The sequence below is a fragment of the Mustela putorius genome, unplaced genomic scaffold, assembly GCF_011764305.1.
Source record: "Mustela putorius furo isolate JIRA1106 unplaced genomic scaffold, ASM1176430v1.1 tig00000580_pilon_pilon_pilon, whole genome shotgun sequence".
NCBI lineage: Eukaryota > Metazoa > Chordata > Mammalia > Carnivora > Mustelidae > Mustela > Mustela putorius.
In genome coordinates this window covers 2066988-2189937 of record NW_025421423.1, presented here as the reverse complement: position 1 = coordinate 2189937, position 122950 = coordinate 2066988, and the positions used below count along the sequence as shown (strand labels likewise).

At 45.6% G+C, this 122950-nt stretch overlaps 3 protein-coding genes across 6 annotated transcripts; 2 read left to right on the top strand and 1 right to left on the bottom strand.

Annotated features, from left to right (window-relative positions):
* Positions 1 to 11142: 11142 nt before the first annotated feature.
* TOMM5 (translocase of outer mitochondrial membrane 5) lies at positions 11143 to 16077 on the top strand. Its single transcript, XM_045081592.1, has 2 exons — positions 11143 to 11263; positions 15448 to 16077. Exons 1-2 carry the CDS (start codon positions 11143 to 11145, stop codon positions 15480 to 15482), a joined length of 156 nt encoding a protein of 51 aa, XP_044937527.1. The 3' UTR covers positions 15483 to 16077.
* Positions 15626 to 84450, top strand: FBXO10 (F-box protein 10). Of its 4 annotated transcripts, none has more exons than XM_045081591.1 (12): positions 15642 to 15743; positions 31842 to 31960; positions 58262 to 58852; positions 61775 to 62608; positions 66921 to 67070; positions 69324 to 69460; positions 73537 to 73607; positions 75360 to 75512; positions 76690 to 76959; positions 78659 to 78972; positions 80064 to 80245; positions 82635 to 84450. In XM_045081591.1, exons 2-12 carry the CDS (start codon positions 31886 to 31888, stop codon positions 82807 to 82809), a joined length of 2952 nt encoding a protein of 983 aa, XP_044937526.1. In that variant the 5' UTR covers positions 15642 to 15743; positions 31842 to 31885; the 3' UTR covers positions 82810 to 84450. The 4 variants fall into 4 exon arrangements, with proteins under 4 accessions (XP_004747680.1, XP_044937526.1, XP_004747681.1 ...); XM_004747622.3 differs by lacking the exon at positions 15642 to 15743 and adding an exon at positions 28897 to 29025; XM_004747623.3 differs by lacking the exon at positions 31842 to 31960 and having other exon boundaries at positions 15626 to 15743.
* A 16672-nt stretch (positions 84451 to 101122) lies between these two features.
* POLR1E (RNA polymerase I subunit E) lies at positions 101123 to 118660 on the bottom strand. Its single transcript, XM_004747620.3, has 12 exons — positions 118387 to 118660; positions 117714 to 117817; positions 116041 to 116117; positions 113957 to 114042; positions 111491 to 111549; positions 110583 to 110727; positions 107490 to 107597; positions 106794 to 106890; positions 104706 to 104839; positions 103710 to 103791; positions 102800 to 102931; positions 101123 to 101599 (listed from the first exon to the last, which is right to left on the bottom strand). The coding sequence occupies exons 1-12, from the start codon at positions 118460 to 118462 to the stop codon at positions 101440 to 101442; spliced, it is 1260 nt and encodes a 419-aa protein (XP_004747677.1). The 5' UTR covers positions 118463 to 118660; the 3' UTR covers positions 101123 to 101439.
* Between the last annotated feature and the right edge of the window lie 4290 nt (positions 118661 to 122950).

Genomic DNA, 122950 nt, shown 5'->3' with positions numbered 1-122950 from the left:
TTCGCATCCTTCTTCAGTGGAGGAGATAGGCACACACACAGTGGCCAGATGCTGTGCTAAGTGCTTTGACTCTAGGACAGCATGTGCAAGTCTTAGAGAACACAGAAGCAGAAGCTAAGCAAGCAGAGGGGAGTTACTGAAGACTTTTTAAAATGGTATTTTTGTTTTAGAATAGTTTTAAGATTCATAGAGAAGTTGCAAAGATAATACAGAGGGTTCCTTTCTATCCTTCACCTGGTTTCTCATCCTGTGAACAAATCTTACTGTGAAACGTTTCTTAAAACTGAGGAAACAACAACATGGCACATGACTTCTAACTAAACTAGTAGAGACTTTTTTTATGGTTTAAGTCTTTTTATGTATGTATGTATGTATTTATTTATTAACATACAATGTATTAGTTGCTTCAGGGGTACAGGTCTGTGAATCATCAGTCTTACACAATTCACAGCACTCACCATAGCATATACCCTCCCCAGTGTCCATCACCCAGCCACCCCATCCCTCCCCCACAACCCCCAGCAACCCTCAATTTGTTTCCTGAAGTTAAGTCTCTTATTGTTTGTCTCCCTCTCTGGTTTCATCTTGTTTTATTTTTTCCCCTCCCTTCTCCTATGATCCTCTGTCTTGTTCCTCAAATTCCTCATATCTGTGAGATCATACAATAATTGTCTTTCTCTGACTGACATATTTCGCTTAGCATAATACCCTCTAGTTCCATCCACGTCATTGCAAATGGCAAGGCTTCTCTTTTTATGGCTGCATAGTGTTCCATTTAAACTAGTAGAGACTTTTCTTTTAATGTGGCTCCTGGATAGTACAGACTTTCTGAAGGAGATGACATCTGAGGTGATTTCTGAATGATGCCGAGAGTCACCCTGATGAAAAGATAGGAATGATCATTTTTTTCAGAAAGAAAAACATATGCAAAGACCTAGAAGTAGGAGTTTGATGAATTCTGAGAACAGTCATTTGCAGTACGTGGAGGTGGAGGTGGGAAATTGGAGGTGGTGGGGAGAAGACTAGAGGAAGAGTAAAGAAGAGGTACCATGTTCGGGAAGAGGAGTGGAAAGCACTGAGGTTAGTGAAGAAGATGGGAACGAGTTCAGTCAAAGGCCTTCTCAACAGGGCCAAAGCATTTGTACTTTTTCCTGCGTGCCATGAGGAATAATTAAGGTATTTTGTCCAGGAGGTTGAATAGTATAAAAATTATATTTGAGAAGTTTAGTTAGACTGCAGGGCAGAAAACACAGTTGCAGAGAGAAAGAAGGGCAGTTGGTGGGTGACCCAAGCAAATGGAGTGTTTGGAAGGGCTAAAAAGAATATAGTGAATTTTAGAGATGGTAAGGAGACAGAATTGATAGAACTTGTTGGTTAATTGGATATAGAGCCAAGGGGAGAAGGCAGGCTCAAGAGTGACTTGGAGATTTCTGGCTTTGGCAGCAAGAGGGATTGGATGGTGATATCGTTCATTAGGCAACAGAGCACAGGAGTTAAGGTTGATTAAGAGGACAAGATGACTGGTTGCCCTCTGAACAGTGATGTATGAAGTACCCACAGGACATGCAAGGAAACAGTGAAGTTAGTAGGTTGGTTGAGTATACGGGTCTGTTTCTGGAGAGAATTACAAGGTAGAGACATATGTGGTGAATCATTAGCTGAAGGATGGCAGCTGAAGCCAGATTAGACTGTCCATGAGAATAGAAGAGAGGAGGGTCCAGGAAAGAACCTTTAAGAAAGTGGTTGGGGCACCTGGATGGCTCAGTCAATAAGCGTCTGCCTTCTGCTCAGGTCATGATCTCTGGGTCCTAGGATCAAGCCAGCCCTGGGCTCTTTGCTCAGCAGGGAGCCTGCTTCACCCTCTCCATCCTGCTCCTCTTACTATCTCTGTCGCTATCTCTGTCTCTCCCAAATAAGTAGATAAAATCTTTTTTAAAAAATCAAATTAGTAGATAAAAATCTTTTTAAAGATTTTTATTTTTATTTTATTTTTTATTTTTTTATTTATCAGAGAGAGAGAGGAGGAGAGAGCGAGCACAGGCAGACAGAATGGCAGGCAGAGGCAGAGGGAGAAGCAGGCTCCCTGCTGAGCAAGGAGCCCGATGTGGGACTCGATCCCAGGACGCTGGGATCGTGACCTGAGCCGAAGGCAGCTGCTTAACCAACTGAGCCACCCAGGCGTCCCATAAAAATCTTTTTAAAAAAAGAAAGAAAGTGGACATTTAGGAGTTGGCCTTAGGAAGGGCTGTGTAAGGAGGATGAGGAGCATCTAGAGAAAACCAGAAGAACGTGTTGGTATCCATGAAGCTAGGTGGGAAGAGCTTTCCTGAACGAGTCATGTGGCCAACAGTGTCAAATTCTGCGGACAGGTAGAGGCCCATAAGGGCCCTCTGGATTTGGCAATAAGGACTTCCCTTAAAGGAAGCAGTTTCAGAGAATCGGTGGGGTCAGAAGTCCAATCTGTCCTCGGGCTACAAAATGAATAGGAGGTAAGGACGAAAGAACCAGGTGTGTGGGTCATAATTTGACAAAGATTCACTGTGAACCAGAGGCCAGAGAGAACTGAAATGAAGCTGATGAATCAGAGTAGGTACTGTGGCAGTAAAAAAAAAGAACTACTTGTTCCATTTGGAAATCGCCAAAGCCATGATTTTTCTAGAGAAAAATTACATCTTACGACTAGTAATAGCTACCATTTAAAGAATGCCCACCATAAGCGAGGGACTTTAATGATATCATTTTAGATTTTGAAACAATACTTTGCAGTAGATATTAGATCTCTCTTGTCACCGATGAAGAGACAAAACCCCAGAAAGGTTTCAGGCACAAGGTCTCAAAACAACTTCCTGGAGGAGCTGGAAGTTAAACCTAACCTTAACTCCAGAGTCTGGATTTTTCCTACTGCAACCACACTAGCTCTCCTGAACACTACTCCCTACAGCCGGCCTTCATTTTACAGTGCAAATGCCAGGAGCTAAAATGGATGGCCCAGGAATTCCATCCTGCGCTGTGAGGACCCTGAGGGAAGAGACAGATAACCCAGGCACACACTGCTTGTCCAAGGATAATCTCTGAGTGAGGAATAGAGTCTCTGGTTTTGAATCATGTAGGTCCTTGCCAGGGACTCAGTATGTCCCCTTTGTTGGGGAGAGGAACAGGGAAGTGGTTTGTGGGGAGGATGTGAGGCCAGACAGCTCAGAGTAAATCAGTCCATCATGGCTAACTCGAAAAGTTAAGGTTGTCGATAAGGGAAAAACTGGAAAATTCTAAGAGGATTCTGCAAAATTTATTTTTAGCCTGGAGAAAGCAAGCATAAAGGAGGAGCCAAGCTTCCTTGACACAACCATAAGGAAGAATGATCAGACTTGCTTCAGACACTCAGGAAGACATGACTAAAACCAGGGGGGATATGGTAGAGAGAGGCAGCTTTTGGCTCCTAGGAAAAGAACTGCCTGTCCACAGATGGATGGAACCACCCAGTAAAGTGTGAGCTCCCTGCCACTGCAGATGTTCAAGTAGGAGCAGGGTTGTGGGAGGTTGGGGCCAACCATCAGAGAAGGACTTTGAGAAATGCTCTGGAGAAGATAGTTAGGATAAGATCTCACAGAATATGGCTAATAAGTCATGGCTCTTATTCTCCCCAACTGAAGTCTAAATGTTACATGATGGGAAGATGGGCATTCTTTCATTCACAATTGGTGCAACACATAGCAATTCGATTATAATAGCAAGAACAAAATGTATTCCTACTTTAAGGAAGCTCTTTCTTTCTAAAATGAGAAAATACATTTCTAGGTATCTACTCACTGGCTTTCATCAGGCAGGTCTGTCATCCCGAAAATGTCAGGGACAGGGTGTGGAGAATGGATACTGATAGATTTACCTTTATTTCCTGGGGAGGCTGGACTCAAAGAGCTTTCTTGCTTTCTCTTCTTGCTTTCTCAAAGGGATCTGAACATGGAGTGAGAACTTGTCAATCAGTGTAGGACTGGACCTGTAATCATTGAATCAATAAAAAAATTGTTTTTTCCCTTTCACTTTATAAAAATTAATAAGGCACCTACTATTAAGAAACAGGCACTTTTGGGGTGCCTGGGTGGTTCAGTGGGTTAAAGCCTCCGCCTTCGGCTCAGGTCATGATCCCAGGATCCTGGGATCGAGCCCCATATCGGTCTCTCTGCTCTGCGGGGAGCCTGCTTCCCTCTCTCTCTGCCTGCCTCTCTGCCTACTTGTGGTCTCTGTCTGTCAAATAAATAAAACCTTAAAAAAAAAAGAAAGAAAGAAACAGGCGCTTTTTTTTTTTTAAGATTTTATTTATTTGACAGACAGAGATCACAAGTAGGCAGAGGCAGCAGAGAGAGGGGGAAGCAGGCTCCCTGCCAAGCAGAGAGCCCCATGTGAGGCTCGATCCTAGGACCCTGGGATCATGACCTGAGCTGAAGACAGAGGCTTTAACCCACTGAGCCACCCAGGCACCCCAGGTGCTTTTTATTGAAAGAAGAAAGAAACTATATTGAAGGAACAAGAAACTACCCAGCTATATAAACACACTTCCATAGCATATATATGTGTTTTGTGTACTGGGGTTGGGGTGGGAGTAGGGACAAAACCAACTCTCTCATCTCCACAGGGAGATGTCCGATAATTATTATGTGTTCTAAATAATGTCAATGCAAACTAAGACTTTCAGTATGTTTTACTTTTCCTTTTGCAGAATAATTAGAACTTATAACAGGAGGAAGCAAACCTCCTCTAAAAACAAACAAAAATTTCCACCCCCAGCTTGTAGTTCTCAAAGGTCTAGAGGTCTGACACCTACACTCTTGGCCATAGAGAGATTTTTCCTCAGGAAAAAAAAGAGGGTCACTAGGAAGAAATGAGAACTCTGAACTTAAGGTAATGATTGTAATGATTAGAGAATTTTTTAATATGTGCACAAAGATAGTGTTACAATCAGTTTTCCCTGGAATTTATTTATGGACAAAATATGAAAGCACATTAGATGCCTAAAGGGAGAGGATTAGTTAAATAAATTTTGGTACATCTATATAGTGGAATACCATATAGCCACAATTAATGACGCTTAGAAGACTGTTTAAAGATTTAGGGAGACGGACAATATAACTTTAATGAAACATGCAAACTAAAATAGCATATACTATAGGGCCCATTTTTGTAAAAAACAAAAAAGCGCATATATCTGTGGTCTGTAGATACACACACACACACACACACACACACAGAGGGAGAGAGAGAGGGGGCTACATGAGTATACACTAGAAGAAGAAAGGCAGATAGAATGATCACCAATATATCAGTAGTGGTTGTGGGATCATGAGGAATTATTGTTTTCTTCTTTGGCCCTTAATTATGTATTTTCTAGTGGCACTAGGTAGTGCAGTTGGGTGGGCGTCCAACTCTTAGTTTTGGCTAAGGTCATGATCTCAGGATTGTGAAATCAAGCCCCCCCTTAGGCTCCACACTGAGCAGGGAGTCTGCTTGAGAGTTTGTCTCCTTCTCCCTCTGGCCCTCCTGCTCATGCTCTCTCTCTCTCAAATAAGTAATAAAAATAAATCTCTTTAAAAAAGTATTTATTTTCTAAATTGTATAAAAATAAACATGTACTTTTGTGACAAAAGAAGTTATTAAAAGTATAATGTGGTTATATTATAATATATTAAATTATATCATATATGGTTTCATATAATTACATTGCAATAAATAAATTAAAGCAAGTCAAATTTAAAGTTTTCTTTAATCTTGCCTCTGATGTGAAAAAATTATTTAATGTATTTAAAATTCATTATTTAATGATTTTTATTTAGGTAAACAAAAACAAGGTATACAAAAACAGGGGGAAATAAATTGCTAAAAATATTATGTAGGACTTGGGGTAAATTTCTTTGGGGGATAATTTCCTTTCAGTGTGATATACAAAGCTACCAATTCTTTGATTCTAAAGGTTAGCAGATATGAAGTTCATCCATTCATCCACTCAGGGGGTACTTTCTGAGTTTTTACTGTGTATAAATATCTGTTCCATTGTTTGGATGATTAAAGCTTGTGTTCCTTGCATTTGAGGTGCTTCTAGTCTACTTGGAAAGATAAAACACTCACGAATCATCCAAATAACAAAGCCCTAAAAATTAGAACAGAGAATAGCATATTGCAGAAAGCAAATGCCAGTGAGGTTAAGGTTATCAAAATTCTACTCCTCTTTTAAAGTGCGAAAGGAAGATATGAACAGACACTTCTCCAACGAAGACATACAAATGGCTATCAGACACATGAAAAAATGTTCATCATCACTTGCTGTCAGGGAGATTCAAATTAAAACCACATTGAGATACCATCTCACACCAGTTAGAATGGCCAAAATTAGCAAGACAGGAAACAACATGTGTTGGAGAGGATGTGGAGAAAGGGGAACCCTCTTACACTGTTGGTGGGAATGCAAGTTGGTGCAGCCACTTTGGAGAACAGTGCGGAGATTCCTCAAGAAATTAAAAATAGAGCTTCTCTGTGACTCTGCAATTGCACTCCTGGGTATTTACCCCAAAGATACAGATGTCGTGAAAAGAAGTGCCATCTGTACCCCAATGTTCATAGCAGCAATGGCCACGGTCGCTAAACTATGGAAAGAACCAAGATGCTCTTCAATGGACAAATGGATAAGGAAGATGTGGTCCATTTACACTATGGAGTATTATGCCTCTATCAGAAAGGACGAATACCCAACTTTTGTAGCAACGTGGACTGGAAGAGATTATGCTGAGTGAAATAAGTCAAGCAGAGAGAGTCCATTATCATATGGTTTCACTTATTTGTGGAGCATAACAAATAACATGGAGGACATAGGGAGATGGAGAGGAGAAGGGAGTTGAGGGAAATTGGAAGGGGAGGTGAACCATGAGAAACTATGGACTCTGAAAAACAATCTGAGGGTCTTGAATGGGCGGGGAGTGGGAGGTGGGGGAACAAGGTGGTGGGTAATAGGGAGGGCACGTATTGCATGGAGCACTGGGTGTGGTGCAAAAACAATGAATACTGTTACGCTGAAAATAAATTTTTTAAAAAGTACGAAAGGACTTCCTCTTGCTGGGCAGTAATTTTTAGAAGTAAGCTATCCCCTCTGCTGGGTGAGGACTCTGGTTAAGGATCACAGAGCAGTCCTTCCCTGATCCTAACCTTTATTTCATTCATGGTGGGTCCTGAGGGGACTTCAAAACAAAGCCGATTTGGGGAACACCAGACCATGTTCATTTCCTGACGGAGTAAGGAAGAAGACACGTGGAGTTGTTAACGACACTGTCCAGATTAGCTACTGCTGATGGTAGTGGAAACATGGAAAGAAGGACTGATGTCAGCCTCTTAATGAATAGCAGCCATCCTTTATCCTGTCCCTCCCAAGCCGAGGTCAAACAACACCCCATTTTTCCAATCCTTACCTCTGAGTTGAAGATCATCAACGAGAATAATCACAAAGTATTGAAATCTACAAGGTCATGGGGGAAAGTGCTGGACTGGGAGCCCAGAGACCTACCTTAGTCCCAACTAGCTAAACCTCTAGATTCCCTCTGGGCCTCAGTTTCCTCATCTGTCAAGTGAAGGGTTTGAACTGTTCAATAGCCAAAGCCTATAACTCCCAATGCATTAGAAACCACAAGGTTCCTGTGATCGTGTAAGAATTATTTCCCAGTCATGAATCATTGGTCAATCTCTGACCCTCTAAATACAAATTCCTTTCCAATGATGGGATTAAAACACTTAATTTTCTTATGGGTAAATTGTGCTCACTGAACATTTGTGTGCAATACTGTCTGGGAAGTCGAGGCAAAGGAAATAGCTCCTAAATCCCTCCTGGGATCAAAATGGAAAACAAGACAGGCTATGACATCAGCTACCATTTCCTCTATGATCAGACTGCAAATATCAATGTTAAATTATGTGTGCCTACTTTTCATTTTTGCCTTTCATGGCACAACCATAGGGAATCCGTTGCTTCTAACCTTTTAGCAAGGTGATGAAGGAAGAACAGGAAAGATGAACACATATTTTCAGCATTTTTGAGTTTCAAGTGATTTTAAAGATTAGACCCAATCCCCTCGTTATTCCAATGAGGAAAAAAACCCGAAGAGTCCAGGCTGTGGCACAGCTCACCCCAGTGCTAACTTCCTGAAGTGTGGGATTCCCAGTTGCCACACCTAAATGGAGGGCCAGTGGACAATACCACCACCTAACAGGCCGTAAAAGGAGGAGCACCCAACAAAGAAAGAAAGGAGCCTAAGCTCTTTTAATGAGTTTCCTCCATTACCGGAGGAGGAGCCACGCAAGGGGAGGATGGTTGATCGGGATGAACATTTCTGGAGCAGAAAGAGTTCACCCTCCCAGATTGTATCCAGAACCAGTTCCTCACCTCAAGACCGACTGCTCCTTATTTCTATCCGCTACCTTCCTGTCTCTCTACAGGTAGGCTGGCAAGCACTACACCTTTCAAAGAAAATTGTTAGGAGAAAAATGTTGCCCTTTAACAGGTCAGTTATTTGCCACCCATCACCTGTCCAGTCAATAAGTGCTGCTTTATACAGCATTGGGTGAATGAAGTCCAAGTGCTAAAAATTGGATCTTTTTACCAAGATAAATGATTTTTTTGTGAATTTCTCCCCTCATTGGTTCCCTGTGAATCCAAGCAAGTTACTCAAAAGCATCTCAGTAAAGAAAAAAACAGCAGTTCTATATGAGAACTGTTTATTCTAAACTTTGTCAGCATCGGGATCTTAGTTACTGGAATCACTTAAGAACTCATTCCTTTCCAGCTCATTTTGCCTCACATGTTCAGGTGGATGAGATATGCCTTATAGTTACATTCTTCCTACTGCTGGCTACATGCTGGCTGTTTCGATGTCTGATCACACTTGATCATATTTTGACATCCACACACTCCAGACCAGAATGCCCTAGATGACACAATTAGAATTCAAAATGTTTAGACTGTTAGAACTGAACCGGACTTTCAAGAGCATTTAATCAGGGGCACCTGGGTGGCTCAGTCATTACAGCTGCCTTCAGCTCAGGTCATGATCTCAGGGTCCTGGGATGGAGCCCCACATTGGGCTCCCTGCTCTGCGGGAAGCCCACTTCTCCCTCTCCCACTCCCTCTGCTTCTGTTCCCTCTCTCACTGTGTCTCTCTGTGTCAAATAAATAAATAAAATCATTTTTTTAAAGTGCATTTAATCATGTCTTCTCCCTTTACGACTAAAGAAATGGAGTTGTACTGAACAGAGATGCATCCCTGGTCACATGGCTTGAGAATGGCAGTGCCAAATCTGAAAGCTATGTCTCCAGTCTTCCTGTCCAGGTTCTTTCCACGGCCCCTGCTGCCTTCCAGTGTCAGTGCAGTACTCTCAAAGTGTTGAATGGAGGATGCTCCTTGGGAACAGCCCATTCCATTCCAGAGCTGCTTCTAGTATTCCACTGCATGAATTATAGATAGAAGAGATTACCAAAGCCTGAATAAGCAGATGAGTTCTCTTTCTTGCCCCAACGTCTTGCATTCTGTCAATCAGGAAGGTGGGCAGCAATACTTTAGTTATCAGTTATTGCAGTAAATGACTGTTCTAAGATATCCAAACCCACTGTTGCTATGCATTATGTAGTCAGGAAGGCACATTCTGGGTTTTGCTTCTTGTTTTTTAGAGAGTGGGAGAAGGGAGGAGGGTAGAAGAGAAGGGAGAAAGAGAATCTTAAGCAGGTTCCAGGCCCAGCATGGAACTGAAGGCAGGGCTTAATCCAGCAACATCGAAATCATGATCTGAGCCAAAATCAACAGTTGGACACACTTAACTGGCTGAGCCACCCAGACGCCCCAGGTACATTCTGGTCTTGAATTATGTGAGCAATTCAGTCATGTGGTTTGAGTCTAAAAATTCTATATGGCTAGTTGGCATGCAAAATTTGGAGCTGCACTGTTTTGATGATTCTGTGACCGGAAATCTGATTGTACTAAACCTCTACCTCTTGACTCCAGTGATGCCCATCCAGGCAGGCACTAATGGTTAAAAGACTAACAGAGGAGCAGTGGCATGCAGGGGAAAGAGAGTGCATCTTGGCATTATAATGATCTGCATTAGAACCCTGCCTCTGCCCATCACTAGCAGAATGACTATAAGCAGTACACTTGGCTTCTCAGTCCCCTCTCATCTGTAAAATGCTGAAAGGAGCTCAACTTGTTTTTTATATACTGTATTACTGGGCCTATCTATAAGGATCCGTTAATGCCAGAAATGAGAATACAATAATAATATGGAGTTTAAAACTTTCTTATGTCTGGGTCCCACAAATCTAAATACAAAACCCTACCGTAGGGGTGCCTGGCTGGGTCAGTCAGTATATGAGACTCTTGATCTCAGGGTCCTGAGTTCAAGCCCCAGGTAGGGCATAGAGTATATATGTGTGTATATATATTTATAGAAATTAGAATGGGGATGACAATAACATTAAAAAAAAAATACTGCATATACTACTTGTGTAATCACAAGCAAGTTTCATCATCTTCATCTTTTTGTGTTAACTTTTGGAAAATTTTCAAACATGTTCAAAATAAAAAGACTAGGATCATTAAAATGATATATTAGTCAACAGTTTAAGCAATTTTCAACACTTTGGTAATACTGTTTCATTTCCCTTCCTCAACACTTTTTTCCCCTAAAGTATTTTAAAGTATATTTGGGCAAGTTGCTTTAAAGCTCTCTGTGTTTCAGCTTTGTCATCTAGGAAATGAAGGTTTGAATATCTAACCCGTGCACAGAACTGTAGCTATTGTTATTTATGGTGGTGTCTTCGAGCATCACCCCGTCCAAGGCGTAAAAGCATTTTGCAGCGCACCGCGCCCTGCTCAAGACAAAGCTTACTCAACAGCCTGGAAGAACCGGAGTCCTGCGTGGCTGAGACTACGACGCCCCCTTCAGGCAGCCCGCTGCAGAACCTCTGGGACGAATGAGGATTGTCCCTCGCAGCTCCCCGTCGCCGCGCGCGAAAACGACGGGCGGGAACAGGAAATGGGATGGGGCCGGTTCCGGGTGCCTGGCAGCCTCTGAGGAGAGCGGAGCGTGGCACCTGGAAGCCGGGGAGGCAAAGCCGAGATGTTCCGGATCGAGGGCCTTGCGCCGAAGTTGGACCCCGAGGAGATGAAACGGAAGATGCGCGAGGATGTGCTCTCGTCCATACGGAACTTCCTCATCTATGTGGCCCTGCTGCGAGTCAGTGAGTGTCCTTCTAGGCTGCGGTCAGGAGACCCGCGGGGAGCTTGCGGACGCCCCCCACCCAACTCTGGTTCTCGGGGGGCCCGCGAGCTGAGCTAGTTGAGTCGTCGCGGGGAGAGTGGGAGATGGGGATCGAGATCAGCGGGCGCAGGCGCGACTTAGGGTCTGCGGGTCAGGGTCAGAAGTACACGCGGTGGCCGGGACTGCGAGGGTGATCATCCCGCCTCGCCCTGCGGCAAGAGCTTTTGAATTGAAAGTGCCCCACTCAGGGTTTATTATCCCCTCCCCTGCACTCCCCTCGGCTCCCCTCCCGAGCAGCTCCCTCGTTTTGCCGACCGAAGCTGAGAGCTAGAGTAGAGAAATGGCTGGCTCAAGGTCATTCAGCGATTCAGTGAATGTTCTTGGTCTAGACTCCAGAGCTCTTAATACCAGGTTTCCTTCCTTCAGTGCTGATCTCTCTGAAATACAAGGTTTTGCTTCTTTTGCTTACTTGAACAGAGGGTGAAGTAAATAGTTGTTTTTTACTTTTTAAAAATTTTTTTTGAAGGAATGAGAAGAAAGAAGTAGGCTGTAGGATTAATAATAATAGCTGAAGTTTTATTTGAATTTACGTTCGGCAGAAGCTTATTTGAGTTAGCTGGTCTTGACGGTAACGCTTTGAGGGAGGCCGGGCTTAGCATTCTGTATATCATTTTTTGCGAATGAGAACTCACCTTTCAAAGGGGGTCTTAACACAAAATATCAGAGTTTAAAGGGACACTGAATATTAGAGAGGGGTGCAGCTTTGTAGGTCACTTATGTAGTTTTACTGATACGAATCTCAGAAGTGACCTGTACCCCAGTCCCCGATTCTCCGTTCAGTACTCTTTTCTTTTTTTTTTTTTTTTTTTTTTTTTAAAGATTTTATTTATTTATTTGACAGACAGAGATCACAAGTAGGCAGAGAAGCAGGCAGAGAGAGATGAGGAAGCAGGCTCCCCGCTGAGCAGAGAGCCCGATGCGGGGCTCGATCCCATGACCCTGGGATCACGACCTGAGCCGAAGGCAGAGGCTTTAACCCACTGAGCCACCCAGGCGCCCCCGTTCAGTACTCTTTTCATTGCACCTTGCAGTGTATTGCTGACAAGTCTGGGTGGAGAGGCTGGGATGGTTGAAATAAAGGAAGGCCATACCAAGGTCATCCCGTAGAAGGCTCAAATTGGGTCTAGGCCAGAGCTCACTGAAGCCTGGTACCCTGTCCCTGGCTATGGTATTACCCTGCGTCCCCAGGAGAGGGAGCCCTGCTGAACAGAAACACCAATCCTCCTCCTTCAACGGCTTTTTGCAACTCCCAGCTTTCTCCTCTTCCTTTTTTGTTGACTTAGCTGCCAGTAAAATATTTACTTCTTTTCAATCTTTGTATCTCATATGAATTGATTTTCCTTAAAAAAAAACAAACATACAGAATACTGTCCCACATTACCACTTTTTAAATGACTGTATAATTCACATAGTATACAGTTCACCAATTTAAAGTGTACAGTTCATCCTAAGTGTCTCTTGATAGGTGGGCAAAGAAGATGGGGTATGTATATACAATGGAATATTACTTAGGCATAAAAATCTTGCCATTTGCAACAACATGGATGAACCTGTAGGCTATGAAGCTGAGTGAAATAAGTCAGAGAGAAATGAATACCATATGATTCCACTTATATGTGGAATCTTCAAAAACAAAATAGAAACAGAGTGATAAATACAGACGACAGACTGGTGATTGCCAGTGGGGAGTAGTGTGGGGGATATTGAAATAGGGGAAAAGGTTTAAAAGGTACACACTTCCAGTTGTGAGAGAAATAAGTCACGAGTGCAATGTGCAGCATAGAGAATATAGACAATACTGTATTAACTTTGTGTGGTAGCTAGACTTACTGTGGGGATCGTTTTAAAAATATTGAATCCCTAGGACATATACCTGAAACTAGTAGGATACTGTATGTCAATTATACTTCTAAATAAAGTATATAAATATAAATAAAGTATTAAAAGTTCTTTTAAATAAAGAAGAAAAATTTAAAAAATGAAGAGCATGTAATTTAGTGATTCTTAGTATAGTCAGAGTTAATGCATTTCAGAACATTTTCTTTACCTACAAAGTGGACACCATGCCCATTAGCTATCATTCCCCATTTTCCCCTTCACTTTCCCTTGGCAACCACTAATCTACTTTTTCTTTATGGATTTGCCTATTCTGGACTTTTCATGTAAAAGGAATTGTAGAATATATGACCTTCTATGTCTAGCTTGTTTCACTTTGCATTATGTTTTCAAGGTGTCAGTATTTCCTTTTTATTGCCAAGTAATTCCATTGTGTGGGTATGTCACATTTTGTTTATCCATTCATTTTATGGGTGTTACCGTTTTTCATCTGATAAGAATTAGAAATATCTGGACATACTTCTACTTTGTCAGCTTTCAGCAGATCTCAGTATCTTCAGTTTAATGTCAACAGTATGTTTCATTACTTTAGTATGTGTATTGAGAAAGGGGATCCTTCTGGCAGCTTTTTTGGTCTCGGCCCCTTTTATTATCTAATTTTTAAAATTGTGGTAAACTACATGGAACAAAATTTATCTTAACTATTTTAAGTGTACAGTTCGGTGGTATTAAAAACATTTGTAATGTTGTACAACCATCACCACCATCCATCTCCAGAGCTCTTTATCTTGTAACTCTGAAACTTTATGATTTTGACATCTCTTAAGGCTCTCATAGAAGTGAAATCAAATAGTATTTGTCTTTTTGTAACTGGCTTGTTTCACTTTGCATAGGGTCCTGAGGTTCATCCATGTCGTAGCATATGTCAGAATCTCCTTCGTTTTTAAGGCTGAATAATATTCCATCATATACCACATTTTGCTTATCCATTCATCCATCTTTGGATCCAAATTGTTTCTACATTTTAGCTACTGTGAATAATGCTGCTATAACATGAATATGCAGATACCTCTATTTTTTATTTTTTGAGGACCCACCATGCTGTGATCCGTAGCAGGTGTACCATTTTACATTCCCACTAGCAGTGCTCCAGGGTTCCAGTTTTTCCATATTCTTTCCAACAGTTTGTTAGTTGCCATCCTAATGGTATCTCATTGTAGTTTTAATTTGCATTATCTTAGTGATTAGTGATAGCACTTTCAAACAGACAATAATAACACTTCATTAGATCCCTATGACTATATTTTTATTTTCTAGCCATTTCGGTTTGTATCCTAGTAGACCCTTATAAGAACTAAAGTAGGCCTGTATCATAATGTGATTTGGATTGCATAAGTGATGCATAGCTAATTAGTGGGAGAACCAAAATCTGTGTCTAGCTCTTCTGGTTCCCCAGTGCAGTGCTGTTTTCTCCCACCCTCTGCTTTTCTCAAATATGCGGGTTTTTCTTTCTTTTTTAAAAATTTTTTAATAAACATATAATGTATTATTAGCCCCAGGGGTACAGGTCTGTGAATTGCCAGGCTTACACACTTCACAGCACTCACCATAGCACATACCCTCCCCAATATCCATGACCCCACCACCCTCTCCCGACCCCCTTCCCCCCGGCAACCCTCAGTTTGTTTTGTGAGATTATGGGTTTTTCTTTTTAATTATTTATTTGAGGAGCAGGATGCAGAAGGAGAGGGAGAGAGAATCCCAAGCAGACTCTGCTGAGCAGGGAGTGTGATGCAGGGCTCAATCTCATGACCCTGAGCTCATGACCTGAGCTGAAATCAGGAGTTGGACATTCTACTGACCTGAACCCAGGCACCCCTTAAATATATTTAAAAAGGTGAAAAAATGCCAGTTTGTTTCTCCTAGCATTTTGTTTCTTTGACAGTTAAATCACCCAAAGTAAAAAGTACGGTCTCTTGAAGGAGGATTGAATTTACTTTTAGTGGTCCTAAGAGAGAGAACTACCTAAAGGAAAGATTGTATATGGTGTAAGAATGAACCTTAAAATAGTCAGAGTTTCATGACACTGGAAAGACAGTGAGTCTCTTTTGCTAAGTTATGCAGGGAGAGGCTTGGCCATAATTTGGAGTCATTTTAAAAATGTAGTGAACTAAACCTGTAAGACACCCCTCCTCCCCCGTCTTATAAATTCCATAATGTAACTTGTGGGCTAATAGATCTGAAATTCTGGGTTTATTTTTCTTTCAGCACCTTTTATCCTAAAGAAATTGGACAGCATATGAAGATGGGCACCCCATGTGAATGCATGATATGAGGAACCCAGCTACAATTTCTACTCCTATCTTCAAATGAATAGGCCCAGAAATATGTAAGAGACTCTTGGATTGAATGGACATAAAAATTCTACTTGTTAAGAACAAGTTCGGCTCTGGTGACTGACCTTCATAGCTAAAATTTAAAACTACTTGGGAAGTAAAGACATCTTGGGTCATAATACACCCATATGCCTGTGATGTTCAGCCTCTGTGAATGTTGATATAATTGTAAGTAATGTCAAAGTCCATTTTCTAGCAAGTATTAATTATAAGGGAATTATGTGTACAATAGCACTGTCTTGTTAGTCATTTCTGTTTACCTTTTTACTTCTGCCTGGAGTATGTATGTTGAAGAATTCCTTATGATTAGTTTTGTTTTACAGAAGCCAGCACACAGCCCCAACAACACTTGAGCACAGGACCATCAGTCTATATTTTTAATTAAAATAGCGACTAAGGAAAAAACTGGGATTTTATTTCTCTTAACCTGCTTTTTGCTGCAGACCTCTTTAATATTGTAATTATTACAAACTACATTAAATTGAGTTCCTCTTGTTTTGGACTGAAGGGTTGACTGACATTATTTTATTGTTAAGCAGTCTTTGTGAAAGGCAGCATTGCTCCGTGATGCTGGGAATCCATCTGTACCACCACCAAAGGAAAAATGTTGTTTTATGTCCATTCTCTAAAGTTATTGGGGGAAGAGGACAGTCCTTAACATTCTTCCCGGATACAACTGCAGTCACCTCTTTTTAGCTAATTGTATCGGTATTTACCTTCATGTCTCTGAATAGCATGATTGTATTGTTATTTTATGATTTTTCTTTTTAGACATTGTCTACTGATTTCTCCATGTGTGGAGGGATTAGGACTCTTTCCTTACCTACGTCATTCTTACCGTTTCTCATTTCTTCTTCCTTCCGATGTACTTAGTGTGCTTTTGTGTGAATCAATTTCATGATGACTCTAAATGCTGTTTGTTTTCTTTTTTCCTGTACGTAGTTTTATTTTTCCTCGGCTTTGTTTTCTATAAGCTTAAACTAAATCAACTAGACCCTTTGCCATATATCTAAATTGATCTCAGTGTTCAGTTTCACTAGGCATCCTGTTTCATCTTGGCACATAAGTCTTTCCTGGAGCTTTCTGACCTGTCCCAGTCTGGACTGTGGTCTCCTGTGCCTTAGGTGTAGTGCTGTGTTCTGTGATCTCCACTCACTGGCAATTCCAGGAATTCCTTTTGCTCTTCTCCCATGTTGGATCTCTTTTTCTGTATCTTGTTTACTTTATCTCACATCCGGAATGCATTTGAGTCTCTGTATTGAGTACAGTACCTCTGCTCATAACTGCCTAGCATCCCCAATCCAGAGAACCCTCTATTTTACCCTTTTCAGAAAACAAATGTCTAATTTGGGGAGGGAGGTGGGCAAAAGAGGCTGCTTAGTTAGCTACATAGAGTTGCAGAGAGCATTATGAGTACTTAAATCTTCCACCAGTCCTTATTGTAGTGTCTACCCCTTTGCTCCTACTTCCAAAGGTAGTGGAAGACACCAGTTCCTGAACCTTATAGGGATTCTCTGATGTAAGTTGGGTTGTTTGTTTTGCTTTTCTACTGCTGACTCCAGATGTTTTCTTGGAGCTACCATGTTATTTAGTTGTCCATCTGCTTTCCAGCTTCTAGCTTTTTGCTGCTATTATCTCCTTTCTTTTTCCGTTCTTTTAGATTTATGCCTTAAGACGAAAATCTTTGGGGTGCCTGGGTGGCTCAGTGGGTTAAAGCTTCTGCCTTCAGCTCAGGTCATGATCCCAGGGACCTGGGATCGAGCCCCAGATCGGGCTCTCTGCTCAGCAGGGAGCCTGCTTCCTCCTCTTTCTGCCTGCCTCTCTGCCTACTTATGATCTCTGTCTGTCAAATAAATAAATAAAATATTTTTTAAAAAAAAGATGAAAATCTTTGCTGTCATTTAATGGAATTTCAGGAGGCAGTGGAAGCAGGTGATCTACCATCTTTACCCAAATAGCATGTATTTTTACCCTGTGATGCTGTATTTCATTTTGGTAATTTATATTCATTCCTGTCCTAAGGAGGTGTGTTATATAGCACCATGGTCACAGTTACTGGCTCTAAAGACAAGCAGATGTGATTTTGTGTCTTGATTCCAACACGTAGGAGATGGAGGACTTTTAGCAACCGAACCTCTGTATCTCATTTTCTTCACCTGTAAAATTAGCGTGGGGGGAACATTTGTCTACTTCAGAATGTGTAAGGATAAAGTAAAAGAATACAAGTGGAGCCATGAGTGCAGTGCCTGACATTTGGTAAATGCTATTTATTGTGGGTTTTTTTTTAAGGTTTTATTTATTTATTCGACAGAGATCATAAGTAGGCAGAGAGGCAGGCAGAAACAGAGAGGGGGAAACCTGATCCCCGCTGAGCAGAGAGCCCAATGTGGGGCTCGAACCCAGGACCCTGGGATCATGACCTGAGCCAAAGGCAGAAGCTTTAACACACTGAGCCACCGAGGCGCCCCAAATGCTATTTATTGTTAATGGTTAGTGTTTGGTAGAAGGTGATTAGAAGTGATTTGTGCTAGCAATTCACTGCATTAGTAGGTTTCATTTATATTTTCAGATGTTGTGAGATAGCATGTTTATATTCTAATTGTATACAGACTTCAACATTAGCAAACACTTAAACTCACTAATAATTGTTAATTTTACAGATGAGGAGTTTGAGACTCTGGAAGATTTGGTAGCTAATAAATAGTAGCTGTCCAAGATTTAGGGGCTTTTAATTTTTTATTTATTGTATCCTATCTTTAAGTGCTTTTCTTGGGTTGTATGATTGTTATCCTGGATTCTAGCATATGTTCAGGCTAGAATAAGGGAAAATGTGATGGTGCAGTTTTTATTGCTGACTTTTTAAAATTCGGTAGGGGGGGTATCTAATACTTGTAATAAACAATTTGGACACAGTACATCAGAAAACATTTGGCCTTGTGTATATATTTGGTTTGAATGTGTGATGTGAAATAGTAAAGAACCATAGCAGATTTGAGGTTTGTAAACTTAAAATAGAGCATAGAAAGAAATGCAGATAATTGAGAAAATGCTAACCCACAAACAGGTTTTGTAGAGGGGTCTGATCTTAGAATCTTGCTCCTCAATTAGGTTAGTGTTCTTCCTGCTACCACTGAGTTTCTTTCTTCTTTTTTTTTTTTTTTTTAAGATTTTATTTATTTATTTGAGTGAGAGAGAGAGATCACAAGTAGTCAGAGAGGCAGGTATGGGTGGGGGGCAGCAGGCCCAATTGGGCAGAGCCCAATTCAGGGCTCGATCCCAGGTCCCTCAGATAGTGACCTGAGCCGAAGGCAGAGGCTTAATGCACTGAGCCACCCAAGCACCCTGAGTTTCATTTTTTAAACTGCTTAATCATTGTTCTTTGAAGTTCTTTGGAGAAGTAAGCTTGCATTTCAGTTACAGTATATTCAGTAGTTTACAGCTGGGCAAACTTGGGCTAGATTTGGAAGGAAGAACAAGTGTAGGAGCGTAAACGTTTAGGGATGCCTGGGTGTCTCAGTTGGGCATCTGTCTTCAGCGCAGGTCATGATCCCAGGGTCCTGGGATTGAGTTCTGCTTCAGGCTCCTTGCTTGGCGGAGAGCCTGCTTCTCCCTCTGCCTGCTCTTCTGTTGCTCCCTCTCCTTGTGCGCGCTCGCTCGCTCTTTTTCTCTGTCTGAAAAATAAATAAAATCCTTTTAAAAACAACTTTAAAAAAAGCGGGGGGAATGTGAATTTCCCCCCTCCTTTGCTCGACTAAGCATATCTCTTTACCTATAAGATCAGGCACCAGAGTGTTGTAGATAGGACAGCTAGACATTTTGACCTTCTGTGAAAGGTCAGATGGTAAACACTTCAGACTTTGTGAGCTCTGCGCTCTGTCAACTCTTCCTGCAGTGTGAAGGCAGCCATAGACAATATGTAAACCAGTGCAGCTTTGCACTGTCAGCAGCCAAATCTCTTAGTTGCTGGGGGAATGAGTACCTTGGTCCTAACTAAAGCTGAGATCTGGGTCATTTACCACAACATCCACTGTAGTCTTCTTGAATCCTCACCCGTCCCCACCTACCATGCCATTTCTCTGCTGTCTTTCATATTTAAATGCCTCAGTAAAGTGGTTTATTTTCATATACTTTCTCTGGTGATCTCTTGAACCCAATCCCAGTAGGTTTACATCTCCAGTGATCCTCTGAAACTGCTCTTGTCAAGGTTAACACTGACCTGTCTCACTCTGTCTGTAGCACACAACACACTGTTTTGTTATTGTAACCGCCTTGCAGACCTTCCAGAACACTAGTTTCCTCATTTTTCCTCTCTCCCCCCTTTCTATCCCACTTAACCTCTCTTCTTCAGATTCTTTTGTAGGACCTCTCTATGTCTAACGTAAAGGACCCTAGGCTTCATTCCTCAGAATTCTTTCTCTCTCTCTTTTTTTTTTTAAACTGTATTTCCTGCTTAAAATTCTCTAATGGCTTTCTATCTCACTCAGAGGAAAAGCCACAGTGGTTCTGGGTGTCCACAGGTTCTGTACAATCTGGTCCTCATTGTATCTCTGAAATCATCTTTAATGACTCTTCCCTCTTTCACTGCATTCCAGCTATACTGGCCTTGCTTCCTCAAACAAACTAGACATGCTGCCTCTGGGCCTTTGCACTATTTTCTCTGTCTGGAATGCTCTTCCCTTAGATTTTCAGGTGTCTCACTCCCTCTCTTTCAGGTCTCTGCTTAATGGCATTTTTTTTTTCAGTGAGACCTTTCCCAACTCCTTTATAAATTACAGGATGTTTCATCTTGTGAAAATCCAGCAAGTTGTATATTTAAGATATGTGATTTTTCCATAGTTACTATTTCAAAAACTTTTTATTTATTTATTTATTTTTAAGATTTTATTTATTTGTTAGAGAGAGCGCGCAGGCGCAAGCACAGGCAGACAAAGCGGCAGGCAGAGGCAGAGGGAGAAACAGGCTCCCTGCCAAGCAAGGAGCCCGATGTGGGACTCGACCCCAGGACACTGGGTTCATGACCTGAGCCAAAGGCAGCTGCTTAACCCACTGAGCCACCCAGGCATCCCAAAAAACTTTTTTTAATTATAACCTCTCCAGGACTCCGTAGCCCCTCCTTTATTTTTCTTAATGGCACTTAACGTATTTTTCCTTATTTATTTTGTTAGTTATCTGTCTCCCTTCATTTAATATATGTTTGGTAAGGATAGGGATTTCATCGGTTATGTTCACTGTAGTATCTTAGTACATAGAAGACCGCCTAGCACCTCATAGGCACTCCGTGTTCATTAAATAATAGAATTAGAGTGGAGAAGTTTTTAAGTAGCTATGGGAAGTGCAAGAGCAAGCTAACAAGAAAGAGCTAAACTTGTCAGATGAGATTAGTACCCCAATTAAGATAGGAGATTATGCCTTTGCAGTGCCTGAATGTGGGCTTTTTGTCTAGCACTGCTCTGCTCTCCAGAGGCAGGCTTGGAGAAGGTGGAGAGGTGGGTTCGTCCAGGTTTGGGGCTCGCCACATGGCTGAGGTGAAATGACAGGGTCAGGGAGGGATTGAAATAATGCACAAGAACATCTAAAGGGATCAGGAGGAAACAGCGGGAAGGAGCTAATGGACAGAAGAAAAATAGTGCTGCTGAGTTCAACTGCAAAAGTGGGAGTGGCAGAGCAGTAGCTCTAAAGCCCTCTGTATGCCCCAGATGTTTTTCCTCTACTTTCCATGGAGGTAAAGGGTCCTGTTCTGCAAAATAAGATCCATTCATTTTGTTTTTGTTTGTTTTCTGAAGGGAGAAATCTCACCAGTCTGTGGCTTTTCAGGCTGCTGGCGCAAGAGATGGTACATTAGAGTTTGTTGGTTTCACTACTAAGTATGTATGGCATGGTCTGACTAGGACCACATCTGACATACTACCACAACTTACTCTCCCCCAATTTATATGTTCATTTAGGAGGAAAGAAAATCTCCAATTGCAGATATGTTCATGATACCAGGAGACTGAAGACTAATTTTTATGGGACAGTGCGGAAACATGGAGACTCCTACTTCGTGTGTTACAGCAGTGGGGAGTTTATAAGATGCTTTTCTTCGCAGAAATCAAATTGCGTTGCCTGTAATCATTTGAGCCGATGGGAGAGAAGCAATACATAGATAATTTAAAATAATAAAAATATTGCAAAAATGTTTTAAGAAATGTGGTAGATAAGAATTAGAGCAGGGGGGATGCCTGGGTGGCTCAGTTGGTTAAGCAGCTGCCTTCAGCTCAGGTCATGATCCCAGCGTCCTGGAATCGAGTCCCACATTGGGCTCCTTGCTCGGCAGGGAGCCTGCTTCTCCCTCTCCCTCTGCCTCTGCCTGCCATTCTGTCTGCCTGTGCTCGCTCGCTCTCCCTCTCTCTCTCTGACAAATAAAATCTTTAAAAAAAAGAATTAGAGCAGGGGAATGTAGGAAATGATCAAATGAATTGCTCATCTTCATATTTGTAAACTTCAGCTTTTATATAACTTTAGTATACTTCTAAGTACAACTTAATAGGCTTACTATTGCATCTTTACATCAGTTAAAATTTATACTCAATTTTCATAATAACCATTGTTTTCATTGGTTTCAAGCAAATAAGAATCTTCACTGAACATGAAAGTGCAAGTAAGATTTTAAGCCTACTGAATCTAAAAAGTTACTAATAAAATATTGTTACTAGCTTAGTGAAATAATGATTGCTATTAAAATGTTGAGGGAAAAGGCATTGAGTTCAACATATTTTTCTTCTTTATGTTAGCCTACACTTCTCTTAGCAAGCACTCTTTTTTTTTCTTTTTCTTTTTTTAAAGATTTTATTTATTTATTTATTTATTTATTTGTCAGGAAGAGAAAGAGAGAAAGCACACAAGCAGGCAGAGAGGCAGGCAGAGGCGGAGAGGGAGAGGCAGGCTACCTGTGGAGCAAGGAACCCAATGCGGGACTAGATCCCAGGATCCCGGGATCGTGACCTGAGCCGAAGGCAGCGGCTTAACCCACTGAGCCACCCAGGTGTCCCAGCAAGCACTCTTAACTAAACTTTGTGTTAGCTAATACAGATCAAATATTATTTATTTCCTTCTTCCTGATTCGTGTCTAAAAAAGATGGTAAAGTAACACATTTTTAATACTTGTGTGTTGGGACTCTAAGGTAAATGTGTCTTCCTGTTCATGAGGAACTGATCTGTTCACGTGCAGTTTTAAGAGTAAATGTGTGCGGGGTGTCAGATACCTGGGAATCTGGGGATATAGCTCAGTGGTAGAGCATTTGACTGCAGATACCTGGGAATCAAAGGATGCATACTAAGAATGTTTGGAAGGATTTTCATACACAGGTACCTCTTGGTGGTGGGCTTCCTGCCACAGGAGAGGCTCAAGTATAACAGGAAAGAACACTGGTAGTGAGTATGTTCTGTAAGGCAATACCAAGCATTGTGTACAGAGGTGCTTTCCAAAACAAGCTCCATACCAAATCACATGGGAAGCTTAAAAAAAAAAAAAATCTACTGAATTAGAATTGGCTGTGGATGGAGCCCAAGAATCTATTTTTTTTAAAGCATTCAGGTGATTTCATTGGTCCAGGATCTGCTTTGGGTAACACATAGTGAGTTGACCTTAAGGCCTCTTCCAATTCTGAAATTCTGGACTGATTTAGGAATAAGAGTCAAAACTGAAAACAAAATCAATTTTAGGTTGCATTTGTAAATGACAACATTAAGGTCTCCAGATCTGACAGAAGCTTCAAGAGTTGCCAGCTTGCCAGAGTCGAGTTTGGTAGAGTACTAGAGATGACTAGAAAGCCTGCCATGAGAGAAGCGGTTGAAAGAACTATAGGTATTTAGCCTTGAGAAGACCTAACGGGGAGTCTGATTGCTGTTCTTTTTTTTTTTTTTTTTTTTTTTTTTAAAGATTTTATTTATCAGAGAGAGAGAGGGGGAGAGAGCGAGCACAGGCAGACAGAATGGCAGGCAGAGGCAGAGGGAGAAGCAGGCTCCCCGCCGAGCAAGGAACCCGATGTGGGACTCGATCCCAGGACGCTGGGATCATGACCCGAGCCGAAGGCAGCTGCTTAACCAACTGAGCCACCCAGGCGTCCCTGATTGCTGTTCTTTTAAACGAAAAGTGTATTGTTAAAAGACTTGTTTGGGCAGGCAGATTAGGATAAAGGTTTGGAAACTAAGAAGGATTCTTTCTCGAAGTCCCTAACAGCTACTGTGACCAAGGTGGGCTGAGTCACAGATGGGACTCTTCACTGGAAGCGAGTAAGAATTTGAACGTGGATACTCTATAGCAGGAATTGCTATTATGGGGAAATAAGGTTTCTGTTGTCTTTTTCTCTCTTCCTGAAAGACTACTTGAATACAAGAGCTATCTCACGTTTTTCTGTCCCACATAGAATCTTTACAAAGAAGGGACTGAATAAATGACTGCTGGATTGGAGGTGGAAAAATTAGGAGCTTTCTGGGCAATACCTCTTGTATAGGCCTCAGAAAAATAATTCCCATTCTGTTTGGTGGAGGTGTTCACATGCACAGATTTTATTCAGTGACTACAGAGGAGCAGGCAGGCACTGGTTGCTGAGTGATGAAGAAGGGAATTCAGTCATGGTACATGTCCTTAAGAAGCTTACAGTCTAGGGGCACCTGGGTGGCTCAGTGGGTTAAGCCGCTGCCTTCAGCTCAGGTCATGATCTCAGGGTCCTGGAATTAAGTCCCGCATGGGGCTCTCTGCTCAGCAGGGAGCCTGCTTCCCTCTATCTCTCTGCCTGCCTCTCCATCTACTTGTGATCTCTCTTTGTCAAATAAATAAATAAAATCTTTTTAAAAAAAAAAAAAGAAGCTTACAGTCTAGCAGGGGAAGCAGACATAACCTAATTTCATCAATAATTGCACATTTTATAAACTGCTGCAGGCTGATGCGGCTGTAATTGTGAGAACTTGAAATAGGGGAGCCCTGACCTGTTGGGCTGGGGAGGAGGCCGGGAGTGCTCCCTGAGGAAGTGATTAATCAAGTAAGATTGGATGACTAGCAATTGGCCAGATAAAAGAATGGGGAGACTTCGAAAAAGTATTAAAGCCTGTTTAAGGAAGAAAGAAGGCCAGTGTGACCCAAGTGTGTTGAGCATAGAGGAGCCAGAAAACCTGCAGTCCTTTCAGAAACTCCTGTTTATTTTATTCTCACACTTTAGTCTTAAGAGAGAGATCACACCCTGACATCTGCTGGCTAATGTATATACTGCAGTTGCAAATTACACCAGAACAACCATCATTAACCTATTTTCTTGAAGTCTACAGTAAGAAATGAAAATAAAGCACCACGTCTTTTCCCTGTTCTGCATTATGGACATCATATAGGAGACAACACAGTTGTGACTTACAGTCTACTTGCATGAACTCAGTATTATGGATACACAAAGGTGGTGCCACTTGCCTTGTACAAGTTCACGAACACATAGAAATCATGTATATAGAGACGAAAAAACATTACAAAATCACCTTGTCTTATAAACCCACTATCTGATGAAATGGTTTATGAAACATTCTCAAACTGTTATCTTCACAAATAAAACACAGCTGGCTTTAATGCAGTAAGCATTCTAAGGCTAAAGATGTGCTTTAAGCGTGTCTGATAATTTTCATTTTTTTCCCAGCCACATTAGTAATAGTGTGTTCATTTTCCACTTATGTCTATAAAGGACAAAAACACACACACACAAAAATAAAAACAATATTACATAAGCAGCTGTACTGACAATGATACTGCTGCATTTCAAACTTGTGCTGGCAGCTGGCTTACCACGCAGTCGTTTGAAATGTCCATTAATCAACTGGCATTAAAAAGGATAAACTTGGTGGGTGCCTGGGTGGCTCAGTGGGTTAAGCCGCTGCCTTCGGCTCAGGTCATGATCTCTGGGTCCTGGGATCGAGTCCCACATTAAGGCTCTCTGCCTCTCTGCCTACTTGTGATCTCTCTCTGTCAAATAAATAAATAAAATCTTTAAAAAAAAAAAAAAAAGGATAAACTTGGTGAACCAAAGGGTGATTGAACGATATCAATATGTAACGTAAAAAACGGGTTGTTGGAGGGTAAGGATTTATGTGTTAGGAAGAAGCACTAGCATCAGGAGTTAAAAGTCCTAGGTAATAGCTTCAGTTCTGCTCTTAATTATATGACTATATGAGACAGATTTTTTTTTTTTAACTTGAAACATCCAAATCCAGTTTAGGTAGATTTGGAGAGAAAAAGAACTCAATGAAAGGATTATAGATATTTAGCATCATCAGGAGGCCTGGAGAATCGGGCTCAGAGACTAGGCACCTGGAACATCACCCATGGTTACTTGGTCACTCAACACAGTCTGGTGCAGTGAAGATGCCACCATCTCTGCTGAGGATTAGCTGCCACCACCTAACCAAAGCCACAGGCCCAGAACCCTGCAGTTTTATGACAACCAGTACTGCTGTAAGAACTTCATCTTGCTGTGTTTGCCATGCTTACCAAAGAGAATTATGCCAGGTCTCCACTTTGCTGTCTCTGGCACCCCATTCATAGTCCAGGGAATATTTGTAGTGTCAGGGTCACGTGGAGAAGCAGAGAAAATACCTGGATCTCAGCCTTTATAGTGAAAGGCATGCTCTGATTCCTACCCAGCAAGCTTGAGGATGGGGAATTCCCAAGTGTAGGGAGTTCAGATAACCGGGCGTCCGAAAAGGAGGATACATCTACTACATTGACCCTGGACAAATCACACAGCCTTACTTTTCTGTAAAGTAAGGTCAGTGAAGTTCACATGGCTGAGGAAATGCTATATGTTTACCTATTCATTTTACAATAATTACCAACTATGCTGGGCTGCAAAGGTGAACACATCCTCTCTAGTCTAACGGAGGAGAGAAGTCAGGAGACCAGCAAGTGGGAGGACAGAGGCATACACAAAAGAGGTGCAGGCAGAAAGAAGGGAGAGCCCAACTGCAGTTTACAAATGATGTTCTTTTATTTAAGTACTTCAATTTAAAATCATTTTCCACATTACAGGTGAGTCTTGTGCCATTAATGGTGGATAGCACACTCTTGGAGAGAGCTGCTCTTGCACTCTTGAAGGGCTTAGCTGTTCTATAGAAACACCAAAACAATGTTGGCTGGCACAAATGCAGAAAGTCAGGCTTTTTGATTGCTTATTGACATATATCTAGACTGCCAGTTTCATACAATGGGACAATTTTCAAAGGATTAAATGTGTCATAGCTTCGCCAGTCATCAATAAGATAAATCATCCAGCTCACTGTAGCGGGAACCACCCCTGTTCTGATCTGACCCAAGTCAGAGTGCTCTTTCTACTCTATCTGGCTACTATGTGTACAGCTTTGTGTCTCTGCTCAAAAGAAATTGTTGGCTTTAGGTTTAGGGTGGTTTTTGTTTTGTTTCAATTTATAAAGAAAAGCGGCTGCATGGTCACTTGGACCTCATCCAGAATCTGTAATACCAAATTCATCATGTGGTAATAACAGATGGAACACATTTTTATGAAATACATTTTATAGAACCAGGAGAGAAATCAATGGGACCAAAGAGTCAGCTCAGTCCAGTGCAAAAATTTTGTTTTCACAGGATTCTCATGTTAGATTTCTATAGCTAACATTCTCCTACAAAATCCAGGGGTCTATGGGGAGCCTGGGTGGCTCAGTCCATTAAGTATTTGACTCTTGATATTAGCTTGGGTCGTGATTTCAGGGCCATCAGTTCAAGCCCTGCGTTAAAAAATTAATTAAAATCCAAGGGTCTATATCCAACTGCTTGTTTGATCACTTCATTTTGGTGATCCAGGTATCTTATATTTAACAAATGCAAAATTGATTTCTGGATCTCCCACCTCCAAATACGTTCTCCTTACAGTAGTTAACCATTTCAATAAATAGCAGCTCCATGGGCCCACATCAAACCGGTTTGATTCTACCTCAAAAAAAGTATCTCAGATTCATTTCTCTATCTTCACTACCAATACCCCGGTCCAGGTCTTAACCCTGCTTCCGCTCTTTTGTCTATTATCCACACAGTAGCTGGCCGTTTTTTAAAAAAAGTTATCAAACCCCTCTCCACCACTTCAATGGCTTCCTTTTACATAAAATTTTAAAATCCTTATCATGGCCTACTAAGTGCTGCATGATCTGGCACCTACCTACCTCTTTAACTTCACTTACAGTATTCTCTTAATACAATAAGCTTCAGACAAACTGGACATCTTCAATTTACCCAAAAAGCAATCTTCTTTCCTCTGCCCTGCCTTGCCTTGCCTCACTCACCCCCCCACCCCCACCTCCCCGGTAAAAACCTTCACTCAGGCTTTCTGTGCCTCTTTTACATCTGGCTCACTCCTTAACCTTCCTCTGAGAAATCTTTCCTGACCAACCTCATCTTGCCCCATAATTTAAAATTAGGGTTCCTTTGGTGAACTTACCATGATTTTAAATACACTTTTTTAAAATGATAGTGATTAATGACTACCTTATCCACTCAAGAACTCAAGAATTAACTTTAGGAGGACAGGAACCATAGAAGTTTCATTCATTTCTGTGCCCATAATAATCAACACTGGCACCAACAACTAACACCTGTGCAACATTTACTGTGTGCCAGGCATTGCGTTAAACACTATACAAATAATAATTTATTTTTTAAAGATTTTTTTATTTATTCATGAGAGAGGCAGAAGCAGCCCCCCCCCCACCCCGCCCCGCAGAGCAGGGAGCCCAAGGGGACTGGATCCCAGGACCCTGGCATCAAGACCTGAGCAGAAGGGAGACGCTTAACCGACAGAACAACCAGGCGCCCCACATATAATAAGTTAATATAAACTCCCAATAGATTGCCTGGCCTACAGCCAGCGGTCAGTTTGTTGAATGTGCTCCTGCGTGCACACCCACGAGTTGCTCACCACCTCCTGGGGCAGCCCATTACCTCACAGATAACTGGTGACTGGAAGAGTCTTCTTGGTATTGACCCCCGCATACCTCCCTGCAAATTCCGCCCACTGATTCTATTTCTGCCCTTCTGGGGCCACGCACGCACTGGAAGCCGTAACCGTCCTTTCCACAAGCTCGACTTGGCAGCATCCGAAGCGTCTCCCTGGCGTCTCCCTCTCGCTCCCCTCCCTGCTCCCTCCCTGCAGAGACTCCGGGTTCCTCTTCCCTCTGCGGTGGTCTGGGAGCGTCGCCCCGGCCGCGGGCCCCGGCTCCCGGCATCCCACGCCTCGCGCGTCACGTGACGGCGCCCGCCCGCAAGAGCCCCGCAGCTGTCCGCCCCCGGGCGGGGCTCGCGGCGCGTCCGCCCGCCCCCTGGCTGCGCGCCGCAGTCCTCGCGTCTCCGCTCGGCTGCGCTTCGGCTCCCTCTCTCGCGGCCCCGGACCGTTGTGGGCGAGCGCCCCGGAGAGCCCCCGGAGAGGTAAGCCGCGGTCGGCTACCGGAGGCTGACGGCGAAGTTATTCCGCTCGCGTCCGCGGGATGCCCGGGGCCCCGAGCAGGGGGCGGCCTGGGCGCCTGGAGGCTGCCTGTGGGGGGGACGTGGGGCGCTTTCCGAGGCCACTCGCCGAAGAGGCGCCTCTCGGTCCTGGCGGAGGCTGAGCACCTGGCTCTGGCGGGACCGGGAGAGGGTGCCCTCAGGTCGCCCGCGGCCCGGCGCTCCCGCACTCTCCTGGCACCTGGAGCCTCTGCCGCGCCGGTGGAGAGCTGTGTCTCGTTTTCCCAGCCCGTAGAACGAGCCTGCCAGGAAAGTGGAGCTCCGCGTTTGCCTTCAGCCTTGAGGTTTTACGAGTGTGCAAGTGAAGTCACAGAGGAGGAAGCAGATTTCTCGGGGTGGGAAGAGCCTTCGCCCAGAAAGGCAGGGGCATCTGGGGCCGGGCACCTACTAGTAAGCGCCCTGTGTATTCTGTGCAAATCCCAAGTCTCTGAGTCTGTTTCTCCAGGTGGTAACACCTGGAGAGTGTTAACACCTGCCTTGCCTCCCTCATCAGACTGCACTGGAGTTCAAGGGGGAAAGCCATTTGAAGAGCCGAACTCTGGAGTCAGTTAGACCTGGGTTCAAGTCCTAGTTCTGCCACTTGCCAGCTGTGTGACCTTGAGCCACACAAAACCCTCATCTGTTAAAAGTAGATAATAATAGTACTTAGCTCATGAGGTTGCTGTGAGGTTCACTGCAAAGGGCTTAGCACAGTCTCTGGCACCAAAGTGCTCAATTATTCATATACCGTTCAATTTATTTGGTAAGCTAGAGAGAGCTTCGCATGAGGGGTGTTTAGAATAATCACACTGCAGTTTGTATATATTTAGTCCTAAAAAGAGTACTGTTTGGGTTCCCCGCGAAAGAGGCCAAGTGGGATCGTTTTCCCTCTTCTCTTTTTGGGCCCCCTTTGCCTTCTCATTTACAACTGGCATGTGAACCTGTTGTTCCTACCAAATGAGTCAGGCAGGATGGGAACATTCATGTACTGGAGCAGATGGGTATCAGATTCCCTCTGAGGGGAAAGAAAAGTGCCAGGCATGTGCTGCCACCAAGAAAAGCACAGTACAGTGATTGACTGTTCGAGTAGGAAGACGCCTGGGAAACTGTCTAATCCAGCTGTCTCATTTTGCACATGGAGAAACTGGACCCAGAATGAGGACAGGACTTGAATTCTCAGTGCTGGACAGAATGTTGGCACTGGGTGGTAGAAAGAACACATACTGTTAACCAGACTCTGTGCTTTCCCTGATTTCTTTGTTAATTCATTTATTCAGCAAGTATTTATGGAGACCTACTGTGTGCTTGTACACCTACTAGGAGCAAGAGGAGAAATCTATTTATCTCCCTCTGCTGGTTCTCAGTACATTTTATAATAATAATAAGTTATGTCTCCCAGTGAGCTTTCCTCTTAGCAGCTGGCCCCAAGGGACAGAACCACACAGAGAGGTCTGAATTATTTCACGATCAGTCACAGAGGTCCCTGAGCCCTTGTTGAAGCCTCTAGAAACTGAAGAAAATGCTGCTTTGTCAGGGCTTTTAGGAAAGGATTTCCTTCTGGCCTGGAGTACTTGGATTTCTTTGTCTTTCTGGTTTCAGGCCTCTTATTGTTTTTAGATTTCCGAAAAAAGAGCCACCCTCGCCACACTGCCTTCGTTTTGGTTTCCATGGTTATCAGATGAATTGTTTTTATGATAGCACAAGTAGCTGTTAAGTAATACATGGTCAAGCAGTCCGCAGTTCACTGTGGATTTCTGTTTCTGGTGGTGGTCCTCTGTTCTTTGGGGTTGTTGTTTTTTTTTTCTTCAGTGCAGTGCATTCGTACTATTCCTTCCTCCTTTTCCCCTCCTTCATTCTTTCCTTTAACAAAGGTATATTCATGCCATAGCCAAGAGGAGTGGGGCCAAGTAGAAACAGATAAAGACAAAGACCCTGGTTTAGGGAACTCGAAATCTTTGGAGGGATAGTCAGGGCATTACATCTGCAAGAGCAGATCTGAGCTTCTGATAAAGGTGCAGACAAGGATCCAGGGAGAGCACTCAGAGGTGGGAGGGAGGGTCCTGGGCAACCAAGAAAACATCACATAGTAGGCGCCCCTGTGTGGCTTAATCAGTTAAGTATCTGACTCTTCATTTCTGCTCAGGTCTTGATCTCAGGGTCGTAAGTTCAAGCCCCACATTGGGCTCCATGCTGGGCATGGAGACTACTTTTAGAAAAAGAGAGAAGATATTACATGTTAAGATGCTCTTCAAGAAAGATGTAAAAGAAACAAGCTCCCTTTACATGTCTCAGTCACATAGTAGTAATAGATGGTACAAGAAGCATATGTTCTTTCAGTTTGCCTTAATGAATGAACCTCCTCTTAAGTCACCTATCATGGGCTTTTAAATGACTGCTAATTTCTCTCAGTACCCTCCTTCTGTTAGCTTAGGGTGTTGTATTACTTTCCTACTCATAAACGTGGTGTTGTGTGTATAAAGGTAGATAGTAGAGACATTTGATTAAGATTTTGTCTATTTCAGATGTTTAACCTGTATGTCTCATTTCACCAGTTGGGTCTAATGTAGTCAGAGACTTCTTTACTTTTCCAAGTAATCTCCCAAGTCCTTTAATGCCCTCTTTGGTGAGAATTCCAGTGTCTCCCGCTTCCAAGCTCCCCTGGGGCTTAAACAATCCAAAGAAGTCAATCTGACTTCCACTCTCCAAAGGAGAGAGAACTCCAGGGTCTGGGCAGTCCACCCACATTGTTATTTCTGACACAGCTACATGGTATCACTATTGAAGAGCTATCCTGCACGCTCCAAGGATGTGCGGTCTCTGCTGCTCAGCGCCCTTATTGGACCAGGTTCCTGCCAGCTTGATCCCATGCTTGGATTCCAAGGTTAGAGCTTTTTTAGTTTGTGCTCCCATGCTTAGCCATTTTCCCCTAAAGCACCGCACTCTGGGCAGTGTGTTGAGCTTGTCCTCCAGTAAGTACTCTTTGGGGGTATTTGGGGGTCTTTTGTGCTAGTAGCCTTGGTCAGGGTCACTGCAGACCCCTCAGGAGATTACCCTATTGTCATACCTTTCATCAGGGTTTGGAGGCTCAATCCATTCCTGACCCTAACCCAAGGTATTTTGGCAAATTTGTTCTACTTCCTCTCCAAGATTCTGCCTACCAAGAATTCTCAAATGGCAGATAGCTACCCTAGAACTTTGGATGCCTATTGAGCTTTTCATATAGAAGAAGGATCCTCTGGTGTCTCTTGGCAAAGCACTGTTCCCAGGAGACTTTCTCCACCCGTAATCCCAGGAAAAGTAGGCACTATTGCAAATTTAAATGGCATGTACTCTGTTAGGGATATAGGGCTAGGTTTTAATTTTAAAATGAAGTTCCCTCAACTTTTTTAAGAATCAAACAATAGTTGGTATGTGTATTTCATTGTCTTTATTTATTTAAGACTTTGTTTATTTGATATAGTGCTGGAGAGTTGGAGCACGAGCACGAGCTGGAGCATGAGCCGCCGCCACCCCCCACCCTACCCTACCCCCCCTCCCCCCTCCCCACAGCACAAGTCGGGGGAGGGGCAGATGGAGAAGTAGACTTCCCCCTGAGCAGGGAAGCCTGACACAAGGCTATCCCAGGAACCCAGAATCATGACCCGAGCCACCGAGCCGCCCCCTCATTGTCTTTAATTTAAACTTTCAAAATATGAGGTATAACAGTGCATGCAACGAAACCTCACAAATGGTTGCATAGTTTAACAATTCTAAGAGAAATATACGTGGAACCACCACCATGTCAAGAAGTGGAGCATTGCCAGTACTCAGTAGCAACCCTCCTTCCCAGAAGCCACTACCTTGACTTACATGATAATCATTTGTTTCTCTTTGTAGTTTTGTCACCTATATTTGCATCCCTAAAGAGTATAATTTTACTAGTTTTTTTTTAACTTCATACATAGAATCATACTGTGTGCATTTTGTGTTGGCTTTCTTTTGCTTTGTGTGCTGCATCCATGAGGTTACCATGCTTATTTTCATTGCTGTTTCATGATATATGTCACAATATACTTATTTGTCCCATAGTTTACAGATACTTGTGTTGCTTATAGCTTCTGACTACCAAGAACAGAACAGCAGAGAACATCCTTAGACATTTTCTGTTGTTTTTGTGAAACTTCTGTAGGTAATAAGTGCCGGAGTGGAATTGCTTTGCTAGATAATGCCAGTTTTCTGAGTGATTGTAACCATTTACTCTCCTACCAGCAGTATGTCAGAGTTCCAGTTGCTTTACATCCTTGCAAATACTCAATATTATCCATTTAAACTCTTCTCATGGGTCTGTAGTAGCTTTTGTGATTTTACTTTTCTTTTCCTTGGTTACTACTAATGTTGGGCACTAATTGATTAATTGGATATCCTCTTTTCCCAAATTGCCTATTCAGTCTTTTGCCTGTTTATCAGTTTTTCTTATTGATTTGTTGGAGTTCTTTATGTATTTTGATTAGTAGTCCCTTGTCAATTACATGTTTTAAGAATATCTTCTACTCTGCGATTCTCTTTTACCGTCCTAAATAGTGATGTCTTAGATCCTGTTCTGTAGAGGCAGGGCCTGAAATAGGGATTCTTGTTCATGTGGTATATTGTGGATGTGCTCAGGAAAAGGAGAATGAGGGAAGCAGGGTGGGGGGAGGAGGGGAAGACTGGTATAACCAGGTGAGGTGGCAGTTTTCCAGAGAAGGGACATTTGTGGGTTATCAACTGACATTCCTATGAGAAGGTTGGGTGTACTGGCTAGTGGAGACTCTGGTTGGGTTACTAATAGTATTCTCTACATTCCATTGAGATACATTCTTTTTTGTTGTTGTTTAAGAGTTTATTTATTTATTTGACAGAAAAAAACACAGCGAGAGAGGGAACACAAGCAGGGGGAGTGGGAGAGGGAGAAGCAGGCTTCCCACTGAGCAGACAGCCCTGATGCAGGTGCAATCCCAGGACCATGAGATGATGACCTGAGCCAAAGGCAGGAAGGCAGTTGCTTAACGACTAAGCCACCCAGGTGCCCTGAGATACATTCTTTTCTTTTCACTCCACCCAGATACAGCTCCAGGATTCTGGTTGGTCACAATTTTTAGGAAAATTTACAAGAGGAAGGGTAGTGGAACAACTCTACAATCCTGCTGCCACAGCCAGTGCAAAAAAATGTAACTACTGCTCATTACCTTCTTCATCTGCCGTCTATTCTAGTTTCCTTTCTTTGTCCCTTTAATGTTCAGAGAGTGCAGTGATAGAGCCACCTGGTTCTGGAAGTTCGTTGTGTTTTGTTGTGTTATTTTTGATGACAGATTCAATATTTTTAATGGTTCTGAAGGTTTTTAATTTCTTCTTTAGTTTTACTAAGTGATATTTTTCCAGGAGTTGGCCCCTTTAAAGGTTTCACATTTATTTATATAAAATTGGTTGTAATATTCCTTGTTATTATAATGTCTGCGACATCTGTAGTGATGTGCCCCTTTTCGTTAGTTTCATTTTTACGTTTTCTCCCTTTTACTCTTCCTTAGTTTCAGTAGCATTTCCTTTCACCGAAACAACTTTTGTCTTCATTGATATTCTCCATAGTAAGCTGGTTTTCTATTTCATTAAGGTCTGCTCTTTTATTTTTTCATTCTACTTTTCTTAAAATTTTTTTTTCTTAAAGATATTTTTATTTTTATTTATTTATTTATTTATTTATTTTTAAGATTTTATTTATTTAGGAGCACCTGAGTGGCTCAGCGTGCTGGGCCTCTGCCTTCGGCTCAGGTTTATAATTCCAGGCACCAGGGATCGAGCCTCACATTGGGCTCCCTGCTCAGTGGGGGCTCTGCTTCTCCCTATCCCTCTGCCCCTCCTCCCTGTGTTCCCTCTCTGTCTCACTCTCTCAAATAAATAAATAAAGTATTTATTATATAAATTATAATTTATTTACTTATTTGAGAGAGTGAGCAAGAGAGAAAGCAGGAGCAGGGGAGCTGTAGGTCGAAAGAGAAGCAGGTCCCCTTCTCAGCAGGGAGCCTGTTGTGTGGCTCCATCCCAGGACCATGGGGTCATGACCTGAGCTAAGGACTTATTAATTAACCCACTAGGCCACCCAGGTGCCCCTCATTTGTATCCTTTTGATTCTTTCCATTTAAGGCTACACATTTTTGGGGCGCCTAGGTGGCTCAGTGGGTTAAAGCCTCTGCCTTCAGCTCAGGTCATGATCCCAGAGTCCTGGGATGGAGCCCCGAATCTGGAATCTGGCTCTCTGCTCAGTGGGGAGCCTGCTTCGCTTCCTCTCTCTGCCTGCTTCTTTGCCTACTTCTGATCTTTATCTATCAAATAAATAAATAATCTTTAAAAAAAAAAAAAGCTACACATTTTCCTGCAAACACTGCTTAGTAGGTGCTTATAAGTTTTGATCTGTGATATTTTAGTCATTTATTTCTAAATATTTTCTAATTTCCATTGTGATTTCCTCTTTGACTCATAGCTATCTTAGAAGTGTGTTTAATTTTCAAATATATGAGTATTTCCTGGTTATCTTTTATTATGGTCCATGAGCTTGTTCTCTATAATTTTAATCTTTTGAAATTTGTTGAAATTTTTATTAAGACTTTGTTTATGGTCCATTTTAATAAATGTTGCATGTGTGCTTGAAAATAATGTGACTTCTGCAGTTACTGGATTCAGTGTTCTGTATTCCATTAGGTCAGATTTATTAATTCACATCTTCTGGGTTTATTTTTGCCTATTCTAGCTATTACAAAGAGAAATGTGTTAAAATATCCTAAGTTTATGAATTTGCTTATTTCACCTTCTGTTTTTTTGCTATCTTTGAGCCATATTAAGTGTATACAAATATAAACTTGTTATATTTTCCTGGTGAATTAATCTTTTATCATTATAAGGTTGCCCTTTTCATCTCTAAAGAATGGTGGATTTTTTTTTTGTTTGGTTGGTTGATTTAGGGAGTTGGGGGAGGCCTTAAACTCTATTTTATCTGATACCAATGTGACTACACCATTCATTTTTGGTTAATCTGTGCTAGGTATATTTTCTCCCATCCTTTCAGTTTTATTCTTTTTGTGCTGTGTGTTTTAAATATGTCTTTTATAAATAGCATGTGCATTTTCCCTTTTTTTTTTTTTTAAAGATTTTATTTATTTGACAGAGATCACAAGTAGGCAGAGAGGCAGACAGAGAGAGAGAGGGGGAAGCAGGTTCCTTGCTGAGCAGAGAGCCCCATACGGAGCTCGATTCCAGGACCCCGGGATCATAACCTGAGCTGAAGGCAGAGACTTTAACCCACTGAGCCACCCAGGCACCCCACATTTTGCTTTTTTATCACCTGTTTCTAATCTCTTCATTGGAAAATTTGGTCCTTATTAATGTCACCACATTAATGTACTTAGGGTTACGCTTGCCTTAATATTTTATCCTTTCAATATATTTGTCTTGCTAGTACTCCATTTTGCTTTAGCTCTTCCCTCCTTTTGGAATATTTTTAGTCATTTGCTCTTTTCCTTCTAGTTTGGATATTATGCACTTGCTCTTCTTGAATAGTTACCTTTGAAATTTTAATTTAACCAAAGTTGATAAGTTATGGATAAATATGTTATGGATAAATAATAAATAAATAAATAAATAAATAAATAAATTTATGGATAAATATCCCACTCTTCTTTTGGACAGTACGGGACCTTAGACCACTTGATCTCTTATTTTTTCCATCTTGCTTAGTGGTAGACTAGTTGTAACACAGTGTGTTAGCTTTGATTAGAGTCAGTTAAGGACCAACAGATAGAATAAATGTAATGAGGGAGGAAAAAGGTGAGAGAACGAAGAATTTGAGAAAACAATATGATTTTGTCAGGACTCTTTTGGTTGCAAGTAATCACATTATTAGACTCTCTGGACTTTAAAAAGAAAATCTGTTTGCTTATAAAACTACACAGTGGGGCGCCTGGGTGGCTCAGTAGGTTGGGCCTCTGCCTTCAGCTCGGGTCATGGTCTCGGGGTCCTGGGATTGAGACCCGAGTTGGGCTCTCTGCTCAGCAGGGAGCCTGCTTCCCCCTCTCTCTCTGCCTGCCTCTCTGCCTCCTTGTGATCTCTCTGTCAAATAAATAAATAAAATATTTAAAAAATAAAAAATAAAACTGCATAGTAGATCCAAGGGTTCAAAAAATCTTTTTAGGATTTTTTAAGAGTATCTCCTGCTCCGTCTCTCTCAGTCATTCAGCCTTGCGTGTCTTAATTCCTTCATTCCTCAAATGAATGCTTCCAGGTTGTCCCCACCACTGGCAGGACTGATGGGATCTTCTGATTCTGCTTTGGGTCAAGTATGAGATAGAGGGTTGAGGCACTATATATGATAGTCCCACCTCTAAATGGACTAACTGGAGTGGGAGCAGAGTTCCTATGAGGAACCAGAAGAGGAAAGGTGTGCTGGACAGACAAAAATAATAGCTACCTCAGTCCACTGTGCCGAGTAGTGACTTGGAAGAGTAACACACAGAAGGAAAAGGGTGTGATTGGAATTAACTCAGTTAATCTGTACAAGAAAAAGGGAGAAGACATCACCTCTTCATGAGCCCATGGATAGGGAAGGAGGAATCTGGCCAGGCAGTTCCTTCACCCACCAACCAATGCCAATGGCAGTGCTTTGTCATTGTTTTTGGTCCACAGTAGCAGAGAAAAGGGAGAGCTAGTATGGGCTGTCTAGTATGTGGGCGTGTATTCAGCATGTCAGCTGTGGTGCTGGCTATTCCCACAGGCCTTTCTCAGAGCAGCTTCTACTTCCACAACTCCTGTTCATGTCAGTCCCACATAACCATGTTTTCTCCCATAAGATCTTGCTCTATTCCTACTCCCTAGTCAGAATTTCGTGGGCCAGAGCCAAATGTCAGACCCAAGAACAGCCAATTCATAGGCTTACCAACGACCTGTGATATGAACTACTGGAAAACAAAGATGCATGTTTGTAGAAATTTGAACTGGGGATTGTGGAAGAGCGCTTAACTACAGAAATTGAGGCTGAAATGATATGTAAAGTCAGGCTTTTGAAGAGTTCTGGCTAGCTGGTGTTATGGGGAAACAGAAGCAATGAGAAAGAGAAAGTGTTTATAGACTCCAGGTAAAAGGAGAATGGAGCTGACCCGTGAGGGATGGCTGAGTCACGTGATGAGCCCCCACAGGCAACCCCATGGGGCTGCTGTGGATCCAAACCTTTCATCCTACACTCTGGAAGATCCAACCCTACTGTGATCCTATTCCATAATATCCTCACTAACCCACATAGGTTTATATGCTAAGCCCTTCCTTTGCACTTGCTGAGATCAGAAGACTCACTAGAACAGATATTCAGAAGTTGGGGTCAGTGCCCACGTGGGTGAATTTCTGTTACTGCTAATGATTGCTGTGAAAAGAAATCTCACTCTTCTTGTCATCGGATGGTCAGCAGCTACAAAACTTGTCGGCTTGAGGACAATAAATAATACACCCACTGCTTGGCCGGCTGTCAGTATCTGCATTGTTGGCCATGGAGCAGGGCAGTGGGCTTGGCAGTGAGCTCCTTTCCCTCTGTGGTCTCCTTGTTCTTACCTCACAACAGAAAACCCTAAATTATTGCCTATAATTAATTTTTTTTCTGAGATATTGGAGGTTTGGTTCAAATGCATTACAATGAAAGAAAGGAACTTAGGGACAGGGAAAGGTCCTAGGAGAGAAGAAATTCATCACCATTTATTGTGTGTTTACTATGTGTCAGGCGCAATGTTAAGTGATTTCCATCCATTCTCTCATTTCAGCCTCACAACAACTCCCTAAGGTATTATTATCCCCACTTTTATAGATAAGCTCAGACACAGGATGGTCTGACTCCATTGAATGTGTAATTTTGGGTGTAAAATAACAATCACTTGGTGTGGAATTGCCTCAAGCTGAGAGCAATTAAGGAGAAATATGAGAGCCGTGTGTGGTGGCGTGGGAGTCAGGAGGTAGTGGGAAAGGTTCTGATCAGGTGTTCTCTCCACAGACCATGCCTGGGAGGAGCCCCAGCAATCTCATGCACTAATGCATAATTGCAGGATTAAATTCATCCTTATTTCATGATCTGTGAGTTTATGTGTCTGTGTGGTGAGGTTAGAAGGTCCTCCTCCATCTTTTCACAAGTTTAGGAACCTCAGAAGCTCTGGAAGGGAGCTGGGAGGGAGGCTGCTGCAGCAGAAAGAACAGAGGCTCCACACTCAGTCCAGGTGAGGAACCACAGCTTACTAACTCAATAAAAGGAGTAACTTTATTCCTGGAATTGGGGATAAGAAGACTCCTGCCTCTTACATTGCTGTAATTGCTCACTGAGATGACATATAAGAGGTACTTGACATTTAGTAAGCCCTCAACACACCATTCCCTGCCCTCTCCAGGTCACCCAGTTGATGAGAATCTGGACTAAAACCCAGGTTTTGGAATTCCCGACCCAGTGCACTCTATAGGTAAACTACCATGAATGGTCAGGGTGTTGAAGGAGGGAGAGAGAGCCCTCACTGCTCCCGACCACACTCGGCACTAAACATGCATCAGAACACAGCCTTCTGGTCTATGCCATCAAATTTCAAAGCTAAAATAAGAAACAGCTAGTTATTTTTCAGGCTGAGGAGGGCTGAGCCTTAAAGAAATTATGAAAAGCCCAGCTGAGATTTTTGTCATTTTCAAAGTTTTAAATTTTGTCTCATTTCCAATAGTATGTGTGTAGGTATGTATACAGGGTTCTTTCTTTCTTCCTTTCTTTCTTTTTAAGGTTTATTTATTTGACAGATCACAAGTAGGCAGAGGCAGCAGAGAGAGGGGGAAACAGGCTCCCTGCTGAGCAGAGAGCCTGACTCGGGGGTTCGATCCCAGGACCCCGGGATCATGACCCAAGCTGAAGGCAGAGGCTTTAACCCACTGAGCCACCCAGGTGCCCCCAGGGCTCTTTCTTGATTTACAGTAATTTATTCTGTGTACTTTCAAAATAAAATCCACAAAACTTGAGAGACATTTACTTTGATTTGAAGAAAGATCTAAAATTAACCTGTTACAGTTGCTTCATTAATTCAGTTTGTAGTAATTTACACTGGTGTTTAGTGTGCTTCATAACATGGGAGGATGTATTTTTTTTTCCCTTCATCAATTCTAAATAGAGGTGTTTTTTTTTTTTTTTTAAGATTTTATTTGTTTATATGACAGAGGGAAACACAGCCAGAAAGGGAACACAAGCAGGGGAAGAGGGAGAGGGAGAAGCAGGCTACGGGCTGAGCAGGGAGCCAGATGTGGGGCTTGATCCCAGGATGCTGAGATTATGACTTGAGCCAAAGGCAGATGCTTAATGGCCGAGCCACCCAAGGGCCCCTCTAGATAGGGTTCTGAGCTGTCCTAGAATCTCCCCTACCCCCCCCTTTTTTTTAAATTAAAATTCCTGCCACTTTGATACTGATGTGGCCTCCCATAAGTAGGATGTACGTGTATTTTCTTTTTTTTTTTTTTTTCGTGTATTTTCTTTAGTAAACAATGAAGAACATGGCAGCTCATTGTATAATGTACACAGCAGTTATGAAGTGCCCTGCCCTCAAGATTACCCAGTGAGGGAGAGGCAGAACCCAGACTAAAAGCCTGCTGAATCCCTTTCATCTGAGTCCTCTCAGATAAGGGATAGGGCCTTTTTATACTGGGATTCAAGGCAGTTCCCCCTGCCTGCAAAATTAATGAGAGCTCTGTGAATCAATCCAGCTGGCCTTTCTTCCTGACCCTTTCAAACTCCTGGAGCTGCTGCCAGACTGAGCTTCTTACTGTGTCCTCAGCCTGGCTAGAGGTTTCTTTACCCTGCGACTTTGCTGACACTCCTCTGTCTGCAGTCCCCTTTCCTGGATTCTCTGCATGCCCCAGCCCCACCCATATCTCAGAGTGCCGCTCTTGAGAGGCCCGCTTGTCCATGAAGCTTGGGTTAATGGTTAAAAAACCTAGTCTTCGGTGGGGGCGCCTGGGTGGCTCAGTGGGTTGAATCCTCTGCCTTCAGCTCGGGTTGTGATCCTAGGGTTCTGGGATGGAGCCCCACATTGGGCTCTCTGCTCAGCAGGGAGCCTGCTTCCCTTCCTTCCCTCTCTTTGCCTGCCTCTCTGCCTACTTGTAATCTCTGTCAAATAAATAAATAAAATCTTTAAAAAAAACCAAACAAACAAAAACCTAGTCTTTGGGGTCAGACCTGGTTCACAGGGGGGTTCTTTTGTTTTCTAGCAGAGTGACTTGGGGTAAGTCATTTGCCACATTAGTTTCTCCCAGACTTAGTTTCTTCATTTGTAAAATGAAGACAGGGATACTTTAGATCGGTGCTTTTCAAACATACAAACACACAAGATCCCTGGTGATCTTGTTAAAATGCCAATTCTGATCCACTGGGTATGGGGTGGTGCCCAAGAACTGATGTTTCTAACCAACTCCTTGGTCCTAGGAACAGCACTCTGAGTTGCAAAGCTTTGTGGAGGGATTTTGAGAGAATAGAATGAAATTATGCATGAAAAGTGCTCAATATGGTGTCTTTCAGATATTTGTGCTGAGTAAGTGGTAGCTGCTGCTGGTTTTGTTGTCTTCTATTACTACGGGCTGATTTCCCTACCTGGAGGTGCCATTTATAGTCTTTAAACAAAGGCTTTCCCTCTTATGGCACTCCTAAGCACTTTTTCACTTAAAGATATATTATGATTTGGGGACTTTGGGGAAGTAGAGATAGATTTGTCTCCTACCAGACTTGAGGATAGGGTCTTCGTCTTATTCCTGATTCCCTTATAGTGTGGACTACATACTCAGGTTTCTTTTTTTATTCCACCGGGATCTTTGTCACAGTACAAATTCCGTGGCTAATGGATTAATCAGTCTCAGCTATTCTAATATACCAAATAGTGATGATGATGATGATGATGATTCATTCCTTTGATAAATGTTTATGGAACACCTACCATGGACAAGGCAGAGTTCTACACATAATACAAAGCAATGATAGGAAGTTTCTGCTTTTCAGGACTTGCTCGTGGAGCCAGGCAATAAATAAAGAAAAAAACATTATTTATAGAAAGATAAACTTCTTGAGGGCAGGGAATGTGTATAATTCATCACCATGAATTTCCTCATAGTAGGTATCACTGTACATCTGCACACACTGTCTCACGAGTCACATGAGCAGTCCTTGTAACTGGGCACTTCTGCATGTCCCTCCCACACGCCCTACAAACCCACCCACACAAACCCAAGTGAACTATGGAGATGTCACTAGACATCTAGTAAGATGTAAGAGGTTTTAGTCCTGACCCTACCTTGCCTGTGCATCATGATGCTCAGCAGACTGGCCGACAGACCCATTCTCTCGAAAGCAGTGGGAGCCTAGACAGCAGAACAAAGCAAAGCTTCTCTTCCAGTGCCTGCTGTTGACCAGAGTCCTGCACGCTTCTGTAAGCATATTCACTCCCGATTTCTCCTTTGCAGAGAGTCCTTTTCCATTACATGCCCTTTAGATGTTAGCCTGGCAAGGACTCGGTCATCAGACTTCTCTCTCTTTCTCTCTAGTGAGCTCATCCCATCCCATGACTTCAAATGTCATTCAGGTCTCTCTTCAAAAGTCACTTCCTCAGGGACCTGTTCCTTGACAACTGTATCTAAAATGGCACACACACGCATGCCCCTAAGTCTGCTTTATTTTCTCCTCATAGCATTTGTTACTGTTTTTTAAATTTATTGTCTATGTCTAAAGGTAGGGCTTCAACTTGTTTACTGCTTGTCAGTGCTTAGAGCAATGCCTAATGAGACAGTGAGCAATATATGAATCTTCATTGAATAAATGATTTTCTTTGGAAATTCTCAAAATGCTCATGAAGTGTAGTAGGACAGCCGTCATGAGCCTGTTTACAGATGAGGACAGAGGTTCGGAGAGATTAAAGGATTTGCTCAAGTCACAACACTGGGAAGCAGTAGAGCTTGCTTGTTGAGAGCCAAGTCTTATGGGGCTCACATCCCAAGAGGGTACACTCTGCCCCACCCGCTGAGGCTGGGGGCACCCGGTGACTCAGAGAGTTAGGAGGATGTCACATAGAAGCCCTGAGTTCTCACACTCTTGGGAACACGCAAAGGGAACAACTTGAGGCTTACCTCAGGCCTTGTTCCCTCCCATCCCAAACAAGTTCCCACTGTTGTTTCTCCAGCTCTTTCCAGGCTCACACTCCAGGTGCACAAGCCCTAGGGGACATTCGTTACTTTTAATTCCATAGCTCAGAGGCCCCACTGGCAAAAAGGAAGGGCAAAACTTGAATACATTTTTTTTAACTGTTACCTGGTTATAGAAATCCCTGTTGCTGCATGGATCCCCACGGACTAGTGTAAAGGTACAGTAAATAAAGCCAATGGAACAATAGGGAGTGTGACAGCTGAATAAAGGGAAATCCTCTTTGAGTTCAGAGGTATTCAGGGTAGAATTATCAGCCTCATTTTAGATTCAGCCTGTGGGGTGTTGCTAGAGTTGGGGACATGGCCAAGTTTAGAGGAAGGCATGTGCTGAAGGGTGGGAAATCCTCTGCTGGCATATCTTCCTTCCCTTGACAGGCCTGCTGCAAGACCCATAGCTTTCACTGTGGGGTGGGCTTCTTGGAATCCTAAGAAAACTGAAGCTCCAGTAGTTTCCATGCCAGGCAGCTTTGCCCCAAATCCTCTGGAGGCCCTCATATAATCCTGAAAGAAAGAAACCATCATTTAGTATTTGCTAAGTTGTAAATTTCTGCTATCACTGTTCTATCCGACCTACCTCTCATGGATGGATCTCCTTGAACTAGAGCTCTGATCAGGCCACTCTTCTCCTGAGGAACCTATAGTAGACAGAGTACAAGCTTCCAGGTTTGGCATCCAAGGCCTATACCAACATGCAACATGTATAAGAGAGCAGAACTCCAGTGGCTCCAGGGGAACAGAACTGAGACCACCTGAAGGAGTAACTAAGAGCTAGGTTTTGGCTCAGTCTTGGGAAGTTCACTAAAAGTAGCTTCAGACAAACCATGGAATGGGCATCTCAGGGTATCTGGGAGCTTCCTACTAGTGCTGTTCGGAGTTTCACATGCTCTGTCAGGAAGGCCTTTGTTATATTGTGGTAACAGTCCCTAAATTCTCAGTGTCTTAACCCAAAACAGAGGATTATGTTTTATGCATGATGTGTGTCTGTTTCAGGTTAGCATGGTGGTGCTGGTTGTCCTCCCAGAGTAGCCATGGTCTCAAATGTTGCCAATTGTGCTGCCCGAGAAAAACAGAACTCTGGATGATCTTGATCGAGTTATGTTGAGCACTTTTTCTTGTGTCTGTTGACCATCTGGATGTCTTCTTTGCAGAAATGTCTGTTCATGTCTTCTGCCCATTTCTTGATTAGATTATTTGGTCTCGGGGTGTTGAGTTTGATAAGTTCATTATAGATTTTGGATACTAGCCCTTTGGATACTAGCCAAATGATATGTCATTTGCAAATATCTTTTCCCATTCTGTTAGTTCTCTTTTGGTTTTGTTGACTGTTTCCTTTGCTCTGCAAAAGCTTTTGATCTTGATGAAGTCCCAATAGTTGATTTTTGCCCTTGCTTCCCTTGCCTGCGGCTATATTTCTGTTGCTGCAGCTGAAGTCGAAGAGGTTGCTCCTCAAGGATTTTGATGGATTCCTGTTTCACATTGAGGTCTTTCATCCATTTTGAGTTTATTTTTGTGTGTGGTATAAGGAAATGGTCCAGTTTCACTCTTCTCATGTGGGCTGTCCAATTTTCCCAACACCATTTGTTTTTTTTTCCATTGGACATTCTTTCCTGCTTTGTCAAAGATTAGTTGACCATGGAGTTGAGGGTCCATTTCTGGCCTCTCTATTCTGTTTCATTGATCTATGTGTCTGTTTTTGTGCCAGTACTATACTGTCTTGATGATAACAGCTTTGTAATAGAGCTTGAAGTCTGGAATTGTGATGCCACCAACTTTGGCTTTCTTTTTCTACATCCTTCTGGCTAGTCAGGGTCTTTTCTGGTTCCATATAAATTTTAGGATTATTTGTTCCATTTCTTTGAAAAAAGTTGATGGTATTTTGATAGGAATTGCATTAAACATGTAGATTGCTCTAGGTAGCACAGACATTTTCATGATATTCTTCCAATCCATGAGCATGGAACATTTTCCCATTTCTTTGTGTCTTCCTCAATTCCTTTCATGAGTACTTTATAGTTTAATGAGTACAGATTCTTTGCCTCTTTGGTTAGATTTATTCCTAGGTATTTTATGGTTGTGGGTGTAATTGTAAATGGGATCAACTCCTTAATTTCTCTTTCTTCTGTCTTGCTGTTGGTGTATGGAAATGCAACTGATTCCTGCGCATTGATTTTATATCTTGACACTTTCCTGAATTCCTGTATGAGTTCTAGCAGTTTTGGAGTGGAGCCTTTTGGGTTTTCCATTTAAAGTATCATATCATCTGCAAAGAGTGAGAGTTCGACTTCTTCTTTGCCTTTTCGGATCCCTTTTATTTCTTTTTGTTGTCTGATTGCTGAGGCTGGGACTTCTAGTACTATGTTGAACAGCAGTGGTGATAGTGGACATACTGCCTTGTTCCTACTTTAGGGGAAGAGCTCTCAGTTTTTCCCTGTTGAGAATGATACTCACTGTGGGTTTTTCATAGATGGCTTTGATGATAATGAGGTATGTACTCTCTTTCCCTACACTGTGAAGAGTTTTGATCAAGAAAGGATGCTGTATTTTGTCAAATGCTTTTTCAGCAACTGAGAGTATCATATGGTTCTTGTTCTTTCTTTTATTAATGTGTTTGATCACATTGATTGATTGGCGGATGTTGAGCCAGCCTTGCAGCCCAGGAATAAATCCCACTTGGTCGTGGTGAATAATCATTTTAATGTACTGTGGGATCCTGTTGGCTAGTATTTTGGTGAGAATTTTTGCATCCATGTTCATCAAGGATATTACAATGTAATTCTCCTTTTTGATGGGGTCTTTATCTGGTTTTGGGATCAAGATAATGCTGGCCTCATAAAATGAGTTTAGAAGTTTTCCTTCTATTTCTAGTTTTTGGAACAGTTTAAGGAGAAGAGGTATCAATTCTTCTTTAAATGTTTGGTAAAATTCCCCTGGGAAGCTCTCTGGCCCTGGGCTCTTGTTTTTTTGATTCTAGATTTTTAATGACTGCTTTAATCTCCTTAATGGTTATGGGTCTGTTCAGGTATTGTATTTCTTCCTGGTTGAGTTTTGGTAGTTTGTATGACTCTAGGATTGCTTCCATTTCTTCCAGATTGTCAAATTTGCCTGTGTATAGTTCTTCCTAATATGTTCTTATAGTTGTTTGTTGTTGGTTGTGATCTCTCCTCTTTCATTCATGATTTTATTAATTTGGGTCCTTTCTCTTTTCTTTTTGATAAATCTGGCCAGGAGCTTATCAATCTTATTAATTATTTCAAAGAACCAGTTCCTAGTTTTGTTGTTCTGTTCTATTCTTTTGGCTTCTATTTCATTGATTTCTGCTCTCATCTTTATTATTTCTCTTCTTCTGAGTTTAGACTTTATTTGCTGTTCTTTCTCCAGCTCCTTTAGGTATAGAGTTAGGTTGTGTACTTGAGGCCTTTCTTGTTTCTTGAGGAAGGCTTGTATTGCTATATATTTTCCTCTCAGGACTGCCTTTGCTGTATCCCAAAGATTTTGAACAGTTGTGTTTTCATTTTCATTTGTTTCTATGAATTTTTTAAAATTCTTCTTTCATTTCCTGTTTGACCCATTCATTCTTAGTAGGATGCTCTTTAGTCTTCATGTATTTGAGTTCTTTCCAACTTTCCTCTTGTGATTGAGTTGTAGTTTCAGAGCATTGTGGTCTGAAAATATGCAGGGAATGATCCCAGTCTTTTGGTACTGGTTGAGACCTGGTTTGTGACCCAGGATGTGATATGTTCTGGAGAATGTTCCATTTGCACTGGAGAAGAATGTGTATTCTTTTGCTTTGGGATGAAATGTTCTGAATATATCTGTGATGTTAATCTGGTCCTGTGTGTTATTTAAAGCCTTTTATTTCATAGATGATCTATTTTCATTGAGGGGGGTGTTAAAGTCCCCTACTATTATTATATTATTGTCGATGTGTTTCTTTGATTTTTTTTTATTAATTGGTTTATATAATTGGCTGTCCTCATGTTAGGGGCAAAAATATTTAATGTTGTTAGATCTTCTTGTAGGACAGACCCTTTAAGTATGATATAGTGTCCTTCCTTATCTCTTATTACGGTCTTTGGCTTAAAAATCTAATTTATCTGATATAAGGATTGCCACCCCAGCTTGCTTTTGATGTCCACTAGCATGATAAATTGTTTTCCACCCCCTTGCTTTAAATCTGGAGGTGTCTTTGGGTCTAAAAATGAGTTTCTTGTAGACAACATATCACTGGGTCTTTTTTTTTTTTAATCCCTTCTGATACCCTGTATCTTTTGATTGGGGCATTTAGCTCATTTACATTCAGGGTAACTATTGAAAGATATTAATTTAGTACCATTGCATTGCCTGTAAGGTGACTATTATTGTATATTGTCTCTGTTCCTTTCTGGTGTGTTACTTTTAGGCTCTTTCTTTCCTTAGAGGACTCCTTTCACTATATCCTGTAGGGGTGGTTTGTGTTTGCAAATTCATTTAGTTTCTGCTTGTCCTGGAAGCTTTATCTCTCCTTCTATTTTCAAAGACAGTCTAGCTGGATATAGTATTCTTGGCTGCATGTTTTTCTCATTTAGTGCTCTGAATGTATCATGCCATTCTGGCCTCCTGGGTCTCTGTGGATAGGTTTGCTGCCAATCTAATATTTCTACCATTGTATGTTACAGACTCTTGTCCTGAGCTGCTTTCAAGATTTTCCTTTTGTCACTGAGACTTGTAAGTTTTACTATTAGATGATGGGTTGTGGACCTATTTTTATTGATTTTGAGGGGGCATTCTCTGTGCCTCCTGGATTTTGATGCTTGTTCCCTTCACCAAATTAGGATAATCCTCTGCTATAATTTGCTCCAATATACCTTCTGCCCCCTCTCTCTTTCTTTTTCTTCTGAGATCCCAATTATTCTAATATTGTTTCATTTTACGGTATCACTTATCTCTCAAATTATCCCCTTGTGGTCCATTAGTTGTTTGTCTCTCTCTTGCTCAGCTTCTTTATTCTCCATCATTTAGTCTTCTATATCACTAATTCTCTCTTCTGCCTCATTTATCATAGCATTAAGAGCCTCCATTTTCCATCACACCTCATTAATAGCTTTTTAAATATCAACTTGGTTAGATTTTTGTTCTTTTATTTCTCCAGAAAGGGATCTTTTTTCTACTGGAGGGGATTCTCTAGTATTTTCCATGCTTTTCTTGAGCCCAGATAGCACCTTGGTAATCATCATTCTGAACTCTGGTTCTGACATATCACTAATGTCCATATTGATTAAGTCCCTAGCCATTGGTACTACCTCTTGGTGTTTTCTTGTTTGTTTGTTTGTTTGTTTGTTTTGGGGGTTTTCTGTGGTGAGTTTTTCTGCCTTGTCATTTTATCCAGATAAGAATAGATGAATGAGAGAACAGAATACTAAAAAGGTAACAATGAGCCCAGAAAAATATAACTAACCAAATCCGAAGAGACCCAATACCAGGGAGAGAAGAAAGGGGGAAGAAAAAGAAAAAAAAAAGAAAAACAATATATATTTTAGACTGGTGAATAGAACAGAGCCACATACTTGATTGGTTTTTCAAAAGATTTTATTTATTTATTTGACAGAGAAAGAGAGTACAAGCAAGCAGAGAAGCAGGCAGAGAGAGAGGAGGGGAAGCAGGCTTCCCGCTGAGCAGAGAGCCCGATGTGGGGCTCGATCCCAGGATCATGTCCTGAGCCAAAGGCAGAAGCTTTAACCCACTGAGCCACCCAGGCGACCCCACACACTTGATTTTGAGTGTATTTTGGTCTGTTAGAAGAAACTACCTCCCAAAATTTATTTATTTATTTATTTATTTATTTGACAGAGGTCACAAGTAGGCAGAGAGGCAGGCAGAGAGAGTGAGAGGGAAGCAGGCTCCCTGCTGAGCAGAGAGCCCGATGCAGGACTCGATCCCAGGACCCTGAGATCATACCTCCCAAAATTTTAAAGAAAGAAAAATTATGTATATACAAAAATAAGGATAAACATGATGAAGGGATGGAATATGACTGTAAAGATGAAAATTTTAAAAAGATGCTTAAAAAGGAATTGATAAGAAGTTGGTTGAAAAAAGTGGAAAAAATGTGATCAGGCTGGAGACTAAAACAAAGCCATGTGCTATATTTCAGGTATATTTTGATCTACTAGAAGAAACTGTATCTCAAATTTTTAAAGAAAAAAAAACCTATATCTATACAAAAATAAGGTTAAGTACAATGAAGGGATAAAATATGACTATAACAATGAAAAATTTTTTAAAAGATATTGATAAGATAAAATAGTTTAAAAACATTAAAATAGGAAAGAGGAAGATTTTTAAAAAATAGAACAAGAAAAAGAAAACAAAATTTTTAAAATTTAACTTTGAAAAACTAAAGAATCAGGGCACCTGGGTGGCTCAGTGGGTTAAAGCCTCTGCCTTTGGCTCAGGTCATGATCCCGAGGTCCTGGGATCGAGCCCCGCATCGGGCTTTCTGCTCAGTGGGGAGCCTACTTCCTCCTCTCTCTCTCTCTCTCTCTCTCTCTCTCTCTCTTTCTCTCTGCCTACTTGTGATCCCTCTCTGTCAAATAAATAAATAAAATCTTTAAAAAAAAAAAAAAAGAAAAGAAAGACTAAAGAATCATGGGGGGAAAGCCATGAATTCTATGTGTTGCTTTCCCCTAACTCTGGAGTTCCGTAGTTCTCATTGATTGGTGAACTTGGTCTTGTGTGGATATTCTTGCTAATCTTCTGGGGGTGGGTCCTCTTGCCCCATGATTCTCAAATGTCTTTGCAGGAGGCAGAATTGCACCACCCTTCCCAGGGGCCAGTCTAAGTAATCTGCTTGGGTTCATTCTCGAGAGCTTTTTTCCTGAATGCTTTCTGTAGAGCTTTGGAGGACAGGAACCCCACACAGGAACCGAGAGCTCAGGGCCCCACCCCTCAGTGCGCCCTGAGAAAAGCAGTCAGTCACTCCCGTTTCCCTGATCTCTGGCTGCACTCCATGCTCACCTGGCCTGTGACCAAGCGTTTCTATCTCTGGTGCACAGCCCTGTTTGGAGTCTCCAAACCTAGCAGATTCCCCACGCACTCCCGCGTCGCTCCTCCTGGAGGAGAAGGAGGGGGTCTCTCTGGATCTGCCAATTGTGGGGTCCCTGCTCGAAGAGTAGTGGCCCGACTGTGCCTCAGATCATGGTTTAAGGTAACCCCGAGCCGAGAGACCCTCCTTGGCTCAGTCTCTGTAGCCGGCCTCCCTGCTCCAACGCCTGGGAGCTCTGCCACACTCAGACACCCCTGGTCTTTTTGTGACCCCATAGGTCCTGAGACCACATTGTCCCCATGAGGGCTCCGCCCCCTAGTTAGCCTCTAGAACAACATCCCTCACTTCGAAAAGCTCCGATTTTGTGTTTTGCAGCTCTCTCACTTGCCAAGAGCCTACCCCTTCCCCCAACATTCTATCTTCTCATGTATTGCCTCGGAATCACTTCTCCATCCGTCCTACCTTCCAGAAAGTGGTCGATTTTCTGTTCCTAGAATTGCTGCTCTTCTTTTCTATCTCCTATTGAGTTTGTAGGTGTATCTAGCTGAACTCCTGAGACCTAATAATATTTAGGTCTCCTACTCTTCCACCATCTTGCCAAGTACTATCACTCAACTGATTTTTGACAAAAGTGCAAAAGCAATTCAATGGAGAAAGGATAGGCTTTTCTACAAATGGTGCTGGGACTTTTGGACAACCATAAGCCCCCAAAAATGAACTTCAAACTAAGCCTTGCACCTTAATCAAAAATTAACTGTGTGGCCGCAGTTAACATGACCACATTAACATGTGGTCACAGACCTGCATGTAAAATTATAAAACTTTAAGAAAAAAACATAGGAGAAAGTCTTCAGGATCCAGAATGAGGTAGAGTTCTTAGACTTGACACCAGAAGTACAATTCATGAAAGGAAAAGTGTCAGAAATGTAGTGCTAATTTGGTGCTAGCATAAGGATTAACAAATCGATCCATGAAATTGAATAAATCATCCAGAAATAGACCCACACTACTGTCATTCGATTTTGAACAAAGGCACCAAAGCAACCCAACTGGGGAGAGGAGATTCTTTTCCACAAGTGGTGCTGGAATAACTTAATTTCAACCACTACTTCATACCATAACAAAAATTAAATCATGATGGATCATAGATCAAAATATAAAAGTTAAATCACAACACGTTTAGAAGAAAATATAGGAGAATATCTTCACAACAAGGGAATTTAGCAAAACCTTCTCGGTTAAAAGGGCTCAGTCATTTGAAAAAGGTGAGTTAGACTTCAGCCATATTTAAAACTTCTCATCAAAAGACACCATCAAGAAAATGAAAAGATAAGCTACAGACTGGGAGAAAATATTCACAGAACATATATTTGGCAAAGGATGTATTAGAAAGTCCTATATTGAATAGTAAAAAGATTACCCAATTAAAAAAAAAATAGAAGATGTGAACACACTCAAAGGGAAATTGAAATATATGTGCACAAAGCATTTGTGTAAGAATACTCCTAGCAGCAGTATTCATAATAGCCCCAAATTGGAAACAGTTCAGTCTTCTGTCTGTAGGAGAATTGATTTTTAAGCCTGCAATATATCAATATAGTATACAATGAAATAATTGCTCAGCAATAAAAAGGGATGAACTACTGATACATGTAACAAAATAGATGACTCTCAGAAAGGTAATACTAAGTGAAGGAAGCCTTAGCACAAAAGAATATGTACTGCATGTTTCCATTTATATGAAATTCTGGAACAAACAAAACTAACGTATGCTGGAAAATTCACAACAGTGTTTGCCCTTTGGGATTTGGGGTAGGAATTGACAGAAAAGTCATGAGGGAATCTTCTGGGGTGATGGTAATATCCTATTTTTGATATGGGTTGGAGTTACACGTGTGAATGCCTTTGTCGAGATTCTGCAGATGCACACTGTGGCACGTCTGTACCATGGAATGCTCCTCAGCTTTATAAAGAAAAGGACTAGTGATGCGCACAACTTGAATGAATCTCTAAGGAACTATGCTGAGCGAAAAAAAAAAAAGCCAGTCCCAAGAGATTATGTACTGTATGATTCCATTTATGTGACATCTTGGAAGTGACAGTGTTTTAGAAATGGAAGACAGGGGATGCCTGGGTGGCTCAGTTGATTTAGCGGCTGCCTTTGGCTTAGGTCATGGTCCGAGGGTCCTTGGGAATCGAGTCCTGCATCAGGCTCTGTCTTCCATTTCTTTTCTTTTTTAAAAAAGATCTTAGGGGCGCCTGGGTGGCTCAGTGGGTTAAACCACTGCCTTTGGCTCAGGTCATGATCCCAGGGTCCTGGGATCGAGCCCCGCATCGGGCCCTCTGCTCAGCCGGGAGCCTGCTTCCTTTTCTCTCTCTCTCTGCCTGCCTCTCTGCCTGCTTGTGATCTCTCTCTGTCAAATAAATAAATAAAATCTTTTAAAAAAAAAAAATCCATGAATTCATCATAATCATTTAAACACACAGAGATTGGGTTACCTTCAAAGAATAATGGATGCATGGAACCAATTCATTGTCTTGACACCTGGAAAATGAAAGAGGCCTTTCCTAAGGGTACAGTACAGTGGGGTAACCAAATGGTATTTGAGGAGAAGCATCTCCTAATATAATTGCTTCACCAAAGAAATCAACCAAATGATACAGTTAGAATTCTCACCATTTTGTTACCTCCAGGGAATTCATGGATCTAGGTATTGAGCATCAGTGGACACCTAACATCAAAAAAAAGAGCAACTAGACTTGTGGACATTTGATGATAAGAACATGCAATACCACTTGTACCCTTGCTAAAGGGATTGCACCTGAGTCTGATCAAGCCTCTGGATCCATCTGCCAATGTGCAGAGAATACAGAAGCCAGGGCAACAAGGTGAACTCCCCCATGAGAAAGCATGCAGTCAGCAAAATTAAGACAGAGAGTGGTCAGATGGTTGAGCTTCAACAGGCAACTTGAAAAGAAAGGGATGGAAGGGGACCCTGTGGGTGGAATGAGAACCAAACACATACTGAACTAAAAACCTGAGGACAAAAGTAAAACCCTAGAGACTAAAGATGTATACTTAGGTGGTGAAACCACAAAGACCTAAGGAAGTGATACTATGGAATCAGGAGCATGTTTACCTTTGTGGGGAGAACTGGAATGGGGCACACGGGGAAGCTGCTAGAGTAGCTGACAAAATTCTGTTTTCTGATTTCGGTAGTGGTTAGCAGGATGTTTCCCTCATAAAACCAATCTCTATACAAATCACCATGTACTCTTTTTGATTCACACTTTAAGAAGGCTGTGGTAGGGGCGCCTGGGTGGCTCAGTGGTTTGGGCTGCTGCCTTCGGCTCGGGTCATGAACTCAGGGTCCTGGGATCGAGCCCCGCATCGGGCTCCCTGCTCCGCAGGAAGCCTGCTTCCCTCTCTCTCTCTCTCTGCCTGCCTCTCTGCCTACTTGTGATCTCTGTCTGTCAAAGAAAGAAAGAAAGCAAGCAAGCTGTGGTAGAACTATTCTCAGGTAGCTCTGGGAGGCCAAAAGTGGCACTTGATGTCCAAGGAGAGAGGATGAAGAAAGGCCCTGTGAGCAAGGTGCTGTTGGGAGAGTGATGGTAGGTGGGATGAAGATTAGTGATGAAACTAGAGAAATAGACCGGCTCATAGCTGTCGTCTGTGCTAGCTTTTATCCTGGAAGCCATGGGGAGCTATTGAGGAATTCTAGGCTGACAAGTGGCGTACCCATATTTACATTTGAGAAAGCTTCCCTTGGTGGCTGGATGTGAAGTGGATTGGATGGATTGCAGGGAGACTGGCTGAGAATCCAAACCAAAGACGGTGAGGCCAGCAACAACTCTGTGACAGAGAAAGGAGAGAGGAAAGGACTGATTTGAGAGTGCTTAAGGAGGAGGAAACACATAATGTGAGAGAATATCTGGGAGAGAGCAGGAGAGAAGTAGACAGAGAAGAAATCAGGGAGGTTTCCCTAGTTACTGACTGGGGTGGCAAGGTGGAAGGTGATGGTCCCATTAACTGGGACATGTAGAGCAGGCCTGGAGAGATGATAATCTATACTATTTTGTAAACTGAGATATAGTTTACATACAATAAGATGCACAGAACAGAAGCCTGCAGTCCAGTGAGTTTTTTCAGATATTTGCATGTGTGTGACTAACACAGCAGTGAAGATGTGAACATTTCCTTTACTCCCGAAGTTTCCATGTGACCCCTTGAAGTGCTGTTCTCATTTTTCTCAGTGTAGATGATTTTGTCTCTTTTTGAACTTCACCTGTATGGAATCATACAATATGTTGTCTTCTGCAACTGGTTTCTTTTGCTTAACATTATTGTTGTGGCTTAGCCAGTAGTTCATCCCCTTTTACTGCCGAATAATGTAGCATTGCATGTGTACACCATGCTTTATTTATCCGCTCTTCTGGTGATGGACATTTGGGTGGTTTCACATTTTTTGTTTGTTTTACTATTAAGAATAAAGCCTCTGTAAACATTCTCATATAAACCATTGTGTAGATGTCTATTTTCATTTATCTTGGGTAAATACCTAGGAGTGGAATCACCTAGGAGTGGGTCATAGCATAGGTGTGTGTTTAATTGCAGAAGAAGCTACTGAACAGTTTTCTAAAGTGATTGTGGTGTTTTATGCTCCTACCAGCAATGTATGAGAATTCTGGGTGTTTCATGAACATCTCGATGCTTTGATGCCTTCAGTGTTCTTTGTTTCAGCCATTGTAGTGAGTGTGACACACATCCCTCTTGTTATGGTTTTGATACAAATCAGGTAATGAATACTAATGATCTTGAACATCTCTTGAACTTGTTGCCTGCTTGTTTGTGTGTGTGTGTGTGGTTTCTGTTCAAACCTTTGCCTATTTTTTGTTGGATTTTTTAAATTACTAAGTTGTAGGATTTCTTGATACATTCTGAATATGAGCCCTCTGTCTTGTATGTACATTGCAAAGATTTACTCCCATTCTTTCAAATGCCTTTTCATTTTTTTTTTTTAAGATTTTATTTATTTATTTGACAGAGAGAGATCACAGTAGGAGAGAGGAAGGGAAGAGATCACAGAGAGAGAGGAAGGGAAGCAGGCCCCCTGCTGAGCAGAGAGCCTGATGTGGGACTCGATCCCAGGACCCTGAGATCATGACCTGAGCCGAAGGCAGTGGCTTAACCCACTGAGCCACCCAGGCGCCCCGCCTTTTCATTTTCTTAATGGCATCTTTTGATGAGCAGAAAATTTTAATTTTGAGAGACCAATTCATTATTTTTTGTCTTTTATGATTAGTACCTTTTGTGTTCTCAGAAATCTTTGCCTATCCTGAGGTTGCATATTTTCTTAGGTTTTCTTTTTTTTTTTCTTTTTTTAAGATTCATTTATTTATTTTAGAGAGAGTTTGTGTCTCCCCGGGGAAGGGGAGGGGCAAAGGGAAAGGGAGAATCTCAAGCAGACTCCCTGCTGGGCATAGAGTCTGATCTGGGGCTCGATCCCACAAGTTTTCTCTGAAAAAGCCTGAAAAGGTATGGCTAAAGAAGGAGATGAAGAACAGGAGACACGGGTATCACGGAGACTGCTGTGAATAAAGCAGTGTTCCTGTGAGGAAGTCACAGCTACCAGAAGCCCAGCCTTTGTTCTGTGATGTTTACCAGTCCAGAACGAGGCTTTTCTTCAGCACTGTCAAGGACTTTGGAAAGTCTTACTAGGTGATCATTATAGAGAAACCTACATACCCAGGCCCTAATACTAATCTGTAGAGTTAAAGCCAGACCTGTTACAATGAAGCTCAGAATTCTTGTAGACATAGTCACACATTTGTGCTTCCAGCCTTCCTGAGCCTAGATAGCTGACAGGTATGATCATCATGTTCATAAAATGGAGAGGAAAACCAAGGCCTTTAAGAGGTTAACAACTTGATTACAGTCTGTTGTGAAGTCTGCTTATTTCCAAGTTTAGTTCCTACTTGTCTAGAGACTTTATAGGGTTTCATACTTGGAAGTTGCTCTAGGTCATCTCACACAGTCCCCTTGTGTTTAGGTGGGGAAATGGACACTCATAAATTAGAGGGGCTTTGGCTAGGTTTAAATAACAGGAATTCAAAGAAGCCAACTTGAGCAAAAAGAATTTATCACAAGAATACGGAGCTAGGGACACCTGGGTGGCTCAGTTGGTTAGGCAGCTGCCTTCAGCTCGGGTCATGATCACAGGGTCCTGGGATTGAGTCCCACATCGGGCTCCTTGCTCGGCGGGGAGCCTGCTTCTCCCTCTGCCTGCCTCTTTATCTGCCTGTACTCGCTCGCTCTCTCCCCCTCTGTCTCTGACAAATAAATAAATAAAATCTTAAAAAAAAAAAAAAAGAATACGGAGCTAGCTGATGGAATTCAAAAGGCAAAGCTAAAGCTGAGTTTTGGGCAGAGGCTGGAGCCATGACCTGGAGTGCTGAAGAGAAACTGGGATGCCCCTGGTTTCTGCCCTTTTCTCTGTTACTGTCTCTGATTCATTCTTCTCTCAATGTAGACTAACTTCTTCTGCCCCACCCCCACTCTCACCCTGGCAGAGAGAATGGTCACTAGCAACTTTTCCTGAGTTTATAGCTTAGAAAAGAAGTCATTCATTCTCTTCTATTCAGGAAAGAAGACAACCTGATTCTTTTTTCTTTTTTTTTAAGATTTTATTTATTTATTTGACAGAGAGAGGAACAGCGGGAGCAGGAACACAATCAGGGATATTGGGAGAGAGAGAAGCAGGCCTCTGCTTCAAGGAACTTGATGCAGGGCTCAATCTCAGGACTCTGGGATCATGCCCTGAGCTGAAGGCACTTAACTATTGAGCCATCCAGGTGCCCCAGAAGTTGACTTGATTCTAAAATTGCAACTCCTATTCCCCTGGAGACCTCAGTGGCCCATTTGGAGTCAACCAGAGTCCAGCTATTTGCTGCCAAGGGTCTGGGGCATAGTATTCTACAGACATAGCCCAGGGAGCCCTGCATCTCCAAATATGTGGGGTGAATTGTTGGTTGGAAGGGGGAGAGAGCAAGGGGGCAGATGGCTGGGCAGCCAGTAGGGTGGGTGTTTAGATGCTGACAGTAGGGTTGCATCAGTATCTAATAGCAGAGCCAAGACCAAAACCCACAGCCTGTGATCCAGCATCAGTCTTTCCTAAGGCTGCCTTACATGGGAGGCAGTGGAATTTTTTTTTTTTTTTTTTTTTTTATTGACAGTGGAAATTATTTGATCTGGTAACAGGAGAGGCAGACAGATGGACATTCACTGCTCAGTTCTTATTCCTATTGGTGTGAAGAAATAGAGATCCCTTCCTTGAGAGTCTAGGAAATCCAGAGCTCTAAGACTGTAACAGCCAAAGGTGGGTTCCCTCTGTATTAGTCCAAAATCTTAGTGACGAGTTATAGAAACCCAAATCAAACCAGCTTAAGCAAAAAAGGGTATTTATTAGAAGGTCATTAGATACCTCAGAATTGAAGAAAGAACTGAAGATTCCAGGGCAGCTTCAGGAATCTGGAATCTGTACCACCAGATCTTGTGATTTGTGTTCACTTGTGATCACATTTTTCTTTCTCTTTTTCACGTTTCATCTTTCATGTCCTCATTTCTACTTGGCTCTAGTACTACAAAGTTTTCTCCACAAGTGGGGAACATGGCTGACAGCAGGTCAGGGTCATACCAACAGAGTGTCTGGCCAAGAGAAAAGAGAGTCTTCCCTGTTCACTCCAGCTAGAAAAATCCCAGGGGAGAATTCTGTTTGAGGGGTTGGAGTCCTATGACTGGCTAAGCCTTTTTCCCTTGCATACCCTTGGGGTCAGGAGAAGGCAGGGAATATTATAAGAAAGAGAGCTGTAAGCAGGGTCAGCAAAAACCTCCGTTGTTTTGTATCTGTCTCCCAGGTGACCATGGAGGCCGGTGGCCTCCCCCTGGAGCTGTGGCGCATGATCCTAGCCTACCTGCACCTGCCCGACCTGGGCCGCTGCAGCCTGGTGTGCAGGGCCTGGTATGAGCTGATCCTCAGTCTCGACAGCACCCGCTGGCGGCAGCTGTGTCTGGGATGCACCGAATGCCGCCACCCCAACTGGCCCAATCAGCCTGACGTGGAGCCTGAGTCTTGGAGGGAGGCCTTCAAGCAGCATTACCTTGCCTCCAAGACCTGGACCAAGAACGCCTTGGACTTGGAGTCCTCCGTCTGCTTTTCTCTATTTCGCCGGAGGAGGGAACGCCGTACCCTGAGCGTTGGGCCAGGCCATGAGTTTGACAGCCTGGGCAGTGCCTTGGCCATGGCCAGCCTGTATGACCGAATCGTGCTGTTTCCAGGTGTGTACGAAGAGCAGGGTGAAATCATCCTGAAGGTGCCTGTGGAGATCATAGGGCACGGCAAGCTGGGAGAGGTGGCCCTGCTCGCCAGCATCGATCAGCACTGCTCCACCACACGCCTGTGCAACCTTGTCTTCATGCCGGCCTGGTTCTCCCCCTTCATGTTTAAGGTGGGTGCCCGCATCCAGATGGGTGGCCTCTCTGGGCCTGACTTGGGCCTCTTCACATGGGTTTATGACCCCATTTTTTTGGAATTGAGGGTTTTGTTATTGTTCCTATAACCCACTCCTCTGAGTTCTGCACCAGATGAGAAATGGGTAAGGGATCAGTAATGATCAACATTCTGCTTTATTTTTGGAAAAACTGTATTAAAAAATAAGCCAAGGACTCAAGACCCAAACTGCTTTGTACTTCTTTCCTTCCACACTGGACAAACTGGCTCCGTGGGTGGAGTAGCTAGGTGGGAAATCCAGGTCCTCGAGTGTGCCACATGGTGACAGGAAGCAGAGAACACTTCGTGCCCAGAGACGGCCAAAGCCAGGGGAGGCTCTGCAGGACCAGTGACCTTTAGCCCGTTGGCCCCACCCTGTGAAGGAAGGTTAGGGAAGGTCAGATTTTACCAGGGGTGACTGGGGAGAGGGTCAGGAAATACCAGCCTACACTTATCTTCTAGGAACACAGAGCATAGCTGTATTCAAAGCCAAGTATTTATTGACATGTGTAGATCCCAGCAGAATAGTCTACAGCTTTACATTGACTGGAAACATTATAGCATCTGGACTTCTAACCTGTTGTAATAAGTATATTGCCACTATGACTACCAGTCACAACACATGGTCTCTCGGGTTAGTAATCATCATATGACCACGGTGCACTTACCATGTGCCTGATGTCTGCTTTCCAGGCATGAGAGAGAGGGGTCGTGCCATCTGGTTTTCTAGATGAGCAAACTGAGGCTCAGCACAACTAAGTGACATACCCGGGTCTCAGACTTAGTAAGGGACAGAACTAGGACCCAAGCCTATACTCATAATCTAGGTGACTTTCCATCTGTGACCTCTATTGTTCCCCACAACAAACAGTGGTGGTAGACAGTACACTTGGTATCCCCATTTTGCTGATCAGGGCACTAAAGATCAGAGACGCTAAGTAACTTTCTCAGGTGGATAATTAGTGAGGTTAGAACTCAAATTCTAAGTACTTTTGAAATTAACATAATGCTGGGTTCCTTGGAAACTTAAAAGCCTGTTTTTTAGGCCTAGAATGTTCAGAAGGACTGATGAACAACTCCTGCGCTGGTCTGCAGACCCTGAAGAAGAGTTTGATTCAAGACCCTTTGATTTTCCTACGACATTCACTCTTAGAGGAATATGTTTGGTTCAGCCTCTCCTTCTCCCTCAGAATCACAGTTGCAGATGCTCGGGGGTGGGGCCTGGCATACAGTAGTGCTCCGTCCATGATCATCTTTTAACTGAAAACAGGACAAGGGGCTAGGATGACCTTGCCTGTAGAACTCAAAGGCCAGGGTGATTTCACAGCGGTTTTCAGGGACTTCTGAGGAAAACCCCAGCAATGGCTCTGCATCTCCAGAGAGCTGGTGTTCATCTACAAAGAGGACCCAGTAAGAGGAAAATGGATTTAAATTGCAGCAGGAAAAAATTAAGTCAGCCATAAGGAAGCTTATAGGGGTTGAGATGAGTAAGTTCTGGGCCAAGCTCTCCAGGGTGCTCACTGCTAGAGAATGTAAAAACGGTTCAGGGGCGGATGTGTCTGGATTACTCAGTGGGATCAGAAAACACTCCCTCATTTTATGGTTCATATCCTTCTGATGGAATTTAGGGTGAAATCTGGAAACAGTTCTTTTTTAGGAATATAGAGTAACTGGGCTTCTCAGCCAGGCTTGGGAGCTAAGGGGCCCGGCTGAGTGGTGCGTGGGATTCAGCACCTCCCCACTTCAGCTGAGCCTCTGCTCTTTGTGTCTCTGACCCCAGGTCCCGGTAGCTAATGTTCGGTCACCTGGCTCTCTCCCTCGCTCTGTGTTAGCCGCCAAGCCCCGTATTACATACAAACAGCCTCAGAGAGATGAAGTCCTGTCAGAAGTAACACACTTGAAAGAAGCCAAGCTAGGAGTTCTCCTGTGCAGCCAGACTCCAGAGCCCGTCTTACCTACTGCTCAGTACTGCCCGGCTGTGGCAGCACACCTTGTCCCCATCTTTAGGGACACAGCCTGCTTCCTTTGTTCTGCCCCTCCCCCATACACATATGGGCCAATTGCCACACAGGCAGGACTTTTTCCCAGAACCTGTGGGTGGGCTTCCACACCTGCCTGCCCCAGCCCAGGTAGGGCTCAGCTCCTTGTGGTCTGTCTCCTATCAGCTCTCAGGCTTCTTCCTGGCCCTGTCCTGAGTTTTCAGATGCCCAGCCGGTGTTCTGTGGGGTGCTGCAGGGCTGAGAGAGGGTGGTGAAGGGAAGCTGTGCTGAAGAGGTGAGACCTGGTGAGGGCCCTCATGATCTCACACTTTCTTCATGTAACCAAGACACCAAACCGGGACTCCCTCGCCCTTCATGGGACACAGGAAAGTTGTGCTCAATTCCAGCCAGTTCCTGTCCTTCCTGATCTCCCTTGAGTGATGCTTGCTCTGCTGGTTCACCTCCTGTGTTACCGTGTTAACTCCATCTCACCCAGCATCCCTCTGAGCATTCAGCTTCTTCCCTCCTCCCCATCTTCACCCCTCAAAGCTTATATTCTCACTAGACACTCACTGAATATTAGGGGAATTTACCCGAGACTTGAGGTCTTTAGGAAGGGCCCTGTTGCAGAGCGTGAACTTTCCTGCCTTTATCTATTTCCAGTCCCTTTGCGATTGGAAGGAGGGAAAAACAGGCAACTCCTAATTCTCCTCCCTCTGATTCTGAGCCGCTTCCTGTCCCTGACCCCTAAGCCTGGGCTGACACATGCCCTTAGGGAGGAGGAGAACAGGATCAGCCAGATGAATGGCCTCTCCAGGCTCCACCCTCCTTAAAGCACAGAGTACTGACTAGCAAAACAGTTCTTACCCTGTTTCATCTGCTTTCTCTTTTCTATTCCTCAGACAACCTCGGGTCATGTCCAGTTTGACAACTGCAACTTCGAGAATGGGCACATCCAGGTCCATGGCCCAGGTACCTGCCAAGTGAAGTTTTGCACCTTCAAAAACACCCATGTTTTCCTGCACAATGTGCCTCTGTGTGTCCTGGAAAACTGTGAATTTGTGGGCAGTGAAAACAACTCTGTGACTGTTGAGGGCCACCCATCTGCAGACAAGAACTGGGCCTACAAGTATCTAGTAGGGCTTATCAAGTCCTCCCCCAGCATACTCCCCACAGAGGACTCGGACTCTTTAATGTCCCTAGACCTGGAGAGCAGGGACCAGGCTTGGAGTCCAAGGACCTGTGACATTGTCATTGAGGGCAGCCAAAGCCCGACCAGCCCAGCTTCTACCTCCCCAAAGCCAGGCTCCAAGGCTGGCTCACAGGAGGCAGAGGTGGGCAGTGATGGGGAGAGGGTGGCCCAGACTCCAGACAGCAGCGATGGAGGCCTGAGTCCTAGTGGTGAGGATGAGGACGAGGACCAGCTCACATACAGACTGTCCTACCAAGTACAGGGCCCACGCCCTGTACTGGGGGGCTCCTTTCTCGGCCCACCACTTCCAGGGGCATCCATTCAGCTGCCCAGCTGCCTCGTGCTGAACTCACTGCAGCAGGAGCTGCAGAAGGACAAGGAGGCCATGGCACTGGCCAGCTCTGTGCAGGGCTGCCTCATCCGCAAGTGCCTCTTCCGGGACGGAAAGGGAGGCGTCTTCGTTTGCTCCTATGGCCGAGCCAAGATGGAAGGGAACGTCTTCCGGAACCTGACTTATGCAGTGCGGTGTATACATAACAGCAAGGTGCCATCCTAAGGTTTACTCTACAGACCGTGAGGCCTTCCTGGGTCACTAGGAATATGATTTTGATTAATGAGAGAAGGTTCCTGTGGCTATACAGAGGAAGGCTTTGGTGGGGCTGTTTCGCATTTTTTTTTTTTAAAGATTTTATTTATTTATTTATTTATTTATTTATTTATTTGACAGACAGAGATCACAAGGAGGCAAAGAGGCAGGCAGAGAGAGAGAGAGGGAAGCAGACTCCCTGCTGAGCAGAGAGCCCGATGCGGGACTCGATCCCAGGACCCCGAGATCATGACCTGAGCCAAAGGCAGCGGCTTAACCCACTGAGCCACCCAGGCGCCCTGTTTTGCATTTTTTTAAGTCTTCTTCATTCTACAACACACTCTTACCTTCCAACCGTCTTTTGATTTGGACAGAGCAGAAACTATTCTTCCCATTTTACAGAAAAGGAAACGGGCCCAGAGGGGAAATGTGACTCAGTCAGGGTCACATAGCTAGTTAGTAGCAGAATTGGGACTAGAACCCAGGTCTTCCAGCTCCTTTCACTATGTCATGATGCTTCTCAAATGTGTCCCCAAGGCCTCGTAGAAGGAACAAGGACTCTTGAGCCTGGATGAGAGAAAATTGAGGGGCACATGATCACGGGCTTTGATCCGCACTGGAGAAGCTTCCCAGAGAGGTATCCAAGCTTTGTAGGATGAGTAGAGGACGGCTGAGGACAATAGTGTGCATGGGGCGAGAGGATGTGGAGTGCGGGCATTCCAGACAGCCAGAACGTTCTGTGCTGGGGCCTGGGTGTGCGGCTGTATGCTGAGGATGAAGGAGTGGTTGAAAATGAGGCAGGGGAGGTGAGCAGAACCCACCTTGCCCCGGGCCTGGAAAGCCCATTTGAGAGGCACTGGGACTTGATGCTGAGAGCGGTCCGTGCTGCCGCTGGTGCCATCATGATCCTGCGGGCTCTTTGGAGTGCTGCAGGACAGTCGACACAGGAAAGGCTTCTGGAAGGAAAGACATGGCCTTTTAGAAGAAAGCATGGTCTAGCTCCTGGGTTTGAGTCTTACCTCTCCACTGACTCACCACGAGCATCACCATCCTCTTCTGTCAAATGGAAAGAAGCCTCCCAGTCTTGCGTCTCTCGCTGGGGCATTGTGAGGGTCCAATGCCGTAATACTGGTGAAGCGCCTAGTAAGCTCCAGGGCGTCGGGCGCGTGTCACGGGAGGCTTGCAGATCTCCGGAGGCTGGGATGGCTGACAGCAGTCACATTTCATTGCGTTTGCCCAGCCGCTTCCAAAGAGGGTCTGAGGAGGTGTCGCCCTGAAAGAACAGTGGAGTGCTACTTGGAAAATAAAGAGAACGGTCAGATCAGAGGACGGGTGACCGTTTTGCCCTCAGGTACCACTATGATAGGATCTGGTCTGAGCCCCCAGAAGGGTCTTCCCTCTTACATAGTTACTAGGAGTGTGGCTTCCAAGTCAAATTCTGGCTCTGCCCCTTGTTAGCTGTGTGTCCTTTGGACGAACGGTACTATCTGCCTTCAAGGAGGGGTAGGGATTAACTGGGGTCACAGAAAGTGTTTCTGGCACAGAGCAAGTGCTCAACAGATGTTTCTGTTTATTTTTTAAAAGCGTTATTACAGTCCCGTGTGAGAGGTGCTGTGGGTGGCGTAGGAGCCCAGCCTCAAGGAAAGGTTTCCTGGAGGAGCAGTGCCTGGGCAAGGTGAGGCTGTGAGACAGCGGAGGTGTGCCTGAAGGCCAGACGAAGGAAAGGACACCACACGTTCACGCAGCCGCAGCATGAGCTGAGGGCTGCTGCAGGAGACCGGGGAGCCAGCAGGGTCAGCCAGCTGAAGCACTGACTTCTCGCCACAGAGACTGGAGTCTGCCGTGAAGGCAAGGGAAGCCCACAGGTTTTAGGCAGAGGAGATCTGTGGTCAGATCTGTATTTGGAAAGCTTATCTGTCAGCTTTCTGGGGGACGGAATGGAGGAGAACGAGACCGGGGGCAAGATCGGTGAGAGGCAGTGGAAAATTGTGGTCCAGAGATGGAGAGGAAGGGACAGGACATTCTGGAAAGGTAGAAACGAGGGTTTTAGGAGGGAGTGGTCAAAGGCATGAGGCCTAGGTTTCTGGCCTGTGTGGCAGAGGCAACAGCAGGAACATAGGAGGTTAGGGTATGGAGACAGAGATGCTGAGTTTGGGGCATTTCCAGCATCTAGCAGAGATGCTGTCTGGTTACCTGGTTCTGGAGCTTTGGGGAGGGAAATGCCATGCCAGGCAGAATTGGGAGCAGTTGGTAGTTGGAAGTCATCGAAAAGGAGAAATGCAAAGTTATAGAGCCTTACTTGTAGCATTTTTAAACTATTGTCTCCAGCGGCTTTTGGCAGGAATTGTGCAGCCTATAAATTCCTAGTGAGTTTCTAGAAAAGCACCTAAGAAACTGATATTCAGAATTTTTGACGAAAAATTCATGCATCTCTGGTTTAAGAGTAAGACTGGCAGAAAGAGCCCAGTTGCTTCGGGCACCAAAAAGAAACCTAGTGTTTTTCTTGCTGTTTTGTGTGTCCTGTATAGAGACTGAAGTCAGTAGCACTTATATGTGGAGATGAACATACCTCTTCTTTTGCCAGGCCTTCAGAGGACCAGGTTTGGGGTCAGTCTAGTGAGGATTGCACTGGTTTATGTTTTGCTTTCATTATCCTCCGCCTACCATAGGCTTCATGTTCTTCATCTTCTGCCAGTTTGCCAGGAGGCTTTGCTCTGCTCCTCAGAGAGGGCCGCCTCCATGGCCTTGCCCCCCCTGCAGCAGACTGCTTTCAGTTGTGGCTCTATGCCAGTGGTAGGCTTGCTGTCCTGTACTGCTGTGCTATATCTAGTGAGTCTTGGAAGTAGCTACCTCACCCCCAGCGTGAAGGGGCCTCTAATGATAAGGGCCGAGGTGGGGGTTTTTTCTTTCCCTTCTTTGAGAGTAGCAGGGTTTGGTGCCCTTCCCCCAGCCGCTTCAGCCTTGTTGGGCAGGAAGCTTGGGGAGAAAACTCCAAGGGGGGCTTAGTGCTCTTTCCACAGTGGCTGTGCTAGTTTTCCCCATGCCTGCACCATGAGGGAGGCTGTCCCCAGTCTTTCCCCGTGAGCACCTAGCAAGACCCCTTGGAGAAGTGAACAGACCTGCCTACTCGCAGAGTTTCCGCACCCTCACTCTAGTTCACACTTGGTCTAGTTCGCTAAGACGCGTGGCTGGATTCTTACTGGTTCCTGGGGCACCTGCATCTGCGAAGGCGAGCACGGGCTCACAGCTCGTCTCCCAGGAGGGGCCTGTGGTCCTTGGATTTCAGGCTCGTTGGTTGTCCTGCCACCTCAGTTCTCTGATGGGTTCCAGAAAGTATGTGCTGTTGTACATTATCTGATTCTATCCTTGGAAGTGTGGGAGCAGTGAATGCTCTACCGCCTTTCTCTATCCTAAATAGAAGGCTTCTCTTGAATCACACTTCCGTTCTACTTTATCTCTCCCAGTCTTTTATTCTAGTGTAATCTATCGTTAGTAGCACATGGTTTATCCTAATATGATATATTTTTACTATGAATACACAGTTGCTTAAAATAATACAAATTTATTCTTTTAATATGCTTATTAAATAGGGCAAGGAAATGCAAGTGGCAGTACATGCCCTTAAATGAGCTGTATGCTGGGTTGTGGTACTTTATTTAAGGGAGGCCTCCCTATACCAATACTCCTAATGTCTTGTAGTTTAGAGTATCGGTGGTTTTTCCACCCCTGGATCATACACCCAAGAAAGATTCAGAGTGGACAAGAGTAGGACTCTGTCTTACAGAGTGGAAGAGAAGGTAGGTTATTCTCGGTGTTTTCTCAGGCACGTGAGTTTCAGCAAAGACACATGTGGGAACTTGATTCCATTCATTGTAGCTGTGCCCTTGGAAACTGGGGAGATCTTCATGTAACCCCAATCCACATAGAGTTTGAAGACCACCAAATCCCTTCTTCTCTGAGGGCCCCTTCCATCCCATCATTCAATTATTCTGCTTGCAAGTTGTGAATACAGGGCACAGGCCAACCTTCAGTCCAGGTTTTCCTAAAAAACAAACAAGCACACAGCTCTGTGGTTGGTAAGGAGCCTGCCGGGCAAAGCTAAGCAGGGCACAGAGCTCACTCTGCTCCTGGGAACACACAAGGTGGGAAGAGGCAGTCCTTGCCTGCGGGCGGAACAGCAGATGGTAAGAAAAGGACTCAAGTGTTCCCCAAGTGGTTTTTTTAAAAAACCTATGACAAGAAAACAAATGACTTTCTCGTTTCTGCTTAGATCGTCATGCTCAGGAATGACATTCACCGCTGCCGAGCGTCAGGCATCTTTCTTCGCTTGGAGGGCGGAGGCTTGATCGCTGGGAACAACATTTACCACAATGCGGAGGCAGGCGTAGACATCCGGAAAAAGTCCAACCCACTCATACTGGTACTCCTCTCTGTCTTCATGCTCTTTTCGGAGTGGTGCTTGGTTCTCAAACCTTTTCTAAAATTATTTAAATAAATGTTGCCATCTTGAGCTTATTTATTTTTAAAGACTTTGAGAGAGTGCAAAAGGGGCGAGGGTCAGAGGGGGATGCAGACTCCCCGCTGAGCAGGGAGCGCAGGGAGCCTGATGCCCGGACTCTGGAACCATGACCTGAGCCGAAGGCAGATGCTCAACTGACTGAGCCACCTGGGGCCCCACTATCTTGAATTTATATTGCTTCCTCTTTTCAAGTGGCTCATACCTTTTTCTCTACGTGTCTTTGTGACTCTGTGCCTCGCTCTTTCTGTATTAGGAATGGCTTTGAATATGTCACCTCTCTTTCAGTCTCCTTGTCAGTAAGAAACAGGACTGGGTAGACAGGGAAATTTCACAGAGCACGTTCTCAGCCCTGACAGGCTCTGGTTGGCTTTGAGTTTGATGAAAATAAAGATATATCTGCCCCACCAGACATCTGGATCAAAAGTCAAGCACCAAGTTAGGTCATTTTTCATTATAAGAAGGACATTTAAGATACTTAGTTCTGAAGATTCTTTGTTTCATGGGTACTGTGAGGTCATGTAAGTTTGATTTTACACCATCGCGAAAGCCACTTAAGATGGTAGAATATGGGGCCAGTGATATGAGAGAACAGCTCCTTTTTCTACTCTGGGCTTCCCTGAGAGACACATTTCCTAGGAACTAGGAGATGTGTTCTACTTCTCATGGGCTTGAAAAAATAATAGCCACCCTATGCGTAGTGCTTATTGTTTGCCATATACTGCTCTAAGCACTTTGTATATATTTACTTATTTATGGCTTAATCTTTTCACAACGCCTTGTGGTAGAATTGCTGTTATCCCCACCTTACAAATGAAGATACTGAGGCACAAAGAGACTAAGGATGTTGCCCCAAATCATACAACAAATGACAGAGCTGACAGTCGGTCTGACTCAGGGCTGATGTTCTTGACCCATTGTATCAGACTGCCCTTGCAAAATGCAGATGAAGGAAATTCCTAACTATATTTAAAGACCTGCCTAGCCAGTGTCCTCTTTCAGCCCCTCCTCTCACTGCGCTTCTGCTGTGCAGCTGGCGTCTGATGCACAGCCTTGGCTGAAGAAATTATTGCCACTGTTGCCAGAGAGATGAGAGGAGCTTGCCTCCTAGGGACAGAGGGGACAGGCAGGTTTAGCCAGGGGAAGGGGGTGTTCTGTTTCTGCCCTGGCTTGGAGAAAGAGAAAGGGTGTGGGGGATGGAAATGCCACTGCTTACGCTTCCCTCTCCGAGCTTTCCAACCCTGTGAGGGAGTTCTGTTAGACAGTGGTTGCCTGGGTTGAGTCTGCCAAATCCTTCAGGAGAAAATCTGGAAAGTGAGTAAGAATAGGAGAGCTTACGGTGTGGAACGTTTTCAAGCAAGCTAGAACTATGTTTTTGTGAAATCATTTTGGAAGAGAAACCGCTAACTTCCTGGTTTAAGTACAGGAATGTACTTAGGCTGTAAATTAGCATTTTGTTATCATTTTTTATGATCTAAAATTTTGTCCCTGTGCAGAAGCAGGTAACTGGGAAGCTAAGTCTCATATCTGGCTCTGCTGCACACTGTGTGACCCCGGGCCTGCTTCCCCATTCGTACAAAGAGATATTTGAAATAAATCTAAGGGTCTTTGTAGTGCATACACCCTCTGTGATCTCATGCCCCGTGGAACAGTGAGCTCCCCAGAGCCGCGCCATTCCACAGGCTCCCTGAATGGGAAGTGAGGCATAGGAGCCATGGCTCTCCCCTTTCCTTGAAGGTGGCCCACTTGGGATGACACATGGCCAACATTGTCGTGTAGTGGGGTGCTCCCTTCCCTGAGAGGTGGGCTCCCTGGCCCCGGGGTGGTCCAGGCTGGCCAGATGATGGGAGGAGGCAATGCTGGTGGAGGGTGCTCTGGAGGCTCAGCAGCGTTCAGTGGCATGCTTTGCGGGTACAGAGCAAGGGGCTGGTTGGTGAAGGCGCCTGTGTCCAGATTGTCCCTTACAGCTGTGCGTGTGTGCAGGGGCCAGCAGCATGGTCCGTTCACTTAGTCCCACGTTAACAAGGGGTCTTCAGCAGCGCTGTCCTCTCTGTAGTGTGTGTTCACCCTGGCCCAGCTGAGGGGCGGCGCTTGGGCACTCAGCTTCTTGCCGACTTGTCTGATCTGTCTTCTCTGCTGTCTCGTGTTCCCTTGCAGTGTAACCAGATCCACCACGGCCTTCGTTCTGGCATTGTCGTCCTCGGCAATGGGAAAGGTATCATCCGGAACAATCAAATCTTTTCAAATAAGGAGGCTGGCATTTATATCCTGTACCATGGAAATCCAGTCGTGAGGTATGTGTGCTGTACCTGGGCCATCCTCACCCGTGGTCCCTTCTTTCCTCTCCTGTCTCTCTCTTTCCTGCTCCCTGGCTTTCCTCCATTTGAAAACATTTCTGTTTATGAATATGGCTGTCTAGGAGAACAAGCGAAGACCAGACCCCACCCTCATCCCACTGTAGTAACGCAAGTGCTTTCATTTGCGTTCCCTTCCAGTTCATGGTGTAGCCATTCCATTCAGCAGACATTACTGAGCACCTCTGATAATGGTAACGAAGGTGTCCCCCTCCCCCGCAGCTTACTCTAGCATGGGGGACACGTGGGACCAGACATAACTCTAAGATAGAGATGGCATAAAGGTTTGAGCTTTCAGACTGACAAGTCTGTTGGGTTGAAAGTGGCCACCTAGGATGTTTTGTTAAGATCCGGCCTCAGCACAGAAGCATGCTGTGACTGACCAGCGGGGCGAGCTGTAGGTGCGAGGGGCAGGGGCACTGCCGGCACCAGGGAGCTGCCATCCCAGCTCTCGCATGCGGCAGACTGTGACAGATGCTATCAAGGGAATCCTTCTACCTGGGGGTGTGGGTTGGCCTCGTTTCCAGGAGTGCATGAGAGTTGGACTCTGACATCTGGGTAGCACATGGACCGTCACGGAAGTGGGGAGTGGACATTCCTACTAAAGTAAACCACACAAGCAATGAGACCAGATTCAGGGCTTAGCTAACCGTCCACTGTGGCTTGAGAACACGTCTGACACGACGTGTTAGGTCTTGCTTTAGGAAAATAACTGGCTCAGGTGTGCAGCAAATATATTCTGAAGTGGGTTTTTTTCCCTTGATTATTCCATATGCATTCTTCCATATTGTTGTGTGGGCTCCATCAGTTTTAGAAAGTTTCAGAACATTCCATTGTTTTGACATTCCATTATTTTTTGGACCAGTCCTAGTACTGTTAGGCAGCTATTTTCACCACTGTTACAGCAGCTTCTAAAAACAGTTAGTGGTCCCAGAGCCCTTTTCCCATCTTTGCATGTGTAGGTGTATGTGTTTGTCCGTTGTTATTCCTTTAACACACATTTAAGTGTTTACTCTCTATGTAAGGGGACAGTGACGTAGTGTGTAAGAACAGTCTCTGCTCCATAGAATTTAGTCTCATGCTGAAGACAAACATACGAATAACCAGGAGGGGAGACTCACCAAAATGGGTGCTTCACTAGGCCTTCGTGTAAGTACCAGAGGAACCCGGCACAATTCCAGCTAGGCGAGTCGGGGAAGGGCATGAGGGGAGCTGACACTGAGCTGTGGGTAAGTCGGATTTTGTGGCCAGGGAGATGGTATTTTGGGCCCAGCGGCAGTGAAATTTAGCGTGTGTCCTGGAAAAATGGAAACAAATGTGTGTCTTCCACAAGATGCGGGGCGGGGGGGTGAGTAGATCAGCCTACAAAACAGGCTCCTCCTGGAACACAGAACCTCAGATATCGAGTAGGATATGCAGCATAATGGCTTTCCAGATCATCCATTCCCTGATCCGTGGAGCCTGTGAACATGTGCTCTTACGTGGTAAACTAGAGGTTGCAAATGTGTTCATCAAGGACCTTGAAATCAGGAGCGTATCATGGATTATCCGGTGGGCCCAGCGTAATCCTCAGGATCCTTAGAGGGAAGCAGGAGAATGAGCTGGGAGGAGGAGGTGGGACAACAGAAGCAGAAGTCAGAGGGATGAGGCTGGAGGCCAAGAAAGCTGGGAAAGACGAGAAATGGATTTCCCTAGACCTTCCAAAAGGAACACACGTCTGCTGACACCTTGATTTAGCCCTGTAAGACCCATTTTGGACTTCTGACCTCCTAAACAAGAAGGTAATGAATCAGTGTTGTTTTAAGACACTACATTTGTGGTAATTTGTTATAGCATCCCTACACCAATCTGGGGAGTTTGGACTTGACCTTGTGGGTGCTGGTAACAGTTGAAGAATTTTGAGTAAGGACTGGTTATAGTCAGATTGGTGTCCTGGTTTTTCAGACAGAATCTGTGTGAGGGGCGCCTGGCTGGCGGGATGGTGGGAGAGTGTGATCTCAGTCTTACAGCTGTGAGCTCCAGCCCCACCCTGGGTATAGAGAACACTTAAAAGTAAAAATGAGATCTTTTAAAAAAAATAACAGCAACAATGACAGAATCTTTTTGAGAGAATACGTTTGTTTTTTTGTGATAGAGGGTGGGGGTCTGGGGGAGGGTAAGAATCAAGTTTGAGATCCCTGAAGTGGCCTGGATAAGGCAAACCACAGGAGTTTCTTTGCCTGCGAGAGTTGTGTTACCTCTTATGTTTCTCTTTTTGCTTTGGCTGCAAGGAAGCTCAGGGCTCAGTAGGGCTCATCCTCAGTAAATATCCCATCCTTGGTTCTTAGAACAATCATCTGTCCCCTTTTCCTAAACGTTTTCTGATACCTCTTTTATCTTTATTTTGTCCTCCCTGTGTACACACACATACCTGTTTCTCCAAGTGGCCATGGGGTCTTTCTAAAGGTAAGTGAGAGTTATAGTGAGAACCCACCGCCCATGCATTTGCTTCTAAGGCACAGCTTGCAGAAATATGAATGAGGCATGCCCTACCCTAGGGACAGTCTCTGACTATGAATTCCAGAAGCCCACAGTAACCATCTGCTGATTGAATTGTAACCAGATCAAAGTATACTCCAGATCTAAGGGCAAAAATGGCGATGTTTTTAACAGAGGATTTCACTTGTTCAACTCAAATGCATGGTGTGGGCAGTTGACATTTGGCTTACCCAGCATCAACATAATTTGCTGGGTATTTTTCCCAAGGACATAAACCATTTGGATTCTGCCCTCAGAAATGGAAAGCTTAGCTAAATCCTGCTCCATGAAGTTCTGTGGGGTGCCAGGCCCTGTATCAGGCTCTAAAGAGCCAGGTGAATTCTTGGACCGAAATCCAGCCACATGACAGGAGTTGGGAGGGTTGCCTCCCAAGACAGGAGGCAGGTACCCTTCCAGGAAGAAAAGAGGTCACAGCATTCCTGTCAGTAAAAATAACAGAGCAAATGTGTGTTCTCCAAGGATAACTCAACTGTGCTGATGTCTGGGTGTGACCGGCCTTGTTTTAATAGGAAACTCAAGTTGCAGAGACTGGGAAGCAGTGCATGTCCTTCAGATGCTCGGGTTTTTCATTCACAAGGCCTTTCCATGGCTCTGCGTTTCTCTGAACAGGAGCGTGTTTTCCTGTATCTTCCTCATGTGGAGCCAGCCCATGAGGTTTCATGTTGGTTACACATTCTTTTTTATTTTTTTATTTTCGCACATTGTCCAGTATTCTTAAAACCCCATTTTTTTAAATCCTGCTTTTCTTCTTTTAAGGCATGTCATCATTTTATGTTGTCATTTGGTGCATAGAGGTGATGGTTAAGGTAACGGGAAAGGTCACGAGTAGCTGTTGGATACAAACAGAAGATGGTAGGGTCTCTATACGCAGAGAACAGACTCAGGCTTTGGACATAAATCATGCCCAGAGAAGCTTAACACAGTCTCCTAGGAATTTTTGATGAACTACCACGACTTGTCGCCTGTGCACCACAATGACCTGTGTTTCAACTGGTGTTTAAATGTGAGTGATAGTCAGGAGAGGCCACAGAAACGTGAATATCATTGTGCTTGTATCGCCTAGTTGTAGGTTTAGTTCTGGATCAGGTTGTCTCTAGGATAACTGACAATTTTTTAAATGCCTGGCTTTTAGGACTTGAGAAAATGCTTTATGCCCCTGTGGACTTGAGTCATCTGGGGAAAGCCACAAAAGAAAGAAGTCACCTTAGGGTTGCCTGGGTGGCTCAGTCAGTTAAGCCTCTGCCTTCGGCTCAGATCATGATCCCAGTGGGATCAAGTCCCGCATTACGCTCTCTGCTCAGCGGGAGCCTGCTTCTCCCTCTCCCTCTGCCTGCCACTCTGCCTACTTGTGCTCTCTCTCTGTCAATCAAATAAATAAAACCTTTAATAAAAAAGAGAGAGAAGTCCCCTTGGGCAGGCATTGGCTTTGACACATGACATCGATCTGGCCTTACTCTCTTCTTCTTCTTCCATTTTAGTGGGAACCACATTTTCAAGGGCCGTGCAGCTGGCATAGCAGTGAATGAGAACGGCAAAGGCCTCATCACAGGTAGGAGTGGGAACTGCCTAGAGCTGTAGCCAGCTGAGCAACCAACAGTCAAGCCAACATCCCTGACCTTGCTGCCAGCCAGTCCTTCCCCTTGACAGACTGGCCGCTGCCTCTGGCTAGTGAACGAGCACTCTGGGACGCTGGCCCCATGCACTGGCCCCACTTGTCCCAGAGAGGGAGTATCTGTCTGCTCTTTGTCAGGCCCACTGCTTACAGATCTCCCTGGATGGCTCACATAACACTGTCAGAAACACTTAGGACACACAGACCGAACCCTTCTTCTTGTCTTTTCTATGGACTTGTGCCTGCTCTGGAGCCCCAGCCCCTTTTCCCCGCTGCCGGGCTAACTCCTTCAGGTCTCAGCCTACATGTCCCTTCCTCGAGGAAGCCTGCCCTGCCCTCCCGTTGTGCACACACTCACTGTACCCAGCAGGCATGCTCTGTAGGACATCTTACTTTATTTGTGGTCTGTGTAAGGTCAGTCTCCTCTTCTGTAAGGCAGCAAATTCTCTATGACCAGGATCAGGTCTATGTGGTACATGACCATAGGCTCCGCACAGAGCATAGGCATACCTGGGGCATGAGAGACCGGTCCAGTGAATCCCTCTGACTGCACCCATATGTCCTTCATTCATCATTCATTCATTGAGCACACACTGTATGCAGGAGCTGGGGATACAGCAATGAACAAAACAGAATCTGTGAAACTGCTGCCTTTGGGTTCCTGTTGTCAGGAACTGATATTTTAGGAGGGGAAAACAAACAAAACAACACACACATACACACACAAAAGAAACATATCTGAGTGATAAGTGCTTTAGAGATTAAATCTCTATATAATTAACTATATAATTAACTTTATATATTTACATAAATCTATGTTATATATATTTTATTTATAAATATATAATATGTAAGCTACATATAATTTATTGAAATTAATTAAAATAAGGTGATGTGGGTATTTAAGATTGTGTGGTCAGGGCAGGCCTGACCTGAGAAGGTGACATGTAAGCCAGACCTGAGTGATGGGACAAAGCCTAGGGAGAGAATCAGAATTCCATGCAGGGCTGCCTGTGGAACACCGTCAGCACGCCTGGGGAGCAGGGAGATCGCTCGTGTGACTGGGTATGGTGAAGGGGGCAAGGGGTGGGATGGGGTCACAGAGGCAGGAAGGGACCAGTCACACAGGGTCTCCTGGGCCATTGCACTCCAGTCCCAAGAGCCTGAGAGTCTGCCCAGCCATCGTGCCAGGGGCGTCAAGGTCCCAGCACAAGCCCCCCGACTTGTGACTCCCAGAGAAGTGGTGGATGAGGAGAGGAGAAGAAAGCTGTGGTCAGTCCAGAGCTGAGACTGAGAAGGACCAGCTTGTGCCTCCCCAGGCTGGTGGGGGAAATGGCTGGAGTCTGCCTCAGCCCTCCCAGAAACAGCCCCCAGGACAGGCAACCCTGCCTGGCCTTGGTCCAGGGGCTCTAAAGCCAGTTTATTTTTAGTCATTGGTCCTGAAGGCCACTAGATACAGTGGAACCTAGAGATATAAGAGAGCACAAGATAGTTAGAGACGTTGCCCTTGAGGAAAGCCCATAGCGCTTGGGTCCCTGAAAAGTCACACAACAGGCAAGATTCAGAGTGGTGACTGCTGACAGTGCAGCCTGGGTGTCCTGGTTCAGAAGGTCCTTTCTCTCAGCTGTCCCAGTCTTCCTGGCCAGTGTGGGTGGCCCTTGGTCTTGATCTCTCTTCTGCCTCTCCTAGAAAACGTCATCCGTGAGAACCAGTGGGGAGGCGTAGACATTCGCCGCGGAGGAGTCCCGGTCCTCAGGAGCAACCTCATCTGCTTTGGCTACTCAGACGGTGTGGTCGTGGGGGATGAAGGCAAAGGACTGATAGAAGGAAACACCATCTATGGTGAGAGGCACGTTCCCAGGGGGTGGGGTCTGGAGTCCGGCCCAGGCAGGGAGGCAGGAAGCCCAGGTTCCATCTCTAGCTGGTGGATCCTGAGAAAGTCACTGCCTGTCCCTGGGCCTCAAAGATGCCCTGAAGGACAGTGTCAGTCTCAGGCCACAGACACACAGCCCCTCTCAGAATGCAGAAGCCTCTCCTAAGCCCCCTTGTGATGCATGGGGTCAGCCAAGCAGGGAGCTTCATCTTGATTTAAAATAGCAAAAGGTGGGGGTTGTGTGAGGACAGGGCCATGTAGGCTCTGACACGTGGGCATCTACCTCTTACCCTTTGTTCTGCTCCCGAGAACTAGAAATCTAATGGGAGAACTAGGATAGCCCTGGAAAGGAAACTGTTCTCACTCATGCTGTGCCTTTGAGCAAACCTTACTCTCTGGACTGCATCTCTAATAGTCACGAGAGCTAACGTGGGTTCTCAGCTAGGTGCTTTAGCTGCACATTCCGTCATCATGACTGCCTGCTGAGGTAGATACGGTTATTAACTCCATTTTAAAGATGAGGAAACCGAGACACAGAGCGGTTTAGTAACCCACTCAAGGTTACGCAGCTAGGAAGGGGTACGGCTGGGACTCAGACAGAGGCCACCTCCCTCTCTCTGCAGGACAGGGTTGTGCTGGATGAACTCTGAGGACCCTTTGGTGCTGTCCCTCTGGGTTTGTGTCTTCCAACCTGGAAGTGTGGCCTACACAGTTCTCAGAGCACTTTCTTTTTTTTTTTTTTTAAGATTTTGTTTATTTATTTGACAGCGATCACAAGTAGGCAGAGAGGCAGGCAAAGCGGGGTGGGGGGGAGCAGGCTCCCTGCTGAGCAGAGGGCCCAATATGGGGCTCGATCCCAGGACCCTGGGATTATGACCTCAGCTAAAGGCAGAGGCTTTAACCCACTGAGCCACCCAGGTGCCCCAAGCACTTTTAAACCCTATGGTATGATCCTGGTTGTGAAACTGACCTGATAGTTATCCCTCTTGTATGAAGGAAAGGCCTCCAGCCATACAGAGGCTTGTCTGAGGCCATTAGCACATCAGGGCCTCTGTCTCCCAGGCCAGTACCTACCCCCTCGGGGAGACACTGGGTGCTGCCTCTCTGCGGCTCAGTGTCCGTGACCAGCTCCTTTCCCTGTCCCAGCTAATAAGGGCTGTGGCGTGTGGATGATGTCATCCAGCCTGCCCCACGTCACCAGCAACCACGTCAGCTACAACGGCCTGTACGGAGTGGCAGTGTTTAGCCAGAAGGACGGTTCTGGGGAGTTGCCTGGAGGGCACGGGGCGCAGGAGAACTTCAGCGAGGACGGAGATGCCGTCCTTTGGGAGACGGAGCTGGAGAAGGATGAAGACCCCCTGCGCCGGCCGGTCACCACAGCTCTTGTTGAGTCTAACAGTATTAATCACAATGGAGGTGAGTGCCTGCCCGCTCCAGAGCCTTCCGTGCTCCCACCGCCTGCCTTAGGAGGCACTCTTCTCGCTTTGTGGCCTACTTTCAGCCACTCCCCCAGCCCTCGGGACATTATCTTCCCTGAACTTAAATCCATTCTGTCCTGCCCCCAGCTCCACTAACTCATGCTGTTTCTCTTCCCTGAAATTCCCTTTCCCCTTATCCACACATCCCAAAGAACTTGAAGTTCAAAGCCCACTCTGAATGTGCTCTCTCTCCCTTACTCTCGTCCCACCGGCACTTACAGGGCCTCGGATGGGATCTGTTTCTGTGGCTGTTGCAGCAACTAGGACAGGGTATGAATGCGAGACAAGGAGCCAAACCCCACTCCTGTCAGCACCGCTGCCCCACCAAATCCCACACCCGGCATCAGGTTTCTAATCCATTCTGAGATACATTATCCACATTTTAACATCTAAGGACATGCATTTGTAGTTGATGGCATATCATGGTTTAATTGTTGATTTTTCTTTCTTATGTGGAGAATAAGTGTGTTTTAAATCCACTGGTTATCTTAAACTGGATAACAACTGATAAATACTCAGTGTTTATTGAATTGAGAAGCATATGAAGTTGATCTAAGTCCAGGGTTCCCAAACCTGGCTGACCGTCAGGACCACTGTGGCGGCTGATGGAGGCAGTCTTGTTAAAAGGAGGCTCCTGGGCACAGGCGAGCTCTCGCCCTGGGACTAGCAGAGGGCAAGGAGCGTGGGAGCCAACCAAAAATGAGTTCTGTCCCCTCCCAGTTCAGGGCTTTCTCCATGTGGCCCTGCTGTCTGTAGGACAGGCAAAGCCACATAAATTCACAGATCCTTGATTTATGTTCGCCCTTCCCACCAGGCCAGGAGAAGCAGCAGGCATGTGGCACCAAGAAGCTGGAACCTGCAGACTCCCGGCCCACTGTGGCCCCTGTTGGCCTCCGCCCACCCTCCTCCCTGCACTGCTGGTGTCTCTCTTGCTCTTGTGGTGGGCAGATGTCACCACTGGGGGGTCCTCTCCTCATCATCCCCAGGTCCCCCTGCCCTGCTATCTCTTCCTGACCAAGTCATGTGGCTCTACACCTGCTGAGTTTTATACTTTTTTTCTAAAAGTATGTAGTGTCTCTAAGTATATACAACCCCAAACACTATTTTCTTTCCAAAATTTCTAACATATTTTAGATATTTAGCTTGTAAATTTTTCTATTCAAAAATTATGGGATTTCCCTTGTGAAGGAAATGTCCCAAAACAATAGAGAGGCTTAGAAAAACTGAGCAACTGTCCAGCTGGTAGCTCTGTGTGGAGGTGGAATGGGCAGGTGTAACAGGTAGTGTGCACCCCGTCACAGGAGGTATGCACAGCAGTAAGATGGTGACAGGGGACACATGTGAGCAGGGAAGGAGAGCCTGGGTCTTGTGAGCCCCTGAGCTCAGGGAGTCTTGTGTCACCTTTCCCTGTTTACTGAGCACTTAGTTTAGAAGGAACAGAGCTTCCTTGATGTTCCTGGGTTTCCGCCTACTCAGTTTGTCTACATCTTAAAAGATGAAACTCCCAGGGGCTGGTTCTGAGTGTGGGTGCCTCTTCTTCCTCACCTCTCTCCCAGGGTGCACAGCACAGTTGCATGGAGGTTTTTCCTGACTGGTGTTGTCAGGGCTGACCCTACTCCCAACCCCTCTACCCGTAGCCTCAGGCCTCTACGTCCAGAGCAGTGAGGCGCTGCACGTCCTCACCAACGTGATCCATGCTAATGGGGACAGAGGTATCACGGTGGCCCAGAGCAGCCAGCTCACCCGTGTAGCCAACAATAGCATCTCCTGCAACCGCCAGAGTGGGGTCAAGGTCGAGGCCCAGTGCAAGGTGGAGCTCCGGGGCAATGGTATCTATGACAACAGAGGCCATGGCATCATCACCAAGGGTGACAGCAGCGTCGTCATCGAAAATGACATCATTGGCAACCGGGGCAGCGGGCTGCAGCTCTTGCCCAGGTCCGACACAAAGGTGTGTATGTGTACATGTGTCTGACTCATGGTGGCCACACAGGGCTCAACCCTAGGACAGTCCTCACACTCTGTCCACTGAGAAGCCCAAAGCATTCGGTACCATCAGGGACATCCTTCCTCCTGCCCAGACACAAGTGAGGCTTCCCACGGGAGGGGGCAGGTGGACTGAGCCCTGAAGGAGGGACAGGAGCTGCCAGCCAAAAGCTGGGGTGGGGGTGCCACTGGGGGCATCTTGTGGTCTCCAGGTCAAGCTTAGAGCTCTTTCAGCCCTTCCACTCACAGAACTGCCTCTCACAGGACTGAGTGTGCAGTAGGTGCTTAATGTGGAGAGCCTATGTACACACTATTTCCTGTATATCCTGCATACCCTTCTCCCCTTCTCTCCTCAGTCCTGCACCTGGGCTATCACTTCCTTCAGGAAGCTTCCCCTAATTCCCCCAGGCTGTCTGAGGTACCCCTTTTCTGGACATCAGGGGTGCTTATGCTCACCCCCACCTCACAGAGCACTTCCCACAATGCTTTGCACCTGCTCTTCTGCCTGTCTCCCCCAGAATTGTCTGCAAAGCACTGCGCTGGGTGCTAGGGTTTCAGTGTTGAGCTGGACTGACTCAGTCCCTGCACTCATGAAATTACCATCCCAAAGCCTTTTTTTTTTTTTTGGCTCTGCAGCTTCTTGAGTAGTGACTTGGGCAAGGAGGAAAGAATTCCTTGGCTCTACATCTGAAAACTGTGGAAACAGAGGAAGAGGGGTTGGGGGAGACACGCTGTGGCCTCAGGTTGCCTATGGTTCTTGCCTCTGGTACAACCTCCCCTCTGTGCCAGGCCTTTGCATGTTGTTCCTTCTTCCTGGAACAGCTGTCCCCTGCTCTGCATCTGGTAAGCTCCGACAGCTTACCTGTTATCCCCTTCAGGAAGCCTTCCCTGATTCTCCCCACTTGGATCTCGATCGCCATTCCCTGAGCTCCCATGGCGCAGTGCTGCCCGAGCATGCTCTTACCACTCCATTTTAGAACTGCTGTTGCCCTTACCTGGCCCCCTCACCAGTCAGGGAGTCCCCAAGGTATGACAGGCTCTGATGGTCTCTCCCAGGTAATCAAGAACCGGATCCATTCGTTCCGGGCCTACGGCATTGCAGTGCGGGGCCGCGCCAAGGCCCTGGTGCAGGAGAACATCATCTTCCAGGGCAAGACCAGCAAGACCATCTTTCAGCAGATCTCCAACAACAGGGAATGTGTCCTGCAAAACAACAAGTTCTTGGTGTTCAAGAAAAAGTAAGTGTCTGCCGTCTGCGGACACCCATCTTCCAGAACCACAGTGAGGTCATGGGAGAAGCCAGGCCCCGTGACTGTGGCAGCCCCTGCTCCCCTCAGTCCCGCCAGCTCTCAGCCCTGGTCGGGTTATTCAGGCCGATGCTGAGGCCCCGCACCCGCCTCCCTGGGAGGGAAGAGGCTTTAAGAGTCCATGGTATGGGGGTGCAGATCTCAGCTCCGCTGGTCACTGGCTGTGGAACCTTGGGCAAGTTACTCGGCACCTGGAGCCTTAATAAAATCCAGTTATGGGGCACTTGGGTGGCTCAGTGGGTTAAAGCCTCTACCTTTGCTCAGGTCGTGATCCCAGGGTCCTGGGATCGAGTCCCGCATTGGGCTCTCTGCTCAGCGGGGAGCCTGCTTCCCCCTTTCTCTCTGCCTGCCTCTCTGCCTTTCTGTGATCTCTGTCAAATGAATAAATAAAATCTTAAAAAAAAAAATCCAGTTAGCGATGTTTGCAGTGTAGCACCAAATTGAGAGAAACTCAGGTCACATGACCTAACAGCTGGAGGTAGTCCCGAAATGTTAACTGCTGTGACTGCTGCTGTCACTTATTTTTAATACCTCTGCCTCCATGTAGCACTCTTCACACTCTTCTGCCCTAATCTTCCTTGTCCTTCCCTGCGCCCATTTCAGTGACCTCACCATCCCTCCACTCTGTTGTGGCAGCAAAACCTCTGCGACCAACTTCTCCCTAACATCTCAGTTCAGTCAGTCAGTTACTAGGTCCCCTCCTCTTCCCAACTGCCATCACCCCTGTTCCCGTCTCAGCACCCATCACCCTGACCCTGTGGCCCTGCTGCCAGGGTGCTGTTGCACTGGTCTATGGATGGACCGTGTTCTGCTTGCTTCGCTGCCGTGCTGGTTCAGAAGGCAGCCATTGCTGTAGGCCTCACTCCTGCACTCTGATGGCCCTGGCCTGCAGCGCCAGCTTCCTGCCTTGTGTCCTTGCCCCGCCTCCGCAGGCTGTCCTGTGCATCCTACCAGCTTATTCTGTCTGTCAGCTCTGGTCCTGCCACATCCATGGTCAGAATCCTCTGATGGAGCCCCTTTTTCCTCTGTTCCTTTTTTAATTATACATTTTCTATAAAAATAGTTTTTGAGGAAACGCCATATATGTATGTTTTATATATTCTTTTTTTTTTTTTTAAAGATTTTATTCATTTATTTGACAGACAGAGAGAGAAATCACAGTAGGCAGAGAGGCAGGCAGAGAGAGAGGGGAAGTAGGCTCTCTGCTGAGCAGAGAGCCCAATGCGGGACTCGATCCCAGGACCCCAAGATCATGACCTGAGCTGAAGGCAGAGGCTCAACCCACTGAGCCACCCAGGCGCCCTGTTTTATATATTCTTAACTTATGACGTAGGAAAAAAATAGAAGTTCTAATCTTTTTTACCTACGTCCCAGCAGATCATATTGTGGACTCCTTGAGGTCTGCTTCCTCCTGCCCCTTTGGGGACCCCAGGATACAGAAAGCACAGAGCTGTCAGCCGGCCATTATCCCACAGGCACTGTTGGGCCCTGATTTTTCTTTCCAGGCTTCCTGGCTGCGGCCACACTCCAATGCCAGCAGCTCCTGGAGCACACCTGCAGGCTTCTTGCTCACCCACAGCAGCCAGCTTCCAGCTCTCCATGCCTTTACAGTTCTGCTTATTGCAAATCGTCATAAAAATGCACAGAAGGCATGGTCACTGGCTAAAACAAATACAATATGGTGTTAAGAGGTCATTCCTTGTAACTCAGATGACAGGAAGCCCTGAGCAAAGCTTTCCCCGACCCTTCATAATCTCCATAAGAACTTGGACTGGAAACTCTCCAGCTTCTGTCCCCTATAGATTTACAGGCTCCAGAATGTCATGGGAAAAAAAAAATCATACAGAATGTGGTCTTTCTGGTCTGGCTTCTCTCACTTACCCTAGTGTACCTGACATGTGCCTATGGTGTCACATGTCACTCTTTTTGTTGCCAAATGGCATTCCATTATGTGGATGTACCACACCATTTATCTGCTCACCAGCTGAAGTTTTGGGTGATTAGGAATAAAGCTTCTGTATATATGCATGTCATACATTTGGGCAGGGGGTTGGTATGAAAAAGAAGAGAAGTCACTGATGTTCTCTACGTCCTGACAGAGATGGGGAAATTCAGGCTTCTAGAGGGAACTGCTCCAGACTTTTGTGCAGAATCGCAAGTATAGCTGGAACTAGAATCCAGGACTTTTGTCTCTTAGCGTCACACGTGTCCCACCACCTACACCTGGATCCAGTGATCCTGAACCAGAGGTGAGATTGTGTGGGGCATTCAGCAAACGCCCCAGGCCCTCAGTTCATGGACTGTCCTTTTGCACCTCCAGGTCTGACACGTGGCGCCTGGTGAACCCACCGGCACGGCCTCACCTTGAGAGCTCTCTCCGAGGCCCCTCTGCAGCCCACAGTGGGCAGAAGGGGACAGCCATGGCGACTAGGATCACAGCCCGCGTGGAAGGTGGTTACCACAGCAACCGCAGCGTCTTCTGCACCATTCTGTAAGGATGGGAGCTGTGGCATGGGGCGGCTGGAGGGCTGTCCAGACTCCCAGAGCAGCAACCCCGTACCCTGCGCTCAGGCTCCGATGGGTGTTCAGCTGAGCTGAGAGGTAAAGGCAACATTGGGATGGAAGAAGCAGCATCTGAGGGGCTCTGGGCCCCGTCTCGGTCCTCCTACTCACCATAGCCCAGAGAAAACAGGCTTCCAGACTTCCTGGGGACTGAGAAAAAGATACAGATTGGTGGGCTTCCTGTCACTTGAGCTCTCATAGAGGTGATGAAGGTTTGGGGAAAATTGATACTAAAGCTGCAGTCAGGTCTTTCTGTGTGACTGACAGGGAAATGTGGTTTTACACACCAAACCCTGACTTGAGTCAAGGAAGAGCAGATTGACTCCTGAGGGAGGAGGTGAGCCTAGTGAGGTGGAAAGAGCCCCAGAATTGTCCCCTTTCCCAGGCCTCTCTTGATCTGTGCTGGGCCACACCCTCCCAGCTGACTGCAGAGGCTGCAGGAGTTGAGTTTGGTTCCCTTCAACTTGAACTGTGATGGTGAGGGAGCCTCTCTGGAAGAGCTGCCCCAGGGATGACAAGGGACATGCTGAAAACACAGGCTTCCTTTGAGCAGCCCAGGCACTGCGCTGGGCGGGGCGGAGACGCAGGAGACTCCACTCTGCCCTCAGGGAGCTCCCACACTCGGGGATGCTGGCTCGGGGCATGCCGGGCAAGGGTTCAGGTCCTGCGCACACCCTCACCGGCTGCCCCTCTTGGCCCCACACTGGTGGAGATGAAGGTGCCCGGGGCCCCTTGTCTGTGTCCGTGTTCTCACATGGGTAACTGTCTGCCTTTACTGACCCCACTACGGTTCCCCACTCTGTGCCTTGGCCCACACACTGTCCTCTTCTTGGCATGCTCTTCTCGCCGTCTGCACATGTCACGTCCTGCCTAGTCTTTGAGCTTTAGCGGAGACATCACCTCCACAGAGCCCCCTCCCTGCAGCGACCATGCTCTTCCCCGCTGAGGCTCTGTTGCCCTTTCTCTGCCCTCCTCTCAGGTACTGAGCACTTTCTGCCTTGCTTCGGGGTTTTCTAAGTCCATCCCTGTCCCACCTACTTGCCTGTAAACTCCCAGAGAGTAGGATCAGGGTTCCCAGTCCAGGGTTGGGGTAGGGTCAGTAGCCTGAGTCAGATGGGCTTTACTGAACCATACTGTGAATGTGTGAGGGTTCCAGAGCCAGGTGGGCTCAGAAGGCACCTGCCTGAGGATGGGGACTGACTGCAGGACTGGCTCAGAGGGAACAACCCCCCTCCCACTCGGCCTTTCATGCGTGGCCTTCACCAGCCTGCTGGGGGCACTGTCGTGCACCTTGCCAGTGGCTTCCCAGGCTGGTTCTGCCAGGCCCTCGGTGCTGCTCTCCTGGGTGGGGTGGGGGGGGGTGGCTGGAGGGAGCCAGAAGCACTGGCTTCCCCCTGAGGACTGTGGGCACCGATCCCCGCACTGTCCCAGCACGGTCCTTTGCACTTCTCTGGTGGCCCCAGTGTGAGTCGCTGTACAAAATGCTGCCTTTGTTATTTTGTAATGACTCTTCTGTAAACTTATGCTTATGAAAATCTCTGCAACCAAAATAAAGTTCTATATTTTAAAAGAAACCCTCTCGGGGACTTTTCTTGGTCTGGGTATGTGCTAGAGTTCCTGGGCGGCTGGGTGCAGGCACCTGCTCGGCCTTCCTGAGGCGCTGCTCCTGTGGCTGAAGGAGACCGAGGCCCACAGTCTCCTGTCCCTTCAGCTCGTGCCCACGCTTCTGGGTCCCAGGATCTGGATGGCCACGTGTCAGGGATGGCACTGTGCCCCCCTGCGCCGTGGACTGTGTGGAGATGAGCAGAAACAGTACCTGGAGGAGAGGACTTGACAGCGTACAGAACGTTCTGAGATCATGAACTCCTTTTTCCCCGTCTCTGCATGCCACCTAAGGGGAAAGGTGGTACTTAATATTTTTCTTCAAATCCTCTTTTTAAATTAACTTTTTTAGAAGAATTTTGGATTTACAGAACAAGTGAGCAGACAGGTAGTACAGAGTCCCCGTATTACCCTCCCCCACCCAGCATTTCCCTGCTTTACCATCTTACAGTCTCACGTGGTATCTGTCAAAATCAACTGATACGGACTCGTTATTACCTGAAGTTAAAGTACTTGTTCCCTAATGTCCTTTTCCCATCCAGGATCCTAGCCAAGAATTTCTTCGCTGAACTAAAATGTTTACATCACTATTAAATGCAAAGTTACTGTTTTCTAATGCACACATAAAACAAACTATTAAAATGAAAATATAATGCCACAAGCATAAAAACCTTTATGGAGGGCGACTGCCTTCAGCTCCAGTCATGATCCTGGAGTTTCGGGATGAGTCCAGCATCAGGCTCCCAGCTCCGCGGGGAGTCTGCTCCTCCTCCTGACCTTTTCCTCTCTCATGCTCTCTCTCACTCTCTCTCAATAAGTAAGTAAAATCTTAACAGAAACCTGGCAAGCCAGAAAGGGCTGGCAAGACATATTCAGGGCACTAAGTGAGAAGAACATGCAGCCAAGAATACTTCATCCAGCAAGGCTGACATTCAAAATGGATGGAGATGTAACGAGCTTCCAAGACTGGCAAGGTTTAAAAGAGTATGTGACCACCAGCCAGGCACTACAAGAAATATTAAGGCGGGGGAGTTCTATAAAAGAAGAAAGAACCCAAGAGTGACCAAGGACAAAGACAATCTATAGAAACAAGGACTTCACAGGCAACATGACACCAATAAAAACTTCTCTTTCAATCACTCTCACCGTGAACAGCCTAAATGCTCCCATGAAACGGCACAGGGTCGCAGCCTGGATAAAATGACAGGACCCGTCCATATGCTGTCTACAAGAGACCCATTTGGAGCCTAAAGTTACATCCAAACTGAAAGTAAAGGGATGGAGAAACATCTTTTATGTCAACAGGCCTCAAAAGAAAGCTGGGGTAGTGATTCTCATATCAGACAAACTAGATTTTAAGCTAAAGACTATAGTCAGAGATACAGAAGGACACTACATCATTCTTAAAGGGACTCTCCACCAAGAAGATCTAACAATTGTAAATAATGGGAGCCCCCAACTACATAAGCCAATTGTTAATCAAAATAGTCATATTGATATGAATACATTAATTGTAGGAGATCTTAACACATCAGTAACAGATCATCCAAGCAGAAAATCAATCTATAAGTAAATAAAGTCTTTAAAAAAAAAAGAAAAAAAAAACCTGCATGGAAACCAGACATTTGGGGGAAATATGTTAGTGCAGTTTATCCTAACCGGCAAAACCTCGTGTATTTTGATGCATTGAAATATCAAATATCGGGGCGCCCGGGTGGCTCAGTGGGTTAAAACCTCTGCCTTCAGCTCAGGTCATGATCTCAGGGTCCTGGGATCAAGCCCCACATTGGGCTCTCTGCTCAGCGGGGAGCCTGCTTCCTCCTCTCTCTGCCTGCCTCTCTGCCTACTTGTGATCTCTGTCTGTCAAATAAATAAATAAAATCTTTAGAAAAAAAATCAAGTATCAACAGCATGCCAAATGCTGACTGGGTGAGGTCATTGCCCTATTTTTTACTGAAGGAACTAAGGCTCTGAATGGTAATGCTTGTTAAGGCCCAGCAGGTAAAAGTTCACTGCCGAATGTTCAGAGCTTGTAGGCAGGAGAGGGGTGGGTAGAGCTGTTAGCTAAAGCTTTGGCAACAAAAAAAAGAACAGCAGAGACACGCATGGTGCCATCTCCTCCCAAGTGATGTGGTGGTGGGACACCCATCCTTGCTCTTCCCTGGGGTGGGGGGTGGGGAGAGCAGTGTGGGAGCGAGCCTGCCCTGCAGCGGCCTGCACGAGTGGGCGGGGCTAGCCATCCCACACAGCAGCCCACACCTGCCCAAGAGAACCTGTTCTAATTTCTTTTGTCTCCTCAAGTGAGCCAAAATCTATCTCCCTAGCTAAACCATACCCATATTTCAGGATCTTACTTCAGTATCAGTCCATTCCTGATCCCTTCAAATCTCGATAGTCCCCCTCTCCCCATGTTACCCCATGATGGCACTGAACCCTACATACTGCAAAAATCAGTTGATTTGTCTGATCCCCTACCCCATGCCCTGTGAAATCAAGCCCTGTTGATCCTCTACGCCCAGCACAGACCAAGACTCACTAAGTGTTGGATATGTGGGTAGATGGATGAATGAATGGAGGGATGGATGAAGAAATAAACCCACCCCCACTCCCAGCATCTCTACCTTCTGGAGCCTCTGGAGGACCGTCTTCCCTGTGTGACAACCCTCTAAAGATTTGCAGACAGCAGCCGTATGCCTGCTGGGGCTGCCCTGCTCCCGGCCTCCTCTTGTATGTGCCACTTTGCAGACCATCGCACCACCCTGGTCACTGCTCGAGACCCACTCCAGTGCTCTGGCTGTGTCTGGGAGAGCCCAAAGGCAGAGTGGAGGAGTCCTGTCCTGCATCTCAGGATGGACCTCCCAGCTCTCTGGGTAGCAATTACAGATCTGAAGATAGGATTCTCCAAGGGTACTGTGTTTCCCTGGGTCATCTGCTTTCAGACTGCAGTAGTAAGGGTCCCCCTCCACTGGGTTGTCACAGGTGAAGGCTTAATCCTGGCCCAGCACCCAATAGGTCTCAGCTGCCCCCCCCACACACACCCAAACCGCTTAAACTGTGGCTTCCCTGGCCTTTCCTGCTGGCCAGTTAGGCCCAAACATTGATGCCTACTGGTGTGAGTGTACGAGCACAACAAAGAGCAACACAGCTTTGTCCAGGTCTCCAAATCCTGTTGAGGCCCCTACCCTAGTGGCCTGAGGAGGTCCTGAGTACAGGGAGTGGTGGACAGGGTGTGGCCAGACTAGATACAAGCCAGCATTGTGTCTTAGAATAGCACATGACCCTACCCGGTCCTCAGCAGCCTGGGGCCCATTCCTTCCAACACAAAGAAAGCCTCCTCTCCAAATGGTACCTCATAGTAGGCTCCTATGGGCCCTGATAGACCTGTTCCAGCCCTAAGCAGTTTCTCCCGATTCGAACATGCTCATCCCATTAGCTCTTTCTCCCTTGTCAAGAATTTTGCAAGGTGCAGTTACGGCCGTGGGGCTCCAGAACCAACCCACTGTGATTAGCATCATTTTTAAGTGAAGTTGAGCCTAGCATGGCCCCCCTGGTGCAGTCTCAGCCACTCACAACACAGCCATCAGCATCTGCTTTGAACACTATGCTTGCCTGAGCACGGCTAAAGATTCCGTCTAATTGTCAGGATGGTGTTTCACTTCCTGGTTTTGGCCCATCGTTTGTGGTATCTTCTCGGCTTCCTGATTCCAGGGTTACAGCAGGAAAAGTACAGGATGGCTGGAATATCTTGGGCCAGAAAGGAAGAACCCTCAAAATGATGGGGATACAGGAGCTAGCTTGAAGGAACTAAGAATGGCCAAGTGTGGTACAGTCTGAACACCAAACTAAATAATAGTACCAACGTTCATAGACTAAAATGAGAATCTAAGTCTATCCTGATCACTGAATGAACAAAAACTATTTTAACCGGAGAGAAAAGAGGGTTTCCTCTGTATAAGAGAAAATAATTTTGCAACCATCCTGGTAATTGATTCACCAAGAATCCTCAATGGAGGCTAAAACTCATGGTGACTTCATGATGGAGAGAACATAACCTAACCAAGTCACAAAAGTTCACACCACAAGTACAGGACAAACAGCACGTGCCTCTACAGGGACACCACGCCCCTGGAACACAGCAGCAGGTCTAGTTTTCCTGCCAGAAATGTACATCCTGAATCTAAATGCAAGGAAACCCCAGACAAACCCAACTTGAGGGACACCCCACATAATGTGGGGTCACACTAACTGACCTTAGTCTTCAAAACATCAAGGTTGCAACTGTTTTCTAATCAGGACATTATGTAAAAATAAAAGGTTTTTTTTTTATTTTTTTAAAAGATTTTATTTATTTATTTGACAGAGAGAGATCACAAGCAGGCAAGAGGCAGGCAGAGAGAGAGGAAGGGAAGCAGGCTCCCCGCTGAGCAGAGAGCCCGATGTGGGACTCAATCCCAGGACCCTGAGATCATGACCCAAGCCGAAGGCAGCGGCTTAACCCACTGAGCCACCAAGGCGCCCTTGTTTTTGTTTTTTAAGATTTTGTTTATTTATGTGACAGAGATACAGAGAGAAAGGGAACACAAGCAGGGGGAGTGGGAGAGGGAGAAGCAGGCTTCTCGCTGAGCAGGGAGCCTGATGCAGGGCTTGATCCCAGGATTCTGGGATCATGACCTGAGCTGAAGTCAGATACTTAATGACAGAGCCACCCAGGAATCCCTAGAGGGGACACTTTGAAGAATTTTATCTAATTAGCTCTTTCCAAGTCAGGGCCCCTGTAAATGTGTTATATATAACTTCTCTGACCTCATCACTGTTAACAGCATCAACCCCCGAGAACATACCCCCTGCATTTGGCAAGGCCCCCTGCGGTGGGCCCACACGAGGATATATTTGCCGTCCTAGACATTGGCCCATCAGTCCCACACCTCTGTGGGAGCGACTGAAGACAGGCCGCCTCCCCACCGGCACAGAGGTGGTTCAGAGTCCTGCTCACACGCTATGATGCCATCATTCCTAGAAATTAAGTCTCACGGTGTCACACCCATCAGAATCTACAAGTATTCACGGAAACACATTCTGCCCTGTGAGCCCACCAGGAGTTCTCTTCCCGGAGACAGATCAGGATATTCTCTTTTCCAACGCACACATACTTGATTTTCACCCCCGCTCAAAGGAAAACAGGGTATTTCGATCTCCTGCTCACATCTCTGTTGGAGGAAGACAAAGGATGTATTGATGCCCCTACCCTGGATCAGACACAAATGACACACATCAGAGCAGAGCCTGGAAAACACATGCAGGAGGCATGACCTCGGCTCGGAAGCAGCACACTAACCAATCCCAGAGCACAAAGAAATTCAATGACAACCTGTCCCGAATGAGTTATTCCAAGACTCATCTCCACCAAGTCTTCTTTCACGGTGGGCCCAGCTGCTGTGTGAACTTCCTCCCGTTGCATTGTCGCAAAGAACTGAATTTTCTCTTCCCTTGGGTCCTGGTTCTGGCTCCCCAGTGCTGCAGAGCACAGACCTCGGCCACTCCCACTGCCTCAAAAGCACCCTGAAGATGTCACTTTGAGTGCTAACCCTGTACCTGTCTCTCCAGGCTCGTTCCTGCTCCTCACAGCATCCCTCCAGACACAGACTTCCCTGTCGCCCCAGTGGCAGGTAAGGTTGGGTGACAGTCAGTGTTCACTGCCATCTCCTGAGGGCCCCTTCCTGTCACTAGAGGCTGGGGAGGCACACTGATTACCAGAGTGCCTTGCTTAGGGTTCTAGGTACAAATCGGGTTCCTACCTACATACACAGTCAAGCCTTGAACAACCTGGGTCTGAGCTGCACAGGTCCACTCATATGTGTTTTTTGTTTTTTTTTTTTCAAGAAATACAGTGCAATATTTTAAATGTGCTTTAATATGATTTTCATGATAACATTTTTTTCTCTTGCTTACTTTACTGTAACAGTACGCTACATAATACATACATTGTGTGTTCACAATATATGTGTCAATCAGCTGTTTGGGCTTCGAGTCAACAGTAGGATACGAGAAGTTAGGGAGGGACCGGCTTTAGACTGCACAGGGGGTGGGCACCCCAAACTTCTACGTTGTTCAAAGGTCAGGTGTATAGTCACGTGACCAGGTGAACCTCAAACATGTAGTCTAAGTGAAAGAAGCCACACAGAGGGCCACATTCTGTGTGATTGTGTTCACATGGAAACATCTAGGCAAGTCCACAGGGACAGAACACAGATGACTGGCTGCCAGGGACTCAGGGGAGGTCAGAACAGGGTGTTTCTGCTTGACTGGTACAGGGTTTGCTTTGGGGTGATGAGAACGTTCAGGAACCAGATCGCAGTGATGGTGGCACAACGTTGTGAACGAACTTCATTCCCCTGAATGGTGTATTCTTAAAAAAAAATAAAAAAATAAAAAACCATTTAAGATTTTATTTATTTATTTGACAGACAGAGATCACAAGCAGGTAGAGAGTCAGGCAGAGAGAGAGAGAGGAGGAAGCAGGCTCCCTGCTGAGCAGAGAGCCCGATGTGGGACTCGATCCCAGGACCCTGAGATCATGACCTGAGCCGAAGGTAGAGGCTTAACCCTCTGAGCCACCCAGGCACCCTTAAATGGTTTTTTAAAGGTAAAGTTTATGTGTATCTATTTTACCAAAAGAATACGTGACCAACCCATGCCAAACACAGCCAAGACAGCCAAAAGATCCACCCTGAAAGGGGCCACACACCTGGCGACTGGGACTCTGGTGATAACAGCTGTCCCCTGCTGCTGCACAGCCACAGAGGATCGGGGAAGGCTCCATCCCAGGGAGGGCCTTTCCAGCTCAGACACCAGTAGATCCCAGAGTCTTTGGTGCGCCCTTGACATTCAGTATGAAGTTCTTTCCCTCCCTGTAGACTTGTCGGTTTTTGCAAACGCCCTCCTCTGGTTCAGAAAAATTCTCTTGACAACCACCTGGATGTAATTCACAAAAGGGTGGAGCTTAACCTCCAAGCCCAGACTTGTTTTTCACTATCCACCGAGTCATCAAACATCCTTACATGCCAACCAATGCTGAGTAGCTTCTGGGCGCGTTTGAGAGCGCAGGTCCCCAAATCGAAACCCACAGCAAGTATACTGCCCAGGAAATTCAGACCCAGGGCGCCACTGCTGCTCCAAGGAAGGCAGGATCCCAAATCCATCAGCTGACACACGGTGCAGCCCAGAAACAGAACTGCTTCCAGAACCGGGCCTCACCCTATCCACAGAGCTCCAGCCTCTGCGACCTGCGACATGGGGCTCTGTCCTGGCTGGAGAGGTCTCTCATCCTCCCACAGAGTCAGCTCTGGCCGTGGACTGGGGGCCCTAGGCTCTGCAAGTCTAGTCCTGAGTCTTCAGATTCCCGTCTGCAGCCAGTCAAGGGATTGGGTCCCAAATCTACGCCTTTCGTTCGACTCATCCAGTACCGCCTGCAGCTGGGCCTCGTGCTGGCCGCAGTCGAGGAGACAGGAGACAGGTTCATCAGACAGTCCCCACTGTGACAGAGCCCACGAGACACCCAGATAAGTAACTCCTAGCCAGGACCAGGCAGGGGGTGGGGCCCACAAAACAAGGACATCTAGAATGTTCTGGGGAGCCTACGGAACAGCTCCCGCTCACCAGTGGATGGTGTGTGTCCTGCCCATCACCACCCAGGGCTTGGGAATGGCTGATGGCTGTCACACAGCCCAGAGCGCCAGGTGCCGCCTGTCCCTCGGGATCCCGTGTGAGGGTTCAACAGGCCACTCTGGTGGGCTTAATTAAGCCCTAATTAAACATTCTGCCCAGAACCCTCTTCTCTCTCCTGTACAACTGCCCGCCTTAGAGAAAACCACACAGGAAACCACATCAGCTGTTGGGCGACGGCAGCCGTTGGCAGCGGTGCCGACAACGGTCAGTGAGTGCCACCCCAGCTCTGAAACCACAGAGCCCAGAAACCGGAGAGCAGCCCTCAGGAAGCCTTCTGCCTTCTGGCTCTTCCCACACAGGGAAGTGCACAGTTGGGGTCACCCCTCTCTGAAAGGACAGGGAAACTGCCGTGGCTGGAATTCTGCCAAAAGAAGGGAGGAAAAGCCGAGGCCACAGGAGCTCAGTGAGGCACCATCTCGAAGGACGAGAAACTAAACACTGACTACAGAGAATGGGTAAGTCACCGCTCATCCTGGGGGATGATGCGCCAAAAAACATCAAGAAACTGTAAAACATTCCAGAAACAGCAGTTACTTTAATGTCGGGTGTGAACCACAGGAGAAAAGGCCACATCTATGCTCTGGGTACAACTGTAAAGTGACACTGGGCAGAGCAGGCAGGAGACGTAAAACAACTTTGATCTGGATGCTGGCTATGGGCAGTAAGGACTCATTTTCTTTAAAATCTTCGTTATTACTATTTGCACACAATGACACCTGTCTTAGGATCAGAGGGTCTCTAAGAAGAGAATCAAAGCCCCAGGACAGAACATGGGCTCCCAGGGGAATGGCACCGGGTGAGCCGGCGCCCACCAGCAGCCCTGCCCCTTCCCCTTCTACCCCCTCTTCTCCCCTCTGCAGACCTGGAAGGGGTCGAAGGTCTGCACCTCGGCTCCATGCTCCGTCTGGCAGAGAGCTCTGAGGTCAGATCGGTTCTCCTGGGATGGCCACAAACCAGCCCACCTTGGGGCTCATCTGATCAGAACAGGATGAACATGTTCGTGCAGTTCCCCAGCCCGAAATCAGGGCATTGTTGGTCTGAGAGCCACTGTACTATCTCTCCAAACCCAACCACTCTACAGCCCCTGCTGCTGTCCCCCCCCCACCACATCTCCCGCATTTCCACTTCTGCCACCTCTGCTGCCATCATACGCATTCGGGCTCTTACGTGGTCTCTTACATGGGTCATGGAGCACATGCTCTCCCTGCTTCCGTCTTGTTCTCCTGCCAAACCATTTCCACACCACAGCACAATCTCTTTTTAAACTTTATTTATTTCAGGTGTGCCTAGGTGGCTCAGTGGGTAAAAGCCTCTGCCTTCTGCTCAGGTCATGATCCCAGGGTCTTGGGATGGAGCCCCGTATCCGGCTCTCTGCTCAGCAGGGAGCCTGCTTCCTCCTCTCTCTCTGCCTGCCTCTCTGCCCACTTGTGATCTCTGTCAAATAAATCTATAAAATCCTTTCAAAAAAGATATAATTATTTCAGAGAGAGAGAGAAAGAGCAAGTGAGCATGAATGAGGGAGGGGCAGAGGAAGAGAGAGAAAGAATCCTCAGGCAGACTGAGCAGGAGCCTGACTCGGGGCTAGATCCCAGGACCCTGAGATTATGACCTGAACCTAAACCAAGAGGTGGCTACTTTAACCAATGAAGCCACACAGGTGTCCCACACAATTTTTCTAAGATGCAATTCTGCCGCTGCCTCAAACCCTATGATGTCACCCCGTAACTTTTAGGATAACTGATTAGGGTCTGCAGTGCAACTCTGGAGCCAGTCCCGCTGGCTCAGATCGCCAATCTCTCACTTACTAGATCTATTCCTCAACCCCTTGGTACCTCAGTCTTCCCAGCAGGGAACAAGCTTGTTGTGAGGACTGAGTTAATGCGTGGAAACCACTTACCACAGTGCCTGGTGAGAAGGATTCTCTAAATGGTAGCAACTATTTTCACAGATCGGTGCTTTTTTAGAGACCTTCAAGGCTGCCCCACTCGGCTCTCCAGCCTCTTTACTGTCCTCCAGCTCCCTGAGCTCTACCTCCAGGGAGCTCCGGCCCCGTGGACCCTCTTCCCTCTTGTTCTTGCCACTGAGGCTTTGCTCATGTCGCTCTCATTGCCAGGAAGTTCTTGCCTCCACAGCTTGTCTGCTTGTCCATAGTTTCCCTCTTCCAAAACTATCTTCAACTATTTATGGATGTTGCTTGCGGGAATGGAACATCCTTGCGAGCAGGGCCTGGGGGGGTCTGAGTCACCAGGAGTCTTCAGTATTTAATCGATGTTTCATGAATACTGGCTCAATGACTGAAACCAACCGAGCAGACCAGCCAAAGCCCAGGCCGCAGAAATACCGCCCTTCTGAAACTGGCAACAGAGTCTTCTCTACAAGACAAATCCTAGAAATCATGGCACGTCTGTAACTTCACCACATGTCTGTAACTTCACGACATCCCAGTTTGCTACAACTATTCCCACTGGAACCACCACCAGAAGAAGGCAGATCCTTGGGAAATGAGCGAGGTTCAGGTGCTTTGACAAAATCAGTCCACAACTGAGAGGGAAAACAGCTTTGGAGGCAGAGGAGGAAGGAGCTACATTGCAGGTGCTTGCTGTTTAGATTTTATGTGACCTGACATTACCAGGCCATTACTGAGTAAAATGAATACAAACACTTTTTGTTTGAAAGAAATGTTAGAAACGAAAAACAAGGAAGGATGGAGTTAGTTCTGGAAGTTTCTATAAAGCCTTTTCATCTAGCCATTTCTATTTTCTTGCAGATTCCTCATTATGGAGTTAGAACTGTGTTCCCCTGGACAATAATCTAGGCCCTGGAAGTTTATATCAAAATCTAATGACCACCATAAGAAAAGCAATTACCTCCTAATTAAACATTAAGATGATGGTTCAATGTATCAACATACTGCCGCAAAACAGTTACAAAATAAAAACAAAGCCTCCCCACTTCCCCTTCACCTCCTAACTCATACTCTGATGGCAGATTAATGTTACTAAAAGCATAGGTCTGCTCATGCCTTGCCCTCATTCAAAACCCTTCAATGGCTCCCCATTGCCTTCAGGATAAAGAACAAACTCCTAAGTGCGTGTTTGAAGATCCTTCTCCTTTAGGCACTGACCTACTTGAATAGCCTCATTTCCTTCGAATCACCTTCAAATAACCCCTGGTCCCAACAAAATGTACTGAGAGCCCCTGCCATGCCTTTATCTTTTCCCACCTCTGCCCAGAATGCCCTTTACCCACCCCCCAAACTACCCATGTCAAACCCCCGCCTCCCTGTGAGACTCACGCCAATGCTACCTCCTCCATGAAGTCTTCCATGATGCCCTCCTCCACCACACCTGCCCACCATCTCTAGGCTTCCACTTTTCACTACAGATGATTCGCATGTATTTATCCCCAGCTGGCTTGTCTTACCGCTATTTCTGAACATACTCTCTACCTCCTGGTAAACTCTAAACCCAAATACATCCTTCCCTCACACCAAACATATGTCATGCAAACGGAAGGCACTAAAGTAACAAATGGCAGAAAACAGTACAATACGGTCAGCAGCAGCCAAATTTATCAGGGTGCTTAGAGGGCTAGCAAGTAGGAAACATACGAACTCCATCCAGTGTTTGGGACGTTTGGTCAACAAACCCATTTCTACTGAAATCTCCTATTTACTATCATTATTTACCCACGGATCTTTCACTCACTCCTGCGGGGTGTGTGCGGGTGAGCGTGTGCTTGTGGGTTGAGCAGAAGGAAGAAAGCAGAGGAGATGAAGGGGAACGATCAGCAAAAACAGCAGCAAAAAAACAAACAACAAAAAAAAACTGGCAGCAGCAAGAGAGAATCTCCTTCTTCAGTGAGGACAGCGCAAAATCTACAAGAGCCCCCCATGTCCCTGCACTAGTGTCAAACACCGGGGTGAGGAGGGGGCAGGTTTAAGTCCTGCCAGGTGGGGGTTCTGACTTTACCAAGGAGCTGAGGAGCTTGTTACAACACAGATGGGCCCCAGGCCTGGAGTTTCTGTGTCTGTAGGTTGGGATGGGGCTCAGCTTTTGCATTTCTACCAAGCTCCAGGTAATGCTGATCGGGACCACACTTTAAAGATCCTCGTTCTAGGTGGGCAAATGAATCCAGGTAGGAGGACGAACTGTGGTACAAGATACAGGCATTTCTAAAGCTAAATAACTCATTTTTAATCAGATTAAGGCACATGGAAAAGCAAAATCATAACGTGATTTTTCATTCTCACTTGTAATTCAGACACTAAATCCTATAGGGTAGACAAGGGAGTTAGGAGACCAGGGTTCGAGTCCTGATTCTGTCACTGGTTATGGGTAACCATGAGCGCTCCTTACCATCTCAGAACATCACTGCCCCACCAAAACCTCAGAGAGGCTCAGTCTGAACGATGTCCAGGGCCAGGTCTTACAACCTATGATTTCATCATTTTGAAACCCTGTTGGCAATTTAGTTCTAAAACTGAGTATTATGCATTTCTATAAAAAATGCTCAAAGATACCACAATTTGGAAACTGAAAACATGAGAAATAATTAAGTTAAGCTGGAGAAGATAATTGCAATAAATTGTTGTAATTATGAAAACTGAAGGAACCTTCACTTAAACAGGTTTCACAGAATAAGAGCTCAAGAATATACCATGGAAACAGATTTTTAAATCTATAGGACGGGGCGCCTGGGTGGCTCAGTGGGTTAAGCCACTGCCTTCGGCTCAGGTCATGATCTCAGGGTCCTGGGATCGAGGCCCGCATCGGGCTCTCTGCTCGGCAGGGGGCCTGCTTCCCTCTCTCTCTCTGGCTGCCTCTCAGTCTACTTGTGATTTCTCTCTGTCAAATAAATAAATAAAATCTTTAAAAATAAATAAATAAATCTATAGGAAAAACACTAAAGTTAGTAATATTACTCGCCCATGAAACCAATGAAATCTTGCCCTTCGCAATGATGTGGATGGAGCTACAGAGTATGGGCTAAGTGAAATAAATCAGATAAAGACAAATACCATATAATTCTATTCATATTTAAGAATTAAAGAAGTTTAAGAATTAAAGGAACAAAACAAATAAGCAAAGAAAACAAAAGAAACCAAGAACAGACTCTTAATTATAGACCACAAAATGATGGTTTCCAGAGAGGGTGGAGGGATGGTGACACAGGTGACGGGGATTAAGGAGGGCACAGGGTGTCGAAGGGAAGTGCTGAGTCACTTGGTTGCACACCTGAAGCTCATACAGCACTGTATGGTGACTGGAATCACAAACTTAATTTTTAAAACGCTACAATTTTTAAAAGCCCAGCTCCCTTACTGAGAATAATCTACAGAAAGCAGGATGTGTTCCAGAAGGAGAACACAACTTACCAGTGGAGCAGAGCTGAGGGGAATCCTCCAAGGAGAGAAATCAGCCGCTGCCCTTCCTGGAGCTGGCACCTCCCCTCTTCCCCACGCTGCTCCTCGGCCTCCCAGCCGGTTCTTTTTAAAGAGAAAAAGCCCCTTCTGGGAGATCATAGCCACAAGGTGAGTATCCAATGACCTTCCCATCGCTTGTCAATGACACCAAATAAAGCAAATCGCTGGGCCACATGGCCAGGTCGGACGGTCCCCCAGTGACCCGGCACCCCCTCTCCTGCGGATCCTGGGCAGCCCCAGCTGTGCCCCCGACGGGGGTCTGGCCTCTCCCCCTTCAGCAGCACAGCTCCAGAAGCCCTCCAGATGCCACTCTCATCTCCCCACCTCGGCCACCTGAACCGGCCCAGGGAGGAGAGCCTACACGTCGCTGACAGCAACTTGGCTGCCACTGGGCCACGGGCCACAGAGAACGTGACACCTGAGGTGTCCCGAGGTGGCCACGGGCCAGTGCAAGGCTGTAGCGCTGAGTCTGCACCGGCCAGTCTGGTCTGCCGGGTCTGAGTGAATAGCTTGGCATTAAGTCGATAAGCCTCCCGCAGAGGTAGGTCACCCTCAAACACATCATCCCCCCTCAACAGATGGGGGAATGACACCACGAGAAGATTAAATGAACTGCCCGGCCTCGCACAACCTGCCACAGGTGGAGCACGTGGCGGTCCCAGCCTGGAGCTGGCTCAGGAATGGAGAAGACTCTGGAGAGAGCCCTTCCAGCCAGAGGAGGCCTTGCACAACAGAGGTCCACGAAGATCGAGAACACTTCCCGTCTCTCTTTTCTCCCGTTTCTCCAGATGCCATGGAGAGAATGACTTTCAACGTAAGGATGGGGTGGAACAAGGTGTGGGTGCTGAGAGGACAGACCAGGCCTGTAGGCCACCAGGAGCCTCAGGGATCAGCACCATAGGAGGGGGCAGGCCCAGCAGGGTTCCTTCGTTGCCCCTGGTCCTCTGCACCTCCCCCACCCCCGCCAGTTTCACTCCTTTGTCCAATGAATACTTGCATATCTAATGGGGGCAAGTCACTAAGAGAGACACAAGGATGAACCGGACCATCTCTGGTTGTCATGAATGTCCATGATGAGCAGGAAATCACTAAAATACCAAGGAGAGGGGCACCTGGGTGGCTCAGTGGGTTAAAGCCTCTGCCTTCGGCTCGGGTTATGATCCCGGGGTCCTGGAATCAAGCCCCGCATCAGGCTCTCTGCCTGGCAGGGAGCCTGCTTACTCCTCTCTGCCTACTTGTGATAACTGTCAAATAAATAAAATCTTTTAAAAAAAAATACCAAGGAGAGATTAGTAAGGGCCACAGCAGAGGAGCTGGCCATATTTGGTGTTGGAGCTCACATCCGGCTGTGGATACAGTGAGGTGGTGTCAGGGCAGGCTTTGTGGGCAGGGGATAGGCCATGAAGGATAGGACAGGGACACCAGCAGCGCTGGGGAGAAGGGCACAGATAAGTGCACAGAAGTGGAGAAAGCACAAGGCAACCCTGAAGACCAGGAAGAGGAATGTGGGAGACCAAGGGTTGAGGGACTTAGGGTGGGACCGGCAGGTAGAAGCCCAATCACTGAAGGCCTAAAGCATGGGAATGAGATTAAACTTCACCTCCAATGACAGTGCTTAGCACTGCACCTTGCTCACAATAGACCCTCATTAATGCCATGAAGCAAAATGTAGGAAGGCAAGTTCATGTGTGTGAAATGTACAACTGTAGAAGAATATTATATTGACCCAAAATGTCTCGAATCTTATCAGTCAGTGTCTGGTCAGAACCACTCCTGACTTCAGCTCCACTATCTGAAGCGCTTGCTACGTTCTGCCCCAAATGGAGACCATAATACGCCATCAGCTTCTCACCCAAGAACACTGAAAGTTAACGATGAGGTAATGTCTGCACTGCTCTGAGATCTTTGGAGATGTGTGGCAAAAGGCATCACTATTATCAATATTTAAAGAGACTCTACCCAGCTCTCATCTCTTTTTCTGCAGACTATTATGTCTCCAGGATAAGGTGATGCCAGATTGGCCTCCACATAAACCTTTCCAACAGACAGCGCCTGATGCACGTGCCTCTCCCTGAGCCCCTTACCTGGGGCTGATGGGGACCTCGATCCCAATGATGCCAGGCTGGTTTCTAACCTGTTATCCGGGGTTGCCAGAGCACAGGGGTGAAACCAGGCAGAAGAGCAAGACAGATTTCGGAAGGTGCTCTTCCTCAGGATCCCATTTTTTAAGCTCTCAAGAGAGTCCCGTGAAGACTTCAAGGGGGGTCACTTTAGCAAAACCCACATCCTACACCAGTTAACATTTTTAGGTCTGACGCAGTGCCTGAGAGAGGAAGAAGTAAGAATACCTCCACGGGCTCAATTACAAATGGAGTAGAAAGAATAACTTCAAAAGTTCAGGAGAGAAAAAAGAAGTCTATTTCCTTCCCCCAAAACGTCTATAAATACACTCACACGAAGGGACCCAAGACCACTCTTCCTTATGAAAACACTACCTCTCTGGTATTTGCAAGATAAATGATGCGCCCATCTTGCTCTCAATGCCCTGACACTCCCAACAATATCCTCCAGTAGCTTCTCTCTTCTTCTTAAATAAAACTCATTTACTCCTGCGAATTAGGGAAATCACACATGTGCCTGGTAGAAAATCATGAAATTACGGCTGACTCTTGAACAGCATGGGCCCACTGAACAAGTGAAGTTTTTTTTCCAATAAATAAAAGCACTGTATTTTCCTACCATCTTCTTTTTTCTATCTTACTTTAAGAACACAGGATGTAATCCGTGTAACATTCAAAGTATGTGTTAACTGTTTACCAAAGTTGGGGGTGGGGGTGTCAAAACGACATAAAGATTGACTCTGCGAAGGGATGGCGCCCCTCACCCTGGGTTGTTCGACAGTCAAACGTTCACAGGAGGAAGCAAGATGGAGACCAGCTTCCCGGTCTTTGGGCTGTTTGTGCTGAGCAGCCCAAGAGTGGAAATGGGGTGTTGAAAGTAGGGGAGGTTGCCCTCAGCACTGTGGGGCCCAGTCACCAGCCTCAGGAGGCCCAGCGGCAGTGTGGGGGAACAGTGGGTGTCCACGCCTGCCTGAGGGAGCAGCTGCAGCTGTGCGCCCTCAAACCTCACAGCTCCAGAGGCCGCCGCCTGACTCCCACACGTGCAGCCTTTCATAATCCTATAGCTTTCTGTCCACACATTAAACCCCCTTTGAAGGAGAGCTAGAATAATGTGTTTTCCATCCTTCACTCTGATTCGTTTCTCTCAGGAAGGAGCTTTCAGAGCTGCCCCCTGCCTCTGTGTGGCCTGAGCCAGGCAGAGCGACCGAAGGGGCTGATCACATCCTCTGATTTGGCTCCACTTCTGATGGCAGCCTCAAGTTCACGGGGCCCCTTTGGCACCCCCATGGCGGGGCGGCCCATGCTTAGCTACTAATGCCTAAGGCCTCTTCCCAGCCCAGCTGGGCTGTAACCTCCTCACTATGCACTCCAGGGGCCCTTCACATTTCTCTTTATTAACATTATCCATTAGATGTGCCCCAGGGTGCAGCTGGTAAGATCTGCCAACTCTGACCTCCCCAGGCCCCACCCTCCCACTGAACTGGCTGCCATTCACAATCACAGCCGCACCAAAGAGAGGTCAAGTCCAACAGGGCCATCACTGTACACAGCACAACTTGAGATGCTGCCTTCTGGCTTCATACCCATGCCAAGGCAAGGCTTCTTTTTCTTTTCATTTTAAAAATAAAAATGGAAATGAAAAGAAGTAGTGGCTGTGTGTGGCCAAAATGCTCCATGCAGAAAGCAAACGTCTAGGTGATTCTCCTCCGCTTGGACTGGCGTTCCGAGGTCTGGGCTGGAGGCAGTGGGATGGACAGGGTGCCCATTTTGTGATCCTCCTCCCTGCCAGCTGCTAGAGACACCCTTCTTTTAGAGATCTTCAGTCTCATGGCTTTCGCGATCTCCATCATCCTAAGGAACAAACACAGAACAAATGGGGGAGAACGTCCTCAGGTCTGCTCAGGGAGGCTTGACAGGAGGGAGCAGCACATCATGCTCCTGGCCACGAAGAATCCCCAACATGGCCCCCAGAGCAAAGCAGAGAAGGAAACAAGATCCAGAGTCATCAGAAAGACAATTTCAATTTGATGTCTCGTCATTAGAAAATATCCATATATGTGATGGAAAACCAGGCTATCCTGACACCATTAACAACTCTGTTTACTTCTGATAACCAGGACCGAGCATTTGCTAGAATTTTGGTAGAGCTTTTACAGGCTCCAAGTACCTTTTTTCTCTTTTATTTTCAAACTCACTGCCTGTGAGAATGCCTTCTATGGACAGCCCTCAGGAGAATCCCGCCAGGGACTGCTACAAGAGTCCAGACAGAGGTGTTCTCAGAGGCTCTCCTGGAACACTGGCAGCCTTGGATGCCAGATGCCCCGAAACCACCGACAGAGGCCAACATATTCGCAGTTCATGATCCTGGAAGTTTGGCCTCCTACTTAGTCTGAATTCCTCCTGGCAGGGCTGGAAAGGGCCCAAAACCACAACTCTGCCAACTCTTCCAGGACCCTCCCAGTCTGTCCCTGCTGCTCAGCAGGGCTGCCGGGTCACAGAAGCTGTGTGACGTCCCTGGCAAATGGCAGCCCCACTGTGCTTCCCACACCGCGCCTGGCAGCCCCTTGCATCTGGCTCAGAGAAAGTTCTTTTTGCTAAGCTGAGATTGGGTTCTCTTACAACGCCCAGCCCTGGGCTCCACCCCTTGGACCATATAGGCCTCCTCTCCCCAGTGACAGTAATTCCGAGATTGCTTGTGTATACAGGGACAGAATGCTATGGGAAGCCTCAGGCCTGAAGGCCAACTATTCCCCTTCTTGGCTGTGTGAGCCTGGGAAAGTCACTGACTTCTCTAACTGAGGGTTCTCCTGTTGTTTTGTAGGGAAATCACTGAGATCATCACAGACTTAACACTACACCTCACAAGACAAGGCTTACTCCAAAATGTCTGGTTGCTCATCTGTTTACTCACTCGGGCACTGACAACTGTCCCCTGGTCCCAAATCCTGCCCATACAACACATCCCCAGTTCCCTCGATGGCACATCCTGCTTTCCGGTAGTACTAGAAATACATCAAGCCCCCGCAGGGATTGTAATTCCGTGCCACTCACCTTCTCTCACTGAGCTTCAAGTCTCTCTGTAACACTGTCAGGTCAATCTGGAAGTTGCTTATGTGCAAGGCAAGTATGATGACATATGCAGTGATCTTTGCCTTCATAGAATCTGAAATCAAGTTCCGCAGGCTGCAAAGGCAGTGGCAGTAAAAGGAGAGACATTGCTTAAGATGACTATTCTGAGAGCAAAATAAAAACACCCAAGCCTGTTCTCATACACACGCGATGTCTTCCCATCTTGGGGAGAAGAAAAGAAAGTTGAGCACCATTCGAGGTCCTGTCATGGTGCCCACGCCGTCACACACAGTGGAGCAGTGAGGCAACCCAGCATCCCCTCCAGGTGGGACAAAGAAAGCCACATGTATACTTTCCCCAGGCAGAGTTAGAGTCTCGCAGTGGTAAGGACGGACCCTCAGAGCCTGACCCCACTGCTCAGCTAGGTTGCTGGGAAAACAGTCATCCCAAACCCAGTTGCTGATGTTTCCAAGCACACTCAGAGCAGGAAACACATTCTGAGCCAAGGGCAGGAAAGAGCACCAGATATGCTGCTCTGAGTCCTTTCCCCAAACTCATCACACTGGCCTATGCTTTTCTGCTCCACTGCCTTCCCATGGAACACTGGTTCTGTGGGGTATGAGGAAGGATTCCTCGAAAGAAGTCTCCATGGCAGGCTTCCTAGAGCTGCTCACGGGAACTTCTCCAAGGGGGCACAAAGCATGTAATATGTAGGGTTTCCTCAACTACCTTGACCCCCGGCCCGGGCAAATGGCCATGAGTGCTCCCCTCAGCAGTGTCTGTGGCAAGGAAGCCAATGCATGCTCTAGTGCCCCTGCCCAACCCTTTCAGCCTGCTTTCTCCTCTACAGGCAGAAGCCCCGGAAGTCAAGCCCCAGAAATCAAGCACTGACCTGCCATTGTTGTAGGTCAAGCAAGTGAAGTGCTTCAGCAGTTTGCTGTTGATGATGTGGGGGACTCCAGGTCCCAGGGCACCTGCAACACAAAGGTGAGTTTGTGCATTTCCAAACCCTCGTACCACACCTCCTCCGTGAGCTGGGACAAGAGGACAACAGCTGCGCCACCACAAGGAACAGAACCATGTGGGAAGAGAAGCAGGGGCCCGTGAACCAGGACAGCCACCTGCCAATGCAAATGTGCTCAGGATACTTCAGCCTGCAGGCCGCCTGCGCGTGACAGACATCTGTGACGGGGCAGCGGTGAGAAGGAGGAACAGACTCTGATGAGGCCTGAAGTCACAGAATTCATAAGATGCAACACAGACTGTGGCAAAAGCCCAGGGAGAGGGAAAGGGCGACTGGAACATGCAAATGAGCAACAGCCAAGTACCGACAACATACAGACTCTTGGGAGCTCCAGCACTGTAATGAGACAGCACCAGCTTGGGCCTGAAACCACAGGTGGTTTTCCAACTCGGGGGAGATAGGATTGTGGGGCACCCCCCCACGCCTGCTGTGGCCCTCACTGTAGGTGACACAGATCACCAGGGGGAAATGGACTCTCTTCTTTCTCAGTCGGAAATTAGCTGACACAACACAGCCCTTGCCACTGGCCTTCATGTGAACAAAGCCGATTTTTCTCCCCACAGGATTGACATTTGTCCAACCGTCTCTTAAAATTTTCATCTGATTTGACTGGATACATACTTTTCCCAATGCAGAAGAAAGAGCAGTCAATGTGAGCTCTGAACACTCGTACAACCCAGCCTGCCCCCACTTTCAGATGAGGAAAGAGCCAGGGCAATCGTCTCGGCATGCTGGTGGCACCCACAGGAACCCGTTACACAGAACTAAAGATTGGCACAAGCATAGGCATTTTCTTCTCTCATCAGAGCCGGTCTAAGAGACAAATAACAGGCTGGAAATAACTAGAATAAAATGTCTACTTACTTTTCCGCTTAATCACTTTCTGTGCCCGAAATTTGATGAGCGTGTCCAGAAACCATATGCATCGGGCCTGGCGGTCTCGGCTCTCCTCATCTGATGGCAAAGACTTCAACGCTTCTATGACAAAGGAGCAGTGACTAAAAGGAGGACGGGGGGTGGGCAAGGGAGGAAAATTAAGACCAGCTGTCAGGAGCCACTCCCGCTCTCACAATGAAAACAGCGGGCATCTGCCACAGCTGATACACAACAGGAAGGGCCATTCTGCTAATGCTCCTTGTAACACGGCAAGCACAGGGCTAGGGCACTAAAGGGCTAGACAATAAATATTCCAGCCTCTGTGGGCCCTATGGTCTCTACTGCATCTACTCAGAGCTGCCCCTGTAGTGCAAGAGCAGCCATTAATCATACACAAATGAATGGCCACGGCTGTGTTCCAATAGAACTTTATTCGTAGGCAGCAGAACAGACTTGGCACAGTCCGCCAACACAGTTGACTGCCAGACAGTCCACCCCATCCTGATGTTGTGCTTGGGGGCCCAGGCTCTTGAGTTAGACTGCCTGGGTTTGAACCCCCTCTCTGCCATTTAGTGGCTTAGACAAGTCTCTATATTCTATACATCTCTGTACACCATCTCCGCCTAAAAATTTAGGATAAAGATAGTAGCCTCCTCCTAGGATTTTTTGGTGCATTGAATGAGACAATGCAAGGAGAGTGTTTAGAATAGTACTTGGCACACGTAAGAGCTCCTTCAGTGTTAGCCGTTATTTTTATGTACTGTTCCACCACCGGGAGGATCCTGGACTCAGAGGTGAGAAGGCTCTTCAAGGTCATCTTACAGCAGCCTCATTTCACAGATAAGAAAACTGAGGCTCTGAGAGGAAAGATCACACAGTACCTCCGGCAGAGCTCAGGGACTCTGTTCTCCAGACTCTCACCCGAGAGCTCATTCCTGTACCTGCTGTGCAGCCACAGTTACACGAAGACAACCAAGAACCAGGAATAAGCTTTTCTACACATGTATCTTTGGAACAAAAACCAAAAAAAGCACTCTTGAAAACTTGGGAACCAACTCAGGGTTGACAATTTTTCATTTTCTCAAGATGAAATTATTAAAAGAAAAAAACGCAAAAAGTAAGAAAATTCCACTGTCATTATAAAAGAAAAGCTGCTTGAAGGACTAAAGGAGACAGGGGAGATAATCTGAGTATTTTAAAATACACACTACTTAAATTAGTTAACTTTTTTAAAAGATTTATTTATTTCTTTTAGAGGGCGAGCACGCACACAAACGGGGGAAGGGCAGAGGGAGAGAGAGGGAAAGCAGCAGACTCCCTGGTAAGTGCAGGGTTGGAAGCGGGGGCTTGATCTCACGACCCTGAGATCGTGACCTGAGCTGAAATCAAGAGTCAGACCCTTAGCCAACTGAGCCATCAGGGTGCCCCCATAAATTTGACTTTATGTATAAAGTGTGTAAAGTGACTTGTGTATAAAGTGACTTTATGGGGCGCCTGGGTAGCTCAGTGGGTTAAAGCCTCTGCCTTTGGCTCAGGTCATGATCTCAGGGTCCTGGGATTGAGCCCTGAATTGTGCTCTCTGCTCAGCGGGGAGCCTGCTTCCTCCTCTCTCTGCCTGCTTCTCTGCCTACTTGTGATCTCTGTCAAATAAATAAATAAAATCTTTAAAAAAAAAAAAAGTTTAAAAATTAAAAATAAAAAAAAAGTGACTTTATGTATGAAGTGTCCACTGGCACCTAGTCACAGGTTGGCACCTGGGCCCTGCCCCCACTGTCAACATAACACTGGGGACACCAGGCCAGCTCCGGCTCCAAGCCCCACACCACAAGGCCTCACCACCCTCTGCTCAGCCAAAGGCGCCATGCACTCAGAAGCTACCTCTCTCCCCACTGAATGCCACCCACAGCTTTGGGACAGAGGCCTGAAACATTTTCAAGAAAACACTGGCTCATTCATGTTCAAATGTTGAAAAGACATACACCCCTACCAACGGACATCCCTAAAGGTCCGCTTCATGTCTGACTACTGTCGTGTTCTGACATCACTGCCTCAGACACTCCATCTACCCCAGGGTACCTGTTCTCTTCAATCATCTTCAGTATTTCCTCTGAGGAGACATTCCTGAAAGCTTCGGAGGGGCTCTGAAGAGCTTCATACTCCGCAGTGGACAGAACTAGTGACAGGTCAAGATCATAAACTGACCAAAAAGGAAACATCTAACGAGCTTGCTCACCTCAGAGTGGCCCCATGTTAGAGATGGGAAAGTTGAGGCCCAGACTGGGGAAGACCACACAGTATGAGGGGGCTGAGCGCAGGGAATCGGTTCTCCAGACTCCTAGCCCAGAGTCCATTCCCTGCTGGGGCTTTTCTGCCTCCTCAGCTGATTACAAAGCCACTGCAGTTATTTTCCCCGACTAGACCGACCAGTAGGAAAATTCTATGCTCTACCTTTTACAGATCCGTTTGCCCTAGACTTAGGGCTGATGTGAAAGTCTTATTTTGACCACCCACAGAGAGGGCCCCCCTCATCCGCCAAGGCTGAGCTTGAGGGTATCTGGCACTTTGCTGAGGAATGGGCTGGACTCCCAGGGGCTGAGGGCCGGTCCCAGAGCTGGTGAGGAAGCCTAGCTGACTTCCCAGCAATGGCGCCAGGGCGAGTACTTCTGTGAGCGTGATGGGACCAGCAACGTCCTCAGAGAGCCTGTCTGCCCACTCATGTGTGCGCCTCTCAACTTGGGAAATAAAGCAGCATTTCTACTGCAACAAGGATACGGTCTTCAAACTTATACACGTCTTCAGGCTTGGCGGCATCAGCGTGGCAGGGAGGAAGGTAGAGGGAATCATCCTGCAGGTCGTCATGGATGGCGTCATTGACCAGAGCTTTTCAATAAAGGAAGAGATGGTGCTGTATCATGCTGTTTGGGTTCAGGCTCCCCAGTACTCTATAACTCATGTACTCAAGATTAATTGGCCCAGAAACTCCCAATCGGGATGCTTCTGCCAATGCGGCTTGACCAGGCTGACATCCACTCATAACACAAACCTAACCAGGCCCTGGAGAAGGCACACGCAGCACGGCTCCCCTCAAGCAGCCCACACAATAGCTGGCAGGGACAGGTGAGCTAATAAATATTTACAATATAAGAGAAGCTAAAAGTGAGGAAGAGAGCCATCCATGGCTTAACGTCTAGAAAACCCCACAAACTGTGAGTAAAAACGAAAAATCAAAATATAAAACCGTGAACGACCCTATAAGAAAAACCACATAAGGACTAAGTAAGCCAGGATGCCTGGGTGGCTCAGTCAGTTAAGTATCTGACTTCAGCCTGGGTCATGATCCCAGGGTCCTAGGATTGGGCCTCATATCGGGCTCCCTGCTCAGCAGGAAGCCTGCTTCTCTCTGCCTGCTGCTTCCCCTGCTTGTGCTGTCCCTCTCTCTCTAATAAATAAATGAAATTGTTAAAAAAAAAAAAAAAGAATTATTTGGGCATCTGTGTGGCTCAGTCATTGAGTGCCTGCCTTCAGCTCTGGTCATGATCCCAGGGGCCTGGGATCGAGCCCCATACTGGGCTCCCTGCTCAGCAGAAAGCCTGCTTCACCCTCTCCCACTCCCCTTGCTTATGTTCCCTCTCTCACTGTTGTCTCTCTCTGTCAAATAAATTTTAAAAATTTAAGAAAGAAAAAAATTGTATTAAAAAAAGAATTAAGCAAGTCCATATAAACATGGAAAGAGAGGAATACAGGAACATTCTAATAGTTCATCTGGTAAAATGATGAGAAATGAGTGAATTCTTTTGTTTTTTAAGATGTGCTTTTTTTAAAAGATATTATTCATTTATTTGACAGAGAGAGATCATAAGTAGGCAGAGAGGCAGGCAGAGAGAGGGAGAAGCAGGCTCCCTGCTGAGCAGAGAGCCCAATGTGGGGCTTGATCCCAGGACCCTGAGATCATGACCTGAGCTGAAAGCGGAGGCTTAACCCACTGAGCCACTCAGGCACCCCATGGGTTTTTTTTTTTTTTTAAAGATTCTATCTATTTATTTGACATAGACAACAGCGAGAGAGGGAACAGAAGCAGGGAGAGTGGGAGAGGGCGAAGCAGGCTTCCCATGGAGCAGGGAGACGGATGCTGGGCTCAATCCCAGGACTCTGGGATCATGACCCAAGGTGATGGCAGATGCCCAATGACTGAGCCACCCAGGTGCCCCTGTTTTTATTTTATTTTATTTATTTGGGAGACAGAGCACAGGTAGGGGAAAGGGCAGAGGGAGAGGGAGAAGCAGACTCCCCACTGAGCAGGGACCCATGTGGGGCTCGATACAAGGATCATGGGGTCATGACCTGGGCTTAAATCATGATGCTCAACCAACTGAGCCACCCAGGTGCTCCTTTTTCTTTTCTTTTTAAATGTCCTTTGACAGCTGAGAGTCAACTGAACAAAAAAATTCAAAAGTTTATTTATGCTTTCAAATAAGTAGAGACACATACTTCTATGTTCCAGATAAGAAAATATAATATTGTAAAGAAGATGTTGATTCTCTCCATATTATTCTCAATGGAATTTTGAGGCAATTTGACAAAGTAATTCTTAAGATCACCTGGGAAAAAAAGGCATGCTACTCTAACCAATGTTTGTCAAAAATAAGGAGGGATGGAGGAATTTGTCCCATCAGAAAACAAGCTGGAAGATGAGGCTACTGAAATCCAGAGCCTGGTGCTGCCCTAGGAGCAGAAAGGACAACTGAACAGAACAGACAGAATGTGCTCAAGTGAGAAGGAAGACTTTTTAAATCATCTACCAAAAAAGGAGCTGGGGATAGCTGGCTAATCCTTTGGAAGATATAAAATTAGGTCTGTACCATATGCCAAAAAGACTTCATTAAGATTTAAATGTTAAAAGTAAAATTGTGAAAATACTGAAAGAAAACATAGGGAAATATTTATATAATCTCAGGGTTTAAAAAGATTGTCAAAAACTACTAAAATTCCATTTTATTTTATTATTTATTTTTAGGTAGGCTCCTCGCCCAGCATAAGAGCCTAGCACAGGGCTTGAACTCACAACCCTGAGATGAAGACCTGAGCTGAGATCAAGAGTCATCCACTTAACGAAATGAATCATCCAGGCACCCCTAAAATCCCGTTTTACTTTACTTATTTTTTTAAAGGTTTTATTTATTTATTTGACAGAGAGAGATCACAAGTAGGCAGAGAGGCAGGCAGAGAGAGAGAGAGGGGGAAGTAGGCTCCCTGCTGAGCAGAGAGCCCGATTCAGAGCTCGATCCCAGGACTAGAGATCATGACCTGAGCCAAAAGCAGAGGCCTAACCACTGAGCCACCCAGGCGCCCCTAAAATCCCATTTTAATAGAAAAACTGCTCTTATGTAAACTTTCTTTTATGTTCTTACAATGCATCTGAGCAATAAACACATTTTTAAATAATGTAATTAAATGCTCAAGCTGCTCATTAGTTTAGGAATAGAAAAAGATCCGCTGATCCCATAGTGAAGCACTGTCTCAGTTCATCATCCTCACACCAGTTTTCTTGCCCCAAACCTCCCTGTGACCACCCCGAGACCGAGGTCTTCTCCCTCTGCACCCTGCCAACTGGAACCCTGGTGCCCAAGACACAGCGCACACACACCCGTCCCTGCACTGGTCTCCTCTACCTGACTGTGACCTCCCTACAGGCAGACGTGTCTTACTATATCCAGAGTCTGTTCCCCAAGGAGGCACGCAGGGAAAGGCAGGAAGGAATCCAGCCCTGATGCCCATTATTTCCATCTGTGGGGCAGGTAAAAGATCTCAAGAGAAGAGGAAGCAGGCTCTGTGAGCAGACTCTTATCCCGAGTCCCAGCCGCTTACCGGTCACACCCTTTGCATCAATAATATTCTCCGCAGCTTTAGCGACTGCACAGTTGAGAGATTCACTGCCAACTTTGTTCATTCTTCTGGAGTTCAAAGCCCGCTTCTGTTTGGTGGTTCCAAAGGCTTCGATACAAGAATCCATCTGTGCAGCGACAAATCTGGTTTGTCTGGGGACAGGCTGGGCACTACTGCTCCTAGCTGTGTGACTGTGGGGAAACTCTCCACCTTTCTGAGCCAGGACTCCCTCACCTGTGAACTGGGGGGACTCATACCTTTCTATCGCAAAGGCTTGTATTAACAGATCCAAGTACTCGCTTTGTAAACTGTCATGGGCTATTTATAAATCAATGGTGTCCATTTGCACGGAGAAAGCCTGGACTAGACTGAGGATTGGTAAATTCCACGCACAGCCTACCATCTTCCAGCCCTACACTCACAGCAGATGTTGCTTATCACTCACTCTCTCCCACTGAGCCTGAGGACAGTCTCACGTCCTTCTCAATACAGTGCTCCAGGCAGTGCTGAAGCCTCAGCTGACTTGCCATCTGGGGTGAGATCACCCACGCTGTAAATCCTGAAGTTTACTTTATTTTAATGTGAGAGCTTCCAGGCTACAACCAGTATTTTCTGCAACTTGCATTAAATCCAAAATCAAGTGTTACACTACACCTATGTCAGCCCAGTGACCCAGTTCTGAACACCGGCATGGAGCTGTGTCTTGCTGCCCCAGACGGAATGACAGTGCTCCGTGAGGCTGAGAGGTCTCTGCAGGTAGACTGTCTGGGGAACCACAGACCCAATGAGCTGGGAGCAGCCCTCTGCTCAGCCAGCTCATTTTGCACAGCGAAACACGGTCCTAGAAGGAACGTGCTTCAGCTCCCATGTCTCAGTTCTGTCACACTTACCTTTTCTCTAAAACTTTTGGTCTGACTCTCTTGTGTCAATTCACTCTCAATTGATTCATCTGTCAAAACACAAAACAAGCAAAAACAGAGAGGGGGATAAAAAGCAAGCTGTAAGAACCACGGATTATAACAGTGATTAATATTTACTTCAGGGTGAAACTAAGAAAATCAGATTTCTTTACTGCAGGATTTCCCAGAGTTTAACATGATGGATTCTGTGAACATTTAGTCTGTGCCTTTAGTATACAGTTAGAGGATATGGAGAATAAATTAAGGAGTCAAATGAAAGGTCATCTAATCCAACCTCTTCGTTTTACAAATAAGGAAAAAGCCTCCCAATGAAATGATGTGTCCCAGGTCAGTTCACCAGGCAGTGGCCTAGACAGGATTAGAAATCAAGTCCTTAGCTCTTTCCAGTAAATAGTTTTGCCTTCCTTACAAAAGACCTAAAGGCAGATATAAATGTGAGGTATGTGTTACTTACATGAAGCTCTCTCTGATCTCCCATAAACTACTCACACAGGGGCAGGACACAGTAGTGGATAGGAGCATAAGCTCTAGAGTGACCTTATCTGAATTGCACTGCCAGTTCATATATATGAGATATACATATATATATAATATAATATAATTATAACTTAACATAATGTAATTATAATATACATTATATTAATAATGTATAATTACAGTTGTATAATTATATTATTACTAATATATAATTGTACTATTTGTACTAAGATATTATAATTATAACATAAGTTATATTATATTGTATTATAACATACATATATATATCAGCAGTATGTCCCCTTCAAACTGTGCCAGTTTCGTCATCAATAAAACCACCAGAGGGTTATTACATGAAGTAAATGATGACATGCACTGAAAGTGCTTAGAACAGTGCCTAGCACATAGTAAGGATCAATAATGTTGCATTTGTGTATGTATGTGTATATATTTATGCTCGCTAAAATAAACCATTACTTACAATTTTTTTACATGTAAAAACAAAAATCTGTTTGATCAACAGGTTAATGAATAATTTCCTCTGCCTCCTTAGAAGTCAGAAAAGGATTTGGAGAATTAATTTAAATGTAGTTGTATTAAAAAAGCAAGGAATTCTTAACCTATAGATTCTGGACCCCTAGGAAAGTCACAGATGGGTTTCAGGACTCAAGAGCCCTTTACAATCATATGCAAAATCTCATATATATGTTCTTAAATATTATATAAGTTTCCGGGAAGTAGGTCCATGTCTTTGAGATTCTTAAAAGGACTGGCACCATTGCGCTGAGGGAATAAAGCTGAATTACTACCTCAGAAGGTATTAGGTAGATCTACCATGACAATAAACAATCCTTCCTCATCCACACCCCCCACCCCACTGTGGTTCTCAGTATTTAAGGTTTAGGGAACAGGAGTTCCTTGGGTCTGACCCTCTGACCTATCATTCTGGAAGATTCCACTCTACCTGAGCATTCTCAGATGCCAAAGCAGAGAAGCAGTACAAGCTCTCCCACTGAATTAGGGGAAAAATGGATTCTCTCCTAAACAGAAAGTATAGAGACTTCTCATCAACATGAAAATTACTATCCAACTTGTAAGTAACTTCCATCACCTGATAGAGACCCTAAGACCTCTACTCCAACTAGAACAGCAAAGGGTTAAGAAAGGCCTTTGAATGAAAAAAATATCAGACATGCCCTCCAATATTCTGCTCTGATCACTGTTCAAGTAGTTTTTTTAAAAAATTAACATATAATGAATTATTAGCCCCAGGGGTACAGGTCTGTGAATCGTCAGGCTTACCTGTTCAAGCAGCTTTAACTAAAACATTTTTTGTGGGGGGCGCCTGGGTGGCTCAGTGGGTTAAAGCCTCTGCCTTCGGCTCAGGTCATGATCCCAGGATCCTGGGATCGAGCCCCGCATCAGGATCTCTGCTTGGCAGGAAGCCTGCTTCCTCCTCTCTCTCTCTGCCTGCCTCTCTGACTACTTGTGATCTCTGTCTGCCAAATAAATAAATAAAATCTAAAAAAACAAAACAAAACACCTTTTTTTTTTTGATTCACTGAAATATGTATTGAGCAGCTAGGGAGATACAAAAGTGACTAAAACATCATTGAAAAGGTAAGCAGATGCACACAACAGAGAAAGCCACGTGTAAAGGGTCACTGCATCACAGCAGTCAAGAGAAAAGTGCTTTAGGAGATCAAGAATGAGATTGCTTCCAGAAGACTATTTTCTGATCTCAAATCTGTAAATGCTGTACAGACAGGACCTGTGACTGTTTTGCGATGTCTCCAACCCCTAACTTGTGCCTGGAGCATAGTAAGCCACCAGTAAATATTTGCAGGAAGGCACCCTTTAAAAAATAACTACAAAATATGTTTTACAAATCAAAAACTAACTCATCTAACAAACCTAAAACATGCAGTGTTTTTGTGAGCCTTCATGACTGGGCCCTACCTGAAAACAGTGGCTGCATGTTGAACAACTCAGCATCATACACCTCCATCTGGCCAGAAGTCTTGTTCAGAATTCCCACAAAGTGCCTGAATAAAGTAGAAATAATATCAGTGACAATCGGTTATTCAAACATACTGCTTATACAACTTCCTTTTTCCTATTTAAAAGTTCTCACTGGTCCTTCTGCCCCAATCAATACACTTGAGGAACACACCACTTGCTGCTGAGGAACAGTAATCCCCTACAGCAGCAATTCGTAGCATGAGAGGGAAAGAAGAGAATGAATGAGGGAGCTCACGAGGTGGTTCTGGAAGGAAAAAGAGGGGAAAAAAAAAAAGCTCCGAGGTGATTCTGGTAGTCAATTATACTTGGGCTCACTGCCGTAGTGGGAAACCCTTTGGGGTTTTTAAATATAAGAATCTAGAATTACACTAACATTTATTGCACACATAAATTTTATGGAGGCAAAGACAAGTAAAACTTTGGGAATTATGGGGAGACAAGTCTGAACTAGAGAATCTTTGGAAAGGCATGATGTGGTGTTAAAACAGTTTTAAGTATATACAAATTAATCTGACTTCTATCAGGGTGGTTCCATGGGGGCTTTGAAAGGGTCTGTTTTGTGGTTCACTGCTGGGTACTATGAGAGGGACACTGTCTGCGTTACACCAGTGCCTGACAGTCACAGGCTGCTGGGGTGGACAATCATCACTGCACCGATGGGGAGCCTGGGGCTTAGGGAAGGCAGAGTTGCCCAAAGCAGGTGATCAGTGGCAGAGCTGTATGGAAACCCTGGAGCCTTTGACACTACCAGGTCCTTTTCCTGTTAGTTCCAGCAGAAACTTCTGGCAAGCTTTGGTCTATTAATTAGGCCGCCTTTTGGGAACCAAACAGTTATAAAGAATATTGCAAAGTGATGAAGGTGATCAAAAGGTACTTTCAGTTCAAAATAAATAAGGGGATGTAATTAACAATACTGTATTTAACAATATTATATTGTTATATATATTATATATATATAATATATATATATATTATATATATATAATATATATATAATATATATATTATATATAATATAATATTATATTATATATAAATGAATAATATCATATATGTGAAAGTTAACAATATTACATATGTGAAAGTTGCTAAGAGAATAAATCTTAAAAGTTCTCATCATAAGAAAAAATAGACTCTGTGTGGTAATGGATAACTGCTTATTGTGATGACCATTTTGCAACATATATGAATAACTAATGGTTATGCTGTACACCTGAAACTAATGTCATGTTATATTATGTCTCAATTAAAATGTTTATTATTCAGAATTTTTTTAAGTAATCTCTGCTCCCGGGGCACCTGGGTGGCTCAGTGGGTTAAAGCCTCTGCCTTTAACCCACCTGATCCCAGGGTACTGAGATCGAGCCCCGTGTCAGGCTCTCTGCTCAGTGGGGAGCCTGTATCCTCTTCTCTCTCTCTCTGCCTGTCTCTCTGCCTACTTGTGATCTCTGTCTATCAAATAAATAAATAAAATCTTTTAAAAAAATAATAATAATCTCTGCTCCCAATGTGGGACTCAAACTCACAGCCCTGAGATCAAGAGTTGGATGCTCACACTGACTGAGCCAGGCAGGCACCCCTAAAAAATTATCTTTTTTTTAAAAAAGATTTTTCTTTATTTGACAGAGAGATCACAAGTAGGCAGAGAGGCAGGCAGAGAGAGAAGGGGAAGCAGGCTCCCTGCTTGAGCAGAAAGCTCGATGTGGGGCTCGTTCCCAGGACCCTGGGATCAAGACCCAAGCCAAAGGCAGAGGACCAACCCACTGACCCACTCAGGTGCCCCCTAAAAAATCATCTTAAAGAAAACTACAAATAAATGAGATTTTAGGAAATCCTACAAATGTAACTCATTTTTTTCTTTTCAGGCATGTCCGCATGCTGGTGTGAAGGCCCCTGATTCTGGGAACACAGGACATGGTAAACCTCTCCAGATTTCCCCCACTGCCCCTAAAATAAAGACCAAAACCAGCAGTGCCAGGCTCACCATCACTCTCCTCCCCTTCTCCCATCCCTTCTCCTACCTGCACAGAGTGTTGCACTTGAGAGCTCCAGTCCCAAAATTGTTTCCTACGTAGGACAGTCTGTCTGTTTCAGCAGCCTAAAATGAAAAGGGAAAAAGCACCACTAGAACCAATGTTGAAACGTATTACGCATCTTGTCCCCTCTTCCCACATTGGCAAAAGCTTTAGAATCCAAACCGAAGTGGATTAGAACTAGAGAGCCTGGGTGGCTCAGTGGGTTAAAGCCTCTAATTCGGCTCGGGTCATGATCCCAGGGTCCTGGGATTGAGCCCCGCATCGGGCTCTCTGCTCAGCTGGGAGCCTGCTTCCTCCTCTCTATCTCTGTCTGCCTCTCTGCCTACTTGTGATCTCTGTCAAATAAATAAATAAAATCTTTAAAAAAACAAAACAAACAAAAAACCTAGAGAGCCTCTGGGAGATGATCCAGCCCCGCTCTCCAAGTGAATCTGGGGCATCTTTGGGAGAAAGGCAAGAGGACTTTTGAAAGGGAAGGCCCAGATAATGCTGGGTTCTAGCTGGTTTTAAAAGTTCTTGGGGGAGCTGTACCTCAGGCCTTAGGAGAGAGGTCCTCAGCTCCCAGCACTTAGAGGTTTGCAATAAAACAGTTCTGTTGGGATGCCTGGGTGGCTCAGTGGGTTAAAGCCTCTGCCTTCGGCTCAGGTCATGATCCCAGGGTCCTGGGATCGAGCCCAATATCAGGCTCTTTGCTTGGCAGGGAGCCTGCTTCCTCCTCTCTCGCTCTCTGCCTGCCTCTCTGACTACTTGTGATCTCTGTCTGTCAAATAAATAAATAAAATCTTTAAAACAAAACAAAACAAAAAAACGGTTCTGTCAACTACCTCCTGGACCCAAAGTCCAAGCCCTTCCTGAATTTCTTCGCCCATCTCTCCCATGACTGCTCCCATCCACGCTGGCTGCACTACGCCAACTGGCGATTCACCATCTCAATCACAGCCAAGCTTTCCTGCTTCCCTGTGTTTATCCTTGCTACTCTCTTCACTTGGACTGCGAAACCTCAGCTGTCAAACCGTCCTCCATCCTTCAGAGCTCAGCTCTGCCGCGTCCCTCCCCCAGGAAGGCCTACTGGAAAGCGGAGACTTCTTCAAACTCACCTTCCCTCCCTCAGCTCTTGGCTTGTCTGCTTGTATGAGTTGCTGAGCTTAAAACCAGTTCTCACCTCTCTAAAGCAGCCATTTTGAACCCAGCAAATCCCCTTGGGGGGCATCTGGGAACGTGTGACATTCTAGGTGTCACAAAGAAGAAGTGCTGAACATCCTGTGAGGCACCAGTCTGGCCCACAACAGAGAATTCTCTCGGTCAGAAGGACAATAGTGCTGAGGCTGAGAAACCCTGCTCTAGAGTAAGAGCTCCTCCCGAGTGTGGCCCGGTGCGATTCAGCGGTTCCCTTTGCACCTTACAGCACCGGGCCACAGTGGGGGCTCAAAAAAAGCTTGCTGAACGAACAAATCAAGGAAAGGGCACCACTTCACCAAAAGTATGTAACTGAATGGAGCCTATCCCATACCCTAACCTGCTGGGGACTCACAGGAGTTCTTTAAAGGCTCATCTGCTATCCCTCCACTCCCCTCCCTCCCTCCTGCATCCCATCCACACCCAGGGCCCTCTGGGCCAAGACCAGCCCAGGGGAGACAGCTGGTTACTGCAGCACTTACCAGGATGCGCTGACTCTTCTTCCTGGGGTTTGTGGAGTCACTGCTCTTGTACAAAGTAAAACGCATGTTGCCTGGATTCTGCAACTTCCCATTGGAGAACTGGACTGTAAGATGGCAGCCCAAGAATGAGATGAGAGTAGATGGACCCACGGTATATGGTGGGGAGGAGCTGGGCTGTTTATTGGGAGGGAGTGACTGAAGGAATGGGAATGGTAAGGAAGTCCATGTCCTGACCTAAATAGGGACTGAAGGAGGTCCTGGTTCAGCTGGGAAGACGTGATGGGGAAGTGAAGCCACTGCTGCCAAAGGGCTGCGACGGACGGAAGGAAATAACTAGGGGAATGGAGCTGAGGCCTGGCCCAGACCTAGAGAAACGGGGAAATCTCTGCCTGGTGGAGAATGAAGCTGGGCAGGTGCGAGTGAGTGACGGGGTGACTAGTACAGCCCTGGGGAGGAGGGTGTCTGGGAATGTCCTCATCCAGCTGGGAGGTGGTGACAGAAAGCTGGTGGGATGACAAAGGAGCCCTGGCCAAGTCCCAAGGAGTGGAGGAGACTGGAGGGGGTCTTGGCGCAGCTGGGAAAGGGGCAAGACAGAGGCAGGAGGCCTGTAGAGGCATCCAGACCCAAAGGGAGGGAGTTCCGGGGAACTCTGCTCCGGCTCCGCAGTCTTTACCCAGTACTGCTCTCTGGCTCTCGACGGGATCCCCACAGTACAGCCACCTCGCACTCGGCAACACCTCAGCCGCCATCTCGCCAGTTCCGACGCCGCGAGTTTAGACAGACCCGGCCCGGGGCCTGTCAACCCTCCACGCGCTGTGGCAGAACGGCGAGGCGGAAGAGGCGTGGCCTCATCAGCCCCGCCCTGCGCGTGCGGAGACGGCGTGGCCCCGCCCCACCCGACACCGCCCTTTTCCCTCTTCCCCAGAGCACGGAGGCGTGCCATCTCCGCCCACTCTTCGCCCCGCCCCTCCGCTGGGAGAGGCGGTGGGGGCCCGGGTTCTCTCCTCTGCTGGCTTCTCTGATACGCCGCAGCTCTCCTGCGCAGAAAGGGTTCTGTGACATCAGGGCAGTGACGACAGCAGAAAGGCCAAAGCAGGACCCTAGAACGTGGACTCGAAGCAGGGTATTTTTGAAGAACAAGAGCTCAGGTCCTTTCATCTCTGCTACCCACATTGTCTTCTTTCAGGACTCAACAAATGACGTCACCAGTTGTCCCTATAAAGTTTTTACAGCAGAAAGAACCTTTGTACCTGGCCCTTATTTTGTGGGCAGATACTTCAAAACTAGATAAAGACCCTGTTCATCACACTACCAACTTACTCATTTATTTACATCAGTCAAGACTTGTAGATTCCCACTTTATTCAACAGATTAGAATCTGCTACTATCATTTATTTTCAAGTTCAAGTTTTATCAGATTGAGCCGGTGGGAACCCCATTAAGTTGGCTTCTGGGTACTTTTAGCATGTCCACATCCTTTTTTTGAACAAGTCCTTACTTTCTGGCACAAGGTAATTCCACTGGTCTTGGAGTTTCCCTGCCCCAACCCTTGAATCACCCCTTTCTCCAAGGAATTCTGGTTTCTTTTGGTAGGGAGTGGTATTTAAAAAAAATATATTTTCTTTATTTGACACAGAGAGAGAGATCACAAGTAGGCAGAGCAGCAGACAAAGAGGAGAGCCTGATGAGGGCTCAATCCCAGCACCCCAAGATCATGACCTGAGCCGAAAACAGAGGCTTAACCCACTGAGCCACCCAGGTGGCCCAGGGAATGGTATTTTAAAAAACCAAGATCTGTGCAGTAGGTAGGGATTGCTTTGGGGATGTCACGGCTCCTAGGCTTGAATGAACTGAATTAGGGAATATAGATAAGTAAGCACACTTTTACAACTACCAGTGATTAATTTATAAATTTAGAATGTCTAAACCCATGTATTTCTAAAATTTAGGATTTCTAAATCCATATTGAAAGCCCTGAGATCATACTGACTTCTAATTCCAACTGAGCACCACAGGGTTTATTCTGATTTTCCTTCCTCCCATATTTGTAACTTCCTTTGCTGACACTGAGAAACCTGGTTTCCATTAGCTTTAATATGCTTATCTGATGATATAAGAATACACTTATTTGATCAGTCCTCCTGCAAGTAACACATCCCCCATCACTACCACCACCATCACCTGACATGGAGGCGTAATAGCCCATTCAGGCTTGAACACTTTAAACCAAGCCCAGGCTTCTGCATGGATACTGTGTTAGTTTAGAGTTCTCCAGAGGAGTGAAACCAGTAGACGATCTATATCTATCTATATATTTAGAAACACACAGAGAGAGTTTTGTTGAGTAATTGGCTCACACAATTATGAAGGATGAGAGGTTCCACAATTTGTCATGTGTACACTGGTAGGAGAGCTGCTGGTGTAAGTCCGAAGGCCTGAGAACTAGGGAAACCAATGGTGGAACTTCAAGCCCAATAACCAGAGAAGATGAGATGTCCCAACTCACAGATAGAGCAAGAAAAAAATGGGAAAACTCCTTTCTCCACCTTTTGTCTATTCAGGACCTCAAAGGAATGGATCATCCTCACCTACATTGCTAAGGGCAGTCTACTTTACTGAGTCCACTAACTAAATTAAATGCTAATTAGAATGCTAATCTCATCCAGAAATACCATCATAAACACACACAGAAATAATGTTTAATCTAACTGGCACCTAGAAGCCAGTCAAGTTGACACATGAAACTGACCGTCACAGATGCTCCCTCCTTACTCTGCTCAGACTCTGATAACCCTCACCAGGGTGTCCCCCTGCCCAGATACCCTCCTCACTCTCTTAGGCTCAGACAGTTTGTACCAAGCTACACTTTCCATATGGATAACCTGCTCGTCTTGCTTGGGCTCTACCACCTCTGTTCTCGATCACTGCAGACTCCCATATTTCTTTGAGTGGAAAGCTACTTTGCTTGATCCCCTAAATGGCTTTTGGATTGAGTTGTTCCAGAAAAGAAAAGGAAAAAGGGGGAGGTGGGAAAGGAGCTTAATTGCCTAATTATTTACTTGTCTCCCCTACTGGAGGCAGACTTACTTGAAGTTAACAATTAACAAGTTGAGAGTTAAGCAATAAACTCATTTATGGGTTGTTTTGTTTTAAAGATTTATTTATTTATCTGAGAGAGAAAGAGAGAGCACACAAGTGAGGGGGCAGGGAAAGGGAGAGAGAATCTCAAGTAAACTCTGTGCTGAGCACAGAGCCAGACATGGGGCTCAATCCCATGACCCTGAGATCAGGACACTGAGATCACAACCTCAGCCAAAACCAAGAATCAGATGCCCAACCAACTGTGTTACCCAGGCACCCTGATTTATGGTTTTCTTTACTGCTGCATCTCCAGCTCCTGGAGCAGTGTCTGGTACATAAGTAGATCCTCAATAAATGTTGAATGAATGAGTGACAGGGCAAGGAATGAATCTGAATCATCACTAATCCTAGGAACCTCGAGACTGGAGCTCCAAGATGCTTACTAATGGTGCTTAAAATTAACTGGCATTGGATTTACAGAGTAGATTCTCTCTAAATGTTGATTGGTGGCATGAAAATATTAACAGTTAAGTCAAAGTTAAAGGGTTACTTATAAGGAATCCACTGTAGTTGAGAGGTATCCTGCCCCCTCCTGATACAGGAACATACCTATGTATAGCCCTGCTACTCAAAGTGTGGCTCTTTGGCCAGCAGCAGCAATGTTATCTGGGAACTCATGAGCAGTGTGGAATCTCCAGCCCTACCAGATCTTCTGAGTCAGAATCTGCACTTAACAAGATCTCCGGGTGATTAGTGTGCACTGTTGTAAAAGACTATTTCCCTCTAAGGCATATCTTTACCAGTCAGATGAAGTTTGTGAAAGTCCTCAGAATTGGCTGCTTTTATCGCTAGGTAGAAGAATGAAGAAAGCATCCATGGATTGAGAGCAAAGACTCCTAGAATTACAGTTAAGAATTCAAAGTGACAGCACCTCTATTTGGGGAAGCAAAGTGTTAATGGCAGGGTGACTGGGAAGGGGACTGTAGTAGTATGCCCCTATGTTGTTTAATTATTTTAAAATGATTCAAAACACGTGTACACCATATATGTATAAATGCATGTGTATATAACAGATGAGGCAGGGCGAAGGGAGCCCTACTCTGGCAGTGACCAAAATGTGAAAAACTACAAAAGCCCCTTCTAAATTAGAATCGGGGATAATCACAGGTGACATCAAATGTTTGTTTATAAGCCATAAAATGTTTGTTTATAAGCCTAGTTTGGAAATTCAGAGACTTCTGGAGTTCTCTCTTAGCTTCATTTTTCAGGCGGGGGAACCAATGTTTAGAAAGAATAAGGCCTGCAGCTGGGTGCGGTGGTCGTGGGAGGCTGTCTTTTCCTTGGGTGATATCTCCACCTGCTGGCGGTTCAGGATATGGCTACAGAGGACCTGAAAACGCTTGCCACAACTTACTGTGTTCTCTCTAGGTGATGAACTTTTTAAGCATAAAATTGTCTTGCTTTTTTTTGGAGGTCTTCCTTTGGAAGGAGTCCTAGGATTTAAATTAATATATACTAGAGCATGGGCATTAAAAAAAAATCCTTAAGACTGTTCTTGTGATGATGAGCAGTGGGTGTCATGTGAAGGTATTGAATCACTATATCGTACACCTGAAACTAATATAATGCTGTATGTTAACGATACTGGAATTTAAAGAAAAACCTTAAAAAAATAAAGAAATGAAAACAAATTAAGAACATCAGAAATAGTAAATGTTTTAATAAATGTAAAATATTACCTTCTTCATTTTGTTCTTTAAGCTAAAAATAATTAAGACAAAATTAAAAAAAAATCCTTAATACACACTGTCAAATTTTCCTCCAATCATTTTTCAGATCTTTTAAAATCTTCATCAAGGCACTTTGGGAGATGATAATGAAAATACACCATTCTTGCCCTTAGGACTTAATTACCTAGGAGGAACACAAAAATGGAAAGAAAAGCATACTCAACGGTGGGTGCTATTAAAAGTCTTTGGAACTTCTCTTTTTAGTTCTGTCAGTTTTATTGCCTTTCTTATGAAGCTTTGTTTCTAGTATCATATTCATTCTTGTTATCTCTTTTTGATGAATTAACCCTTTTTTAAAAAAAAAGATTTTATTTATTTGACAGAGAGAGACACAGTGAGAGAGGGAACACAAGCAGGGGGAGTGGG

Bases quoted from the DNA above. Each gene is read 5' to 3' on its own strand.
- FBXO10 (XM_045081591.1), top strand. From the start codon at position 31,886: ATGTGCGGTCTCTGCTGCTCAGCGCCCTTATTGGACCAGGTTCCTGCC. The intron at 69,461-73,536 runs GTATGTGTGCTG...CTTCCATTTTAG, and splicing joins CATGGAAATCCAGTCGTGAG to TGGGAACCACATTTTCAAGG. The intron at 80,246-82,634 runs GTAAGTGTCTGC...TTGCACCTCCAG, and splicing joins TTCTTGGTGTTCAAGAAAAA to GTCTGACACGTGGCGCCTGG.
- TOMM5 (XM_045081592.1), top strand. From the start codon at position 11,143: ATGTTCCGGATCGAGGGCCTTGCGCCGAAGTTGGACCCCGAGGAGATG. The intron at 11,264-15,447 runs GTGAGTGTCCTT...TTTTTCTTTCAG, and splicing joins TGTGGCCCTGCTGCGAGTCA to CACCTTTTATCCTAAAGAAA.
- POLR1E (XM_004747620.3), bottom strand. From the start codon at position 118,462: ATGGCGGCTGAGGTGTTGCCGAGTGCGAGGTGGCTGTACTGTGGGGAT. The intron at 117,818-118,386 runs GTAAAGACTGCG...GCCATCTTACAG, and splicing joins GAGCCAGAGAGCAGTACTGG to TCCAGTTCTCCAATGGGAAG. The intron at 107,598-110,582 runs GTAAGCGGCTGG...TTTATTGAAAAG, and splicing joins TGATGCAAAGGGTGTGACCG to CTCTGGTCAATGACGCCATC.